General features: G+C 40.1%; 3 protein-coding genes and 4 long non-coding RNA genes across 17 annotated transcripts in view; 5 read left to right on the forward strand and 2 right to left on the reverse strand.

Annotated features, from left to right (window-relative positions):
• Positions 1-336: 336 nt before the first annotated feature.
• On the reverse strand, positions 337-36,267 carry LOC110082703 (cystine/glutamate transporter). 9 transcript variants are annotated; one of them, XM_078376235.1, is made up of 15 exons: positions 36,093-36,232; positions 31,763-31,855; positions 30,067-30,127; positions 22,219-22,497; positions 19,463-19,589; positions 18,033-18,148; positions 17,694-17,819; positions 16,078-16,177; positions 15,927-15,971; positions 12,554-12,677; positions 11,321-11,424; positions 9,804-9,900; positions 7,867-8,016; positions 4,686-4,860; positions 337-2,698 (listed from the first exon to the last, which is right to left on the reverse strand). In XM_078376235.1, exons 4-15 carry the CDS (start codon positions 22,412-22,414, stop codon positions 2,634-2,636), a joined length of 1,425 nt encoding a protein of 474 aa, XP_078232361.1. In that variant the 5' UTR covers positions 22,415-22,497; positions 30,067-30,127; positions 31,763-31,855; positions 36,093-36,232; the 3' UTR covers positions 337-2,633. The 9 variants fall into 9 exon arrangements, with proteins under 9 accessions (XP_078232361.1, XP_078232366.1, XP_020656159.3 ...); XM_078376240.1 differs by lacking the exon at positions 36,093-36,232 and adding an exon at positions 34,465-34,721; XM_020800500.3 differs by lacking the exon at positions 30,067-30,127 and having other exon boundaries at positions 22,219-22,526; positions 36,093-36,265.
• On the forward strand, positions 10,947-17,842 carry LOC144583123 (uncharacterized). The gene is made up of 2 exons (XR_013536728.1): positions 10,947-11,063; positions 17,653-17,842. It is a non-coding gene; the product is annotated as an uncharacterized LOC144583123 (long non-coding RNA).
• Positions 18,037-20,792, forward strand: LOC144583122 (uncharacterized). Its single transcript, XR_013536727.1, has 2 exons — positions 18,037-18,166; positions 20,676-20,792. It is a non-coding gene; the product is annotated as an uncharacterized LOC144583122 (long non-coding RNA).
• Positions 23,341-30,140, forward strand: LOC144583124 (uncharacterized). Its single transcript, XR_013536729.1, has 2 exons — positions 23,341-23,413; positions 30,080-30,140. It is a non-coding gene; the product is annotated as an uncharacterized LOC144583124 (long non-coding RNA).
• Positions 36,268-41,878: 5,611 nt separating the features above from the next.
• Positions 41,879-57,657, forward strand: LOC110082709 (cystine/glutamate transporter). 2 transcript variants are annotated; one of them, XM_020800510.3, is made up of 12 exons: positions 41,879-42,322; positions 43,138-43,264; positions 47,479-47,594; positions 48,610-48,735; positions 49,898-49,997; positions 50,668-50,712; positions 51,472-51,595; positions 52,281-52,384; positions 52,941-53,037; positions 53,495-53,644; positions 55,589-55,766; positions 56,890-57,657. In XM_020800510.3, exons 1-12 carry the CDS (start codon positions 42,109-42,111, stop codon positions 56,952-56,954), a joined length of 1,446 nt encoding a protein of 481 aa, XP_020656169.3. In that variant the 5' UTR covers positions 41,879-42,108; the 3' UTR covers positions 56,955-57,657. The 2 variants fall into 2 exon arrangements, with proteins under 2 accessions (XP_020656169.3, XP_078232358.1); XM_078376232.1 differs by lacking the exons at positions 41,879-42,322; positions 43,138-43,264 and adding an exon at positions 44,717-44,832.
• Positions 57,658-63,205: 5,548 nt separating this feature from the next.
• On the reverse strand, positions 63,206-110,380 carry KDM7A (lysine demethylase 7A). Of its 2 annotated transcripts, none has more exons than XM_020800509.3 (20): positions 110,054-110,380; positions 96,366-96,451; positions 87,894-88,011; positions 84,948-85,108; positions 82,742-82,883; positions 81,429-81,615; positions 80,806-80,968; positions 79,606-79,693; positions 78,630-78,736; positions 76,782-76,873; positions 76,528-76,617; positions 75,799-76,005; positions 74,905-75,029; positions 73,540-73,697; positions 71,941-72,038; positions 70,381-70,526; positions 70,105-70,262; positions 67,952-68,034; positions 66,116-66,392; positions 63,206-64,719 (listed from the first exon to the last, which is right to left on the reverse strand). In XM_020800509.3, the coding sequence occupies exons 1-20, from the start codon at positions 110,236-110,238 to the stop codon at positions 64,625-64,627; spliced, it is 2,766 nt and encodes a 921-aa protein (XP_020656168.3). In that variant the 5' UTR covers positions 110,239-110,380; the 3' UTR covers positions 63,206-64,624. The 2 variants fall into 2 exon arrangements, with proteins under 2 accessions (XP_020656168.3, XP_020656167.3); XM_020800508.3 differs by having other exon boundaries at positions 70,057-70,262.
• A 32,596-nt stretch (positions 110,381-142,976) lies between these two features.
• Positions 142,977-144,179, forward strand: part of LOC144589380 (uncharacterized) — a 5,392-nt gene continuing 4,189 nt past the window's right edge. The window contains exon 1 of the long non-coding RNA XR_013545458.1: positions 142,977-143,153. This is a non-coding gene — a long non-coding RNA (uncharacterized LOC144589380). The remainder of the gene's footprint in view (positions 143,154-144,179) is intronic.

The raw sequence follows: 144,179 nt of genomic DNA on the forward strand, positions 1-144,179 counted from the left end.
GGAGTATTTATACTTGTAGCCCAAATTAGTCTGTTTGTTCCCTCACAAAGCCACTTTCATATTATTAAGTAAACTGTCCAGCTTATCTGCACCTACATCCATATCCAGATACAACTTTTCATGAAGTACAGAACTGTTCCCCCTTCCCTTGATACAAAAGAATGTATTGTGTTTGTGTGCATGCACATGATGGTACGTAATCACATCTTTCTTCCTTATTACTCTCTGTCTTTACTTTCCACAAACTAATATAGAAAGAGCTTTGACATAATCCTCCAAGGCCTTGTTTTCAGATGCTGACAGATAAAGTTGTCCAGGAAAAAAGATTACTAAACATTTCTGAAACACTTCTTTTATTTCAAACCCATAATTGTAGACTGAGTTATACAAAGTGATTTATATCCTTGACTGCTATATAACTCAGTGTTTTTACAGTAGTTACATAGGTTTCTAGAGCATATCAAATGAAAGCACAAGTTCAAAAGATCCTGTTTATTTTGGTTATTTCAGATTATGTCACCAATTGTATGAAATTTCAACTCAGATAAGCATCTGAGTTCAACATTCATACAATTTAACTCAGATAAGTACTGTATCTGAGTTCAATGGGACTCACTCCCAAGTAGTGGCAAATTTGGAAGTGCCCCCTTTGTAAGGAGAGTCGAAAAAAACCAGGCAACTGGGTCAGTCCATATAAAAAACTGAAGAACAGTCTTTGGTAAAGTTAAAGGTTCTTATTTGTCCATTCAAGACCAAAACATCCTCAAATATTTTGCACTGCATCAATGATGACTTTCTCTCCCAGCTACTGTGTGTAATGCAGCTAACCTCAGAGGGAACAAAGGGAGCTGGGGTTATAGAGGAGGTGGGGGAGGTTGTTATATTCCCTGCTACCCAAAAGATCTCAAGACATCAATCCCACAAGCACTGGCTCCACTACATCACTGCTCCCAAGTCACCAGACACAGGATGACAGCCTGAATTTATCGTATTTTTCTGTGTATAATATGCCCCATGTATAAGACACACACATCCATTTTTCTAACCCAAAATTTAAAAATCTAAGTGGGGCTTAGCAAGTGGAGGGGGAAAGGGAGCAAAGCAATCTCGTGGCTGCATGATCGCTTTGATCCCTTTTCCCCTCATGGAGCTATGAGATTGCTTTGATTCCTTTCCCCCTCATGCAGCTGCAGGATCGCTTTGATCCCTGCTTTCCCCTCCACTTGTTTTTGTTCTCTCCTCAGCTTAATTCCGTAAGATGACCCTCAATTTTTAGTCTAAAGATTTTAGACAAAAGTATTGTCTTATACATAGAAAAATACAGTAGCCACATTCCCACTGCACTGATGGATATGTGAATGTAAATTTATGAAATATTCCTTTGCTGACATAATTAAGCCTTTTTTTAAAAAAAAATCTGTATACACTAGGAGCTTTCTGTGGAAGAAAACACTTAGACAGCATTACGTTTCCACTCAAAGTTTGGAAAAGTGCCCTTTTAGCCTATAACTTACTCAGCCAGAAGGACCAATGAGTAAGCTGTGGAGTTGTAATAAAAACACAACAACCCAACAATATCTCCTACCCCTGTGTTGTTGAAGAACAGAAAATTCAAGGAGACAGAACAAGGCCATGTGAGGGCCTGCATGGTGGCAGTGGCGTAAGAGTAAAGGAAAATCTTATGCGATCTGCTTTCCTAGTTCAGAGATTCACAGAATTGGAAAGGATCATCTAGTCAGCCATTCTCAATGGGGGCCATACGCCCCCCCGGGGGGGCAGATCCTGCATATTTGACTCCACAGAAAAGGTATGCCTGTCACCAGGACAGCAAAACACACCCTTGTCTCTTCTGGACTTGTTTTGAATTTTCTAAAGAAATGGATGCCCTTGACCAAAGCACAATGGCCAAACCAAATTTAAAAAGGCCTACATGGAAGAGAAGATATTGGCTAATAATAACAATTATTCAATATCTGGAAAAGAAAATAATGCTAGGAAAGGTTGAAGGCTGGAGGAAAAGAGGAAGACCAACTATGAGATAGACTGACTGCCACAGAGCTGAGAAGGGCTGTTGAGGACAGGACATTTTGGAGATTACTCATTCATTAGATCTTCGTACGTCAGAGGCAACTTGATGACACATAACATCAACGACATACAATACCATAGCTTGGAAAAATGGGAGCTGTCATTTTTTAGACAAGACAATTTCCCCTCACTCTGTATAATATGAATTCAAAATCAACAAATAACTGTTCACTCCACAGAAGCTTGCACTGATAGATGGAGCATGGATTCAGGTGGATCCCTGTGAGCCAAAAATCAGAGTTTAGATTTGCTCATGCCCACCTGGATGGCAGATGAAGCCAACATCAGGACCAGATGGGTGCCAACTCTAACACAGTTCATGGTGTGATTTATCACACAAGCTTTCCAGGGCCTTTGATCACTTTGTGACTTTTCCATCCAGTGTTAAAAACACCAAACTGGAAGCAGAAATAGTAGTTATTTCAGGAGATATGGGCTCCATGGCGTGACATGAATTATAAGCGAACAGAGAAGGCAGCTTCATAGAATCAGTTTTGAAAGACAGATTTCAGGAGAGGGTTGTAATGCCCCCTGGTTTATGCTCCTCAATAAGTCTTGATCTCTTGTTGTACCACCTTCAGGAGTATCTGAAGCTTTAACGTAAGATAATCTGCAGAAAGAAAATAAATTGTAAAAGTAGAAATATCTCATGTAATGGGGTTTCAAATGTATAAACTCTTTACTTCAGTAATGGATGAAATCTTAATTAATGGAGCTTTTTAGTAGTGATTGATCGAGAACATGGCAACCACAACTTTCCCAATGACAACATTTGAAAAATATCCACCAGTTTATCCATTCATATGAAATGATCTTCTCACAAGCTTTGGATCATTGTTTTTACATCCAGAGCTTTGAAGTAATGAGTTACAGGTAATGCAGTTCCCAAAGAGGCAGCTGTGTCAGTCTGCAGGCCATGTCTTTACTTGTAATGAGTCACTTGGTAGTGAAGACGTAATAAAATTATATTTCAAAAATAATGCAACAAGCAGGAATGAACTTACTTTACTAGGGTAACAAGTACAATGGTGCCTCGCTTAACGACGATAATCCATTCCAGGAAAATCGCTATTAAGCGAAAACATCGTAAAACAAAATTAAAAACCCCATTGAAACGCATTGAAACCTGTTCAATGCATTCCAATGGGGTAAAAACTCACTGTCCAGCAAAGATCCTCCATACGGCAGCCATTTTCGCTGCCTGTATAGCGAGGAATCCATCCCTAAACACAGCGAGGAGCCATTTTAAGCACCTGGTGGCCATTTTGAAAACCCGACGACCAGCTGTTTTTGATCGTCACTAAGCGAAATTTCCCCATTTAGACCATCGTTTTGTGATCACAATTGCAATCGCAAAAAGATCGTCGTAAAGCGGATTTGTCGTAATGTGGGGCAATCGTTAAGCAAGGCACCACTGTAATGTTTTATAGTGCCTATGTTTTATATTTACCTATACTGAGCCATAGCATCCGCCCATCTAGCCTGGTATCACCAGCTGTGACTGGCAGAAACTCTCCATAGCTTTACACTGGATTTTCTCCTGGCTCTACTTGGAAATTCTTGGTGAGGTCATATTCCATCCCAGAACTAAGTAGGTCTGACTCTGCTTAACTTCCAAAACTGAGTGGCATCAGAGATGCTCAGAGTACTACAGTTGTACATACCATGTATGGAACCTTAAGAGTGTCATAGTTATGCCCACACCTGCAACAGGGGGATAAAACCTTCTCCTATTCGTCTTGCAGTGCATGCCCTTTAGTATATGTGTATGCATCCCACTGAGCCACTGCAGAGAATGGAAGACTTGTATGAAACTCTTCTGTTCCTGTCCAACCTATGTCCTACAACTGGTAAACTTATATGATTTCAGAACTTGAAAGGGAGTCCCAAATGGGGATGTGGAAGATACGGTATATACTGGTCTCCTCTTCCCTGCCACAGCCAGCATATAAAATGACCCAGGATGTGAAGAAAACTTTGTTATGACTGTATTTATGTATTTTTAATTTATTTATTCAAAACATTTAAAGTCTGACCTGTATCACAAGATCTCAGAACTGGCTGCGGAGCCACGTAAAACCAAATTAAAAACCAAAAAAAAAAAAAAAATCTTCACAGCAATTTAAAGTCGGTCTTTAAAAATCAACCATTCAAATCTTTAAAACTAATTTAAAAATAAACAGTTCAGAACACATGCATTTAGAACATTAGAGCATTAAGACTTTTAAACTAAACTCTGTGCAGGACATGATCCTCAACCCCTCCCCCAAGGGGTCAAATTAATAAGCATGTTCTGACTTGGTGCCAAAATGATGCCAATGTCAGCACCAGTCAAGCCTCCAAGGGGAGGGGCATTCTACAGTCAAGAAAGTCCTCCCCTGTGTGTCTCCTCATATTGAACAGGTTTAAATGGTGGGACATCAGTTCTTAGAGATCCAGGCAGGTTTATAGAGGGAGAAGTGCTCTTTTAAATATCTGGGTCCCAAGTCATTATATGGGAATCTATGCCTATGGGAGACTGGATGGCATCTCCTGCCGTTATTTATAAGGATGGTATATTAAAGACAATAATTCAAAATCGATTAGCATCTACTTACAGAATGTGGTACGGCAACCATTCGGCATGAATCCGTTCGTGAGCAAGTAATAAACTGGAAAGCCACTTAAAACCATGGCGCAGCCAATACTGATACTGACTGGGTCCGAGTAGAAAGACATTCCCACCGTGAAAAGGCAGATGATTGTAAAGGAAACTGGGATGAAGAGAGGAACCTGGATTATAAAGGGATTATAAGGGTGAGAACCAGGGTTTTGCTAGGAATAACTGAATGTTTCAAATAAGACATCCAGCTTGGAAAAAAATTGCATTTCTGGATTAAGAACTCCCGTGGCTGCTAAGGGATTCTGGGAATTGTAATCCAATGATGTTATATTTCCAAGCCCTGGGGTGTTATCACATGTTAAATCCTGTGCTGCTATGTCTTTGATCTATAGCTTGTATAAATAACACATCTGTCCCTCCATCTCTGAAGTTTTGCTTTCTCATACCACAATGCAGGTTCAGGTATTTTATCAAGACACACAGCAATTAGATAGATAAAACCTACCACACCGATCATCAATGTGAGATCCTCTTGTTCTCCTTTTCAACCAATGCCAAGGAGACAGCAGATGTTTCGAACTAGGTTCTGAGTGCACTAATGAACTGGATGAAGGCTAATGAACCAAGGTTTAATCCAGACCAGAGGTTCAACTGAACTAGGAGTGGAAATAAGGCCTAGCCTAGAAAGGGCCACTCTGCACTGGAAGGTCTATTGAATCCACCACTTGGGAGTACAGCGGACCCTTGACTTACAGACGGCTTGACTTACAGACTTTTTGAGTTACAGACTTCTCTGGCCGCAAAATTTAGGTTTGACTTACAGACCAGAAAAAAACCAAAATGGAACAAAAACGGCCTGTTACAGGATTAATCAGTTTTCAATGCACTGTAGGTCAATGGAGACTTGACTTACAGACTTTTTGACTTGAGAACCGCCTTCCAATACGGATTAAGTTCTCAAGTCAAGACCCCACTGTATATCTGAATCTGATCCCAGTCCTTCTGTATGCAAGTAGTGGCTTAGGATGCCTTTGCATTGTCACAGCGACAGAGCCTATTTAGACACTGTCACAGTAGAGCAGACAACAATAACCGGGTCATATCCGGACTAGATGACTACCATATGCTAATTGTGGAGCTGCTTTTGAAAAGGGTTCAGCTTTTTTTGTGCCTGCTTTGCTGGTCATCTTGTTTCACCTGTACTGGTGCCCAGTTTGTTTCTAAGTTCAGATCAAAGTGCTATGTGGCTGTTTTTTCCCCCCCTTCACAACACCTTAAATGGCTTGGTGTTAGAATATCTGAAGAGCCTCTCCGACCCTGTGGTCCTGCATATGGCTCCCAAAGCACATTCGGTTGGAGCCGATCGGGTTTTCTCTTTCTTAAGCACCAAGGAAGCTGGTAAACTAAGACCAATCTACTGAGGGGAATTTTCAGTGGGGGTGAAAATTGGTCACCCTAGTTTTATGCTGAATGGTTTTGTGCTTCAGTTAGCTTTATTATGCTAAATGGATTATTATAATATGCACCATTTTTTTTAAAAAAAACCCTGGTTCATTAAAAAAATTGGTATTCATCTCTTTTTGGAGATTGTATTGCATTTCTCTTATAAACTGTGTAACACGAATTCAGGCATGCATAGTATAATTCTTCTTTTATAAGGCAGGCAGCCTGCCTGATGCAATAGTGTAAGGAGAGGGTCAGATCTGAAGCTAGACATCTGTCACTGTCATTTACGCGTATAGTATTATTTATTTATGTAAAGTATTTTTATCTTGCTTTTCTCCTTAAAAACGACCCAAAGCAGCTTACATTATTAAAAGAACAGAATTTGAAGCTAACAACAGTGAGTATACAGATACTTAAAAGGATCAAATAAATACCATACTAAAAAAGCAACACCATAACCCATTCAAAGCAGGAAGTCACAACCATCCCTTTAAAAAAAAAACCCCACAGCTGTAGAGCTATGTCATCACTGTTTTACCCATTGTTTTGCCACCACCCATTTTGTAAATCCATTTTATGTATACACCGGCAAAGAAGTTCAGCAGGTGGTAGAGCTCTCCCACAAACCACCCCATCCCTCATGATGCCTTTGTCTTCAATTTTTTAAAAGTCCTCCTTTTTGGAAGCTTACAACTGCAATTTTTCTGCTTTGTTATTCACCATGGATTATTCCATGTGAGGACTTCTTGCTGGTGCGTACCAGTGTTGGATGTGCTAAATATGGGCAACCTGGCCTTGCAACTTAAACATTGCAGGGATAAACCAAAGAAGTCTTCCTTAGAAAGATAAGAACATTTTAAAAATCTAGTTTGTGGCCACAAGGAGGCAGGACCTGCATAGCAATGGTGTGATCATAAATGTTCTGCCTTAGGAATTGTGAAAATATTGTAGTCTGCAAGAGCTGTTATCCTAACAGTTTTTCCTCACCGAGTGCCCTTCAAATATGTTGGATTATAATTCTCATCATCCCTAGGCAGCTAGGAAAGGTGGTCAAGCCCATCTGGAGCTGGCTTTGTATTTCTTTTTCTTTTTCTTAGTTTATAAGTGTCTGAAAGTATTATTTTAACCATACTTGTCTTTTAAATTTTTTGTCAGCTGCCTTGAATAACATTATTGGGAGATAGACAGGTTATAAATAAAATGAATGAATGAATAGCTGAAAGAGGATTTAAACCCTGACCTTCCTAGTCCTTATTCATCTCTCTGACCACTGCACCACATTGCCTCAAAACTAGTCCCAGAAAGAATCAAGTTGTTGGTCGGCGAGAATTTATCTCTGCTGAGGGTGAGATTAGAAGCAGAATTCTTTCAGCTCACAAAGACTAGTCTTTAAGCACTACTTTTAACCATCAATGTACAGAAAATGAGTTTCCATAGAAGAGTAAAACAGTGATAAGCGGAGATTAGAAAAGTTACTTATTTGAACGGCAGTTGAATCTAAGTTAGTTTTCTGCCCTTCTTATTATTCTTTGTGCCCAAAAGGAAAAAAAGATGCCAACAAAGGGAAGCGTCATCGCCACATCTGAAAGCTTGGAATAGTTACTTGCTTAGACCTCATCTCCCAGAATACCCCACCATCATGGCTAGTGGTCATGCCGGCAAGGGAATTCTGGGAATTCTGTGGGACAGATAAGGAATCTGTCAAGTTCTGAGTGGCAGCTATGCCTTACCTTGAATGGGCTCGATATCTCGGGATGACGGCAACGATGAACTGTAAGCCCAAGGGTAGCTAAGCCAATGAAGAGCCACCGGGAGAAGCTGAAGAAGTTCAGCAGGTGGTAGAGCTCTCCCACACAAATCATGGCTGTAACCAGGGGGAACTGAGGGGGGCAGAGATAAAATCATTTCAGTAAATCATCGTCTCAGTTTGATCACCAGGAGGTTGTTGAACATTAGACTAAAAGTTGTCTTCTCGGGTGTGGATAGGAGGCTGTCAATCCCTCTTCACCCGGTTTACACTGGAGTGATGTCAATGCTTGCGGTAGAAAGACGTGCAAAGATGCAGATCCTTGACTGAAGAGAATCAGCATTCAGCATGGGATGTTATTATGGGGAGTGGAAGAACTTTGCCCAAGGTCAAAACATACATATCTGGGACAGTCAATTATGGATGTCAGTATTCTGACCTATGAGAATTAATCTGCTGAAATACTTTACAAAATAATCAATGTGGAACACATTGATGGATGTCAACCAGAGGTGTCAACGGATTAATTTTTTTAAAAAAAACCAGATTAATCACCCAAAATATAATGGATTGGCCTAAGTACTTGCATATCACTGTACCACTGCTGGCCTGATGAGTGAACAAAACACTTAACTGTTAATTTTCCGTAATACCTGTCTTAATACTTTCCAGGAGGTATATGGGGAGTAGCCATGCTAGTTTGCTACAGAAAAAAAGAGGAAAGGCCAATATATTGTTTGCAGTTGTGGAGTGTGAGGATCCATTGACATGCAGCACCTGTTGGGATCTCTCTTCTGCCTTGACACAACTCAGAGATCGCTCCATTGCAGCTCTCAGTGCTCACACAAGAGGACACCAGATCCTCCTTCTGCAATCTCAGGAAGAACCGAAGTGCTCACACCAATGGCAATGTGGAAGAGTATAACGCAAACAGAACAGTTAAAAGATGTTTGGTTTTGTTTAATATCTCTTACACTTTTGGAATTATTCTTTTTCCTTGACCATGGTTCCATTTCCATTTCACTCTTCCATGTGGCTTAGATGCATAGACTGTCATTTCTGCCTAAGATACGGCATTCAATTTGCATGAAATAGACTTTGCAAGAAGTAATGTGATTTATTGCATGCATTGAAGTCAACAAGGAAGACCAGCCTTCTTCAACTTCAGACCATATGGCCTATAGTTGCCCTTGATTGTACATGTGAGTTTTAGCCCAGCACTTGGGAGAGAAACGGGTTCAGGAATGCTAGAAATAGATTACTGTATTTCTGAACATTTTTTTAAAAATTGCCATTCAACTAAAGTCACTGTCTTTAAATTCTTTTTACATTGCAGCTTCCTTTTAAATCTTATAAGCAGTGTCAATGCTTACAATGGCATCTCCTGTTATTGTTCTCTAGCCTCCATTAGGCATTGTGTTATTCTGGATGGTAGTTTGAGGGAAACACAGGGTATAAACATGAAAGTAAATATTATTTTTACAGAATTGCCACGGTTGTTTCTCTAATCATCTCAGACTTTCTAAAAGAAGTAGTTGAAAAAGATGATCTGTCCAACGCTTGGGAAAAGTTCCTTTTTAAAAAAGAAAACAACTCCCTGGCTGAAATCCTCTTGTGCAGTTACACAAGGGGTGTAACTTTCAGTGGTGAATTGCTGTAAGTTAAGAAATTTCCACATACCTTATCTGTTGCATGCAGAGTCATGTAAATCCATATGCAACAGATAATCTCTACGGAGATTTCTTAACTTGCGTTATCTCACTTTCAAATGTTCTGCCACTTGCATTCATGGCGTAACAGGACTCCAACCTCTGAATCCCTCTGCTGGCTGGGAAGACTCAAAGACTTGTAGCTAAAGAAGAAGAAGAACTTATTCTGAGCTCTTATTATCAATGTAGTGGGAAAACAGCAGGCTCTTACCATCAACATGACAGCTGGGAGGGGTGTATGTCTATGGATATGGATCATAGAGAAGAGAGGAGGCCACTGACCCTCCCTTGAAGCGACAAAGAGTGTCCTAGAAGGAGAAAATAAGCGGCAATCATACCCAAGGAGTCTATCTATTAGGAATCTGGATTTGGGACGTGGTGGCACTGTGGGCTAAACCACAGAAGCCTGTGCTGCAGGGTCAGAAGACCAGCAGTCATAAGATCGAATCCACGCGACGGAGTGAGCGCCCGTCACTTGTCCCAGCTCCCGCCAACCTAGCGGTTCGAAAGCATGCAAATGCAAGTAGATCTATAGGGACCACCTCGGTGGGAAGGTAACAGCGTTCCGTGTCTAAGTCGCACTGGCCATGTGACCACGGAAGATTGTCTTCGGACAAAACGCTGGCTCTATGGCTTGGAAACGGGGATGAGCACCGCCCCCTAGAGTCAGACACAACTGGACAAAAATTGTCAAGGGGAACCTTTACCTTTACCTTTTTGTCCTTTTACATCATTTTCCCCTTTAGCCAACAACTCTCAAAGCATTACAGAGTATTTTTTTAAAAAAAAACCCCACCACACAATATATTTAAAGAAATCCAAATTTAGGATGGAGGGAGTGTATGAACATCCACAGATAAAAAGCACTGGATTAAAAAGCACCAACAACAAGAATTTAGAGAAGCGTTAAGCCTAAAAGGCATGAGAACAAAGCTTGGGAAAGTTACCCCTTTGAGCTACGACTCCTAGAATTTCCCCACCTAAAAGTATGTACCTGTTTCCAAGCTCTGCCTAAAAGCCAGAAAGGGCTTCTCAGCGGGGGCTGAGCAGTGAAGCACGGTGGAGGTCACTGTGGGATGAGGGAGGTTATTTTCCCCTCCTTCACTCTCCAGTATGGGTAAGTGAATAAGCACAACCTCCACTAGCAATTTTGGTAGCAGGAGTTTTGCTGCTCTGTTAGCTAAGTTCCAGGCACGTGAGATTAATTGCCAGAAGGGAGAGGGCAGAGAAATGGGGAGGGATGCCTGGGCCTGAGTACATGATGACCACGTGAGCGCCACACTCTTTTTTGTTATTTTCTGTCTTGGGCAGAGCGGCTAGTGGTGGAGAAGTTGCAGATCCCGGCACTTCCACCAGCAAATGATAATAGGTGTATTTGCACCTTGCTAACAGCACATTTTTGCAACTCTAAATTTTGTCATCCTTAGTCAAAACGCCAGTCGCTCTGCCCTGGTTATAGATCTGTGAACAGGTAAGTAGCATCAACAGGTATAAATTTGGGGGGGGGGGGGGAGAGATAGAAAAGGGAAGGGCATTTGAGTGGGAAAAAGAGAAACACCACCAGCCCTGTCCCCCTTTGGGCGATGTTCCCCCTCACTACAGACCACAGCCTGTCCACCCCACTGGTAGCAGATGGGCCCAGGCATCTTTCCCTGGCACAGACTCGACCCTTAGGCCAAAAGAGGTTCCCTGCCCCTGACGTTAGGTTGGACATAGCAGGTAGCTCACCTTGAGAATGTAAAGATACCTCCATTCATGGTTCCAAAGCAAGACAAGGAAACCAGGATCGGGATCACTGAGATGAGGCTCTGGAATGCTTTGCGTGCAAAACTCTATGGAGGGAAACAGCACGCTTTGAATTCAGAAACATGAGGCTACTGGTGAATAGATTCAGTGGGAGCAAAAATCATCAGGTGATGTTTATTGATTGACCTATGGCCTCTTTGACTAATGCTTCAGTTGATCACCCACAGGCCTAGGAACCTCTCCTCCTTTCAGATTTTCTCACCTATTGCCTTCATCCCTGAGGTTGGTATATGTTATTGTTTGGTCCTACAATTCCCAGAAGCTAGTCATGCTAACCTAATGAGAAAGCATTCTAAAAACGGACTTTTCCAAACTTTCCTCATTCTACGTAATAGCAGTCAGTGCTCAGAAGATGATCTATCACACCTTCCCAACTGTGGACAATAAGAGCAGGTAGGTTGTTATAGGTACTCCATGATTAGAGCTCCAGCACATTAGTGTTAGAGACACGTCATTCAGGCAGACTTACGTATTTAAGATATCAGTTTCAAAGGGATCCTGTGATTTAGTCCTAAGTGAAGTCTAATCACAAAAGAAAGCAAACTATATAAGGTGAGAAAGGCACCTGCTGGGTACTCAGATGCTTTTAGCAGTTAAGGAATTGCCTCTTGGAATGATACTTATTTGTACCATTTGTTTCTGAATTCCAGAGCATTGTGGAGAGGAAAGAAAACGGAAACCACCAACAAAAACAGTGAAGAGGATTTAAAGATAGTTCTTCAAACTGACCTTTTTTTTCTGGGGGAGGAGGAACAGGGTGGTTTAAAAAAAGGGAAATCTCAAGTTCTTTTGCCTTGGAAAGCATCTTTTAAGACGTTTTGGCTCAGTTCTAGGAAATGACTAAAACTAACAGACTGCAATTTTGCTATAAATGAACATAAATAGCAAAAGATAAGCACAGCTGGAGTCTCAAGGTGATAATACCCCACCCCACGCCCACCCCTAACTCTCTCCCTGAAGGAATGTTCCTTAGATTTTCTACCTCAGGACAGAAAAAACAACTCTAGAAGGCTTCCTTTGGTGAAACCAATGCTAATTTCCTGCTGTTTTAGAAACTGAGCTCTCACCCCCTCTACTGCAGATCAAACCCTCCCAGGGGGTAGAGGTGAAAGGAACTGGATCTGATATTAACAACAATGCTGGCTTTCAACTCACCACAGCTACTGCCTGGGAGGCAAGGACATCTGCTGCTGTCAGTACGGTGTAGTAGGAAACATTAGTAAGCATATACCCAACAACCACAGTGATCACCGACACAATCACAGCCAGAGGGAGGTTTCTACAAATATAAAATAAAATAAAACATTGGGGGAGTGAGAAAAAGATGGTAAACAATATACTGTAGTAATTTATCCCCATAATAAGCACATTTAAAGTAAATGCAGGAATTTATTTATTTATTTATTTATTTATTTATTTATTTATTTATTTATTTATTTATTTATTTAAGTTATATGCTGCCCGCACTACCCAAATGTCTCTGGGCCTTGAAGTATTGTCAGGTGACAATACACATTCACTGTACATTGATTGTGTGTGCATGATAAGGGTGCTGATTCTTATATAATCCAAATGGTGTAAGAAGCTGATACAAGATGGCAGTATCAGGAGGCTTGGGAAGAGCCAGGTTTGTGAGAATACACACATTTTTCACAGCAGCAGCAGCAGCAGCAGCAGCGACTACTACTACTACTACTACTACTACTACTACTACTACTACTACTAATAATAATAATAATACTAATAATACTAATAATACTAATACTAATAATACTAATAATACTAATAATACTAATAATAATAATAATAATAATAATAATAATAATAATAATAATAATAATAATAATAATAATAATAATAATAATAATAATAATAATAATAATAATAATAAAGTCATAAATATGTATGATGGCAGCTCAATGCATCATTGATATCCACAGAATGCAAGGTATCTTCTGAGAAATTAAAATGGGAAACTGGAGCATACATCTCCCTATATGAGCCTCCCCAGGTTTTTAAAATCTTTAGGGGAGGATTTTTTCTCAGTTCAGCTACCTTCACTGGCATGTCTGGTGAGGACACGATACAAGGCCTTTTCATTGGCTGCTCCCAGGCTGTGGAATTTCTTGCCAAGGGACAATTAGGCTAGCTCCTTCCTGTAGTCTTTCTGATAGCAGATAAAGGCATTTCTGTTGAGTTGAAGTTTTGGCAACCGAGTGGTTATCAAAGGAGGAATTACAGTGGTGCCTCGCTTGAGGAGGATAATTTGTTCCGTTCAAATCACTGTTAAACGAAATCCTCGTCAAGCGAAATTAAAAAACCCATTGAAATGCATTGAAAACTGGTTCAATGCGTTCCAATGGGCGAAATATCTGCTCGTTTTGCGAAGATCCTCCATAGGGTGGACATTTTCCGGTGCCTGTAAAGCAAGGAATCCATCCTAAAGCACAGCGGGGAGCCATTTTGCACAGCGGGCGGCCATTTTAGAGCTCCCGATCAGCTGTTTTAAAATCATCATCTAGCGAAAAATCGGTTCCCAAAGCATGGAACTGATCATCGTTAAGTGAATTTTCCCCATAGAAACATCGTTTTGCAAATGCAGTAGCCATCTCAAAAAACTCATCATAAAGTGGATTCATCATTTAACGAGGTAATAATTAAGCGAGGCATCACTGTATAACAGGGAATATTGGGCCTTTTAAAACTATTACTAATGTGCTTTAATAGTTTTACTTTTTAAAAAAATCCTGGGTTGTTTTAATGATGATATGTTTAATGTTGTAATGCACAGTAAATTTGTTAGCTGTCTTTAGCCTTTAAATATTTTGTGAGACTACTTGAGTTCTTTTAATATGGACAAGACGGAGGTCCTGAGGGTGGGTGGCCCCTCCATTGATGGTTTGGGAAACTCCCTCTCTTTTTGGGGGGGTGACTCTCACCACGAAGAGTGAGGTTCACAGCTTGGGGTACATCTGGATCCAGCGCTCACCATGGAAACCCAGATGGTATCAGTGGTCCGCTCTGCCTATTTCCATCTGTGGCGGATTGCCCAGCTGCATCCCTATCTTGATGGCGGGGCCCTCACCACTCTGGTCCATATGCTTGTAATCTCAAGATTAGACCACTGTAATGTGCTCTACGTGGGGCTACCCTTGAGATTGATGCAGAAGCTTCAAATGGTGCAGAATGGGGCAGCCAGGTTTCTTAGTGGGATGAGAAAACACATCTCTCCCACTCTGGCTGCCTTGCATTGGCTGCCCATTTGTTTCCGCATTGATTTAAAAGTGTTAATGATGACATATAAAGCCCTTAATGGTTTAGGACCTCGATACCTAGCAGAACGCCTTCTCCCCACCTAGATCTACTTGAATCATTTGCTATAGCCAGGAAAGACGGCTGAGGGGCCTAATGCTGAGGGAGGCCCAGAAAGAAAGAACAAGAAACCGGGCCTTCTCGGCAGTGGCCCCTCGACTCTGGAACAGCCTTCTGTCAGAGATCTGCCTGGCTCCCTCGCTGGGTGTTTTTAAGAGCCAATTAAAAACTTGACTCTTTAGGCAGGCCTTCCCTCCTGTCAATACTTGACTTTACTTTTTATTTTAATTTTCTGTTTATACTTTTCCATCTTGAATAATACCAATACTGTATTATTGATTTAAATTGTTGTTTTAATTGTTTTTATGATATTTTATTGTAAGCTGCCCAGAGTAGACGTTGTCTAAATGCGCGGGATAAAATTCTAATAAATAAATAAATAAATACAGTAAAATAAATTTCTTAAGAAAATACATTTATTAAGGATTAGTGAGAGGGCATGACAAATGGGAGAAATGGAGAAGGGGTAGACAGACAACTGGCAGGAAAAAAGAGGTAGTCCTCTACCATCCAAATGTGTAATCTATCTGTAAAAAACAAGCAGGAAGGATTTGGAATAGATTACATTTTGAACTGCAGGGAGGTTTGGCATCCTTTGCTACAATTCACTGCAGACTTGATCTGGTTTTTCTAGAGTGTTTAGTTTCAGCCTAATTGAGGGAGACCTGGTTCTGTGTAGGCACATATAGGTTCACACTATGAATGATATAAAACAGCATTATATTAGAAGGCAGCCTCCATCAAGTTCCTGAAAGATTGACTGGAGTTACAATCCTACGCATGCTGACATGGCACTAAACCTGATTCTGCTCAATAGGATTTGCTTTTGAGTAAGCATGTATTCCTGCCTCCTTCCAATAATTCTGGCCAAAGACTCCAATTAAAAGCATGAAAAAGTAGATGTAGATGTGGCAAATTTCTGTTTCAATGTATTTTTAGACTCTATGGGCTATTACACCTAAATAAATTTGAACTTGAGTTTGACAAGGTTTCAATACTTTCATTTCTTAAAAGATTAAACATTATTTGATTTGATGATATAGCCAGACAACATTGAGCATATAAATCTGTTACTCATATTTCACTTCTCACACACATACTTATTTTCAACATCTGCTTGTTTGCCACATACAGAGGCTTCATCTCCTGGACTCACCGTTCTGGCTTCACTAACTCTTCTCGTACAAAACTAGTTTGAAACCTGCGTTGTAAAAGGGGAGAACAAAACAAGACAGGTAGCAGAATTATTTCCATGATGCTGACAATACTAATAAGCTGTCACAAAAGCTGATATCAAGGTTTCTTACCATCCCGAATATGCAAACATCCCTGCATAAAAAGCTAATGGCAGCTTGTCCAAAACGAGCATCTCGCTGTTGAAAGGATCTTGGAAATTTTCAATATGGCCTAAAGAAAATAATTGTTTGGGCAAAAAAAAGAAACAAACAAATAATAGATATGGGAACTTGCTTAAGATGGTTAAGCTTAGGATTGGTTTTATCATTTGCATCATGAGAAGAAATTTTTAGCTTAGGTGGGCATTTGTCCTGATGTTAAGTGTGTTGTGGAAGCAGATTGGTTTGCTTCCCCCGCCCCCCGAAGTGGCCATATGACATAATTGCTAGAGTGAGCCAATTTCCCCCAATTTGCCATGAGGGCACCCCCAACCTGCACCTTTTTGAGCTCTTATTAGGGTTTTGTTGTTGTTGTTGTTGTTGTTTTGTTGTTGTTGGTGGTACAGGGTGCTATGGTCTAGTTTAGTCCAATCCCAGCACGGGCAATAACTGGGAATGAAATTGAGCTTTACTGCTATCAAAACTGTGAAGGCTCTTTCCACTATCAATTTGCAATATTGTGAAGCGGCTTAATAAGTGAGCCAGTTCAAAATATTGGGAAATTGAACACTTCCCCTGCTTCTCTATAGTGTTTTTTTAAACTCTACTAAATTATTACTGTTGGACTGAATCACTTATATTAGATTTAAAACATTATTCCTTGCCTTTGTGTGAGCTGCTGATTGAAACCATGGCTGTGGGCCATGTCTCAAGCGGCACTACCCACAAGGCAAAGATTTTTTAAAAAAATTAATCTAAGTGATTTGGTGAATTAGTGATTGTTTAGCACTGGATGAAATAATAATTCTACTTCTCCTGCCACAGAGGAGCAGGGGACGTGATCAATTGATGGTGGAAGGACCCAGAGGGTCAACTGAGGTTGATATGATACCAAATGACATATCACTACTTCTCTTAACCTCAAGTGACTATTTAGATTGCACCAGCCTGCACCAATAGGGCCAGTGTATACATATTCTTACTGACCCCTGACCTCTGATGTAGAGACAGGAAAATCTGTCAACTTTTTGTTTACTCTCCCTCCACATTTTTAATCCTCAGTTCCATGCTTTTTCAAATATGAAGTATGCAAATGCCTTTCATGTCTTCAGAAATGAAATGAAATATAAATTAAAATATTTGCATCTGCCAGATTTAATAGTTAAAGATATTCCTATTCAAGAGTAGGATTGTGTGGTTGTTAAAGATGGGGGAGCTTCACAGATAAATAGGTGGCAATCCTAATTCAGCATAGAGGTTGAGTACACTTGCATGGTCAAAGTAAGCACTCAAAAATCTTAGACTTGATGGATGATCTGCCACCATTCATGGGGGGGGGGGGAGAAGTGAAGACATTTGCAAATTTTGGTAAATTTTTATCAAAAATGAATATAGATAAAGTGTTTGTCTGCCACTATTATGAGATCAATCTAAGCATGTCAGTCTAAGTGTGAGCAGAGGCAGTCCCATTGGTATGATATACGAATGCTAGATTTTTTTAAAAGACATACATTGTTGCATTTTGTTGATTATAACATTTATTAATAGATGAAGTTGTTGATGATGGCGGAGATGATGAAATGGAGTACCTTGGGCTAAAAGCATCATGCCGGGGACAATGATGAGAGCGAGAGCAGCCAACTTGATGATGGATAAGATGGTCTGAAGCTGGGCACTCCATGTGACACTCCAAGAGTTCAAGATGAGGACAATGTCTAGGAAGGAAGGAAGGAAGAAAGGAAGAAAGGAAGAAAGGAAGAAAGGAAAAGCATTTGATCTGCATGACGGTAATGCTTATTTCAGTGGGTGAGTTAAAGCTATAGAATCAGCAAGTTTCCAGAATGATATTGCATTGCTTATTTTAACGGGTAAGCTACACATGTACTATTAAAGAAATGCATAGGTCATGATTTCTGTTTTGTACTTACAGTAGCCAAGAAGAGCAACAAGTTTTACTGCCGAAAGTGGAGCCGGACAGGGAGCAAAAAATGGTTCCAATATGTAGCGTCCAAAAGCTAAGGCAACAACAGCACTGTTGGCAGGCCTGGAGGGGGGTGAAAAAGTAGGTTATATATTCTGTGGTGCAAAATGCTGTGTTTCTGCAAAGTTAAGGACATAGGATGCAAAATGTTACATTCCTGCAAAGTCACGCATGCCTTCTATATGACTGAAGTGTTTCGGAAGGGCAGTGGGAACTGAAGGCTGATGCATCAGGAGGGCCAAAAGACTCCACATCCTCCTGCTGCAGTTCAAGATGGTCTTAGCTGGCATAAGTTAAAAGGAAAGCAAGCACTTTAGATATTTTAATTATTTGCAGGAAGTTGCCATCATCTCAGAATCATAGAATCAGAATAATTGAGTTGGAAGGGGCTGATCAGGCCATCAAGTCCAAGCCCCTCTCAATGCATGAATCTAAATAAAAGCAGATCTGATAGATAGTTGTCCAATATTTTCCTGAATGCCTCTAGTGCTGGAGCGGTCACCACCTCCCAAGGTCATTGGTTCAATTGTTGTACTGCTCTAACGGTTAAGAAGTTTTTCCTGATTTTAAGCCTAAAACTGGATTCCTGTAGTTTGAGCCCATTCTTACATGTCCTGCACTCTGGGATGATTGAGAACAGATCTTGCCCCTCCTCTGTATCTCCCCTCAGGGCTAAACATGCCCTGTTCTTTCAGTCTTTCCTTATAGGGTTCGGTTTCCAGTCCCCAGATAATCCCTGTGGCCCTCCTCTGAACTTAGTCCAGTTTGTTGGCATCCCTCTTGAATTGCAGTCCAGACCTGGACCCATTACTTTATATGAGGCCTAACCAGTACCTCACAGGATTGGGAGACCATACTTCTGTTCGTGCATTCTAAAATACCATTTGTGTTTTTTGCAGCCACGTTGCACTGTTGATTTATATTCAGCTTGTGATCGACAACAATTCCAATATTCTTCTCATTCATAGTATTACTAAACCAAGTGTCCCCCATCTTGTAACTGTGCACCTGGGGTTTTTCCTCCCTCCCGGTGCAGTACTTTGCATTTATCCCTGTTAAAATCCGTTCTGTTTTTTGAAGCCAAGTGCCCAAGCCTATCAAGATCGTTTTGAATTCTGTTCCTGTCTTCCAAGGTATTAACTATTTCACCCAATTTTGTGTAATCCACAAATCTGATAAGTATTGCCTGCACTCCGTCATGCCAATCATTAATAAAAATGTAATCTGACTATGTGCTTAAGTCTTAGGCTCCCTTTAATCTCTTTTTCTCCGACTAACGTATAACTAAATATTACACTTACAAATGCACCACATTGTTCTGGGTATTCCTAGACTTCACCTTTGCATTTATGGCAGCTTACAGATGGAAATGTTTACCTTATTGCGAAGTATTCAGCCCATAGAAATAAGAACCCTGGCAGAGGGCCCAAAGTCTCCAAAATATAGACGTAATGGCCTCCAGACTTTGTGATTCGTGTGCCAAGTTCTGCGTAACTCAGAGCACCTGGAAGTAGTGAGGTACAAAAGAGGTTTAGTAAATTACCGTGAATCCCTGTAAGTCACATTGAAAGGGTTTTGCCCCACGGTGACATTGTCTCAACAACAGAGACAAAACTGAGTTTTGGTTCTAGTGTATATCCTGAGTGCCTCTAGATCCCACAGTCATAGCAGTCTAAAACCTGTTTCCTGTCATGGCTCCATACTGCACAGTGATGGAACTCCTGGTCTGGTAAGGGACTCAAGAGACTGGCTGGATAGCTCAGTGTGAGAGTTCAATCCCCCACTGTACTGTAGACTTATGCTGATCAGAGGACTATGGCAGCTATAGTCCAAAAAATTAACATTTGAAAGCTCTCTTTGCCCAGCACACAGCTTGGCTTCTGGAACTTGTGCCAATATCTTTTTTTTATTAATTAAAATAATATCTATACACAAAACAAACCACCACCACACCGTGAATGAGATCAGCACAGAATTAATAAGACATTACAGCCATTGGATGTCGTGCCCATCACAAGGTCTCCTTCAATAAATTGACATGAGAGGTAGGAAGAATCAACAGCTGACTATATTTACCAACCTGGAGAATTAGTTTTTCCCACATCATGTAAAAAAACAAGCTGCTTCTTCAGACTGCCTCACATGACTGCCCTCTTTAATTAGCTTACCCATTAATGCTAACCACCATATCTTCAACTACCAATTACACATGTTAATTTCTGTAATGGCTTTCTAGATTGCTGCAATCTCCATCTTGGCTGTGAAAAGGAGCAAATAAACTATTTTTGTTGTTGTTCTTTTAACATCCCATTATTACCCAACAATAATGACAATAATCCTAATGCTGGGATTTGATGGTTTATTCAGGTATATAACCAAGTAAGCTGAACCCCCTTGTAAGCCAAAGCTGGGGTCTGTATGGCAATTCCACCATTCCTACTGATCTTAACAAACTCACTTCTCCTTAAGGAAGGAATAAGCTTCTTTAACATCTTTTTTAAAAAGAGAGAGAAAGAGAAATTAGCTACAGCTGTTGGAGCTTTTATGCTGCACCTACTTGTTTTATTCTGTTTTGTTTTGATCTATTTAGGCAGTAATTAAAATCTTGCAACTAGAAAGCTCTCATCCAAACATGAACTTCAATGAAAAGCACCATTGTGATAAACACCACACTCTCCCTCCAGAACAAACCAAGCCAAAAAATAAACCATGCCTTCAGGAGGTACAGAAAAACTTGGAAAAAATCACCAATTTTGTCACTGTACTACGTTAAGCAAGCATACGTCGTATGGATGGCAGGAAAAATACTGCTCACTTCAGCATGAATCATGATAAATATGGAGAACAAATACTCTGTCTGGATAAGCCTTAAGTCACAGCCCTTCTTGCTTTCCCCATCTATACTTATATATGTATGCCTTATTTGTCTGTCTGTTTTATTTGTATACCACCCTATTTGTGCAATGCACTATTCTGGGCAATTTACAGCATAATAGAATAAAACACCAGAAGAATAAGATTATAAATAAACAGTCAGAAAAATAAAACAAAAACAAGAGGAATATTATTCCAGTAACCGATGAGATATTGTCAGGATCAGGTATCAGCAGTGTCCTAACTTTAGGTCATTTTCTCTTACTGAAAGGGCCAGTCCAGCCATTAGCTGAAGCTCTCTCTTCTGCAGGCTGGCTATTCTCCTGGGAGGCTCAGGGGGAATCTGTGTTCTCTAGCCCTACAGACATGCAACCAACTTAGGGGTAATACAGATGTTTAAATTATTTTCAAGTTTTATACGGCCCTTTGTTATTTCCATAGAGCAGGCCAATAAAATTCATACACTTCTGAGGGCAGACTCTTACAAAATAAGACATTCCCCCAGCTAATATATCAGTTCCTCAGGAATATCAGACACCTCAGGGGTCTCAGACATGGACTTCGGCACAGATTCTCCCAACCCAGGCTCCTCTGGATGTTTCAAATTGCAACCCCTGCCCATCCCAATATGCCAATGGTAAAGGACTATGGGAAATAGGTGACGAGGTGGGGCTTGTCAGCCTTGGAAGGCAGCCCATCTAGGAGAAGGAAAACTCCAATTTCAAACCTCCACTGCCTTGTGGCTATATCCACTCATGGAAAAGACTTCAGGAGTTAACCTCGAGGCAAAATCTGGAGCCGGAGTCCCGGAGGCAGTTTGTGTTGTTCTGGCAACTCCTGCGATGTTGCTGGAACCAGTTGTATTGCCCCTTGCCTTTCCATTGGACTATTTCAGAGATGTCGAGAGGGGGGATTTGCTGCTTCGGTAACAGCCTATCCTCCATATTATTCTACCCAGGCTTTGTGCTCTGGAGAGGACACTCATACAGAGTACGTTACCATGGTCTTTCGAGACTGAAGGATGCCTAAGAATGGGAAATAGAACCTGAAACATCTGAAGGGCCATAGTTTGGAGCAGGCTGCCCTAGCATCAGGGCAAAAGCTCTGGATTTGCTTTATAAACATGGAAGCTTGCCAAGAGGAAAGGGCTGAGGGTGACAGCTACCAGCTGAACTGAGGAATTGGGCAATGCCAGGAGCCAGTTGAGTGACTGGTGCTCCAAGAGCCAAAGACAGAGAAAAAAGTAACTCACCACGCACCAAACATAGAGAGAATCCCACAGGCAAACCAGACAATTAAGGACAGGCCCACATTGCCGGTGTTCTTTAGCACGCCTTTGGGAGAGATGAATATACCGCTGCCCACCATGCTGCCAATGAGGAGCGAGAAAGCCCTCAACAGAGTGATCTTCTGCCTCAGAAAGACAGCCTCTTCTTTCTTCTTTGGCTTCCCCATGGCGTTTGTGATCCTGGGGTTGCTGAAGCTTGGTCAGGTGACTTGAGCTACCATATAGATCCTTTTCTGGTTCCCCGGTCAATCTGGATTAAAAAATGTGAGGCAATTGTACCTGATGAAGCAAACACAGAACTTTAAAGCCTGCTTGCCTCCAGTGCTAATGTAAGGGTCAGGCAAAACCAGGATAAGTAAATTTTTGGGATTATATCTCCCACAATTTCTAGTAGACATGGTGGCTTTGAAAGTCGTTATTGTTGTCATCCAAAAAACAAACTTCTCCAAACTCTGGATGAGAAGGCACTTATATGGGAGAATCAGAAGCTGAGTGGTTTAATCCTCCTTTCCTTATCCATTCAGTCTTATTTACAATCTCTTCCATGCATGATTTTTCACCAGTTCCTCCCCTTCACAGCAGAGAAGATTGTAGGAGAATGGGTGTCAGAGGAAGAATTAAGAATCTCTTTCAACAATATAATGTTTTTTAGTTGGAGGAAGGTATACATTCCATCTACAGCAATTGCATAGTACTGTGTAGAACATAGGAGGATATTTATACTTAAACTATGGCCAAAGTCCTGTTGGGTTTTTGCACCAGCATAATGCCACTGGCAAAAATCATGTTGCCAATTTTCTGCAAGTAAGGAAAGAAGCACAACCATTTGCTGTTGCATGTGGAGTTTTGTAACCAAAGGCCAACAGCAAATGCTTATGCTAACTTCTTAACTTGTGGCAATTTGCCAATAGGATTTGTGCTAATTATATTACACCAGCAGGTATAACTAATATGACTTTGGCCCCTTAGCAGTTAGGACATTTTGGGAACGCCTGAAACCCCATGTGTTTCTTTTCAGTATAACATCTTTTCCATATTAAGATTAATGGGAAATTCTTCAACTAACCAATTAATTTGAATTATTGTTTTTCTCAAGGGGATTTATATCACAATCTTACACAAGTCTGCACCAAACAAATCCCAGGTAATCAACAGGCGCAGCCCAGGTAAGACCTATAGAACTACAGCATAAAAGTTAGTATACGTATTCAGAAAAAGAATGTGGTATCAACATGCACATAGAAGAATAAAACTGTGGAGATGGAAGGGATCCCCAGGACCATTAGGTCCAACTCCCTCCCAAAGCAGGAAATTCATAACTAAAGCATCTTTGACAGGTGATAACCTAACTTCTATCAATGAAGGAGAGTCCACACACACACAAGCAGTCCATTCCATCATCAAACAGCTCTTACTGTCAAGAAGATCTTCCTAATGTTTAGGCACAAATCTTCTTTCTCATAATTTGAATCCAATACTTTGTGTCCCATGTTCTCATCCAAGTTATTTATAAACATACTGAATAAAACAGGGTCCAGGACTGAACCTTCTAACACCCTACTTCTCCCTTCTGTCCAAAATGATGAATATTGGGGACCCAGCTACAAATCCACCTAACAGTAGCATTGCCCAGCCCATGTTTTAGCAACTTGGCTGCTACAATAATGAGAGACATGATATCCACAGCATTCCTCACATCTACCAAGCTTGTGATTCTGCCCCCCCCCCAAAAAAAAAAGAGAGAGAGAGAGAGAGAGAGAGAGAGAGAAGATTGGCCTGGCATGATTTGTTTCTGAGAAATCTGGGCTGGGTCCTGGAAATCACAGTATTCTTTTGTAAGTACTCACAGATTATTTAATGATCTGTTCCAGCATGTTTCCTAGTACTGATGTCAAGGTGACTGATGATAGCTGCCGGGGTCTTGGATTCCCCCCTCCTTTTTTTTTGGAGGTGGGAATAACATGTTTGCTTCCAGTCTTCAGGAATCTCACCTGGATTCTCATAAATTAGATACAGAGGCCCTGAGATTGTTATCTGCAAATTCCTTAGATATCCTGGGATGCTCTTCAGCAGACTAAGAATTGATTAAAAACAGCTAGATTTTTCATACCACCTCTTTGCCTACCTTAGGCAGTAGTCCCTTCCCTTCCTTGTTTATTCTCTCTTCACTAGGTTGAGTGCCATTTCCCTTCTGGAACAAGACGGAAGCAAAATACCAGTGTTCCACAATCCTGCTTTCTCTCTGTCCCTCTTTATAGTAATACCAGGATTTCAGACTGTGTAGGAAAATCACATGTTTGAGTTCTGTCTTGCTAAATAACAGCAACAATGCAATTTCCGTACATTTTCCTGATTTAGATGCTGCTGTGAAAAGAGGTGTAGGATGCTCATGGATCAAGCATGTGACATCTGGTGTGCCTACCCCTCATACTTTGGGGTCATCTCCCTGTGCTTGGCCCAAATGTCACCTGTTAGAAGAAAAGGATACAGTACATAGTTGGGGCAACAATAGAAGTTAAGCACAGAATTAAAGCCTTCCTCTTTCCGATGCTTCCCTAGTACTTTTCTTCTGAGGTCTGTGGTCTTTGTATGACTATGTAACCTATTCGGGTAACCTCCCTGATAGATGATGGTAATGCAGCAGATGTAATATATCTTGGCTTGACATCAAAAGTGTCCTGTGATGTTTTGATTAGCAAGCTAACTAGATGTGCACAGAACAGAATAACAGTCAGGTGGATTGGTTACAGAATCATATTAAGAGAGAGTTTATCAATGGCTCCTTCTCAAATTGGGAGGAGGTACTGTAACAAGTGGAGTGCCCCAAAGCTCATTCTTGGCCTGGTCCTTTTCAACATTTTTATTAATAACTTGGATAAGGGGGTGCAGGGAATGTTTATTCAATTTGCACACACACACACACAAGCACAGCTAACATCCTAGAAGACAGAAAAAAATTCAAAAAGATCTTGACAGGCTTGAGCACTGAGCTGAAAACAATACAGTACAATGAAATCTGACAGGGATCAACACACCAATGTGTGGTGGTGGGTTGTTAGTTTGTTTGGTGGGGGTTGGTGGTGAGCCATTGTGTTTTGTTTCCTTTCTGGTGAACTGAGATAAATGGTTTAGAAAATTTTTTATAGACAAATGGTATTTAACAAAACAGAAACAACAATATGTGAAACATCTCATGCTTCAGACAGAAAATGCAGATTCTCTGCAGTTTATGCAAAGGTTTATGAAAAAGCTCAGCAAAAGTCCAAATGACTAGGAATAATTTTGAAAATAAAAAATTTGCAAAGCTGCTGAGTTAAAGAGAACTAGCCTTAGTTCATGAAGCCTCATATATCACTATTGTTCCAGGAAATCCCACAATGCAAAATTTCTTACTTTCTCATATCTCTTTTCTCCCATGCTTCTCACCTAAAAACATTCTCCAGGTGTTGGCTTTCCGTTAGCCCTATTTTATTATTCCCTCTAAAAATGTGCTTAAATACATGTCTGTGAATTTTCAATTTTCGTGCATGAGTGCTACACACTGTTTTATTGAGTTTTGTAAAAATACCCGCATGCCAGGTGGCAGTGAGTGCTACACATGTAAAACATTTCCCTGCTAACTTTTCTATTGGTTTCAAATGTTATTACAACTCACATTTTGTGGGATTAAAAAAAACTTTTTAAATCCAATATGTATACAACCAATGATCAGTCAGTAATTTATTGTAATTAATAACAGAGACAGATATAGCCAATATATCTGTTTTTCAAAGACAAGTAGGTGTCAAAATTAACTAGACACATTGCTGCATTTGCCATTTACTTTGTATTTAGCATACCAGAAAGTTATCATTTTTAATGGTTGATTTTTCTTTTCTTTCATTTGTTATGATTTGAAGTGTAACAGCAGACATGCTAGTAGGAATCTATAATTTGAGTGCCAATCTGAAGGTATAATCAGGCATGGAGTTAGGCAATAATAATAATCATATGCTGTCAAATTAATTATGATGACCCCCTTCAGGGTTTTCTAAATAGAGAGTACTCAGAAGTGGTTTCCCATTCCCTTCTTCTGAAGGCGCCCTGAGACTATGCAGCTTGCCCAAGGCCACACGGGCTGGCTTTACTCACAGGAGACATGGCGGGGAATCAAACTCCCAAACTCTGGCTTTGATACCTAAATCACTGAGCTATCCAGCCTAGCTAGGCACATGTAAGGCGACTAGAAATCAGCCCTCTCCTGGATTGTGGCATTTGAATTTCTCCCCTTTCCCAAGGGGATACAGCTGCAGAATAAAACGTAACATATAATGATGATAATCCTGCAAGCTACAATATAAATTCCTCCCATTATGAGCAGAGCAGCAGTAGCTACAGTTAACAAATCCAATATAGACTGCTGGGTATTTATATTGTGAGGGTGGGGGAAGGATTCTGCTTTCTATACCATGGCCTAATAAGGCTCTGCTTGGTTCCAATGAGGAGGTATGCTGTCTCTCTTGAGATATTCACTATGTGGAATGTTCCACCCACTGAAATTAGGTGGGATCCCAGTGCTGGGTATTTCTATCATCAAACACCTGGCTTTTCACCCAGTAATTTGCCTGACTATAAGTGTTACCAGATAAGTCTGCTTTTTAATGCAATGTGTTTGTGCCTTTATTGCTTTTATCCATTGTCTTATTGTAAACCGCTTTTAAATTGTAAAAGAAAAAGTGGTATAAAAGTACTATACTCAGATAATGATAAAATTCCTTAGTTAGATGAGTGGTAAAGTACACGCTATGTGGGCAGAAAATATCAGGGTCAGTCTCTGGCAAACCCAACTAGAAAAACCAGAGCAGACATCTGTTCTACTTTCCCCTTGATTTAAAAGGATCTACAATTACCTGAAGGACCGCCTCCTTCCATATGAGCCTACCCGGCAGTTAAGATTTAGCCAGGGGGCCCTTTGAAAGAGCCATCCCTCAAGGAGGTAAGAGGGACGGCTTGTAGACAAAGGGCCTTTTCGGCAGCTGCCCCCAGACTATGGAACGCCCTCCCGAATGAAATTCATCTGGCGCCGACATTGATGACATTTCGGTGCCAGGTCAAAACCTTCCTGTTCCAGAAGGCTTTTAATTGAAATAACATTGGTCCAGATAGGCGGGATAAAAATCAAATAAATAAATAATAAATAAATAAACATCAACTGTGGGTCCTGAGGGCAATTTTAATTGTATTTTAATCATTTTATCTTTTATTGCATTTTAATTGAATTTAAATTGTTGTAAGCTGCCCAGAGACCTTTGGGTAGAGTGAACGGCATATAAGTTAAATAAAATTAATTAAATAAGTAAGTAAGTAAGTAAGTAAGTAAGTAAGTAAGTAAGTAAGTAAGTAAATAAATAAATAAATAAATAAATAAATAAATAAATAAATAAATAAATAAATAAATAAATAAATTGTTGCCTGTCAGGAGTCAGCACTTAGATAACGGGTTATGGTGGCAATGTATTATGTCCGCTATCAAAAGCAATATGCTTTTACATTCCGTTTGTTGGCAAACACCAGTCAGCAAGTTTTCTTATGTGCGCGTGCTGGTTGTGACCTTCCCAAGTGGCATCTAACTGGACACCGCTGGAAGGGACAATTGGGCTGGACAGGCCATTGAGTTGATCCAACATGATTCTTCATCTGCACTGCATTTATATTATAATAACTATTTATACATTTGCATCTATACATACGAAAGTTGTCATTTGCCTTCAGGTCAAAACCAACTTATAGTGACCTCAGTAAGGCTTTCAAGGTAAGTGGTTTTACCAGTTCCACATCTCCAATGCATGGCAGAGAGGAGATATCAAAACCAAGGCCTCCTGAGTGCTGGTCCATTACTCACTACATCACACTGCATATCACATACAAATTAGTATATGTAAATATAAGGGTCAATGTATTTATAGGTGCTGGAATAGCTCAGTGGGTTGGAGTACCTGGCTACAGGTGTGAGCATTCCATTCCTCACTGTCCCTCCTGGGAGAAAGGCCACCCAGGATGATCCAGACCGTGTAGGTGTGTACTAGGGTTTACATACCCTGCTACCCATGTGGCCTGGGGTAAGTTGCACAGTCCCAGAACACCACTATGAGGGACACTGCTAAAGCACTTCTGAATACCGTATACCACTAAACCCCTAGGAAGGGTGCTGTAGGCTGGATGGCACATAATTATTATGCTCTTATTTGTGAAGTCTGGAGTGATAAATCCAACTTATGGTACACTCACAATCCTTGCCTTGCTGTTATACATGCTGAAGATTGGCCCTGCTAATTTCAGTGGGGCTTCTCCTTGTGCAAGAAGGTTCTGGGTACAGTACTTTCTGATGTAAATCTCCCCTCTGCATTCTTGCCTGTCTGTCTTTATTTACTTGCCCAAGACTTTGGAGGATCTCTGCCAATCAGAGTACAGCCTGGAAAAGTTATTTCTGCTCACGACCTGGTTTCAGTCCCAGGTAGCTGGTTCAAGGTTCATTCAGTCTTCCATTCTTCTGAGGTCAGCAAATTGAGTACCCAGCTTACTGGGGTGGGGTGCTCATACTTAGGTCTGTGCATTATGCAAGTACACCAAGTAAGGAACATGCCCCAGTGGCTGCTCCTCATGTGCAAAGACAATGTTTAGCCTGCATAATAAAATTGTAAACCAAACAGTGAGTGCTTTGAATGCTATGGGGCAGTCTATAAGCAGCACACTTGCTTTGAAAACAAACAAACAACATTTCCCAGCATTCCTCTTGCTGACTGGGGTGGTGGCTCTGGGAGTTGCATTAGAAGTTCTGATCAGAATTGAGAGTCAGGAACTAGACGGACCAATAAGGTAGATCCATATATTGATAGGTACTTATACTTAGGTTTGTGCACCATGCAAACACACCAAGAAATTTTCGTGTCCCAGTGGTTGGTCCTCATGTGTAAATACAAATATAGAACATGCACAACTAAAAGGGCTTCTGCCACCCCTTTACAGAAATAGATCAGGCAGCTCATACGCGGTCCTTCAATACACACAGTTGCCTCTTCTGCTGAACTGAGCAAGGAAGACTTTGCAAGTAGGAAAACATTTTGTTCATCAAGCTGAACGTCTAAACCTGGGAGTGATTGTTGGTTCAAGATGGAGAGAAATTTGCATATAGATGCATAACACTTTTATCACAGTTTGTCCAGAATATGGAAATCTTTGTAGAAGAGTTGAGTTCAATAAAATTATGTGAGCACCAGAGTTGCTACATTTAGATGATAAGTCTAAATCTAAATATTAGTCCCCAAATTGAGTAGACCTATTGAATCTATGGTTTTTGCATGGGTGTTGAATTAACAATTCCCTTTTGTTCGGTGGTCCTGACAATTAGTTGGGACTAAAATTTAGATTTTTATTTCACTCATCCAGAAATCTTTAGAAATGAATCACTAGACACACTGAATTTCAAAAATGTGCAACCCAGTTAAGTTTTTTTGTTTTTCATTATCTGGGAAAAATATTTTCACTTATCTCTAACATAACACAGTACACTGGGAAGGTAAATTATCCTGGTGTTTGAGCTGAATTCCTTTCTGTAACAGATTAAAATGCAAGTATGTTAATCCTGGCATCTGTACTTAATTATTTTCTGCATGTGTTTTGAATAAAAGAAATATTTACAAAGCTGGTTTTTGTTCACACACTGTGTTGTTCGTTGGCTCACATTTCTTTCAGCCTAACACTGTACTTTTGCTGGAAGAATCAGGAGACATTTTTTAAAAGGTTATGTAAATTTACATATATTTTTTTCTATACATGTCACCTCGGCTTCTTAGCATTCGACAGAACCAAAAGACACTGCTTTCCATCTTCTGTGGCAAATTCTGAGGAAGAAAAGGTGAAACAGAAAAGATACCAGACTGCACCAGCAAAAGATCTGTTGGTAAAATCCGGACAAAAATATGTTTTCTTAGATTCCGCTGATATAAAAGGGACAGCATATGGGCTTAACCATGTCACTAGAATAAATGAAATTTATTGTGTCTTAATTTTGATTTATGTGAACAGAGTCACAGAGTCACACTCAGGCTCTAGATTTGAAGAGCCACACAAAAAAATACCCCATGATGTGCCTTTTCTTATGTTAAAAGGCCCTTGTGAGTGCCCTGCCCTGCTTGTGCAGGGTTGGGCCTCAGTTGCATAGGACCAGTGCAGAGCTGTACGAGTGTGCAGGGACTCGGCTTAAAGGACAATGTTACCGTTAACCGTAAACTAGTGTACATGGTGGTTGTCAACTAGCCTCCATTTTAAACTTTGCATAATGCCCCAGACATGCTTCATTGGGGGCATTGTGGGAAATTCTTAATGGTAGCTACCAGACCCACTTAGGGGATGTGGCAGCGCTCAGAAGCCTCTGTGCTGCAAGGTCAGAAGACCAGCAGTCGTAAGATCGAATCCATGCATTGGAGTGAGCCCCAGCTCCTGTCAACCTAGCGATTTGAAAGAATGCAAAATGCAAAATGCGAGTATATAAATAGGTACCACCACGGTAAAAAAAGAGAAAAAATGTTCTTTGTTTTGCTTCAGACCATGTTTATTACCCTCTCGGAACGATCTCCTGATCAAATCTAGGGGAAAAGTCTAGCAAGTTAAAACAATTCTCGTGTCTCCTTTGATCTTTGCTTGATCTTCACTGATTGGTGGGCTTAATGTATACTTGACACCTCAGCCATTACCACTGGGACTTTACTCATCAATTCTCTTTCAGATTATGCTCTGTGATGGGTTCTGGAACTACTAGCTGGATTAGTCTCTTGCAGGAAAACAAGAGGGTCATATGACATGCGGAAGACTAGTAAATGTATTATGTGGCATATCTTTTTGTTGATCTGTTTTATAAAGTATGTGAAGATCAGTCATCTTTATTTTCTGTTTCATTTCCTAGTGATATGATAGCTGTTGGTCCACATATGAGACTGTTGTATGCTGGGTGATGCCGTTTGTCCACCTAATCTCATTATGTCTACCTCTGGTTTGCAGAGGTGATGTATCAAATGTTACAGACAATTCACTGAATATGTGATTGACAGCAGGGTGTCCAACTGAAGTTGCTTAGAACTTGGTTGTACTATAACACAGACACCATTATCATCATTACCATCATAAATCTCCTCCTCTAATGAGCTAAACACAGAAAGGTATTCCAGGAGCTATAATTCAAAAAGGTAACTTTTATCCACTGTGATCAGGAATCATGGACCTGCACAGCAAAAGCTATGTTACAAAACAATGTCACTCTTTAAGCATTCAAAGGACTCCTTCATTCTGCTGAGTCTTCTGTTCATCACATTTGAACAACTGATTGAATCTTGTATCTCACCCATGCAAGAGAAACCCCAAATAGTTTGCTCTTCATTGTAAATATTAAACCCTTTCCTCAAATCTCCCAAGACTGCTGTTTGTGTCAAGTACTTGCCAAATTTGTCAACCGCTCAGAAATATGAGAAAGAAAAACTTACCCAAGAGTTAAAGATGTCCTACAGGAATGAGTTAATACAATGTTACGGGCTCCACAGATTGGTACTAGGTATGCCTTCTTGTTAGACCAATATCTGTTGGAAAGAATGTACAAAATGTTGAGTGCTACCTAACTCCCCTTCAGATTTTGGGAGGCGAATTGCTACTTCTGTGGTATACAAGTTTAATAATTTAATTAATTTAAAAATACCTTTAAAATCTTTTAAATGACTTTTAAACATAACTTTTTGAAAGTAACTAGAAAAGTTGTTCTTAACTAGTTACTAATAATTTTTCCTATTCATTACATTATTTTGAAATGTAACTTTGTTACATCCTGTTACTCAGAAAAGTAAGTAGGCAGAAGTAGCTATCTTGTCCCTTTCACATTCTGCACACACCTGCCTTCATAGGTGTCTACATTTATCCCAAGTGCCTTGACAGGGAGCTCAGAAAACACCTGTAATGACAATATCTTGATCAATCTGCCTAAAGTCTTTCTACTAGCATGATGGAGCCAGAAGGCAAGAGCAAATTTCGAAAACTCTGTAATGGCTGTGTGGAGTCATTCCATAAAATTATAAGGAGCAGCGTGTGTTTCAGATGTTCCCAAATTGGTGTCACCTTTCCCTTACGAACTTTGTGACCTTCATTTTAGGAGGTGAAAAATAACAGGACGCTGGGAGGAGTTCTTTCCATTCTCACAGAGAAGTGTGGGGACAAAATAACTTTTTCTGTCATCCCACCATTGTTTTTATAGCTGTGTAGGAGTAAACAAAAATAAAGCCAAGCATCTCCTGCAGGGTCCTGATATATTTTAGCAAACAGCCAGCATTCCCAGCAGTTCTTGTTCTCTTAACCATTTCCACTCCAGTGAGGAGCAAAAGATTCATTCCACTGAGGTTAGCAATCACATTCTCTGAAATACCTGCTAAGCATCACTCATGGTGATGGAAATTCTGCATTGAGCTCAGTTTGGGTGGCGACGAGACAAACAAATAAATAATTGGTTGTTGTAGGTTTTTCAAGCTGTTTGGCCATGTTCTTAAGGTTTTTCTTCGTAACGTTTCACCAGTCTCTGTGACCGGTATCTTTAGAGGACAGGAGTCAGAACTCTGTCTGTGCTCTGGTGTAGTTTGCGGAATAGTTGAGTATTTATAGCTGTGTGGACAGCTTTTTGTCCTTTTCAGGAGATTGGGTGATTATGGTGATCAGTGTGTTTTTGTTGTGGGTGTATTGTTGTGATAAGGGGGAGAGATGATTGATGTCACTGTGATTGATGGATGTCGATCACAGAGACTGGAGAAACATTAGGAAGAAAAACCTTAAGAACACGGCCAAACAGCCTGAAAAATCTACAACCACCATCGAATCCCAGCTGTGAAAGCCTTTGAGAATGCATAAAACAAATAATTCCTCATTAGTTTACATGGATTTAGAATGGGGTCAAACATATGTATTGAGGATACACATATCATGGTTGTGGAGAATATATGGCTCTCTGGATGTGGCCATAGTGCAATTCCCATCTGCCCTAGATGGCACAGAAAATGGTGAGGGAGGGAAAGAACTGAAGTCCAGCAACATCTGGAGGGTCACATGCCCCCTATCCCTGTTCTATCAGCAAGGCCAACTATTGACATTAAATGGAGCCTCCATGTTTGCAGGCAATGTATCTCTTTAAACTGGTTGCTGGGAAATAAAGAAGAGGACATGGAGAGGAAGGTTGCTTGTTATCCTGCCCATTTGCCCATGGAAAGTGGAACTGTGCCTCCCAGCTCTTGTCGTTACATTTTTTATTTATATACTATCATTTTCAACAAAACTTACACCCATTCCTCCCTTTCCCCAAAGACACTCAAATTAACAATAAAGCATGTGAAAAGTAAAATTAAATCTACCCAAAAAATGCATTAGGAGCACATCCAGAGCTCTCTGTTTGCATTGCTTTTGGTGCTGTTTGGTTCGAATAAAATTACGGTGCCATATATTTTTCTGAAAATGATTTTGCAAGCTCTGCTTTGACACCAAAAAGCCCGGGAAGGTGTGTGAATTAAACTTTTCCCCCATTTTGATCATATTTATTTCATTTACTGGGACACTGGGGCATGCAAACAAAGGGGACAATTTACAATTACAAACACACCTCCAACTTCATCTTGCTTAGCGTTACTCTTTTGTTTACTTGTTCTGACACTGTTATCGCTTGCATTGGGAATGTTTTTCTGTGGCTTTCTTTTTACCCAGTCCTTTTAAGTAACAGTTAACAGGCTTTTGCATTTCCTACATGTCAAGCAAATTGAAAATCTTCGGTGATGAAAAAGAGAGAGAGAGAGAGCTGATAATAAAAAGACTCCCATATTGCCTTGCCAATATTTTCAAATGATGCATTTGAAGACAGAAATATTAGGGCATGCAAAACTCATATATCTTTACTCTCAAGTAAAATCTATTGAGCTGAAGGAATAAGGGAGCACAAGATTGCAGCATGATCAGCATTTGGTCAAATGCATTTTGGCAAAACTACAACCTTAGCTAAAGCTGGCAGTTGAGCAGGCAAAGTCCTCTGCTCCCTGTGCCTTTTCAACAGGTCGTAGTACAGAAGTCAGCAAACAGATTTCCAAAGATCAATATTATCAAATTGCAATTAAAGAAGTAAGAACAAGAATAAGAGGTGGTTAAGAAAGAATCTGGAAATACTGACCCGGCCCAAATCTTCAGTATTCTGTGTTTCTCCCAGAGTAGCAACTGTTACTGCCTTGTAACTGCATTTTCTTCAGGAATCTCCAAGATTTTAAAAGCCACTCTACGTGTTGCAAACATCACTGGACGTGCACTAATTCACTTGGAACAGTACCTCAATTCTCCTTCAAACCCAAACTCCTTCTCTGAAGGGATCTCTACTGGGTGCCTCTCTGCCTTTGGCCTCATTTGTTATCCGTTTATTGCAGAAAAACAAAATAAGCCCAAAGCACGAGTTGTATTTGAAAGAGTACATTTTAACCCTGTGAACATCTATGAGTATGAGTGTGGGTGTAATATTTCCTGCTTCCCACATTGTTATTTTTAAAGCACAGCCTGACAAAATACTCTGCCTGTTCTCTGCTCCAAAGCCATAATCTCAGTCAAGAAAACTTAAATGATCCAATGTAATATTGATGAATTTATCCTCTGTAAATTAAACTTTTATTTAGGGGCGTGGTGGCACTGTAGGTTAAACCGCAGAAGCCTCTGTGCTGCAGGGTCAGAAGACCAGCAGTCGTAAGATGAGTGAGCTCCTATCGCTTGTCCAAGCTCCTGCCAACCTAGCAGTTTGAAAGCATGTAAATGCGAGTAGATAAATAGGTACCACCATGGTGGGAAGGTAATGGCATTCTGTGTCTAGTCTAGTGTGGTCACGTGACCACAGAAATTGTCTTCAGACAAATGCTGGCTCTACGGCTTGGAAACGGGGATGAGCACCACACCCTAGAGTTGGACACGACTAGACTAAATGTCAAGGGGAACCTTTACCTTTACCTAAATAAAACCTTAGGAGGCACTGATATGCACACTTGCCTAAGAGAGCATGCACACTTGCCTACTGTTCCACAGTAGAGCTAACATCAAAACAAACAAACAAACAAGAAACGGAGGAAAGATTTCCCTGGAATAGGTTTGCCTTAAGCAGTAGTGGAGATCAGTTGCGATATTAGATCTTTGTAACAACTCAGGCAAAAGAAAATGCTATGAACTATTGGATAGCTTAGTGGGTTTAGGTATCTGGTTGTGAGACCAGAGGTTGGTTCCTTCACAGGGGGTGGACTTGATGATCTGTAGGGTCCCTTCCAGTTCTGCAGTTCCAAGATATTTGTTACTTCACATAACACATGCTTATTATTAATAACCAGAAGATGTAGTGATGGTGGCTAGCTCAGATGGTCCTTTTTAAAAAGAAGGTGAGACAAATGATAGCAGACAATGTATGGCTATGATGGTCAAACATAAGTCTCCGTATTCAGGGGAAATCTAGCTGCATTTTCCATATTGTTGAAGCAAGCAGATATTGCTGTCGCCATCTTACTCTGTTGACCATGCTATAGAGTTCTGCAGATCCTTTATCTTCCAGATATGATCAATGGCTTTCAGATGTTTTTGGATGCAGGCTGCAATCAGTTACCAAGCACCCCGTGGTCAGTGGTCAAGGATCATGGGACCTGTAGTCTAATAGTCAGAAGCTTCCCACCCAAGTATCTAGTTACATCCACTGTCTTACAGTTGCATAAATTCTGATTGTCTCTGTGGCTGATTCATAGCAAAGCAAAGCAAAAAGAGAAAAACATTTCAACTTACCCAACGCCAATATGTTACCATCAAAGCAGCAAAGACAAACACTACCACATCTTCCCATTTTATCTCAGATCATCTTAAAAGCTTGTTGCAATCTTCATGCCCACCATTTCTAACTTTTCCCTTTTATGTCCTTCATAGAGAGCTCTATCCCTTCACAGAACTGTGTGAACATTAATGAGGAAAGCTTTGTGAAGCACAGATAAACATTATTTTCTTGTTTGATTTACAGATGATGAAATTGAAACAAAGAACCATGAAACTGGTCAACAGAATCCAACAAGGTGTACTGAACTGTTCCAGGGATAGTTCATTTCCAGTCCTCAATTCTTTATTATTATTATTATTATTATTATTATTATTATTATTATTATTATTATTATTATTATTATTATTATTATTATTATTATTATTATTATTATTATTATTATTAGTATTAGTATTAGTATTAGTATTAGTAGTAGTATTAGTAGTAGTAGTAGTAGTAGTAGTAGTAGTAGTAGTAGTAGTAGTAGTAGTAGTAGTAGTAGTAGTAGTAATCTCAGTACCTTGATCTGTCCCCTATCTCACTGTCACTGTAAAAATATATATATGTAATTTCTAGAAAAATTATCTATAGAAGATGGAAACAAGGTTTTCAGTGTTCAGGCTACAGTCCAAACTGGAAGGAATAGGCTGGGATTATGGGAATCTTGTCTATTCCCCTATACTGTAATTTGTTGAGGTCTTTTGAAGTTAAGCAAACATGACAATACATTTTCTTCACTAGCTACACTTATATTCCCATGAGTTCAAGGCAGTGTACATGGGTCACCTTTTCCCCACTTTATCTTTACAACAAGCCCATGGGCCTCATTATGTATTGGTCAGTCCTGAACCTGGATTTTCCATGCTTCAATCCAGTACTCTAACCACTATACCTCACAGGTTCTCTCTGGGCTAAAGAATGGACATTATCAGTTCATTAAGCAATGAACAAGATTAAGAGAATGACAAACAGAGCCCAGAATAAGCACCACCGCCAGCCAGCCAGGTCCTAAAGGTGAATGTTCATGGTGTCAGCCAGCTTTCTGTCTTTTGGCAAAAGGGGAAATGATTCGCAGTCACCCCTAGTCCTGGCAGAGGAACTGCTTTCTATCACAGCTGTAGTAGGTCAGAGTTGAGAATATCCCGAAAAGTATTGCGTCTCCGAAGGATAGAGGGGGAAACACTTAGGTGAGATGCCGCAGTGCTCCGTCTGAGGCCCTGCAAGTCAACACCCATTTCCCTTTGCTAGAGAGGAAAATTGCTGCAGGACATTCCAGAAAAGTTTCAGTGGCTGCAACCACACTTTCAGGAAGAACTGAAGTCACTTCATTGCAACTTTGGTTGTTTTACATGTTGTCAGTCCCAGTGCAGTTTTTAAAAGAGCACATTGGGACCATTTTAAACCACACTAGGGCTTCTGACCTGGCCACCTGGTTCTGAAAGGCTCCCCATCTACTGACAGTGCTGAATCAGGGCTCATCTATCTAGCTTGCTCCTGGAGCAGCAGCAGACTTTACGTGGAGGATTCAGACCTCTGCCAGATCAGGTTTTAAATAAAAAGAACCATTAAAAAGGAGAACTGGGTATCCAGTTTTCATATTGTTTGGGGCCATTTCTGTCTCTGGTGGAGCTGTACCAGAAGCTGGGGGAGAAATCTTAGCATCCTGGCCCACTAAAGTTGCCCATCCCATCCTATATAAAACCAACTACTGGATGTTGTTTTTCAGCCTGGCCAACCTGTCACCTCTGGAGATCACCTGGCTCTCTCTTTCTATGTGTGTGGCAAGCCCAGGAAACCTTTGCTCATCTGACTGTTATTAATAGCTATACCTGGCTCTGCAAATGAAAAACGTTGCCAATGAAAGCTCTAAGAGAAGTTCAGATTCCTTATCCAAATGCAAACAAAGTTCTGGGACATAGCTCGGGGAGAGAGGGAATTCAACATCTCTTTTTAGGTCTCCTATGTTTAAAGGTAAAAGGTCTTTTCAGTTAAACTCTGTTTAAAGAGTTGACGGCTCAGCCATTCCATACTGGAGAACTCTTCCTGAGATAAAGTGATTATGATCAGAAGGTCGCCTTCCTGACATCTCTATTTTCAGTCCTGCTCACTCCTCATCTAAAGAGAATTATTTAGAAGGATTTGCAGAGCAGAAAACATCTTATTCACTACTAAAATTGCAAAATGCGATCTAGAAACAAGTCAGTAGATATTGCTGTACCTGAACTCGTGTGAGATGTTGATCTATAATATATATCCTTCATAAATCACAGAGCAAATTGAATTATAAAAAGAAACCTAAGTCATAATTCATGCTATTACAATGTTACCCCTTCATACATGCAATTCCTTCAAAGCTGCATGCTGTAATAATCAGACTTGCAAATGAAGTCCACATTCGCCTCCAGATGACCAATCACAAAAGCAAAAGCAAGCTTATTTACAACATGCAAAGGGAGACAAGCTTGCATTAGAATAAGCAAAGGTATTTTATTAAAGAAGCTATGCTTCCAGTGATGTGCTGTGTTGGCTAGCATCCACTTGCCTAATCATAGAACAAAAGAGAAATTACATAAGTGCCCAGAACCCATCTAATGCCAAGTCATTAATCTGGGTGGTTTATGATTAAAACTTTTGCACACATCACCCTGAAAAGAAAAACAAAGAAATTAATTCACAGAGAACCCCCTCCCCCACCCGAGACAACCACAAATGGTGATAAGTACTAGTGAGGACTCCACTTCAGCCATAAGTATCCACTGGAAGAGCAGGTGTATGTTGTACTATGAGGCCACATATAGACCAAATCCTGCTGCCTAGTTTGGTAAATCACACTCAAATCAATGGGATTTTCATGAGTCAACTCTTCTATGAGCTCCATTGATTCAGATGGACCTATGCTAACTGCAACCTACTATGCTAAACTAAGTCACAGTTGGAATCTGAATCCATTTGAAACCTAAGCAAAAGTATTTGGGCCAGTTTAGAAGTTTTATGGTGGAGATGGGAATGGCTAGGAATTGTAGACCAAAATGTAACTCTTTCAACATCTGCTCATTTCTCTGGGCTGATTACAGCCTCAATTCCAAGAGCTGTCTTAGTACCACCCCTCTCTGTTGTTCTCTTTGCCCTTCTGGACTTTGAGACTCGGTATGTGAGCATAACTGTTATCCTGAAAGGCTGATACCATCAGCCAGAGCAAATAAAACAGAGTACGATGTGAACACTGCAGCACACAGCAACAAGCATGGGACCCACATGATACATAGACAGTGGAATTTGCTGCCACGAGAGGCTGATGCTAATTGGTTTTAATAAAGTATTAAATTGTTTGAGGGCCAATAATCCTAAAAGCAGCATGTTAAAAAGAAAGGTCATCACATTACCTTTTGAGGGACTAATATGGTCTCCATGGGGCCGTCTAAGAAACATTTCTCTCTTTAGTGTGATATAATAAGTCAACCTTGCAAAATTCCACTTGTTCAGGATGAATAATATTTTATGACATACAGGTAAAGCACAATTTTATTGAGCAGGTGGGATTATTTTACCACTCCTAAATTGTATGTGCTGTTCATATTGTGAGACCTCTGTTCATAATAAATAGATATATATTTATAAATAGAGTAGACCTTTGGTCTAGATGGGCGGGATAGAAATCCAATAAATAAATAAGTAAATATGGATCAAAATCATGCGGGCAGCTGTGTTTGGCCGTTGCTAGAAAAACAACAAATACCAGCAACTATTATGACATAAACATCACAGGCCTTTGTCAGGTTTGTGAAGTGGGTTAAGAAGGTGGACACATACTCACATAGGTGAAGAAAAATGAAACGCTTTGCTTGCTTGCTTCCTGTAACAAAGTGGAGTCAAAAGACAGAAATGCAAGACAGAAATGTGAAATGTTAAAATGTGAGATTACAGGGGCGTAAGATTTGGTCTATGCAAAAAATTCAGTCAGACATTCCCTCGGCTTTATATTTAAATGTATGTGCTTTTGGAGGGAAAATTAGCTTCTGGATGCAGTAATTAGCAGCAGCATGTATGGGTTGTGTCACCATGTATGGGTGTGAAAGCTGGACAGTGAAGAAAACTGACAGGGGAAAAAAACATTGATTTGTTTGAACTGTGATGTTGGAAAAGAGTTTTGTGGATACCCTGGACTGCCAGAAAGACAAACAAGTGAGTCCTAGATTAAATCAAGCCTGAACTATCTCTGAAGACAAAAATGTTGAAACTGAGGTTGTCCTACTTTGGGCACATCATGAGAAGGCAGGATTCTCTGAAAAAAAAAAACAATAATGCTGGGAAAGGCAGAAGCAGGCAGGAAAAGAAGATGAGAAAATACAAGATAAACTGACTCTCTAATGGAAGTTGCGGGCTTGAGTTTACAAGAACTGAGCTCCTATTGAGGACAGACATTTTGGAGATGGCTCATTCATAGGATCCCCATGAGAGGGATGTGACTTGATGGCACATAGCAATAATAGTTATATTTTCCAGAAATTTCAACATTCAGTGACACTGATATAAATAACAATGGCCAATTCTCATTTTCTTTATAGTCCAGATATCTATCAATAGGACCCATTTGTTGCTGGATCAGTAGCCTCACAGACATCTCTGGAACAGGCTCCGTTCTTGTGCTGATGTTTGTGCATCCCAGAAATTATACCAGACTCACAGGAACTCTGGTTTTGAGGTCAGATTATTTCACAGGATGAATTTCTACCTATTATAGCTTTGGTAATAAGATTGCTAATGACAGAACTTGGTAGCAAAGCCCTCCAGATGTTTCTGACCGGAAGTGCCACAATCTCTTAGCATTGGTCATGTCAGACAGAAGTTGGAGGTCAAAAAGCTGGAGAGCCAACTATTCCGATTCCATCCCTTTCTTGAGGGTGGGATGGCCCTGAAGACAATAGGCCAGTCTTGTGGAATGTACATCCCTCCAGGTGAAGGGTGAGATGCAGTGGATTGAGTGGTGGATTAGGACTGAGGACCTTGATTTGAATCCCAGTTTAGCCGTGGAAGCTTAATGGGTGAGAGGATGGCACTGGTAAAACCACTCTTTAACTATTTCTTTTAAAGTCAATATAAGTTGGTTCTGCACTGATGGCAGATAACACACACAGCCCTAGTGAGTGACTTGCTGAATGAATGAATGCAGAAGAGTGTCTCCTGGGACAAGACTCTAGCTGGACCGTCTGGAGGTCACTGAATAGACTTTGAAGCAAATTAGGAAGATCCAAGAATAATCAAGGGAAATGGGGCTACTTGGATACCAGACACATTTTCTGTGACTGTGGAGAACTTCAATCAATGCAGCACTTACAATTTCTACCGCACCACATGTATAAAAGAAGATCTAGCAAATGACCAAAATAACATTATTGGAATAGTCTGCTTCTGGTCAAAAATAGTCTAAGTATCTGAATATTTTTATTTGTTTTTAATTTTTGCCTATATTTCATATACATCTATAATTTTAAACCAAGCAATGTGATACAAAGGAAGGAAGGAAGGAAGGAAGGAAGGAAGGAAGGAAGGAAGGAAGGAAGGAAGGAAGGAAGGAAGGAAGGAAGGAAGGAAGGAAGGAAGGAAGGAAGGAAGAGTAACTTGACTTAAACTACAAACAAAGTCAAGAGAAGTACATACAACTAGACCATGTTCTTGGTATGCAAAACGGGCAGCTGGAAGTGTTCCCACTTCACACCAGTGTCTATGACAGAAGCCTCCACTTGCTATGGGATTTTGGACCCCACTTCCCCTCCCACCTGATATTTTTGTTTAAATATTTGTTTGCTTCATGTGTCTGTTATGTCCAGGGTTTCCCAGCCAAATCGTACTCTGCCTGCTGAGCAAAGAGACAGAGAGAGAAGAGAGAGAGAAAGTAGAGCAAAACTTCTATCCAAGAGGTCAAAAAAAGAAAGCTGTGTGGTTGTGACGCAGAAACTTTCTGTGAACCAGTGAAACCGCTGTGTAAAAGAAATGGTGACCTGCAGGAAGGAGAAACCTCCAACTGAGGGGAAGGAAGCCGTTTTCCTAAGGAGGAAGATCACCCTCGTCCGGGCCATCGCCCTGGCTGTGGGCACAATGGTGGGGAGTGGCATCTTCATATCCCCCAAAGCAGTGCTGAAAAACTCAGGCACCGTCGGGACCTCATTGCTTGTGTGGTTGGCCTGTGGGATCCTGTCTCTGTTTGGTGAGTGGATGGGCTTCTTTTCTAATTTCTTGTGGTGTTTTTCTCCTCTTCTTTCCAGACCAAGGTTCTTACAAGAGGATGAAGATAAGTAGAGCACCCCTTACCCCCCCCCAAAAAAAGATATAGTTCACAGAGAGTAGGTGAATTATGGACTTAGGAATGTATGTCCATGAGGGAGCTTTGAGGAATGGGTCCCTCAAAACATTCTCCGCTGGGAGTTCAGAATGTGTAGCAATTGCCATGGAAATCATCAGGAGATCACTTTGGGACACGCAGTCAGGGCACCACATGAAGAACAGATGTGCTGGAATGAAAGAATGCGCATCACTGGAACATGTGGTTACATGTGCCTCTTGCTTTAGTTCAGTTACAGTCCTTGGATGGTTCTGCACAGTAGCTTCCTGTCGCTTTGGTTCATTGACCTTTACACTAAATAACGGGGAAAATTTATTGAGGGTAGCAGAAGAATAATTTTTCTCCAGTGACACCTCAACTGTTCCCCATGCAATTGCCCCCTGAAATCACCAGATGTTCAGTCTGGACAGGAAGACATCTAACACAGGTTCAAGATCAATGTTAATTTCCCCCCCTGGATTATAAATCCCAGAATCTTAGCCAACGTGTCCAGTGTAGGAGTCTGAGAGCTGTAATTAAAAAAACCAAACAAACTAAACCTTTTCCAAGCATTGGATGCAAATTAGAATGATTTGTGCAAGGACTTTAAGGGTGCCCTCCTGTACATATATAGTGAATTCAAAGGGGCTTACTTGCAGGTGAGTGGGTAAAAGGTGGCTGCCTTCTTGTTTGCTTTCTAGGTGCTCTGTCGTATGCAGACTTGGGTACAACCATCACAAAATCAGGAGGACATTACATTTACCTTCTAGAGACTCTTGGGCCATTGCCAGCCTTCTTGAGATTATGGGCTGAATTCATTATGATCCGGTAAGAGAAGATTTACTTTCCATTCCTGTGAAAAAAAGGGGGGAAGGAGGAATTCCAGACTATAGAGGGGTTTGATTGGGAGCTTTGTCTCTTTCAACTGTGCCATTGTGGGCATGTTCCAGCTGTGTTTTTAGAAGCAGCCAGCTGGTGAATGCAGCACCACGGAGATCTAACAAGGAGATCTAACAAATGTTGGGAGGGGGAAAGGGAGAAAAGACATATGAGAAAGACATGGAGCAGTGGGGGGAGAATGAATGGATAGAAGATTAAGAAAGGAGAGAACCCAAATATGGAAAATGGAAACATAAAAAATAATCTCAAACCACAGACAATCTTCTCCAGGCACAGAAATGTTTTCACTAATATGCAAATATCACTGTAGTTTTTGTGACAATGACAACTACTATAACAAAAGGCTTGAGGTTCTATAGAAACCAGGTTGATATATGATCTGCTCTTCCCCCACCAAGCCAAAGAGCTACTAGATAAACAGAGCCGTCTGCCACTGAACATCTGGGAGCTGCCTAGCTTGAAGAGAGAGAGAGAGAGAGAGAGAGAGAGAGAGAGAGAGAGAGAGAGAGAGAGAGAGAGAGAGAGAGTGTAAGTGAACATACAGCTTGTTCAAGGGAACCCTTGATGCCAACTGGCTTCTGTGCTGTCAAGTTGCCTCTGATGTGTGCTGATCCTATGAATGAACAATTTCCAACATGTCCTGTCCTCAGCTGCCTTGCTCAGCTATTGCAGACTCAAGCTTGTGGCTTCCTTTAGGGATTCAATCCATGTCAGATTTGGTCTTCCTCTCTTCCTGCTGCCTTCAACCTTTCCCAGCATTATTGTCTATTCCAGAGAATCTTGCTTTCTTATGGTGTGCCCAAAGTAGGACAGCTTCACTTTCATCATTTCTGCCTGCGGAGATAGCTCAGGCTTGATTTGATCTAGGAACCACTTGCTCATCTTTCTGGCAGTCCGGGATAACTACAAATATCTCCTCCAACACAATGTTTCAAATGAATCAATTTTATTTTCGGTCAGCTTTCCTTACTGCCCAGCTTTCTCACCCATAAATTGTGATTGGGAATACAAGAAGCAGGGAACCGATCTTCGCAAAGTGAAAAAAACCCATTTAAAACATCGTTTTACGATCGCAATTGTGATCACAAAAACATCGTCGTGAAGCGGGGCACGACTGTACTTCATTTTTTCTATTTCCTTCATTGCTGCCCTTCCTCGTCCCAGTCTTCTTCTGATTTCTTGGTTACAATGTTCATTTGGATTGATGACTGAACCAAGATATACAATATCTTTCAATTTCTTCATTGTTGACATTATTGTGTTATTCTGTAGTCAGTTTTTTTGTTTTCTGAATGTTCAACCGCAGTCCTGCTTTGGCAGTTTCTTCTTTCACTTTCACTGAGAGGTTTTTCAAGTCATTGTTCCTTTCAGCCAATAAGATAGTGCCATCTGTAGATGTCAAATTATCAATGTTTCTTTCACCAGTTTCCACTCCTCCTTCATCCGAATATAATCTGGACTTCTGTATGGTATTGTTTTGCGTATATATTGAACAGGTATGTTAATAAAATCTATCTTTGTTTGATCCCTTTGCCTATAGGAAACCATCTTGTCTGCCTATATTCTGACCTAACTGTAGCTTCTTGTCCACAATACTGACACACAGCTTGCTCTGGAGAATACTTGGAGCCTACTGCCCTATTTCATTGCAAACACTATTCTCTCTCTCTCTCTCTCTCTCTCTCTCTCTCTCTCTCTCTCTCTCTCTCTCTCTGTTTGTTTTGAGTTTTGTTACAAAAATGCAGAGTTTGAAGAACAGAAAATCAGGAGTGGTCTTTTGATTAGATATAGACAGCCACCTCATGCAACAGACTGGGGATATTGCAAAAGGGAAACAAGTAGTTATTTAATTTGCTATCATTGCATGTTTACTGCTAAGAATACTCAAGGGACTTTCTGCTCAGTTGCAGAAACCATTTAAGTGGTATTTTTGGTGTCTAGGTTCCCTCAAATGAGTGGGAGATATCCTTTGTTGGTCTAAGCGAGGCAGCATAATGGCTGAAATCCTGTTGCATGCCATAATAAATTGATCTAGATTAGGCCTATTGAATCAGTAGGGATTTAGTAAGTCAATTCCTCTGTATGTTCCATTCGAATCAATGGAACTTACAGAGGAGTTGGCTCACCAAATTCCCCACTGCTCAATGGGTCTCCGCTTGTGCAACGTACTGTGCTAAGCAACTGGGTTTCAGCCGATGTCTTGGACTGGCCTTTCAGAAAGTGGAATGACACAGATATGTTTATCATATAAGTGGCATAAAGTGTTTGTACAGTGAAGGAAAAAAATAGCAAAATGTGTGGGGGAAACATATTCTAGAGCAGGGGGGTCTCCAAACTTTTCACACAGAGGGCCACATAATATATTTTTGAGGGACGAAGGAATGCATGCACGCACATGAACTCACACCCACCTGCCTGCCCACACTCCCCACCCAGCCACACGCATTCCCACACAAATGCACTCACTCCCGTCAACACGCACACACACTCTCACCCACTGACCCACACGCACGCATGCACGCACACACTCCCACCCACACACCTGGATACAATCTTTCCCAAGTATGTGTGCGCGCACACCCACACCCACACATATGGACGGGCTGGATAAAAAGGTCAGGCAGGCAGGATGTGGCCCATAGTCCGTACTTTGGAGACCCCTGTTCTAGAGAGTTAGGTATATATGTCTAGTGCAGTTGCTTTTCATGGCATCTTGCCACATAGTATATCTTCTGTTCTAACAAGAAGTGCATTTTTGTAATAAGTAGAGCTAACTTGAATTTTGTCTGCATTGAAGGCAAGGAAACTAAACCCTCCACGCACAATAGGTAAAGGTTTCCCTGTACAATTTTTGTCCAGTCGTGTCTGACTCTAGGGGGCAGTGCTCATCCCTGTTTCCAAGCCATAGAGCCAGCGTTTGTCTGAAGACAATTTCTGTTGTCACGTGGCCAGTGTGACTTAGGCACGGAATGCTGTTATCTTCCCACCGAGGTGGTACCTATTTATCTACTTGCATTTTTACATGCTTTTGAACTGCTAGGTTGGCAGGAGCTTGGACAAGCAATGGGAGCTCACTCCGTTGCGTGGATTCAATCTTACGACTGCTGGTCTTCTGACCCTGCAGCACAGAGGCTTCTGCGGTTTAACCCACAGCGCCACCACGTCCACACACAATAGGACTCCTTTTATTTTTGTTTTCCAGGACCAACAGCAGGTTTGCACCAGCAGTGTCAGAGTACATCTTTCACAGTCTAGCTATCATTTTGTTTCTTTCATAATATCCTGAATGCTGGAGTTTGGAAAGACTACTCTTTTTTCAACTATGACTCCCAGAATCCCCCAGTCAGTTCTTGTTATGAAATATGGAGGCAGGGGAGGAGAGATGGTATCCACTAGCTCTTTCTTTTTGTATTATTTGATGGTGTTAGTGACAAGGGAGGTTGTCCTTTTGGTGACATGGCTGACATTCCTGAAAAATCACCACTCCTGATGACATCATCAGCCTTGCACAGCATAAATTATGGCAACAGGAGTTTAGTCTATGTATAGTAGGCCACTACCAAAACACAACAGCACAAAACAGGTGTCCATTCTATTGACCTTATACTAGCCTTGAGAGCTAAGGGAGTGGCAACATTCAGAGTCCCGAAATCATGTTTTATGAGGAGCAGAAGCAAGCAAGAGAAAGCTCCAGTTCACATGTTCCCTCCTAATCTTCATGCTGTGAGCAAGGGAAGGAGATTCTAGTTTGCAACAAACCAGTTTTATTTGAAAATGGTAAACTATGGTTTAAATGCTAAAACCAAGATGCCAAGCCACGGTTTCCTTGCCATTCCTCTTCATACAAATTGTATTTTGTCACACCAGGACCACTGGTAACCTTTGTCGGAAATTAAAAATGAAAACTAGAAACCTTTGCATAAGCTGAAGGGCAGAGAGTGATCCTAAGACTTGTCACACCTCATTCCCACTCCTTCAGATCATTCTTTGGAAGATTTTCCTTGCTCTGTTCATTGATGGTTACTTCAAAGGACTTGAATAGGCATGGAGAGAAAATATAAAAGAGAGGTAATAAGAAATGGTGGGAAAGAGGTGGGGAAAATCATTCTGATAACCTGCAGTTTGTGGGTTTTGTATTGCAGTCCTGCAAATATGGCCGTTGTGTCTTTGGCATTTGGACGATATCTAATTGAGCCTTTCTTTACTCCATGCCACGTCCCAATCTTGGCTGTGAAGTTGATCACGACAACAGGAATCAGTGAGTATCAACTTACCATATTTTTCCATGTATAAGACGACCTGATGTATAAGACAACCCCCATTTTTCCAACCCCAATTAAGAAAAATGTGGGTAATCTACTTCGTTCCTACTTCAGGTAAAGCAGCCATGAAAGGGCTGCAGGATCAAAGGGCTGCGATCATGCAGCCCTTTGATCCCCCTTTACTTCCATGTATAAGATGATCCCCAATTTTTACTCTATTTTAGAAAAAAGTATCATCTTATACACAGAAAAATATGGTATACTAGGAATCTGGGGCTGATCTTAGTTAAGATTAATTCCCACTGAAGTCACTCTCCTGTCTCCCATCTGGTATAACCATTTTTTAAAAAGCTGTAACTATAAAATAACCTTGGCAGAGGCCAAGTTGGCCTCATATTTACTGTCCTTCTATAAGCAGGCAAAGACCTTTGTCTTCATGCAGGCCTTCCCTTAGTGACTGACTGTCTAGGAGGATATTTTTAATAGGATTTTTCACACATTTTCTTGCTTTTGAAAATGCTTTTAGTCGTGGTCTTGTCCATTTTTTTTAATGTATTTGTCTAATTTTTCAAAATGTTCTAATAATGTATTGTTTTTAGCTTTTAATATTGTTTCTTTTTCATGATGTAAGCCACCTTTTTTACAAGAAAGGTGGGGTAAAAATATTTTGAATAAACAAAAATAAATGTACTGATTGATACACAGAAGTCAAGGAATACCTTATTACTTTGAACGAGTTCAAATATCCAGGACATTTCTGCCTCCTATGCTGATACTCTGCTCCCCCCCCCCAAATTTCAGTAATCTATTTGATTTATTTCCTGATATTTGCTGTGACACTAAAAGTATGTAATTCTAATTTTGAGTGTCAATATTACCAAAACAATGTTCAAAAAAAGAGTAATCATTGGTCTCGTTTTCCAAGAGCATAAATGAAACAATAACAAATCCTTTCACAGATACAGTTCTAGTATTTTACTGTACTTTATTTTCTCCCTATTCTTTTATAAGCTCTCGTGATTGCTTTGAACTGCTGGAGTGTTAGCTGGTCAGCCAACATACAAACGGTTCTCACTGCTCTCAAACTGGTCACAGTTGGCCTAATTATCATTCCCGGGATGATGGCTCTTGGCAATGGTAAGACCAGTCAAAACTTTCATCTGAAATGAGTTGGGAACGCAGCTTTAGAAAGAAGGGGAACAAGCAGTTGGAAGGAGAGGGAAGAAAAGGAAGAGAAGAGATAAGCAGAGGAGGAAAAAGGGAAGATAAAAGAGGGCTAAGGGATCGCTCAGTGGTTTAGGCCTCTGGCTGTGGAGCCAAAGGTTCGGAGTTCAATTCCCCACTGTGCCTCCTGTGGGCAGAGCCAGCCTGCATGATTTTGGGCAAGCTACACAGTCCCAGGGCACCTCCAGAAGACGGGACTGGTAAACCACTTCTGAGTACAGTGGTGCCTCGCATTACAATGAAACTGCATTACGACGATCTTTTTGCGATCGCAATTGCGATCGCAAAACGATGGTCTGAATGGGGTTTTTTCGCTTTGCGATGATCGGTTCCCTGCTTCGGGAACCAATTCTTCACAAAACGATGATTTTCCTCCAGCTGATCAGCGGTTTCAAAATTGCTGGCGGGTAAATAAAATGGCTCCTCGCTGTTTTCTGGGACGGATTCCTCGCTGCACAGGCACCGAAAATGGCCGCCCTATGGAGGATCTTCGCTGGACTGTGAGTTTCCAGCCCATTGGAATGCATTAAATGGGTTTAATGCTTTCCAATGGGGTTTTTATTTTCGCATTACGTTTTCGTTTTACAGCGATTTCACTGGAACAAATTAACGTCGTAATGCGAGCCACCACTGTATTCTCTACCTGGAAAACTCTGAAAAGGGTTGCCAGAAGTTAGAATTGACTTGAAGGCACCTGATTATTATTAAGGGAGAGAGATTCCAGATAGAATCTGCATAGGATGGCCATGTGCCCTGCCATACAGAGGACAACCCTTACAATTCCTCAAGGGCACAAAATCTTCATCACAGTAAACAAGCACTGGCAATATCTCAGTTTTCTTACTGGCCAGCTTGGGGGAAGCAACTGGCAGATTAGCTGTGGGGGAGAAATATGCTGGGCTAGCTGAGTAATGGCCCTCCAGATGTTGACTCCAGCTTCTATCAAATACAGTCAGCAAGACCAATAGCCAAGGGTGATGGTAGCTGTAATCTACAATCTACAGGTTCCTTACTAGACACATCTTTGGCTCTTCTGTTGTCAAAACCAACAATGTGTTATTTCTCTTTGGATCAGGTCATTTTGAAAATTTCCAAAATAGTTTTGACATAGATTTGCTGACACTTGACAAGCTGCCCCTTGCTTTTTACTCTGGCATGTTTGCTTATGGGGGATGGTAAGTCTCAACACTATGGATTTTCCCTTTGCATTTACTGTACTTAACAAAAAGTGTATGTATTATTGATGTGCAAGAAGGGAAACTTTAGCATTTCTTCCCCTTTTGGGGGGTGTTTCTTTCTTTATGGGATTCTTCCAGTTAAAGGCCCTTTTGCCAAACCCAAAAGAACCGAAATCTTTTAGGGTTTGTTTGTTTGTTTCAGATTTCCAATTTAGCCCTATAGACTCAATCCCCAGACCTAGTCCAAAAAGACCTTGCAGACTATTAAAGACAAGCAATGTGTTCCTAAACCTACAGTGTACAGTATGTCCTCTTCCCCAATACAAATCTGATTTTTAAGATCTTCACACGTTTTCAGGTTACACAACAATGGAGCAATTCTATACAGTTGCTGAAATCCAATAGCATCTTATGCCATGTAACACTGATAAAATCATCAGCAGTGCTGCTTTTTTGGAAATAAAACTTTTCTGCTTCTTCTTCCCATCCCAAAGGACCTGAGGATCCTTTGGGATTTCGTTCATCCTGGGAAGCCATTGGAAGCCACCAGACAATTTCTTTCTTAATTAATTAATTTCTTAATCTCTTACATGACAAAAGTTATACTTCCTTTACTTGGCAAGTTCTGTACTCTAATACTTGGAAATCTCTTTATTTCTTTTTTCAGGTTTTACATAAACTTTGTAACAGAGGAAATTATAAATCCCAAACGGTAAGTGTGGGGGAATTAAATTTGCTCATCCACTTGGGTCATTGATTATCCACTTGCTCTTTTTTAAAATCCTAATGTTGTATCTCATCAGACTTTGGACCATTTGGGGTTGGCAGGAGTGGGGCATGGTGATTCAGTTGTCACACAAATGCTTGCAACTAAAAAGTCCCAGATTCAATTCCATACAATGACTGGGGGGAAAAATCCTGGCTGAAACTAGAGAGGTATTGCCAGGCAGTTTGGACAAGTATTTAATCCCATTTTTCAGTCTGCAGAGCTCACTGAAGAAACTTTAGATTACACAAGCACTGCATTATTTTTGTGTGCTGTAAAGTGTCGTGCATATTGATAACATTACATATAATTCTATAAAGAAATTAATAGAATATGATGCCCTTTCCACAGCCTGGTATCCTCATGTTAAGTATTGTGACTCCCTGGATTTTTTAATCATTGACCATGCTTCCTGCAGCTGATGGGAATCCAAATCCATAACATGTTTAGTTTGGAAGAGAGCTTAATAGTGCAGAAACCCTAAGAGAGGAGATCACACCTTAACAGTCAGTCACAGAAAATTACTGGGCACCTCCCCACTCTAATTCTTGTATATATACTTTCTGTATTAATAAAGGAGGAAATAATCATTTACCCAAGAAGATATACAGTACATACATCAACAAGTGAACTTTGAAAAAAATTCTTCTTCTTCTTCTTCTTCTTCTTCTTCTTCTTCTTCTTCTTCTTCCTCTTCTTCTTCAGGAATATCCCACTGGCTGTTTTCATATCCCTAACGATTGTTACTGTGTGTTACATCTTGATGAATGTGTCATACTACGCAGTCCTGACCCCGCAGGAAATTCTCAACTCTGATGCAGTAGCTGTGGTGAGCATGGCCTCCTTCTTGCTCTTTGCATTTTTTAATCAGTCTTGACGAGGCCGGGAGGGAAGAGTCTACAGGGTTTTGTGGAATGAACTTGAGCTTAATGAAAGAGAAATAACAGATTGGAAATTCTACTGCCTAAAGCAGACATCTGTTTACATGAGCAATAGACAGGAAGTTCTCTAAAAACAAGGGTTCGGTTAAGAATCCTTTTATTGGCATTCCTTAAAATGAACAACATAAGATATATAGATTTTCTCTCCTAATTGAGACTTTTGTATATAGGTTTCCATATATATATGGAAACCTATATATATATGTTTAAAAAATTTTTATCATCAACCTCACCAGTGTATTTAAAATATCACTTTCCTTGTTAAAATTTATGGTTTTTATCATTCTGTATAAATCAATAGATGAGTCTCCTAAACTAACTTTAAATATTTTTCCTTCTCAGCATAATGTGTTGTTGCCTAGCTATATTTGCTCTTTTGATTAGTCCAAAAGCTTATGTTTCATTATACGTTTATTCTTTTTTGCTGCATTGGGTGCCTCCCATACATGCATTGTACTATTGAAGAAGGAAAAAATCCTTCTGCCAACATATGGCTAGAGAGAGAAAGAGAGAGAGAGAGAGAGAGAGAAGGAAAAAATGATGGCTAATCAAAATTTCTTGATCCTCTTCTAGAGCTTTGCTGATAACGTTTTCAAGAGCATTTCCTCTGTGCTTCCAATTCTTGTAGCTCTATCATGTTTTGGCGCTTTGAATGGAGGAATCTTTGCTGCTTCGAGGTAAAAACATTCAGACTTCTTGCCCCAATTATTGAAGATGGTGTATGTCTCAGGTCTTATCTATAGTTGCCAATCTGAAAAATAAAACCTGTATTCTATCAGTTGGTGAGGAGAAACAAGGAGGAAGCAATCATCTTCCCGCACATCTTCCTTCTTCCCAGAAACCTCAGTATTTATCTGTATTTTGTCAATTTGGACACCAAGTACACCATCCATCACAAGTGTACATTTTGTCACATCTATTGCTTTTGAAGCTGTAACAGGAACCACTTTTCAACACTGGCAAATTTGTGATTAAAATATCCCTCATAGCACAGGTATATACATCCACATTCACTTAGAGAGGATGACAATTAACTAAGACAAGTAGTCCTTGTCAGTTAACTATGACAAGTTCTAGAGCCCCTTCATAAAAACCACTGGTATTCCAGCTAATAATTTTCTGTATGCAGAACAGAAGCTTGCAATATCCTACTACCATGCAGAGAAGTACAATGCATAAGACTCATTCCATACGACTAATAAAGCTAACCTAAAGCTTCTCTTTCTTGTGCAGGATGTTATTTGCAGCTGCACGGGAAGGACAGTGGCCAGCTCTCTTTTCAATGATACACCTTGAAAGACACACTCCTCTCCCAGCCCTTATATTAATGGTACGAGCTGTAAACACTTTAAGAGTGAACTCATCCATGTGTCCTCCTCCTCCTAAGTGAAGAATGAAGAAGGTATCCAAAAATGAGAGGCAGACATTTCCGTTTTATAGGATGGTGCATATGATATACATAGAGGCCTTTTCTATTCTTCCAGCTGCTGAAGTAAATGGTTATGTATTGGTGTGGTTATTTTACCCAACTCATTATTTCATCAAATAAGTTCACATGGTTGAAATTTCCATCATCTAATGAACTCAAGTGGAAATTGTTCCAATATGTCTTTCCATAAAACTCTGCATTATCAGTTAGAACTGGTCGTGTAAATTAATTCTAAATTATATAATGTAAGGAGAGAGTTTTATACTTTGATTAAGAGCTGCAGAGAGGGACCCCCAAAGGAACAGAAATAAATTGTGTTGTCATCTTTCTGCTTCACCATTTTTCTTTCTATATCCAGTTGCCATTGATCTATTTGATGGTATCCATTGGCGATCTCTATGGGCTGTTGAACTTCTATAGCTTCTCCCGCTGGTTCTTCATAGGACTTGCCACATTAGGGCTCATGATACATCGCTATCGATATCCAGAAATACCAAGACCCTTTAAGGTAAGATGATCAAAACTGAAAAATTGAACATACAGAAAATGGGTAAAAAGGGGGTGGGTGGGAATGCACAAGAATGTGACTGGCTAAGTGCAGGTGGGTTTCCTTAACAGCTGTCCTAATCTTACAAGACCCCCAAAGTACAGTGAAACTATTGTTTGCCTTACCAAACTAAGCTGTGACTAGGAATAAACACAGCAAATTTTTGTTGTTTTTTGTTTGTTTGTTTTAGGGTTTTTTTAAAGAGGCGGTTGCCTCTTCTATTTTTTGTGTTTTTCATGCACTGGTCCTTTAGTTTAACATGAAAGGAAACACCTTTTCCAGATTATTTCATTTCATTTTTCTCCATTTGTTTTCTGCAAATAGTCGAAAAGAGCCCTAAAACAACCTGTAAAAACTACAGCAAGGCAACAGAGAATCAAACTACTCCAAAAACTGACCATAGCAAACGAGAACAAAAGATTATTATTGGAACAGTGAGAAATCCCCCAAACTGTGCCCATACAAGAATAATCACCACCCACACAGCTCAGTGGCACTGACGTAATCACAAAGTTCCAACATACATCCCCACGGTAGCAAACAAAACAGTCCCCCACACCCCAAATATACACCTTTAAATGCACAGTAAATTAACCAAATAGCAATTTAAAAAAACAATCAATGAAGGAAAGCACTCACAGAGAGGAAAAATAACAAAAGACAAAAAGAAAAAGAAAACACATCCAGAGCACAGAGTTCTGACTACTGTCTTCTGAATATGCTGGCCACAGAGACTGGTGAAACATTAGGAAGAACACGGCCAAGCAGCACAGAAAACCCACAACAACCATCAAAACACATCTCTTTCACCCCCAAACCAAGAAAAAAGCAAATAAATAAAGGCAAAGGATACAATCAAACCCTCCCAACTTGTAACCAAACTAGAATATGGGGAGACTTCTCTCTCCCCTACCATTTGATGCCTTCTTCTCTTCTTCTTCAAGTCCTAAGGAGGCACACTGGCACAGCCAACCTGCCTGGTAGCAGCAGGAAGAAAATATCCAAAATGTGGGCAGGGGAATCCCCCCCTCCAAAAAATCAAGTTTAAAAATAGGAAAAGATACAAGATGGAGACATGGCAAGCAGGAAGATACCAAACCAAAATAATGCTCACTGTGATATTCTGATTGGTGGTTTCTAGCAGCCCGAATGAAAAATTTCTTGGGCTATTTGATAAAGGGTGCCAGAAAAATTAATCAAAGAAGGAAATACATTAAAAAATGAACTATCTGCATATTTCTTTTTCGCTGATACATTCATGTTTAAGAGTTTCCTATAGTAAATAATGAAAAAAAATGAAATGAAAATAAGCTTCTTTCGTGTTTTTTTAAAAAAACATGAAAGTCCCATCTCTAGCCCTGACCTTAGAAGAGGCCAGCAATCTGGGAAACGAAAGTTGCTCAGTGCAAACAAAATACTTAATGCAAGCCATGTTTTGACATTGATTTGCAGTACATTCTTAATCACAGCTTATGTGGTCCAAAATTATGTTTAGCCATCTCGAAGAAAACATTAATGGATAGTTGTGTCTGTAGCCATTGAATTGGCACAAGGAGAAAATATCAAATATAGTGTTCAAGCAGATAATCATACTGGACAAGATGTAAACTGAAGAAGTGAATCATAAAGATCCAGACATGGAAACAATTAGAGATAGCCATAGAATTGTGATAGGATTTAAGAAGGTGCCTTAAAGATACCTGAAACTAGATTGTGTTCTTTTGCAACAGAGGATGGAAACACTATACAGTAACATTATTGATATTAATTACTGCTTTGTGCAGAGGCCAGTTAGACCCATCTCCAGAAATAGGTACATCAAACCATTATTTGTGTTCAAATCAACGTTTTTTGCTTGTATGTATAATGCAGATATTTTGGTTTCCATTTCATCCTTTCCCTTAGGTGCCTATATTTATCCCTCTGGTATTTACAATTGCCTGTTTCTTCATTGTGGGAACATCTCTATACTCAGATCCTGTGAACACCAGTATAGGCTGTGCTGTAACTCTGTCTGGCTTGCCTGTCTACTATCTTGTGGTTCAAAAATCTAGAATACCAAGCTGCTGCACATCCAAGTTCAGTAAGTATGACCAGAGATGCTCCATATTTGAGGGGACCCTGTGTGGTGCCCCCTGGCATTCCCTATCCCACTGGCTGCTTATATACTCCACTCTCTTCCTTCCTGGGTTTCTCACTTACTCTCTTATTAGGCATTAGGAAAGGTATGAAAAGGTCTCTCCCTGTCCCCCGCCCCCTTTCAGAGATTGCTAGGCATGCAGGAAATTGAAACTCCAATGTGCCTAATAACTTTTGTAAAAGGTTTTGAGGCAGGAAGAAAGGAGACCTGTTGGTCTCCCTTTGTTCCATGCTGAAATTTGGTCTAACCCATGCATTTTTTGGGGGGGGGGGAGTGTCAGTGTACAAATGATACTCAGAGAGTGCCATTGTTACAAGAATACAGTGGTGCCTCAACTTACAAACGTCCCTACTTACAAACATTTTGATGTACGAACAGCTCCAGTTGCAACATTTTGCTTCAACTTGCGAACAGAGCTTCCACTTCCAAGCTATTCCCCTTGGCTGGGGAGGGTATGTTTCTGTGCTGCGTTGTTGGTGGCTTTAGTGTTTGTTTCACCTCAGCAACGGAGGTGGCTTTACTTTTTGTTTATGGAGTTTTTTTCTTCTTCTTAAACCTCAGCAATGGAGCGCCTTCCAACCGGGCTTGCCTGTGTTCTTTTTAATTTTGGGGTGATTTTTTTTTCAGCTGGAACAGATTACTCGGTTTTCAATGCATTCCTATGGGAAATGGTGCTTCGACTTATGAACACCATTCCAATACGATTAATTTCATAAGTAGAGGCACCACTGTACATACAAACATTTTCTTTAGCCTTTTCTGGCTGCGTAGAAAGGAACACTTTATAGGAAGTCTTGGGGCAGACACTCATCTGGAGCAATTTTAAAAGTAGTACCTATCTTTGTAGCACATTGTCATCTTGTTGCTGAAAAATCATGAGTCATAAAAGCATCTTTAATTCCATAGAGAGAGTGAAGAAAATAGGTGCAAGCATCACAAATAATACCATGGTTTACATGTGAAGCTGATATACTCAATGTGCCCAGTATTTCTGTTTTCACTTAAGGAAAGAATCAAGTGATATGGTTTTCAAATCAAATACTTCTTGTTTCCTTGCTGTGTTTAGATTCCATGGCAGTGAAACTGCAGATCCTAATGAAAGTGGCTCACCAAGACGTCCAGACGTACTGAAGTAACTGTGCAGCTGAGCAAGGAAAATAATGCACAAATTTCAAGAACCCTTCCCATCATTTGCTCAAGCAGCTCTTCACACTCCAACAGTGAGGAACACATCAGTACAGTTTTAAGCAAGCACATGGAAAAGTCATGTTATTTTTGTTTTTAAGGAGAAAATGCAAAGGGTGGTCCCTCTTGCACAACTTCAACAAGCACATCCTGCTAATGGCAATGCTAGCTGTGCATATAGGCTACTAGAAAACAACATAATGGGCCAGATGAGTGGTTAACATAGTCTACACAGTGTATTAGAAGCTGCTGCCCAGGTGAGAAGTCTCCTTTTTTGCTGAAGGAAAGTTAAGACCAGGACTGGAAGTGGAGACGTCACTGTGTTACAGAAAAAGCAAAGTGAATGTCACCTAAAAATAGACCACTGGACAAGGTCATTCTTACGCAATGCACAATTCCTGCAGTGGCAACTGTCTGATGCGAAGCTAAAAGATGGAGGGAAGCATCATACTGCCATCCTGGCTTGACTTGTTCTTTTAAAAAAAAGAATAAGAAATCAATAGCTTTGAAAGACAGTATGTCCCAAAATGTATACATTTGGAAATTTATTGATAAAGTATTTATAAGCAAAGAGGATAAATAAAACAAAGAGTTTGGTAAAAGATCTGAATGATAGCAAGATCAAGAAGCCAATAAAAATATTCAGAAATGTCTTTGGTTCAGTGTGTTTCTAGGTTAAGCATTTATCATGGAATTGCAATGCCTCATTCATGCAATTTTAACAGAAGCCAGTTGTAGTCTTCCCATGTTTTCCAAATGCTTCTACTGCCTTTTTTCTTTCTTTCTCCACTACCCCCACACCCACAACAAACCCTGTTATGGAGGGGGAGAGATGAAATAGTTGCACAAATATAATTTCATTTAAAAGTGCAAGGACTGGTTGTGTGGAAGCATCTCTGTTAAGAGTCTCTTTGGAGAGCCTAGCTCATTCTTTAAAGTTATGGTAACTTCAAAGTCATGGTTATCAGACACTGGGCAACAGCATTCCATATTCAGAATGGAAAGATATTTGGGAACAATAGGCTTTACTTTCTAGACACATCAATGAGAAGGGGGTATGTTTCAACTATAAATCAGTAAAAAGCCTTTGGTACAGAAGCTAGGACCAAAAAGGAGAATTTTTGTCACATTTCTGGACAGCTACCTAAGAATTAACATTTCTAGAAGCAAAATATGTGAAACTATTGAATACTAGTAATCATGTTGCAAATCCACAAAGATTTTTACTGCTTTGTTCAGTATATGGCCATAATATGCTTTCAAATATAACCACTTATTGGCATTCCTTCTCACAATGAAAAACAGCTTGCAATGCCTTTCTATAAAGGTACCAATGTAGGAGTTTGGAATTTTTGCCAATATGGCTATTACTATGTTTGTTTTCTCAGTGGTAGGCTTGTGTAATTCATCATTGTTTAAAAGGGTGGTTTATTTTCCCCTAAACACATAAAGCACCTCTTATTGGAGAAGAGGACAACACAGCAGCCTGTGAGGTGAAATGTGAGAATTCTGAGTTGCCACCTCTTCACAAATCATAAATTCCCCTGCATGCAACCCTCACAGTTTGTCTTGGTTGTGGAACGGGACTAGAAAGAAAAGAATGGTAGCAAAGGCCCGTTCCTATGAATGTCAGTCTTCTAAACCAAAACATTTCTGGCAAAGCAAGAAACTTGGGTTTCCACCAGATGTTTGCTGTAATTCTAATCCTTTTAATACTCCAATTATACTATTGGATTTCTCAAAAGTATACTGGCATTGTGTTTCACACCGACAGGTGCAGCAACAGCAGGGAAAACACTTGATAATTTAAATCACTTGTCACTTTAGTCTTTCCTATCTCAAAAACTTTTAAAACAACTCTTTTCAGTACAATTCAGTTTGTACCTTCAGGATTTTTGAAACTGATAAGTCATTAGAAGTTTTGTCATCAACAGGAAGTATCAATTTCCTGTTTTATTCAGAGACTTAAACACCACATGCCTATATCAAACTATTTCTTCCCATGTATCTGAATTCTGCTGCAAACAAGTACTGCATAGCCTTTAAGTCAACTAATGCACTCAGAGGCCTATTTCACATTTTCATGAGAAGAAAAGATGTAGTCATATGTAAGTATCTATATTCTAAAGCAGGAATGAAAAACTGTGGCCTTCCAGTACGAACTGTAACTCCTGTTCCCCTAACCATGGCCTATGCTGGCTAGTGCTAATAAGAACATAGGGAGGACCATAAATTGCCCACCTCTGCCATATGGAAAGGGGTCAATAACAGGCTTACATTTCAGAATGTTGTTTGCTGGCATGGGCTAATACAAAGCATTATTCTAGGTCGGATTTGCACAATTTATGACCCAGGCAAGGGCACAAATATGCTAGAACTTGGATGATCTGTGATCTGAATAGTATTATTATAGCTCCAATGGCTATGTACACTGATTCAGCAAAGAACCAAACCCCAGTTTTTTTGCTGTTTGGCCTGGGCTTGCACCTCCAAAAGCTATAAAATTTTGCGGCTAAAATGTTTTCCCCTTTGCCTCCTATTCCCTACAAACAATACTGCCATTCAAATATTAAAGTAGACTGATCTTTGGCTATTTCATCTCCATATCCTTTCCCTTATACATTTAGCCAAGATTGTTTGCATCTTATGCGCTGCCAAAGCAGCAAAAAAATGTTCGAGGTTGTTGGAATAAGTGCCAGCAGCAATGTAATTCTGAACTCAAGTTTTGTTAATAATAAGGTGCAATGAAATAACCAAATCAAAAGTCACAGAAATCAGAAGTAAAAAATAGATCAAATATTTCCATAAGACATTATGTAGTGCATTCAGGCTTTACACTGAGTGAACAAATATGAAGAAATTAAACACTTGAGTGCTAAAATCAAAAAAACATAAGTAATACAGATTTTAATTTCAGTATTTTAAAGTACAGAAAGTGGAAACTATGGTCAAATACAAATTTAAACAAGCCACTTGTCTTCAGAAACAGTAAATCAGTAAGCTACTTATAGAAACTTACAAATTTCAAATTAAAACTGAAACAAAATAAATACTGTACATACACTTTCCCTGCCTGCAGGCAAAAATAGGATGGGAAATACTGTTACAAATTACAAAAAAATGCTCTTAAAGCTGCAGCATCCCATTTCCCAGCCCAAACACTCCACACAGTAGCGTGTTTCTGTAAAAAGGAGGACACATAAAACCCTATTCAGAAAGACTGCTATTTCACAAACATTCAAAAAAGGTAGAAATTAAACAGACAGTAGAAAAAGGTGTGTGTATGTGTATGTGTGTGTGGAGGAAAGACACATCAGCAAACCACCACTACAAAACTAGTAAATATAGCCAAGACCCATCCCCTTCTTTCCAAATGTAACGAATATTTTTAAAACGCCAAAGGACTGGCAAAGTTAAACTTTTCCCAGCAGGTGATAATTCATATTAATATAATCTCGTAAAGTGATTTTTTTTTCATTCCCTTCCCACAGCAAGAAACTATTATGGCTTAATTTTAATATTTAAACTTCTCTTCCAGGCAGAAATGCTGCTTTAACAGCAGCAGCAGCATTCCTTAATCAGTGCTAGTATCATTCCCACCCATTGCTGCACAAGTCAGTCATTCTGTACACAGATCTTTGCCTTTTTAGAAAAACAGATGTTGCAGCTTTCATTCCAGTTTAATCTACAAACAGTAAGGCCCTAAAAATGCAGTTTATATTTCTTCTACAAAAAGGTGCCCTGATTTACTTTGATCCAGGAACATAACAGCATTTAATGGTCTGGAAGTATTGATGTACGTTATTACAAAAAGGTGCCTTGAGATCTATTTAGTTAGTGGGGGCGGGGGTGGAAGTGACAGAAATTATGGACCAAGAGAGACACAATGCAAGGGATTCTCTGGTCCTGTACAACAGCGGTCCCCAACCTTTTTGGGGCAGTGGACCAGCTGGGGGGAGCGAGCTCCAGGGGCAAGGGCACCCCACACACTTGCGCAGTGGGCTTGTCGCACCCCCTGTAAGTGCAACACGCCCAATGCGAGTGCGACACAGCCCCGAGTATGACGCCCACCGCGGATGCGACACCCCCTGCATGAGCATGACACACCCACTGCAGGCGTGACATGCGTGAGCATGATACACACACCCACGTGTGTGCGGGGGGTGGGGGTGGAGATCAATATCCGTGGCCCAGTTCCGGCAAGCTCATGGACCGGCACCAGGCCGCGGGTTGACGACCCCTGCTTTACAACATCGTGTCTCCTCACTTTTCTCCAAAATTAGTGAAACAGCAGAGTCAGACACAGGCCAGTGTTATTTTGAGTCTGACAAAGACGTCCAAGTTTAATGGCCACGCATCCTGGTGCATGAAGGCAGTCTGTGGTGTGTTAAAAGCTTAGGTGAAATAAAGTTTATTGAAAGAGATCATGATACTGTGTTCTTATTCAGAAGAACATTACTGTAAGGAAGTTTAGCTATGAAAAAATGGCCAAAAAAGCAGCTCTCCCTCCATGTTTTCGAAATGGTTGAAGAATGGTCATGTTTATGTTACTGATTGCATAGGTAAATCTACCAGAGGTCATTTAAAGCTACTCTGTAGCCTTGGTTTATTGTTAGGTATTGTAGAAATACAAGAAGAAATGCTGCTAAAATATTCCTGCAAAAACTATTATATTGATGCCCTATTTTTCACCTTTTCTCTTTAGCAAAACTCAAACATTTCATTTTAACACTTCCTTGCACCCTATCCTTTCAAAAAAGAACAGGCCCATAGAATTCCATTCCACAGCTCAAATTCTTGTTCCATTTGTGTTAAAAGGTCTTGTCTATGAAAGTAAGGTTCCACTGTGGATATGGTAATCTCCTGCCAGACGTGGCTTAAACACTGCTTTCTTTCACTCAAATAAGTGAAATACAAAGGCAGGGCTACAGAATCTATTCAGACAATCTACTACACAATTGAAGTTGGGTGCAAAAAAGATTTTCTACCAAGGAAGTTACATACAAACAAGAGTGCCCATCATAGTCTCTTAATTAAACTACTGAAACAATTATTGTCATTTTCAGAGGAAATTATTCTGATATAGTCAGTGTACTTTTTCTTCTTGCCTAATCCAAAGCATAATTAGGGAAGTGCTGATAAGAGAACAAGCCCAACATTTATAGAAATTAGAGTATCTCTTTTAGTAGACTATGTTTCCATGGGGAAAGTAGCAGAAAAACAGAAATATCCATAAAAATATAGTTATAGAAAAAGTCCCCCCATCACTTGGTGCCCACATAAGCTCATAGCTTAGTATTTTACTAATGAAAATCACTAGAGAAACTAGACCAGTTATTAGAATTGTTATCTATTCTGGACTAGCAACAGAAATTTCATTGTTTTAATCTATTTAACATTCACTGAACTTTGTTCTCAATCAAATTTTAGGAATTTTTACTTTTATCTGATTTTTTTTTAGAAAATGAAGCAAAATAATTTCCTTTTACAGCTCACTAAATTTAGAACTGAATCAATGCTTCAAAGTGTTTTCCTACACCAAAAGTACTGTTAATCCCATTGTAAAAGGTACTGAGAATACAATCCAAATTCTACATAGTAATACTGCTCAGTTAAAAAGATATATGGACTGTTGAAATAATAACTCTCTTTGATCAACAGTGAAATGAGTGTCACTTCATATTAACTGATGATCACAGTGGTTTTCAAATCTAGTTTTGAGTTCCGGGCTCTGTCATCAGGTCCATTTGTAATGTTGAGAAGATACAGACAAGCCAGATTCATTTTGCCTAGGTAATTTTGATATACATAGGATGAGAAAAAAGGAGAGTAAAAATGTACGATAAATTTCAAAAGCTAAAGCACATCACAAGTTCATTATCTAATTTTACCCATTCACATTCCAATCCTAAACATATTTATTTAAACGTTTGCCCCATTGTTTTTATGTCCACAGGGCCTGCTTCCAAATTAAGTTTACTTTCCCATTCTTTATGCAGTTCTGCATTATTAAGTTCTATTCAGGGCTTAAGTGGCAATTCTGTTAAGTACTGCAGACATGAAATGTTTCCACGGAGAAATGTGGCTGACTTAATAACAGCTGAAGCCAAAGAGGCCTGCCTATTTTGATATGTGACAAAGGATATTATGATAGATACACAAACATAGATGCAGCAAATATTGAACATATAAAACTGTTTAAATACAAGCAAAGTCCTGTTTGGGGACTTCTATTTTATTTTAAATATAACCTGAAGACTGGGAAGTTTTTTTTCAAAGTTGAAAAGTCAAGCAACTGAGTAGCTTTGGCCATACTTTAATTTGTGAACAATAGGGAAAAAACCCAAAGCAGAATCCCTAATATTTCTGCTTTAGTCATGAATAGCCCTCTTACCAAAGTAGTAGTATAGGTGCCTCCTCCTTTTCCTCCAAAAAGAGCTTAAATAATCCATTTTATATTACAAAAATACATCATCTAAATTATTTACATGCATTTCAGAATTGGCGTTTCCTACCAGATTTTGCAAAGCATGACACAAAATAGTCATTCAAGATTTAGCAAGCTATCCAACATATTTACATATATACAAAAATGACTTAAGACCTTTAATTGGCTGGCATGTGTAGATGATCAAGCAAGATTTTGCCACCATAAACAGCCTTCTTCCACTAATTCTTTTAAGTGTCTACACTTAAACCAATAGCTGTAGTGCTACTCTTGGCGTACTGCTATCCATGCTTTGCATGAATCATTTATCATGACATGGAAACAAGTGGGGGGGGGGGAGAATGTGTGTTTGTGTGTGTGTGTGAGAGAGAGAGAGAGAGAGGGAGAGTGTGAGTGTGTGTGTGTGTGTGTGTGTGTGTGTGTGTGTGTGTGTGGGCAAGAGCTGCTCAAATGTTACGCCAATTTAAAGTCCAAATAAGAGATGAAACATGAGCAGAAGAGAAGGCAGGGGCAGGAATGCAAGGGGACTGAAAAGTTCACTAAATTACAATTCAGTGGGAAAGCCATCCAGAAGCATATATAAAAGAACAGACATTAACATGTGATTTTCTGTGCGTTAACTTAATGCATCATATCCATGTTTAAGACTATAACCTGTATATCAAATGTTTGAATCCAAAATAGATCATTCATTTAGCTCTCCACTGCAAAAAGACATACAGACATTAAAGACAAATAAAGACCTTCACATTTGTAACAACTAAAGTTAAAATCATAATTCCCACAAAAATGTTTTCCAAATAAATAGTTCAAAAATGAATTCAATAATTGTCAAAATATGTCAAATAAATTATTGATAACCACCTTCATCATATTTCTCTGTCCATGAAATAACTCAGACACAAGCAGAAACAACAAAATGATTGAGCCCTGAAAAAAGACCATCTCCGTATTCTTTCTCAATGCTCCCCTGTTTCCCAAATCGTTATTGCTGAGCAGATGTGGCACAATAAAAATGCAGCATTGGGTTTTTGTTCATCAGGCAGTTTTCTAATAAGGTACATGCATTCTGCTTCAAGCAGACGAATAAAACAGAAGATTCAGGCACAGTTACCCTCAATACTGGTCTATGTATGAAAGGTCAGCAGCAGTGGAAGTAACCACTGCATCAAACAAAGAAGCGTGCATGGCCATTTCGGTTCAGCTTCAGAATCTTCCCAAGACGCTGTTTAGCAGTTGCCATTCCTTTCTTTGGACGTTTGCCTAAAATAAAAAGAAACGGGTCCTTTTGACAACTGCTACAATAGACACATTTAATTTCTTAATTTTTATAACATTATAAAATTAAACCATCTGTTGTTATGTGCCATCAAGTCGGAACCAAATCACAGACACCCTAATAGGGCTTTCATGGTAAGATATTTAAGGAGTCATGTTACCAGTTCCACACACCCAGTGAGTTTCTATAACGGAGTGGGGGTTCAAACCCAGCCTTCTTGAGTCCTAGTCCATTACTCTATCCACTATAACATACTGGATATGGTCTTCCATTAAATCAGCTCTACACTGGTCCAACATGGAATTTTGTAGGCATAATCAGAATGTGAGGCAATACAGACTGTTCAGTAGGTAGGTAGCTTTGGTGTTGGTGCTTAGAATACATAGTGGATGCCTCTTCCAACTATGTAATTAGTACTCGCTAACTAAATGCTCAATATAAACATTCAAATTTAAGGAAATAAAGACACTAAGCACCACTTCCCATTTACATGATGTATTCCAGTGTACGTGAAGTGTTCTGAAATCCTCAGTAGTTTGTTCTATATGACTGTAAGGTAGTTATAATCTCACTCATACTGCAGATGGAGAATGAACATTATGAGAAAGTGAAAAGCCAGCTAAAGTCTACTTCACAAGTTCAACACTGAAGAAAGATGAACTGTTTCTCAGCATATTCTTACCCAGTGTTTTATACCAGCTCTACATCTTTAAGGTTAATGTTTGTAATTTTGTGTGATAAAAAAATTATACAAGGCAGTTCCTCCACCTCTCCAAATAAGGAAATAAAGAGTTCGCCATTCACAAGCACATATGATTCAATCAAAGCTGGAGACAAGACATTACCCTATTTTTCAAAAGAAGGCTAACACAAACATTTTTTATGGGTAACTTTTAAGATCTTCAGGAGAGACCCTTCCCTCACTCCTGCCACCCTTGCAGGGCATGTTTGGGGAGTTTATGAACATGGGCTCTTTCAAGTTGTGGAATACGCTTTCTTGCAACACTAGGTTGATTCCACACTTGCTGTTCTCCCGCTGAGAAGCAAAGACCTTTCTTTTTAGGGAGGATCTTGGCAACTCAATTGGACACCTAAAGAAAGAATTTTATTGTGGGATGTCACATGCTTTATTGGTTGCTCATGTGAGTTTCTTTTTTTAAGTCCTTTTCAATTTGTGTTCTGAAAAAAATATTATTTTATTAAAGTGATTTATAATATTAGAATTTAATTACATTTTTATCTATATCTGTTTTCCCCCAATCATTTGTGAGCTCTCTTGGATCCCCACACTGGGGGAAATGAAGCAGAAAAATAAAATAATGTAAAATAAAACACAATAAAATAATAATAACAGTAATAAATACAGATGGTTTACACCACCTTTTGTTGCCTGATTGCTGATAGGGGGTGGATTTGATGCTGGCCGCTTGGTTGGATGAAGAGGTACAGACAACGATGTTTCACCACAAGATCTGTCAGGGCTGAGGCTGCCATCACTGAGTCTGCACTCCTCTTCAGTCAAGCTAAAGTCCCGTATACACTTGCCATGTGTGAAATTCAAACCACTGTTCTGTAGGTGATTCCTGTTTTCTTGAATTCTATAACTGGCTTCAAATGCACCTTCCTTCTTAATGTATTTCTGCATTTTACTTGTATCCTGTAGAAGAAGAAAAGTAGTCTGATTTTGTTACAAAGGAGACTTTAGTCTTTAGTAGACTAGATTCCCCCCCACACACACACTTTATGTAAGATCCAACTGTGACCAGCCAAACCTGGCTAACCACCTTTAACCTGCGCTTTCCTTTCCCTGGGCTTGCCTTAAACCCAAATCATAAGAGCCAAGTGTTTTTTATCATGAAACATAAAATTACATTCTTTATTTTAAAACTGTAACGGTTACAAAGCACATTCTGAAACTTGGAAGTTGTATGTGTTGATTCTTACAACTTTCTCAAGCCTGAACTATAATGTAATTAGAAAGTAATTATATTATACAGTTTCCTGAAAAACCCAAACTCCTGACCTCAGATACAATCTAACTCCTCCTTCTCTCTTGCCTTCTCTCCTTATACTAGGGGTCATCAACCCCTGGTCTGTGGCTTGGTGCTGGTCCGTTGGCTTGCCGGAACTGGGCCACGGATACGGATCTCCGTCCCCACGCACACAGGCGCAGTGGGGATGTTGCGCTTGCATGCATGCACACGGGCGTAACACTCCCACGCGAGCATGACACGCCCACAGCACTTGCATGGAGGGGGCCGCACCCCCCGTGCATGCAGCTCTCTCCCCCCAGCCAGTCCGCAGTCCCAAAAAGGTTGGGGACCGCTGTCTTATAGCACCCCAGCATCTTTTGATTGGTTCTACTTTCTGTTATCTTCCAAACAATCACTTTCTTCCTTTTGTCGCTAGGTAGAATATTTGAGATTTCTTACCACACCAGTCCACAAATACAGTGGTGCCTCGCTTGATGGGGATAATCCGTTCCAGCGAAATTGCTGTAGAGTGAAATCCTCGTCAAGCGAAATAAAAAATCCCATTGAAATGCATTGAAAACCCATTCAATGCGTTCCAATGCGCTGAATAACTCACCGTCCAGCGAAGATCCTCCATAGGGCGGCCATTTTCGGGTGCCTGTGCATCAAAAAATGCCTCCTAAAAACAGCGGGGAGCCATTTTGAGAAGCCGGCGGCCATTTTGAAAATCCGATTGTCGTAATGCAAAGAATCGGTTCCCGAAGCAGGGAACCGATTGTCAGAAAGTGAAAAAAGCCCATTAAAACATTGTTTTGCGATCGCAATTGCGATCGCAAAAACATCGTTGTGAAGCAGATTTGTCGTCAAGTGGGATAATCGTAAAGAGGGGCACCACTGTATCTTGCTGCAATGATGAACTAATTAGGAAACAGTTCATTGAACTTAGCCATGACAAAGGCATTCTAAACATAAAGCACATAGCGTATAGACACCAACAGCTAAGAGAGAGTACTGAGGAAAGAGCACTGTTCTGAGTGCCAAAACTTTATCCAGAATATGAGGTGGAAACCTCTGAGCACGCTTATGTGAACAGTCACTTACACACTGAAAGAGATCAACTGCGAATTTATGACTTTCAGGTTGCAGGATGGCGTTTTCCATGAATCAAATATAAACCAAACATTTCTGAATATTTAGCTTACTCTGTGTTGCACCTATTGTTCTATTAAAAACATTATCATACCTGAGAATGTACTTTAGGAACTCCATGTAATGGTGTAGCTAACGTTGAAGCTCCCATATCTTGTTCTTCTTTTATGTGCTTACCTGAATGGAAATTAAAGAGTTTTTCAGAAACATTTACAGTATAATAAATACCTTATAAATACCTAGTTTAAGATAGGAAATAATTATTTCGTAGACAAGCCATTCCAGGCAATATACTGCAGTAATTATTTTACTCACTGTTTGCTCATTCTTTCTGGATTCCTGCCTGCATATTTTATACAACTGTTACTGCACAAGTAACAGAACAGAAGTTCAATTCATCCTGACCAGAATATTAACTCATCTGACCATGCTTACTGAGCAAGTCTGGGAATCACAGTGCAAGCAGCTGCTAAAAATATACTGGCTGAAATCTTGTTGCTTTGCATAGTAGCATAGTAAGTTTCACTAGAGTGGGTCACTGAATCAATATGGTGAGTCAACTCCTCCCTAAGTTCCATTGATTCAAATGGGCCTACTCTAGTGATGTCTTCTTGTGCTAAAGCAAGTCACAACTAGAGTAGGACCATTTGAATCACTGGAACCTAGGGAGCAGCTGACTCACCAAATCCCTACTGATTCAATAGGCTTATTCTAGTGTGACTTACTATGCTAAGCAACAGGACTTCGAACACTGATTCTACTCAAACAAGGGAAAGGCTCATTGACCACTGTCTTCATGAAAACAATTACTAGCTTATATAGAACCACACAGACTAAATAACTTTTGTACACTTTAGTCTATATAGAAATAAGTACTCAGATCTACCGGCTAGCATTAATGAATATACAAAAGATTCCCAAATTAACTCTGATCTGCTTTGGTAACTGTGAGGACTTAAAAGCAAAATATCACAAACATAGCATTGGTATTAAACACTACCAAGAGCAGCCATAGATACATTGCAGACTTCAGAAAACATTAAGATTGTCCTCAATACATAAAACATAATTCAAATTAAATAGAACAATGGGGGGTGGGTTATTATCCAGAAAATGTAAGCATTTTGATTCAATAGAGTTTGCTTTGCCATCTGGATTTCTTTGTAACCATAGATATAAATGGGTGGAAAAGCATCAAGTAGTTGAGGCAACATCTGTTATCACAGCTGTCAATTTCCTATGCTTTCCTGCTTTTGCTAAAAGCAAAAGCAAACATATTGCCATCTCCCTAAATGATGGGGGGAGCTATTGAGCCAAAGATACAGCTAAACTTCAAGACTGATAAGTAACCCACATTATGGCTCTTTTATTAAGAGATTTCATGTAACTTTCTTAAAATGCCAACATTTTATCACCCTCTGACAAAGGGCTGTAAAGTATTCTAGAAGCAGCAAATTGACAATCAATAGATGATTAAATCATACATATATATTTAAAATCAAATCATATGCAATCCTTCTTGAGGTCTCTATTTTTCTATTATTCTACTTTCATTTATTTACTTTTGCATTACATAAAAGTCTTAAATGCTGTATTTTCTTCTTTAAAGACCTCTACTGTGGTAGCATTAGCATTATGACACTAGTAAATGCAGTATGAATACAGATATGATTAATACTATAAAGAATTGTTATGTTTTATTTTTAACTGTCATCTTATATTAACTAACCCAATAACATGAATAATATGAATTTAATTGACTAGATGAAAAAAAATCATCATTTTGTAAATGATGAATGTCTGAACCATTGCATCTGTTGGTTATTTCTGAAACCTCTGCACAGCACTTTCAATTATAAATTAATCATTATATTGTGCTTTATAATATATGACGACTTAATGTCAAGAAGGAAAACTGCTGCATTTGAATTATGCACCTTTGAACTTGATTTCTAACAGAGGAAAGTAGTAATTTCTTTCCAGCTAGATGCTGCTTGACACATACATTTGGACACAATGTGAATATCCAAATCAGTTGAATCAATTTCTCTTCTGTAGACAGGATATGAACCCATCAAGTTAGTTTAAAAATAATGGAATCAACACTTTCGAAAAATAAATATATTACAAGCATTCCACTGATCTTGATTAAGAGGGATATTACAATTTGGCAAAATGTACAGACGAAACATAACCTACCATATTCTACTTTATCAATGTGGGAAGACAGCTTATCTTTGTGCCTACTTTTGGAATAGCTTCTGTGATCCTGAAGAGAGCTTCTTCTATTAGTGCAGTCTATGCTCTGTGTATGACCTGGTAAACAAGTGGTATAGTGCAATCCTGCCATAGAAAGCATGCCCTGAATAGCTTCTTCCTCCGTACTTGTCGAGGTAGGACATTCCCTAAAAAATCAGTGGAGAGCATAATGCAGTTTCATTAGCATAAAACAGTATATATTCAGAATGCAAGGCACAAGAAATATAGCAAGGTTTGAAAACTGCTCCATCTTCTTTTATTCACCTTTTGTTTGTAGTTTCATGTCTAGATGGCTTTTGTGTGGTATGAGAGAGGTCATATGTTATTTTAGATACCTCTTTGAAATTTGACGTAACTTCCTGTTTCTCATCACCTGAGCTTTCTGATTCCTCACGAGAGGAATACTTTTGCTGTTGGGAGAGAAGAGGAAAAAACACTTTAACATTTCATGAACAGCAATGTACACTTAAAATTAAAATCTCAGTTATTATCATACTTTGTATATGAAAGATCCGACAACAAAAAGTTAATTTGGGGCTAAAATATTTGTTCCTCTGTCTTACCATTAACGCCTAGCACTGAGTTTTTTTTCCAGTTATAATTCTACTTCTCTAAATATCCATTTCAGGACAAATATATTTCTCCCACTCACATTGCTTCATGTATATATTGTACATCACTTGATTTACATTTAGTTATGTGAATTTGACTATCTGACTGAAAAATGATTTCTCCCTCAGGTTTCTTTTTTGGGGGGGGGTTGTTTTAAGATGCCTCACTTGTGTATTTAAATCACCACCCAACACATTCAGCAATCAAGGAAAAATAAATGGAAAGAGAAACATGTTCAAAACAAAGGAGCAGCACATTGTTCTTTATGCTGGCTATGCCCATATAACCAGAACTGCAAGTCATATAGTACCCATAACCAAAAGAAATAGACTCCGTATGAAAAGAAAAGGTGACACAGAAACATCAAGCTGCATTATTTTATTTCTGGGAAGGCCTCGTGCTTTCATCTGTAACCTAACACAGGAACTAGAAGCAAGCAACACCGTTTCCGAGCAAGTTTTAGAAATCCAAGGAAATTTTTGGAATAAACAAGCAATAGAGAGACACTGTATAGATGACCTAATACAGATCATGGAAGTAGATATTAGAGAGAGATGAGGGTATTTGTATATGAATACCCACCCACAGGTGGAAATAACGAGGGTCTGGCCCCATGGGGCTGAATTGTCCACTCACCATTCCACAGCAGACGCGTACTTGATGGAGCCGTCCTATCACGCCGTTGTCCGCAATGGATTAGCCACTCTGCGACCTGGCAGAGAGGCTTGTCATCCCGCCTCCTGCCAGGAGTAGCTAATCCATTGTGGACAATGGTACAATAGGAAGGCTCCGTCGAGCATGCATCCTTGGCGGAATGGTGAGTGGACAGTCTGGCCCCATGGGGCCAGACTCTCGTTATTTCCACCTGTAGACAGATATTCATATTCGTATACAAATACCCCTATCTCTAATGCTAGACTCCAAGGCAGCTTCCTTTTGGAAGCTGGGTCTGAGATGACAAAAGATCAGGCAAAGGTATGCCTGGTACACTTCTTGAATTCAGTCACAGACCTTTTAAAAAAATCATCATATATACATTTTTTTAGAAAGCTCAACTTACAAGAAAAATGGCTAATCTTTTATCTAACCTACTGTTTTAAATATACAGTAACACAGTTTCTAACTCCTTCCTCACTGTATGCACAATTAGATATCCCTTGAAATACCCAAGTTCAAAATGTCATCTCAGCACATTAATATTCTAGTGTTCACCTGGTTAGTGCAATCAGGCTCAGATTCTTCTGAATCAGAAATATCAGAGTATTCTGAGTTTCCATTCCTGAGTTCTGATTTCACACTTTCAAAGAACACTGGAGAGGAAGAGAGAAAAAAAGAGGGGTTTTAAACAACTTCCCATGCCTTTATTACACATGGAGTTTTCCCCTTATTTCAACTGACCATTTCATCCTGGAACTTTACACAGCTCTGGAAACAATTAAACTCTTGTAATGTACATATACTTCAACGAAAATTTGGCACCACCATTAAGCAATACAGAAACAAAAGCCAACAAATTTCTTCTAATTCTTAGGAATTCAACTTGCTCCCTCCTCGTACATAGAATTGCCTAATGTATGGATTAATAGCTGAAATCCTGTTGATTAAACTTACAATGTGTAACGATAGTGGTTTTTCAGAAATTAAAACATTTCCAATCCACCACAAATGTCTTGAGGGTTCTTTGGGATCCCCTTAATTGTGGGGAAGCCACTGGGGGCCATGGGTGAATCTTTGATTTCTAACCACTGCTGTCACCCCATCTTCAGCGGGAACTGGAAATGTTTAAAATTTCTGATGACATTCTCAGCGTTATGTAATGTAAGCTGCACAACCAATTTCAAGCAATATTTTGTCGATTCACCTTCTGCCTAGTTTTAGGTATGCATTAAATACTGTTCCATTTTTCTCCCAGGTGTTGATGGTTTTTATAATACTACATTTTGGTTTGTTTTCTAAAGATTCTTCTCTTCTGCGTCTGATTATTTAAATTTATATTACAGTGGTGCCTCGCAAGACGGGCACTCCGTTTAACGATGAATCCGCATTACGACAAAGTTTTTGCGGTCGCAAAACGACATTTTGAATGGGGGAATTTCGCTGCGCGATGATCGCTTCCGTTTCAGGAACCGATTTTTGCTTCCCGACGATCAAAACAGATGATCGTCAGGTTTTCAAAATGGCCGCCAGGTGCTCAAAATGGCTCCCGCTGTGTTTAGGAGCCATTTTTCGCTGCACAGGCACCTGAAAATGGCCGCCCCTATGGAGGATCTTCGCTGGACAGTGAGTTCTTAGCCAATTGGAACGCATTAACCAGGTTTTAATGCGTTTCAATGGCTTTTTTATTTTCGCTTTACGACGTTTTTGTTCTACAGTGATTTCGCTGGAACAAATTAACGTCGTAATGCGAGGCACCACTGTATTGTTTTTTAAACTGTATAATACCTTGGAAGATGAAAGATGACTTAAATTTTTAATTAATTAATTATAAACACATACCAAGGTTTCCAACAGATCTTAACTCAGTGTCAGAGATTCCAAACTATAGTTCCCAATAAAAGACACTGATCTATGTGTATGGACAAAGCCACACCTAAGCATTTACAAAAACTGTTCATTCTGATTTGGTTATACACAAAACAACTAAAATATTCTTTTAGCATTGTAAGTTCAGGAGGAAACTAAATATCCATCCTTCAATCTTTTTCAGTACTGACAATGGAAATTAAATTACCATGATGACACGTTAAACAAAATATACCTAAACATAGGCAAAATAGTTCTAACTAACTAGTTTGAGGAAAACAAACTTACTGTTCAATGGTTTCTGTGTATCTGCATTACCATCCACCTCTGATGAGTTCTGCTCTTCTGTCTTAACAGTTATTTCCTTCTCTGAATTTTTTCTATCATCCTCATCTTCACTGTCTGCAGTATAAAGGCTTGCATCTTTGAACAGCTGCCTCTCATCTCTGTTATAAAATAAAAACTGCTTGTCGATTTTTCTTCAGTTTTATTTCTACATCTTGATGTTACAAGCAGAAAAAATTTGTAGCCAATTCTACCTGCTTGTAACATACATTCTAGAACAATGATGGCAACAATTCTGATCACTCTCTGGCTGAAATCCTGTTGGGCAGGTATGCGAAAGGTGTATCTTTTGGAAGTGAACTGCCACAAGTTAAGAAATCTCCATAGGCAAGGTTCCCTCTAAGCCCTGCCCACAACTCCACTTCCCTCAACATAGCTTTCTTCTTCCTCCACAAAGCAATCATGTTCAACCCTTTTGGTTCCTGTCACAGTGGAACCCTGCAAGCAGGGGGGCACAGTCACACATGACAGACAGAACTCCGCCCAGCGGCGATGAAAATTAGAGGGTACATTGTCCATAGGCATTATCTGTCACATGCTAAGTCACATGAACCAGTGTTCAACAGATAGCACCTCCTGAAATTTCTTAACTTGCACCAAAAGTTGCATAACAGCACAACAAGATTTTGGCTTCAAACAAGCAACACTACCTCTTATTAATTTTTGTTAAACAGATTTACAAAAAGCAAAGCAATACAAAACATTAATCCACTCATCACCTTCCTGAATTTGGTCCCACTGCATTTCTGCTTCAACATTTCTCAAAACAGAGTTATTAATTGTTATTTTAAAAGAAGAATATATAACTTTTTCAAACTATTCAAAACAATTCAAGTTGGTACAGGAGCTGTTGACAAATGACAGCTGTAGACCTATCACTTATGCATCATCTGGGTTCCACTTTATTATTTCCCAGGCCCAGCATTTCAAGCAGCATCATACTGCTGAGTCTAGCTACCATTTTAATTCCTCAAATGCCCTGAGTCAGTATTATTCAGGGTATGATGGGGAGTTGCCTAGTACTGCTTATAATGCTGTTCCCCACCACCACCAAGTGTCCAATGATTGAGGAGAGTCCAAAGGGCACAATGCCTGTGACCCTACAAATGCGGCACTGTTTCTAGAAGTTATTAGCACACAAGAAATTTTCCTTTCCTCCTTCAAACATTTATTTTTCTGTATTTGCTGACAGCTGTATCCACACTGTCTCTTTCTCAGCCCAGATTGATCAATTAAATATGAAGTGGACAACGTCTACAAAACTACCTAAAGCAAAAGACATATATCATAGGTCAATATGTTTTCTACCTAATTATTCTTCCATTTGACAACAAAAGCCGTAAATCATTGTCCTTTGTTCTCCATTCAGGAACAGTGGAAGATGGTTGAAGAGGCTTGTTAAACCTTCCATTCAATTTATAATTTGCTGTGTCCTGAAGCAAAAGACAAGTTTCACATTTATTTAATGGTACTTTAATAAGCTATTTCTCTATGCACTTTACATTAGTGTTGGTGTGCTGCCAAACCACAATGAAAACACTGACAGCAAGCAAAGAGAGGGATACTACATTATTAATAGCTGTTATGGTCCAAAGAGATCAGTTTCACATATACAATTTATCTTACACACACACACCAAATTACAGCAACTCTTTCCTCCTACACAATACTGGGTTTTCCTTTCATCTGTTAGATACATATTAAGTTTCTGTTAAGTACAGCTGAACATGATTTTCTTTGAGCAATAAATAAAATCACAAGATTGCTACAGCAATTTACACTACAATTTTTGCAATGTTTCAGCATAAATATTCTTGAGTCTGGACATAATATTCTATTGTTTTCTTACTACACTAGTTCTAAATAATGATGGGGAAAACACTGTGACATTTGGACATCACGAGATTAATGAGACAGGTGTACATGGTAAGTACATTTTAATTGTGATGTCTAACCTAGAACCTTAGTACCCAAATTCTAAATTACGTATCAGTCAATCTACATTTTTTCTAAAGTGTTTAGGAGCTATGTCTACTAGTGTAAGCACATTTTCATTTAGTTGAAAATGTGATCACTGGCAGGACATCACAGTTCTATTATAGCATTTATTTCACAACTTAGTAACACTCTTTGTATGACATTTGCCTTGAATATTTAAATGTTTTGGCTGTGTCTTACTCTACTCTAATGCACAATACTTGCCTCTTCCCATGGGGACATCTCTAGTCTTTTGAGAACTTCCCTTGTGTGTAATTCTAGAATGTCCAGATTAGATGGAGTTTTGATAGCATGGTCTCGCAGCTTCCGTGCTTTTCGTTTGGAATGATGAGTGGTAGCTGATTCATTTGATGACCGTGAAACTTGGCACACAGTAATTCCCTGAGTTTTAACTGGTTTGCTATTTTCTTCCTTTAAATAATAATAAAAAAGTTATTTAGAGCTGACAATTTTGAGAGTTACACACTGCGTTCGAGTACTTGTTTATCAGTACTAAGAGCTAATAAACTGAGGCATTCCAGGTTTTTTGGTAGTATATCTAATACAATGAGGCCTTATACAAACAAGTATACTACTAAAGCATAAGTGATAAAGAATTTTATACTTCAAGTAACATCAAAGTAGTTGCCATTTGATGAAAGCTGTCATTAATTTCAAAATGTCTTTAACTTTCTCCATAAATCTCTATGTGAATTCTGAACGGTAAAACATTCTGATAGTGTGATTACAGTCAACATTTTATTATTATGCATGAACAGATTACCAAATACACAAAGGATTTAAAATAATAGGGAGCCAAATTGTTAGTTTTCAAGACAGGGAAAGAGGCATGCACACACAGCTAAAGCGGGATGAAATAGTCCATATATTATGCGTAATTTGATGCACAGGTGGAACATTTAACTATCATAATTAGTAGCCTTTTATTCTTACCTCTACAGAACGAATAACTTTTGAAAGTTCTTTAATGAGCTGCCCAGGACGAATATTGTCTGGAATTTCAAAGGCATGTTCTGTTACAAGCTGTAAGCAAAACAGAAAAATCAGGTAAAGCATTCTAAATAGAAAGCAAAATTGCAAACATCGAGACTTTTTGGAAATGGTATTACATTTATAAGGCTCCCTTTTTAAACATAAAGCAAATACTAAACCAATAAATACATCTCTGATAATACATTTGAACTTACATCTTTCTTCATCCATAACTTTAAAGCAGTATGTAAAGCTTTCACTCCTTTCACTAAGAAAGCTTGGGGCTGAAAACCATCTTCTCTAAGCTCTAGAACAATCAGAACAGATTAGATGAGTATCGAAGTCAACAAGAATTTATCAAGCAATTTCTCTCACTCTTTATAAACCTATGCAAAATAACCGAAGTATTCCAAGTTTTGATATACAGCAAAATGGTTTTCTGCAAGAGAATGAAGTTTAAATACAAGAGCCTATTTTTAAAATAAAAATTTACTGAAACTGCAAAATTGTTTATGCTTCATCATCATCATCACCAACTTAGAACTACAGAGATGGAAAAGATCCTATGGATCACCGACCCCAGCTCCTGTCAAGGAGACACAGTGCGGAATTGAACTCCCAACATCTGGCTCCACAGCCAGATACCTAAGTCACTGAGCTATCTAGCAGTTCAGATTAACAGCTGCAGCATGCAATACAGCAACGTGGCCTTATAATTATTATTTACATTTTGTAATATAAATATTATTAATTTAATTCAGATTTTTTGAAAAAAGGTCTCTGATCTATAACAGGTAAAGATGGATCCAAAATGTGGAAAAATGGAAGATGCAAGAGGCCTTAAGTCACCTAAAAATTGGAGCTATCAAGAACACAACTGTGTCAAGGCCCATACTTTATCCACTGCTGGAACAGATGGTGTCTTTCAACCATATGATTCTAGGGCTAATACCCCATTGCAAGTCCCAGCTGAGAGGAGAACTACCAAATTAATTTCTGAATGTTAAGTCAACAGTTACATAAATACCATTGAATCACTAGGTCTGCTCCAGTTGGGATTAGCAATAGGATCTGCCCTGAAACATTTTTTCCATTTGTTAGTAAGCATTATAGAGTCATTCACTCTTGTACCTACAATCTTCTTTAGCATGATCCCATTCAAAAAAACAAAACAAAACAAAACCACTGTGACCTGGTTCACACGATGAGCTAAAGATCTGCAGGAACCCTGACTTGGTGTGGATGACCAACGTGCCAGTACATGTCACTCAATCACTCTTTTCTCAGGGGAACAAACCACAATGCTTGAGGCCTTGAAGTCTGTTTGTATGACAGACATGTATCTGCCAAATTCCTCTATCTTAAAATTTCCAGATTTATTATTTCATTTTATTTATTCTTTACATTTATATCCCATCTTACTTACTTAGATTTATCTATTTGTTTGCTTGTTTGTTATTGCTTAAAACATCTTTAAATAACACAATTACTATGTGGAAGCCAGCATGCAAGAATGATCATCACCATATTCCCCATAAAACCATGCTGCTTACAATTTTTCAAACAGTGGCTAAGTGAGCTACAAAGAACTATAACTTACTTCCTCATGAAGATAGCACTCATGAAGAAATAACTGTCTCCAAATGTGGGGAAGGTGATGGAAGAGGGTGTGTACATACTGGGCAAGGGGAGAAACAGCCAAAAATTTTCAGACGGCTGTTTGTGAATTTGATCTTAAAACAAATATTCTTTTTTACTTCCATAGAAGTATATTTCAGATATATTAGTATCTTGAAGCAAGAAGTATAATACTTCTTGCTTCAAGATAAAACCACTCCAAAGCAAACATCTTAGTCAACCTTTTCTTTTGTTATAAACTCTACAACATGAATGTTAATTTTTAAAATTGCAAATTCTTTGATTAGGTTCATATTGAAAGTGAATGAAGTCATTAGTTACAAACTGTGACCTACATGCTTTTTTTAATGCGATGGACATTCTATGCTGATTGTTTAAACAAGAGTAAAAAGTGTAACCTCTTTTTAACGCATGAAATTAGTTACCTTTCAAAGTTTCCAGTAAGTTTTTGGCCACAAACCAACATATGGCTTCAAAGAAAGGGAATTTGAAAAGATCTGGCGTTTTTAGCCTTTTCTCCATTTCATAACACCTAAACAAACAATTTAGATCATTATTTATATGAAGATTTGGTCACTATTAAACAAGATCACCCAAATTCTATGCAGCAAATCAAGAAACAAGTTGCACAGCAAAATATAGTTAAGAACGCCAACATTCAGCTGAACTCTTCTAGGCTTCATTCTTGTCAATCTCAAACATCACAGACAATGATTTGAAGCCAGGTTTCACACAGGTAACACATAAACCCAACATTAAAAAAATACCATTCACGCAGATTTAGGTTTAGAACTAGAGCCCGAAAATTATGAGTGATAAGTAGTTACTTGTAAAAAGTTGCTTTGGGGGTAACAAAAATGTTACTATGTCACATGTCAAAAATGAATAGAACAAATTTATACCTTATTTGTGTAACAAGTAATGTTTTAGTTACTTTAAGAAGTTACTTTACAGGTAATCAGAGGTACTTTTAGAGACATTCTGAGAGGAATTTTTCAAGTTTTACAACAATGAGCAGCACAGCAATGAACATGTGTTCCTTTTTCAAAACTATTAAAGTAACACTCATGAACTACTTTTAAACACTGTAATGAATAACAGGAACAAATTACTTTTGAAAAATAATTTGCTCACTGTGTTTTAAAATTTAAATCTGTTTTGTTGCAATATCTCGTTGCTTTGAGAGTTTAAATATCCATTGTCATCCTGTTAAATGTTAATATGCACTTCATTTCTATCAAGCAGTCAGTTTATCTGGCTATTCCTGTGGAATTATCACTTTTCTCCCTTTGTAAGATCTCAAAACTATTTAATTCCATTCAAAATTATAATGACTGAATGGCAGAAATATTTTTAAGCTAATACAGAGCTACATAGACAAAATGAAGTTCCAGCACTAACCTGAGCTGCATGCCAATATTGAGGTTGTGCAAAAAGTTTCCTCCAAAAGCCATACAGTCCTGAGAAGTGAGCACAGCATGAATCCAGCCTGAAATGCCAAGTGAAAACTGAGTATTTCCACAACATGTTTTGCATGATACCAAACAATCCATTTATTTTCATTTCAATAAAATAAAAGATAGAAAATCACTACCCATATGTGTCTTACAAACTTATTAGTATCATTAATCTTACTGGGCAATAAAGACTTTAATTCTATGAGATGGTATATGCAAGAGAACATCCAAACTCATATAAGTGCTTGAGTTACTTAATATAGTCAGAAATTCTAGCAGAAAAAAAGGAAAAATTGATGAATGACTATTGTTTCTCTGGATTTTATCTGTGGAACTGAGCTCCACTATGGGCTTGCAATCCCAAGACTAGATGCTAAAGTACCCATCACCACACATAGCATTTTTCTGAAGAAGGTGGGTGCATTCAAGAGAATAAAACATTTTATGTATTTAAGATTTGTACTTACTTCCACCTTTAAATCCTTCAGAAATCTGACCCTACATATTATAGGAACTAATGTAAGACAAGCTTGGGAAAATTCTTATGACAAGAACAAGCCTATGTAATCAATTTAAATACAACCTAGTGATTTACTATAATATTGTTGACAATCACAGCCACAGATACACATTTCATAAAAGGTTTTTTCTGTTTATTATACAAATTAATATAGAAGTGTGTTAATTAATAGAACAAGGTTAGGATTATCTCTAAAATTCTAAATGCATTAATTGTGAGATTGGAACAAGTAAAAGACAACATGCATGTTGGGAATGATTTCATTAGTTTTCCCCACTCCTAACCTCCTATACTTCTTTATGCCCCTAACATTGTTTTTTTCATCATAAATCCAATATTACAGTTTTAAAGTCGCTCTTCTGAATTTGCCTATAGGAACAATCCTGTTGATATTTGTTGAAGGTTTGCATAACTTATCATAGCTAATTCTCATTAATTAACAATATGCAAGCACATCTTGATTGCAAGGCTGCTCATGGGCCCAACTGCAAAACAAGATATACCCTGGCATTTTGTCAATTATCTGCAATTAGTCACAGCAAATTAACACTCTTGAAAAGAAACTGATCTGACAGTTGTTTGAACATTAGCCACTGAAGTAATAATCAGAGGGAAGAATTTTACCTGTTGGAACAAATAAAGTATGTCCTTGCTTCACAATGCATTTGTAACACTTATCAACTTTATCTCCAAAATATACTTCACTCTGGGTAACAGATGAGCTCCAGGATTCATACTTCGCCAGATTTTCATCAGTAGGTTTAATCAAGTAAAATATCTTCTCTCCCTGTTGATAAATCAGACATTGCATGAAGTGCTGTATATTTTTAACTTTTTATAGTAGTTATTAATGCCAAACAATACTACAATACGATAAAAATAGAATCATAGGGCTGTCAATCAAGAAAGGCAAGAAGCAAAGAACATGTTTAGAGGTGGAGAGAAGATAATGATAGGATGGAGGAGAAATATTTCCTTGGTTCCTTGGTATTAAACTGGATATGCACCAGCCATGAAATAATGCTGCTGTTTCAGGTAAAGGAAAACAGAAAATTCAGCATCATGAATTTACATGAGCCAGTATTTTGTTAATTTCTCCAACCACTATACCTAACTATTGCTCAGACAAACTTTTTTAAAAAATACAATGCTAAGAGTTCTTTATCACCCATTATCACCTTTTAGTGTGCAAAAGAAACATTTTGTGATGATTCTGAATATTTAGGAAATCAGCAATGTTTTCTTACCCAGAGAACATGGTACCAGACAGAAGTGCCTCCAAAATCAATATGAAAATCTGTGTAGCTGTCCTGAACTCCCATTAAGCAGTACTTTTGAACAAATGGCTTAGGAAAGACTGAATCATCTGGCCAGTAGTTTTCTACCCATGAAAGTTTTCTGGCAATTTCTGGAACTTCCACTAATTGAGACATTCTTCAAAATACAAAAAACACATGATTAATTAAGAATGCAGTGACTTAGCCTAAATGAAGGCATGGGAGACAAAAATTCTCCCTCCTAACACTATTTTGATCCACATAATCAGCTAAGCAGAGAAGCCTTAAATGACAACAAGTCTCCATAAATTATGTAACTAAAATGTTAGCATTCATAATACAATGAATACAATACAACACGATACAATTGCATATTTAATCTAATTTCTACTTTTGAAATTTAGCTCTGAAACACCATCTTCTCATATATTAAGAATATTTTTCTAAAAACGGAGATATTTTTTTTTCTTTCACTGTTCCAGACTTCCAGAAACAGTTGCGTTGACGTTTTTCCAAAAAGGTTAGATATCAATTCCTAAGGCTAGCAAACAAGCAATCAAATGTTGCCAAGAACAACAGTATCTCCTGAGATGGAAAACAAAATTTCACCCATTTGGCTTGAAGGTAGAGATAAATAGTAATTATTTTATCACAAAGAAATTTCACATCTTAGCTAGATAGCTAGAGCCTATATAATAGCATGAGATCACCAAAGTGAATATCATGAAGAAATTAGACAAGAAAGTGCTTCTGATATCTGTGATAACTTGCCACTCTCTATTACCATATTAAGTCAATAATAAATTGTGTGTCTTGTTCACGGTATCTGTAAAAATCTTCAAGAAGGCCAAAGTCTTTCCTGTGGCTTTCTACCTGGAAAAGCAGTATTATTGCAATGTTTCTTACAATGGATGGGTCCAACGTTCCCTCTAAGCCAAGTGGGCATGCAGCACTGCATTGGGCATGTACAGCCAAACCAGTGTTTCTGCTTATTTGCTTCCGGTCACAGCCGGAACCCTGTGCACAAAGAGCAGAGCCCCCACACAGTCAGTGCTCAGGAAATTAGAGGGAATGTTGGGTGGGTCAGTTAGTAGCCTGGAAAAGCAAGCACTACATTTAAATGTTTACATTCAAAAGTTTTAGAAGAAAAGCTTGCTATAATTGAACAAATGACCAACAATTATCTGCCTTGCTACAGATGAAGCCTGTATAGTCAAGTCCTTGTTCAGCCCAAATGATTAATTCCTTCATACTCACTTTCATACTCATTAATTCGTACTTACTTTGTGTCTGAGAATTCAAGGCTGATCACATTTAATACTTTTGGTCTCTCAGGGTTTGTGAAATATTTAATATAATTATGGAGTTTAATTTTACTGTCTGCTTGTCTTGCCACATCAATGACATCTATCACTTTATCACCACCTGTAAAAAAAGAACAGTCTGTTAAAAAAAACACATAATTTTTAAGAAGTAATTGCTCCTATTTGAGAACTGTGGAAACTATCTAAAATTAACAACAATTACTCACATTTTGTTCTCATAAAAATGTAAAAACAATGGCCAGATGCCACGTACATCTCAGTTGTGCATCTGGTCAGCTGTCCAAGTAACATACACCCTGGCACCTTGTGGATTACAGTGGTGCCTCGCATTACGAGCGCTCTGTTTGACAACTAAATCGCTTTACGTCGATGTTTTTGCAATCGCAAAAGCGATCGCAAAACGATGTTCCCTATGGGGGAATTTCACTTTGCGACGATCGGCCCCCTGTTTCAGCTGATCGGCGGTTTCAAAATGGCCACCGGGCAAAAAAATGGCTGCCCACTGTTTTCTGGCACGGATTCCTCGCTGCATGGGCAGCGAAAATGGCCGCGCTATGGAGGATCTTCGCTGGACGGTGAGTTTGAAGCCCCTAGGAACGCATTAATCGGGTTTTAATGCGTTTCTATGGGCTTTTTAAAATCGCATGACGTTTTCATTTTACAGCGATTTTCGCAGAATGAATTAACGTTGTCATGCGAGGCACCACTGTAGCTGTAATTAATAATGGCAAGTTACATGAACCTTTTGGAAACACAAATAAGATTCTGTCACCATTTTAATTTATTTTTATCCTAGAACTGCTACACCAAAGATGGTGAAGATGGAAAGATTAGCTTTGCACCCCAGGAACAGTCTAATTCATTCTGAGAAGACTAAATGAAGACAGGTATTCAAGTTTTAATAAAAGGGTGAGTAACATAAGGGCCATAGGCCACATGCAGCCAATTAGACCTTACAGATATACAGGCTTCTTATAACCATCCCTAAATTAGCAGCCTGATTTCCTGCCAGAAAAAGGTAGTTGAGCTTTCAGCACCTTTCTAGGCTTCACACTACTAATGTAGTGCTCAGATTATTTAATATTATCTTATTTAGTAATTAAGCATTATTTACTGCTTTTCTCATTTTAAACTGAAGTCCTGTGCTTTAACTCTCTGAATTGCTTAAGGAAGTCTTTAGCTGGTATATTTACTTGCTGGATCTTGACTTTATTTTATATCCATTAAAAATTATTTGTCATTTCCTTTTACAAGCATCAGTGGTTAAGGACTATTTAGGCATTAGAGAACCACAGAGCTACGATTCTCTGATGCCTAAACAACCCTTAAATGTTGAGGTGTGTAAAAGCAAATAACAGCCTCCAATGAACACAAAAATAAGTCATTTTCCAGAGAGTAAAGACTGAAGACTTCATTATTATATGATGAAGCTAATTAAGGCACAGAAATGCAATTTTAAACAGTAAGAAAAGCAGTAAACAACACTTAATCAGAACAGCACATTGCTGATGTAAAGCAATTTTCAACAGTGTATCACAATGCAGATTTTGGGAGACTTTGAAAAATACAGATATTGGGGGGGCCCAGATTAGCAAAATTTACCAAGTAACATAAGTACAGTTTATGAAATACTATTGTACTACAGTAGTAGTTATTTTAAAAAACTACTAATAAAACCATTATTTATCTAATTCAGAAAAATAGATAAATGGTATTTGTCTGATTAAAAAATTAAATGTAAAAATAATCGGCTAATTTAACTACACCATTCCCATTTTGACCATGCTGTTTTGGAAGTGTGGTCCTCGAGCTGCTAGCCAATCTGAAAAATGGCTCTTTACATTGACAAGTTTGCCTACACAGGGCTATAGCATAAAATGAAGTGGTATTGTACAAAGAATTCTGTTGTAACACATGCTGTCCTTAAAAAAAAACCAACAACTTCTGCTACACTAGCCAGAGATGAGAGGGCAACACTCACGTCACATTTGAAGAGCAGAATGGAAAAGGTTGAATCTCCATTAGTACTTCTCTGGATCCCCCACTAAATCCCCACCACCACAAACTATAGATGATGTGGTCTTCAATGATTTTTCAAGTTTGTGAGTTTAATCCTTGCATCCTTTTTCATCCTGTTCTTTATATTCTATAGCACAGTCCATACCTACATATCGTTCCACATCCAGAACAGAAAAGGTAGGGGGTGGAAGTCTGAGACCTAAGCCATCCAGTTTAGGAACCATAATGGGAACATCAAAACCGTGTTTCTCAAGGTATCTTTGTGTCAGCTGACTGCCATGCATTTTCAAAATGATTTCATCAGCACTAGAAAAGAAAAGACATTAAAAAAATCGACCACATGTAGAATTTAAAAGAAACAGAGTGTTTAGTCACAATGGCTCCCAAACAGTCAGAATTAAGAGTTTAATAATTCCAGTTAAACAGAACAAGAGAAACATCTTGTATTCTCTGCAAAATTTCAGACTCCCCAACATTAGTACCACACATATATTTAATCAGGTCATACTCAATAGCTTGGCTTCATTCTGATGCAATGGTGTAAACTGTCACTACAGTCTAAATCAACTGGATTTGACAGGGTTTTTGCAGGACAAGTACCTCTAGCCTGTTCAGACAACCAAGATGCCTGGGCTAATTACCTATGTTTAAGGTATGATTAAGAAATATAAAATAAGTGAAATTAATAGCCCATTTTTCAAGACTATGTTAAACATCTAGTACAAATATAGAAAGAATTTATGTCCGTTTAACTCTTCATTAGGATTAGTGACTGAAATAGAGAATTTTCCTGCCAGTATGAAAATTTATGCAGAATTATTTAAAGAAAAAAGTGATTAAATTAAAGACTGGTTGTATAAAATGAGATCAAAAGATCAAATGAAACAATCCTTCAAAATAAGAATATATCATGGTTGAATTATATGCAGTTAGAAAGATGGGTAAAGAAGTATAATAAAGGTAGAGAATATATGAAGTATTACCAATTTATCATATGAAGATACCTGTATTCAGATGACTGATTCAGTAAAGGGTGCAGTGAGTAAAATTTAATTCCTGCTTGATCTAGAAGAAGAGGAGACTGAGAAAGAAGGATTGAAAGTGTGGGAACAAGACTTAGGAAAAAAAAAGAATGGAGGAAGATGAGGAAAATAAGGGTTTTATGATTTACGGATGTCGATGAGAATAAGAGAAAAAAAATTCAATCTGGGTTTAAGATGGTATTTGACACAGACAAAATTGAATAAAATTAACACTAGTTATCTGAATGTCTGTTGGAAATGTAAGAAGGAAATTGGTACATACTTTCAAATGTGGTGGGAATGCAAAAAAGTACAAAGATTTTGGAAACTGATCTTTAAAGAACTAAATGACATATGTGAAAAACATACAGAATTTAATCCTGAGAAGCTCTGTTATCAATATTTGAGAAAGTGGAATATGATAAGATGACTAGATAATTGATTACCAATTTATTAACAGCAGGCAGATTAATAATAACTAGGAATTGGAAATCAAAGTCTGAATTTCGAATGGAAGAATGGTATAATGAAATATGGAACATTGCTATAAATGATAAGTTTACTTGCAACTTAAAGGTTAAGAAAGGAGAGATGAAAAAGAAAAATTTATATGACATATGGGGCAGATGTCTTGAATATGTACTAAGAGGAAAAGGGAAAGCTCCAAATCAAGAATCAATGCAGTTCTGGAGAAGAGGTCGAATAGATTTTCAGCACTTCAAAGTCCCACCCACTCAAAGACAGTGACCAGGCTTTCCTGCCCTGCCTCCTTTGAGCACTGCTTTGAAGTGGATGCCCGCCAGAGAAGGTGGGGCCTTGAAGTGCTCAACACCTGTTCGGTATTCTGGATCCACTGAAGTTTCCAAATACTTTCAGGCAATCCCACTTACAGCATATTATATAATGTGAATGGAATGTAACTAAGGCATGTGGCACCATGGCCAGATCAGACATTTCAAGGAACAAGTATAGCCAGCACACTAGTTATAACCATACTAATGCACTCATGGTCACCAACAAGATCTGGATAGCCAGGCTCAGAGACAAAACTAGGACCACACCCAAGATGCAAACCTGTTTTTAGACAGAGTGCAACCTCATCCAACTCAAGCTAGATCACTGTTCCTTGATCTGTCTTATAATTGACCAAGAACACCTCTGCTTGTCTAAATTGTGATTTAGTTTATTTACCCTTATCCAGTCCATTACGGACACCAAACAGATTTAGAACTAGAACAGCTTCGCCAGATTTTGATGGAAAGGACAGTGTTGGATGCTATCCACATAGCATGAACCCCAAAACTGAAGACCTCTCCCAGCAGCTTCACATATATGTCAAATGGCTTGGGAGGCAAAATAGAACCCTGAAGGACACGGCCAGGGCATCAAACACCACCCATAAGAATCACCTTCTGAGTTTTCCTCTCCAGGAATGACCAAAGCCACTGAAGAACAAATAATGCATCCAAGTTCCACCCAAAGAGACATCCCAGATGAATACCATGGTCAATGACATCAAAAGCCACTGAGAGGTCCAGTGAAACCAACCAGGACACACTCCCTCATCCAGCTGCTAGAATAGCTGCTAGCAGATTCTGTTCAACAACTAGGCCTGAAGACATGTTGTGATGGATCTCAATAGTCCATCTCTTCCAGGAACTGTTTGAGCTGAAAAGCCACCAAACTCTAATATTTTGCTCAGGAATAGAACATTTGAGACCGACTGGTAATTTATCCAACACCACAGGACTGAAGGAGGAATTTTTTTGCCTGCAAAGTATTGCGTAAATTCTTTGCTGTGGATTACTGAGTGGTCTCTTCTCTTCTTGTGAGCCAGCATGTACTAGGCTCTGACCACTCAATCAAGCTCTGCTGAACAAATTTGTGGAGATGCAAAGCTGGCAGAGAAGAAATTATTTTTTCACTGCTGCCCTTACCACAGAGTAGTAATCTGTTTTCATTCTAGTATCAGTCCCACTCATTTCATGACCCTCAAGAACCAGTGGCCCAGGTTGGATTCACTCCTTAGGAAGGGATAATTATGTGATTCCTAGTGCAACTGATCTTACCTTGGGAATGAACGAGCACGTAGCTGTTTAACAAATGTTCGTGTTCCAGCTTGAACTGGTTTAGAACCATCATCAAATTCTGTATAGTCGTGTCTGTGCCAATTCCTTCTCTTCTTCACTAGACAGTGAGAAATAACATTTTAATAAACCTTTAAAATCATTACCACCACATTTTCTTTTATTGGTATACAACTAGTACCAGAATGTTCCAGGTTCAAATCCTTACCAAGGCATGAAGCTCACTGAATAACTTCAGGTGAGACACTATATCTTTCATTAATTTTATTCTCACAAGAGAATAAAACACGGCAGGGGAAATAATGTACACTATCTGAGTTCTTTGGAGAAAAGGACAGAATGCAAGTATAACAGTAAATAGCAGCATTTGCTTAATGCCCTTTCTTCAAGATGTTGGGTGGTGTCATTCTGCTTTATCTAAATCATACCATAAAATGAGTAATCTTTATTTATTTATCTATATAACTTATATACTAAATTAGTGCTGGGCACTACTCCTGGCGATTAACAATTAAAACCATGAAACAAATATGATGATGTAGCAATGACAACAAGTAACATAAAAAATCAGGTATAATCAGTAAATCAAACATAAAGCCAAACAGAATGAGGCAATGGTTGGGTGAGGCAGCATAAATCTGGCAAAATTTATAGAAGGATGCCCTTCAAGGCTTCTGAAAAAGCCTTATCCTTAGCAACCTCTTAAACGTTGAGAGGGAGGGGACCAGGCACAGCTCTGCTGAGAACCCATTCCAAAGGGATGATGCCATAGCTGGAAAGGCTCAATTTCTGGTAGATGTCTTCCTGGCCTCTCTCAGTATGGCAACCTGTAAGAGCATGGTCTGTGAGGATTGAGTGGCATAGGTTGATGTTCTTAGGGAAAGGTGCACCGACAAGTAATAAGGCCATAAACCGCAGAGGGCTTTGTAGGTTAAGAACCAAAACCTTGAATTTGCATGGAACATCACAGATAATAAGTGCAGGTGAGCCAAGACTGGGCAGATGAGGCCAAATTTAGTCACACTTGACACCAGCTTGGTGGCCATGTTCTGAACCTACTGTATTTTCTGGGTCTGTCTCAAAGGAAGTCCCATGTAGAGAGTGTTATAGTAGACAGTCTTGCAGATCATGAGCCCATGTACCAACATCTTCAAGGAGGGCCTACTCATCCAGATAGAGGCCTAGCTGAGTGATCAGCCTCACACAGTTAAAGGCTGACCTGGTAATGGCTGCAATCTGGGAGTCTCGTGAACAGGCCAGATCCAGGAACATGCCCAGGTTCCAAATTCAGTCCTTAAGAGAGTTAACCCATCCAACTCAGGGAGACTATCCCCTAATCTGTCAGAAGGGCCCACCAGAAGAAGGATCTCTGTCTTATCCAGGTTCAGTTTCAACCTTGGTCCATTACAGAATTGAGGCCGGGCAGCAAAAACAAGACTTGGAGCTGATTGTGGCTCTGATCATCAGCTTCTCATAGCAAAATTCAAGCTTAAACTGAAGAGAGTAGGAAAAACCCCTGGGCTAGTCAGGTATAATCTAAACCACATCCCTTATGAATACACAGTGGAAGTGAAGAACAGATTTAAGGAACTAGATTTGGTGGACAGAGTGCATGAAGAACTTTGGATACAGGCTCATAACATTATACAGGAGGCAGCAACAAAAACCATCCCAAAGAAAAGGAAATGCAAGAAAGCAAAGTGGCTGTCCTTAGAAATAGCAGAGAGGAGAAGGGAAACAAAATGCAATGGAGATAGGGAAAGTTACAGAAAACTGAATGCGGACTTCCAAAGAATAGCAAGGAGAGACAAGAGGACCTTCTTAAATGAACAATGCAAAGAAATAGAGGAAAATAATAGAAAAGGAAAAACCAAAGATCTGTTCAGGAAAATTGGAGATATTAGAGGAACATTTCGCGCAAAGATGGACATGATAAAGGACAAAAATGGTAGGGACCTAATAGAAGCAGAAGACATCAAGAAGAGGTGGCAAGAATACACAGAGGAATTATACCAGAAAGATTTGGATATCCTGAACAATTCAGATAATGTAGTTGCTGACCTTGAGGCAGACATCCTAGAGAGTGAAGTCAAGTAGGCTTTAGAAAGCTTGGCTAACAACAAGGCCAGTGGAGGTGATGGCATTCCAGTTGAACTATTTAAAATCTTAAAAGATGACACTGTTAAGGTGCTACATTAAATATGCCAGTAAGTTTGGAAAACTCAACAGTGGCCAGAGGACTGGAAAAGATCAGTTTACATCCCAATCCCTAAGAAGAGCAGTGCCAAAGAATGCTCCAACTACCATACAATTGTACTCATTTCACGCGCTAGCAAGGTTATGCTCAAAATCCTCCAAGGTAGGCTTCAGCAGTATGTGGACCGAGAACTCGCAGAAGTGCAAGCTGGATTCCGAAGGGGCAAAGGAACCAGAGACCAAATTGCTAAAATGCACTGGATTATAGAGAAAGCCAGAGAGTTCCAGAAAAACATCTACTTCTGCTTCATTGACTATGCGAAAGCCTTTGACTGTGTGGACCACAGCAAACTATGGCAAGTCCTTAAAGAAATGGGAGTTCCTCACCACCTTATCTATCTCCTGAGAAACCTATACGTGGGACAGGAAGCAACAGTTAGAATGGGATATGGAACAACTAATTGGTTCAAAATTGGGAAAGGAGTACGACAAGGCTGTATATTGTCTCCCTGCTTATTTAACTTATATGCAGAATACATTATGCGAAAGGCTGGACTGGAGGAATCCCAAACCGGAATTAAGATTGCCGGAAGAAATATCAACAACCTCCGATATGTAGATGATACCACTCTGATGGCAGAAAGTGAGGAGGAATTAAGGAACCTTGTAATGAGGGTGAAAGAGGAGAGTGCAAAAAACGGTGTGAAGCTCAACATCAAAAAAACTAAGATCATGTCCACTGGTCCCAGCACCTCCTGGCAAATAGAAGGGAAGATATGGAGGCAGTGACAGATTTTACTTTCTTGGGCTCCATGATCACTGCAGATGGGGACAGCAGCCATGAAATTAAAAGACCCCTGCTTCTTGGGAGGAAAGCGATGACAAACCTTGACAGCATCTTAAAAAGCAGAGACATCACCTTGCCAACAAAAGTCCGCATAGTCAAAGCTATGGTTTTTCCTGTAGTGACGTATGGAAGTGAGAGCTGGACCATAAAGAAAGCTGACCACCGAAGAATTGATGCTTTTGAACTGTGAACTGAAGATCTTGAGAGTCCCCTGGACTGCAAGGAGAACAAACGTATCAATTCTAAAGGAAATCAACCCTGAGTGCTCACTGGAAGGACAGATCCTGAAGCTGAGGCTCCACTACTTTGGCCATCTCAAGAGAAGAGAAGAATCCTTGGAAAAGACCTTGATGTTGGGAAAGTGTGAAGGCAAGAGGAGAAGGGGACGTCAGAGGATGAGGTGGTTGGACAGTGTCATCAAAGCAACCAATATGAATTTGACACAACTCCGGGAGGCAGTGGAAGATAGGAGGGCCTGGCATGCTCTGGTCCATGGGGTCATGAAGAGTCGGACATGACTGAACGACTAAACAACGAGCATTTATGCACCCAGACAGCATCTACTGCAGAAGATGGAAATGAGTTACATGTCATCATCATACTGAAAGTAACACACTCCAAACTCTGGATGACCAATCCCAATGGCTGAAAATAAATGTTAAAAAGCACTGGGGAAACTGATGACCCCCTAGGGCATGCCACAGTTAAAGGTCCATGGGGCCAACAATTCTTCCCCAAGCTGCATTCTCTAGGTCCAACCACTGAAGACAGACTAGCCAGTTGACTGCCAATCCCCGAATCCTCAAACCCAACAGTCTATCCAGGAGGATACTGTGGTTAACAGTATCAAAAGCTGCTGAGAGATCCAGAAGCACCAACAGGGCCATTCCTCCCCCATCAGACTCCCTTAAAAGCCCATTGTGCAGTGTGACCAGCATTGTCTCCGTACCATGACATGGCCTGACCTGGACTGGAATGGATCAAGGCAATTCTTCTCCTCTAGGAACATCTGGACTGCTCTGCCATGACCCACTCGATTACTGTGACCATAAAGGGGACAGGCAAGAGGCCTAAATTTATTTACGTTACCCATTGTCAAATTTGACCATTTCAGGGTGGGCCATACAATAGTTTCCTTCATGTGGGGGCAGGGGGTAGCCCTACTTCAGGGAAACATTTATGATGTTGATGGCCCGGTCCACAGTAACCTATGGACCTAGATATCTGATTTCAGGTCTCCCTAATCCAAGTGCTTCAATCTATTTCGTGACTGACAGTGATCCCAATCAAAGAAAAGGGAGTATTAAAATCTCTTAAATAAAGATTTTCTAAGTTTCTTAACCATCCTTCAAACAATGAGAAAATAAATTCAGTGTTTTGTTCTTTTGCTTCATGTCAAAGTATCATCTACATCCCAATGGCTATAAAGAATTGCAGTATTGAGATATTTTGTATATTGTTCTATGTTCTTATAAAGATCTGCTTATGTACATACTGGGAAGTTATCAGCCATTCTATCTAGACACTGCACATTCATTATGCTTTCATGATTTCAAAACTGATACATCACATTGTTACAAGTAGTTGAATGAACAGAGGAGTATTATTACCACATATGTTTGACTGACCTCCAACTTTCCCAATATGTTCACAAATCACATTTATTACTAAATGGAGACTGAAATCTGACTCAAACTAAAACATATACCACAAGCTAAACTCTGAACAGTAATCAAAATGCTACTGTACTACTTCATGGTAAGCAAGGCTGCCAAATTACCTGGGTCTGCCAGGAAAGACATTCATTTGTTAAAAGCACATAAGACCCAGCATATACCACTGTATGCTGATATATTTCCAAAAAAGCTGATTCCGTTCTTCAAACTATTGAATGTAACTGCCCACCCCAAAGACCTGAGACATTTTCTGTACACAGCCACAGGTCCTCAAAAGATAAAAAGAATGTGGTAGCCGGGACGATGAAGACAAACAGTTTGCTATATAGAGGCAGCTGCCGTAGAGAACCATTTAAAGCAGCTTCCACGTAGCAACCGTTTTGTATGCACCCATCCTCAGTGTGCATATTTTTGTGGAGAACGATGCATATCATTCTTTCCATGTATACACACCTGTTTCTTCAAGCTCAATGACAACTTTGGAAAGGAGCCAATGGCATCTGACAGTTATTAAGGTAAGCAGCTGCACTACAAAAGATGCAAGACAAAGCTTCTGATGTAATTCAACTCCTCTACAGGACAAAATTGGTATGTCTGTGAGAAGGCTAATAACATAGACAAGTAGTAAAACTCCCATAAACTATGTTTTTTTAAAATTAGAGAATCATTTATTCTAAAAAGGATTTGATTCTATTTAAAAACACAAATAGGGAAAAAATCCTATTTCTACAATACTGCAGGTGGAAAGGAAGAAAATAAGGAATTGTTTTGTTATGCAATAAAATACAAAGACTACAATGAATGTGTAAATTTCCTTCAAGCTGTATAAATGGTAAATGATCATCCTGACTTGATATATGAGTTTCTATCTAGAACAGGGGTCTCAAACATGCAGCCCGGGGGCAATTTGCGGCCCGCCATTGCCTTCCCCCCGAAGCGCCCATGCGTCCTTTGCTGTCAAGAATCAAAAAAAGCCTCACCTCGCTCGCCAGCTCTCTCCCAAGATAGCACCTCCTGCACCCTCCGTCCAGAACTGCAGCCTGCCAGCCATCCTGCCTGTCTGCCGGCTGGCAGGCTGCAGTTCTGGATGGAGGGTGCAAGAGGCGTTGTCTTGGGGGAGAGTCAGCATGCGAGGTGCACTGCCGGCCCTTTTCCCCGAGTGCCTGAGCCGCCGCCAAGTGATGCCCGAGAGCGGAGCTCACTCCCGTCCTGTCCTCGAAGAGCGCCTCCAAGCCACCAACAGCAGCTGCCGCCGCCGCCTCTTCCAGGGAAGTGGCTCTTTGGCTCTCTTTCTCTCTCTGCACCCCCAGCACCAGCCCGGCCAGCAGCCGCCTCAGTGCCCAGCGGTGCTTCCTCCTCCTCCTTTTCATCCAGCTTCAGCCACCTCTGCTCTGGAGGCTGCCTGGGCTCGGCTAGCAAAGTTTGCTCCTCTGTCATGGTGGAGGTAGCTGCTGCCGCTGAGTGTGCCTTTTTTTGAGGGGGGACCTTCAGAGAAAGGTTGTCGGACCTCCATGTGTTTGTGTGTGTGCATGCGCGCACACCTGTAGGGGGGACGCCCCACTCTGTTTAATTTCGCGGGCACTGATGGGGGCTTTTCTCCTTTAGCAAGGTGATTCTGTGAGGGTTTTTTAAAACTTTATGTCGTGCCCTCCTCCCCCCCCCCGCTAGGCAGTCACCAGAGCCCCCTCCCTTCTCTTGCTTCTTCGTCCTGCTGCTGCTGGTGGTGGTAGTGAAGAAACAGCCAGAGGGGGTCATGGCTGGCGATGAGGGCTTGCGCACCCCTCATCCTCCTCAGAGCCCCAACCAGGCTAAGGAAACTCCTGGGCAGCTTCCTCGAGCTCTTCCTCCAGTTGGCAGAAAATGTGATGTGGCCCAGCCTCACCTAGACTTTACCTCCAGCGGCCCCCAGGTAAATTGAGTTTGAGACCCCTGATCTAGAACATACTTAGGAAAACACACTTTAGGTAAAAGGGATCAATAAACACGGTCTGACATCTAGATGTAAGTCACAACAAGAGTAGGCCCACTGAATCAATGGAACTTACAGAAGAATTGACTCACAAAATTCCCAATGATTCAATAAGCCTACCCTAGCTGTGACCTACATCTGGATTTCAGCCACTGTGATTCAATATGAAAAGCAGCATTGCAGACAATAATAAGAGGGTCCATTAATATTCTGGAATACTTTCAAGTTGCCAACTCTGTATTTCCAAACATAAATCCTCAGGAACATTTGTTAACACCTGGTGTATTTTTTCCCATTTCAATAGATAACTAGAATATTAGTAACTAAATGACACTGAAATTCTCAAGACACTACACAAATATAAACAGATGCATTAAATTAGGAGATATCTCAATCTGTTACTACAGGAGAGCAATAGTAATAGTAATTGTGAAATAAAATGGAATAACAATTTTTCTCTGATCCAGGTTCACTGAGAAAAGCTAGTTGTTGACAACCCTATTGGCTTCCTGGCATTAGAAAGGAAGGACTTTGCTGCTTTTCCTTGAGTATAGCAAATTCCCACAATCACAGCAGCCCGTGTAATGTGTATGCCAGAGCTAAAAAAAATCACAGCAACCATCTGCCAACTTGATCTAGCAACCTGGGGCTCAGTTTAGAGATTCAAAATGGCAAGAACCAAAATGGAGTATTTGAAACATGAGGCAAAGATGCTAAGATTTCAGGTTTTATTTTTAACTAATATGTTTCAACTAAGAATGTGAAGACAAAATCATTTGTGAGGCTTACTATTCTGATATAGGGCACATTTTACCAAAATATTTTTTTAAAAAAATTCTGGCATGTCATCAGCTTCAAGTATTGCAGAAAACCTTTAAATTATACCCTGTAGAATATAATGGGATGATCCCAGAGCTGTAAAACATAAAGAACTGTACCCAGGATTGAAAGCAAGGGTAAAGGCAAGAACTGAGCTTTTCAGGAAACCATCAGTTAACTAAGATTCTAGTACAGAGTTTACAGGGAACAGGGAGCCATTCTAGAAGTTGTCAATAAGCAAAATAAGCGCTCTGGCCATAATTAGTCATATTAACTCTTCCCAAAGATCAGCTCACTATCTACTGCTATAGCTCTATCTTGGATTGATAGTAAATATAAAAGGATAGGTTGCAGGCAGCACTGCATATTTTAGCAAAACTAGTGATGCCCATCAAAAGGTGAAGAGTGCAATGAAAGATTTCCTAAGTCTGAATATGGCTCCCCAAAGAAGTATGTTAGGTGCTAAAAAGGAGGGAAGGAAGGAGGGAAGGAAGGAAAAGTAAAGAAAAGAAAAGAAGTGAACTCCTCCTGGATACAAGTTATGAATTTGTATGCCTGAGTTCCTCAGAGAAAGACATTAGAGCTCTGAAAAATAATTATTACATATCAGATAATTTTAACTAGCCAGGTGAGACAGTAAACCAAATGCCATAGAAAATAAAGAATTAAACAAATAACAGAGTAAGAAGATTAGAAGCTTTTCAAAAATATCTCACTGGAAGCTGAGTTGAGAAAGGCAACTAGGTAGGAAAATAAGAGTCCAAAACATTCTTGTTGTCTTAAATATAGAGGGATTCTCATGAACCTCCTCTTACACTGAAAGCATGCAGAAGGCATAATTTTCATTGTAACTTTACTGATTATGCTTGCAAGATGCCTTGGGGGCCTTTCTGAATAAATGATTTTATAAATAAAAGTTAATCACTGCTTTGAAATCCATCACTTACTTAAGGAGGGTCCATGAAGAACTGCACAATTGGGACAATGGTACAGGTCGATATCAACAGCATGGTGCTCTTCTACTCCAACACAACTAGAAAGAGAATTAAAAATCTTCAATAACTCTTAAGTTGTGACTGCACTTTCAGAAAATTATCAGGACTTGCATATAACAGGTTCTGACATTTTGGATGCTAAGCACTAAACATAATTTCAACATTTTTTTTCTAAGCCAGTGAAAAGACCAAGAAAATAAGATGTATCAGGAATCACTCAAACATAAACAATATTAATCATATTTTAGTCCTCTTGATTTCAACACCAACTGCATAAGACAATCTAAACCCAAACCACTGAAAAAGTTACGTTAACCATTCTATCACCATCTCATTTCACAACTGATTCACACTCCAGACTAAACTACCTTCAGTATGGAAGCACAGCTATAGGAAGGAGCACACATCAGACTGCTGAGATTCATGGAAGCTCAGTGGGTGACTTAGGGCCCATCATTAACATTCAGTCTAACAGACTTCACTGATTGTTGCAAATAACATGGATGGGGAGGGAAATAAATCTGTGATGCCTTGTGCTTCTTAAAGGAAAAGCGGGCAATGTAGTAAATTGTTCAATTATAAGATTTGTTTCTACTAGATTAAAACTGTGTACCTTCAAATGCCTTACAGAATCACAGCTGAAAATGCACTGAAGGAGTTCAAATATTAAGCAACATGACTTTATCCCATGTACTACAAATGATGCCAATTTAGTTGTTGGAGTTCAAATGTACACTGCTGCTTCAGTAGCTGAACGGATATCAACAGAATATGTTACCCAAAAGTCCCTGGCTATTTTTTCTGGATACCAATATGATTAACTTCAGGAAGCCTAATTTGTGCTAAGGGTGCAATTATTAAGCAAACTGAGTGTCATTTCAACCCTAAAATGCTCACACCAAAGAACTGTTTCAAACCATGGTGAACGCTGACATGTTTATTTAGACATAATGCTGATGATCAGAGAAAAGTAAACCTTTAATTAGAATTAACCATCCCACAACCAAAACTAAAGTAGTACTATCACAGCTTTTAATAGGACACATGCTGGTAAAAGAGCAAGTATAAACTCAATGAGTTGATTAAATGAGACCCTATGATGCATGCTTTCAAATACAGTATGTATTAGAATAAAGGTGGAGGACCTTATTTGATAGAGGACACATAACCAAAAATGGAGCAGGAATCAATCAAAAGGACAGTAAAGGCTCTGTGTTTTATAACAATGACTTCCAACTTCCACACACTCTTCTTACTTGCTGGTGTGAGAAGTGTATGTAGGAAAGTATTTGCTGGCAAGGAAAAAAAGGACAGGAAAAAAGGAAAAAGGAAAACTGTTTGCTGCAAGATACGACTGGACCATACTTGCTTCTCGCCACCCTCAACACTTTCAGAGATACATTTTCTTTCTCTGTCTGGTAGGTTCTCATTCTTCGCATTATTTAGCCACAAAGGAAGAAAAATAGACACTGTGAATGAACACACTGAGTGCACTAGAAGGCAGCAAGGTCTTGCTTCTATTGCTTTTTCCTTCATTTTCCCATTTATGAAGCACCCTCTGAGTACCATTCTGTATCACTAGAGGGGAGAGTGTAGCACCTCTACTTCTCCTATTCCAGATAAATACAGCCAAAGTTGGTTCTTCTTAGGCTGGGAATCCCTGCTAGTGGGCCACTAGGCATTTAGAAATGCTTTAGAAAATGAGCTACTGCCCATGGCATATTAAAAGCAGGGATCTAGGCCAGATCAATTATATACAGAAGAATGAAAAATAGATGCAAGTATAGATATAAACAGATGAACAGAAGTACACACCACATGTAAACAATCAAGTATAATCATGTGAAGCAGGCCTTGTTTGTAAAGGAAATGGCATGGCAAGAGCTCTTCTTGCTAGCTAGCCATTTTAAATATGCTTTCATGTGTTTAATGATGTTCTCAACACTTGGTTAGTTTAATCTTAATTTAACAACAATATTTTATTTACTGTGATTTTAAATATACATATTTTAAGCTGTTGTACACCACCTTGTGTCCCCGTAGTGGATTGCACACAAACTGAGCAAACAATCAAATAAACATCAGTTCCTGGCTACACTCTAACCAGCTGGCAGCTACAAAATAGAGCAACAAAATATTGCCCTCCAAGAGGCTTCCAAAGTTCCTTAAACTTGGGAGGGTTGGCACTGATATCTAAATATCTCAATGTGATGTACTTGCTTCTCAAATACTAAATGAATGAAAATACTAAAATTATTTCCCAATAAGAGCATGAATTCTATCACTCCCTTCCACCTAAATGTTTCTTATCACCCAATTACAGCTACCATTTAAATGATGAATGGTGCACAAAGACCACAAATGGGCCTCTGTGCTGATTTCAGAAGAAAAGCAATAAAGAACTGTACTTGGCCACTGATAATTATCAAGTGCTTGTCTAGAACCTCCTTTCTGAATCCAAGGGTGTGACCATGTCATATAACTCAGAGATCATTACATGACTCGGCCACAATACCATGGACACGACATGAAGCAGCAGCAACATGTACTGTTTTTCTTTCCATCATGCAACCTTTTTTTCCTTTGTCTTGTACACAGGTCAAGCTCTAACCAAGAAACAAGCAGCTTCTTCTCCATCTTTCCTATCCATTACAAAGCTTCTGATTCTATGAGAAAGAAAAAAGCTACTGTCTGAGGTAGATAAAGAAAGGGAAGGTTGTTCAGAAAACACAATAACATAATAACTTTCTCTCAATAACAAGCTTAAGGGTACAGATTTTTCTAAATATGTTTGTTTGTAGGCCTGAACTTTGAAATGTCTAATTCACATAGTATCCTTCCTCTTCATTTTCTATTTTACACAACTTTAAAAATGAATAAAACAAATCTAAAAACTAAGTGTATGAAATATGTTCAGCAACCTATTTGCAGTATGTGACCCAACATCTTTATATGAAAATAAATAGATTTTATTCCACCAATGTTAAATATTTACAACACTTTCTTACTCCAGTTGACTTTTAAAGTAATGTAAAAGTGGTTTCATAGAAGCTTTTTGTTTTGGGGGCAACATCACCACTATACTCTAAAGAGTAAGAATGAACTCAACATTTTCCACAAGAATCACCAATTTAAAGGCTTACTTTTACTTAATGCCAGACTAATGGTAATTAAATATTAATTCAATTCAAAGCAGACCTCATTCTGGAAAACGAGTGTTATTTATTTAGAAGTACTATTACTAGCATGATGCAAACCTTAAGACATTTGAAACGTCTAAAGAATTAAACATTAGGTTTGCATATTTTGATTTTTAAAATTATAACAGCGATAAGATACACAAACAAGATTGTTATTACCCTGAATTGCAAGTGTCTCCTGTTTCCTGTTTCATCTCATGGTTTAAGTCCCCTAGTGGGATGATACACAAACTAAGCCCCTGTCGGAGAGACACAATAAATCTATTTTGACGATTCTAATAATGCAATTGGCAGAAAACATAAGGTGACTGTGGTTTTTTGTTCTCTCTACATCTGTGCAACATATGAAAGTCCCTGGCAGGAGGAGGGCATATACAGGTCAGGTTAACTTTCAAGTTAACCCAGCCTGAATCTGCATGTAGTGAACTAGTAGTCTGGGAAGCTAACTGCAATTCCAGATGAAGAGCCTAGGTAGACAAATTTTCAAAATTTCTGGGGGATCAATGGCAAAACAAGTGGTTTTAAGATCACAGAAAATGGTATAACACAGATCACAGAACTATACAACTATCCTACCAGGTTACACTGGAGACAAATGGACAAGGTGTTGTATTGCTACAATTATATCATCCAAGGGGATTCTAAACCATGGAAGTATATGCCACAGTAGCTGAAATCCTGTTGCTTAATGTAGTAAGTGCCAGAGAGTTAGGAGACGAGTTGCCAAAATACACAAACAAAGAGAGTCAATGGCAGAAGCTGAGGGTATTGAGGAACCTCCAGAAAAACCAGGCCCAGTGGTCCATGTGGAATAAGACAAGGACTCAGGAGAAGAGGCCTGGGGAAGATGCTATGGAAGAGTGGTCTGGGAACTACTAGGCCTGGAAGAAGAACTGGAATCCACAGGCAAATGGGAATACATCTGTAAGAAAGACCCCTGTTCTGAGTAACAACAGGGTAAACAAGCAAGTATCCCACCCCTCCTCCTCGGCCCTCATTCTTGGGAAATTGAGAAAGGAAGCAGGTGGCCCAGGACTTGCGAACCAACTCACATACAAAGCCAATGCTGGTGGAGGAAGTGTTAGCGAGCCCATTAGTGTCAGGAGAAAAAAAAGCAAAGGGAATCAAGGAGTCTGGAGGGCCATTAACTCCACAGGAGAAAATCCCCTGCATACTTGTCCTCATTGCAGGCATACCAGCCCTTACTCCAGAGAGTGAGACCCAGCATGAGACATTTGGCCAATGGGCTTGAACTAAAAGAACCAGAAGCGATTGCAGTGGAATTAACTGGACTTTCTGACAGAATGCCATTCCCACCCAGTTGTTGAGTTGTTGCTAACCTCTTTCCAAGTTCAATAAACCCTGTTGTGTTTCAACCTGGTAGTCTGGAGTATATGAATCAAAAAATGGAAGAGGACACCCTGTTAAACAAGCCAGGGCTGGTGAGGCTCACAAACTCCAACATGATTGTTCTAGGGGATTTCAACATACACAATGAGGCCATTAGATCCACAATACTTCAGAACTATACTCTTAATACTCTGTCAGGTATGAAAGTGACATGAAAATCAGATATTTAACATCTATTCCCTTATTATAGTTAGTCCACTTTCTGCTAACATTCAGATTTTTCCTTCTACAAGGGTAGTGGTGAGCTCACAGGGCCTAATGAACACTGGGAAAGCTCAGCAGGATTTTTGTGATGACAGAGTTCTGTGAAGCACAGAGATGTTCTGGATGGCTGACACATTTATGCTTGAATTCATTCTTCCACTTTGCAGAGCTTGTACAGAATCTAGGTAGATTTTTGATCTGGCAGCAATGAAGCAAGTGAAATTATGTTTAAAACACAGGTAGAAAAAACACATGAAGAATCTGATCAAACACATATTAAATATTATCAGGTTAATTCTGTTCCAGTGATGGTGATAACATCTGCAGCATCTACTCCTTTTCTACAGTGTCATCCAGCAAATGTGTCCAAGCTTGTCTTCCCATCTGACTGAGAGAGAGAGATGGTTCCACCCCAAGTGACATAACATGATGTGTTGGGGGGATACTTTGAAGATAAAGGACTTCGCATGTTAGCGAAATTGCAGCAAAAATAGGGCCCGGCTCAGCTCTCCACGGAGGGAGCTCAACATCCTGGGACAGAGAAGGCCCTCTCTCATGTCCTCACTAGAGATGGGGGTATTTGTATACGAATATAAATACCCCCGCACAGGTGGACATAATGAGGGTCCAGCCCCCTGGGGCCAGACCGTCCACTCATCTTTCGCTGTTGCTGTGAGCTCCGTGCTCCCTTCCTATCGCTCCAGAGGTCGTAGTCTGCAAGCCACTCATGACAGGAGGACGAGCCTCGCTGCAAGGTTGAAGAGTAACTCTCAGATCGATAGCTCCGGAGTGATAGAAAGGGAGTGTGGAGCTCGCAGCAACAGCAGAAGATGAGTGGACAGTCTGGCCCCAGGGGGCTGGACCCTCGTTATGTCCACCTGTGCGAGGGTATTCATATGTATACGAATACCCCCATCTTTTGTCCTCACCACATACACCTGTGAGGGACTGAGATAAAGGCATCCTCTGATGATTTTACAACTGGACAAGCTCACAAATGTACATGTGAGAAACGGACTGGCAGCCAATGGAGCTGTTGTAACAAGGGAGTAATGTGATCCCTGTAACCAGCTGCAGTTAAGAATCTAGCAGATGCATTTTGGATCCACTAAAGTTTCCAAACCATTTCCACAGGCAACAGCACACAGAACATTCACAGTAATCCAAATGAAATATAACTAGGACATGTGGTAATGTGGCCAGATCAGACATCTCAAGGAATGAGCGTAGCTCGCACACTAGTTTTAACTGTACAAATACACTCCTGGTCACCGCCAAGTCCTGAGCATCTATGTTCAGGTCCATATCCAGGAGTGCATGCAAACTGCAAACCTGTGCTTTCAAGGGACTATAACTTCTTTTGACACAAACTGAATCCTTATTCCTCATCTCCCTTATGACTGACCAGAAGCAGCTTTGTCTTGCCAGGATTAAACTTCTGTTTATTCACAACCTCCAGTCCATTCCTGACACCAGACACTGGTTTACAGCCAAAACAATTTCCTTGGAATTAGATGCAAACGATATAGTTGGATACAATCTTCAAAGTGGTGACCCTGAGCCCCCAAACTCTGTATATGCCATGAGAAACATGAGAAACAAAACAGAATCTTGAGAGGTACTACTGGCCAAAAACCAAGACACTGAACAGGAGCCCCACTGCCACTGAGTTCTCCTCTGCAGGAAGAACCAGAGCTAGTGCTGAATAGTGCCTCTAAGTCCCATTCCAAAGAGATAGTCCAGAAGAACACCATGGTTGATAGTACTCAAAACCACAGAGAAATCCAGCAGAATCTATAGGGGCATACTCCCCCTGCCCAGTTCCCAGTGTAGGCCATCCATGAAGATGATCAAAGCAGTCTCTGATTCATAACCAGGCCTGAAGTCAGACTGAAATGAATTTAGATATTCCATCTCATCCTGGAACTCCTGGAGCTAAGAGGCACCACAAACTCCAATATCTTGCCCAGGAAGAGAACATATGACACTGGTTGTTAATTATTCAATGCCATGGATGCAAGAAAGGCTTTCTAAGTAATTGTATTACTGTTGCCTCCTTGAAGCATGCTAGTATTCTGCCCTCCTGCAGGAAGCCATTCTCCACTCTGCCAGTCACCTCACTTTTGGATTTTCTAAGCCAGGAAGGGCAAGGAACCAAACACATATGGTGACTCTCACCTTTCCAAGGCTCCCATTCACATCTTCAGGTTGCAAGAAATGAAACTTTTTTCATTAACACAGGGCATGAAGAAGCCAAAGCTACATTCAGAAGATCTGTATCAACTACTGAATCCAAGTCAGAGTGGATGTGATAAATTCTGTCTGCAAAGTTAAGACTCCACAGTTTCTACAATTCCAGTGGTGCAGGTGTCCTCAGCACCATCTGCAACCTAAGCCCACCATCACCACTTAATGTAAGAGATCTTATTTCCAAATAAACTGGATTGGGCTGCAATTAATTTAGAAACAATTTATTGCATACAGTGCTGACCAATATTGACAACACACTCACACAGCACCTCAATTATTAAAAAGATTTACATGGCATAAGCTCCGTTGGGCTTCAGTCCACTTCCTCAAATCAGGTGACCCAGAAAAAAATCACTAGTGAACCACTTCAGAGCACTTTCTACATAAAAACCTTGAGAAGGATCCTCATAAATAGAATCAGATGTTTGATGAAGTGGGCTGCAGTCCAAGAAAGCTTTTTCCAAATAAAATTTGCCTATCTTTAAGAAGCTAAAAGGCACCAGTATTTTTGTTGCATGCCATCCAGTTGATTCTATTTATGGTTATCCTTCTCAGTTTTTTTATATAGAAAGTGCTCAGGAATTGCTTAACAGTGTCTTCTTATAGGTGCCCAGGGGCTGTGTATCTTGCCCAAGGTTACACAGGCTGGATCTTCTCCTGGGACACACAGTGGCAAATCAAACTCACTGAGCTATATTCAGCCAGCTATACTGCCAATATTAAAGTGTCAAAATTAAATTCTAAATGCCTCAAATTCTGAATACAAATTTAGGTAGTTTCCCAGCTTGGATTTCAGAAGTGTCAGATATCAGAAATATGCAGTACTTGCACTGACATCCATCCTCACAAACTGGCACTACAAACCAACAACACTGAGTGTAAAATCTGAAGTGAAAACAATTCCTTGTTCATCATGTAATGCCTGTACACCATCCAAACTGGATTAATATGGTCAAGCTGATTAGCATCTTCCAAATACCAAGTCTACAGAAGTCATTTTGAAATGCTGCATAGAGCTGAGGTAAGAAATTGTGAAGAACAAATTGTTCAATACAGTATTCGCAAACAGTACAGCAAGCAGGTAGGCCAATTCATTTTAAGTACTCACGTGATTCTAAATGGGTACAGTTTAGTATAGAATAACACCTCAGATACATGGTACACTATTATATCCCCATTCTAAGCATGCACAGAATCCTGTGAAAACTATTATGTGGGCAGAATTGTAACTTAGTCTGTTCTCTCATAATAAAGGATAAGTTCAAGTCTTGAAAAAGTACTCTACAATAATAGGCTACTAACAAGAAACTATACTGTGAGTAGTTTCTTGTTAGTGGCATATTATTCTAGAATCTGCAGAAGTACCCTGTTTCCCAAAAAATAAGACCTAACCTGAAAATAAGCCCTAGTATGATTTTTCAGGATGCTCATAATATAAACCTCACCCCAAAAAAGCCCTAGTTAAGTGAAACCTTCCATCATTGTGCAGTAACCAGAAGATGACATGACTGTATTTGATTAAATGTAGATTGTTGTACATGAAAAAAATAAAACATCCCCTGAAAATAAGCCCTACTGCGTTTTCTGGAGCAAAAATTAATATAAGACCCTTTCTTATTTCTGGGGAAACACGGTAAGTTAATGCACATGAACTAAGAATACGAATGAATATGCATACAATTCCTGCCTTGATAGACTTATGACTGTAATAGACAGAAGTTGCTTATATACCACCCCATAGATCTTAAAGCACTCTCTGGACAGTTTACAATGTAATTATGCAGGTTATTATGCTCTTTCCGCAGCAAGCTGGCTATTCAATTTACAAACCTTGGAAGGATGGAATACTGATTGAATCTTGAGCCGGCTACCTGGGATTAAACCAAAGAAGCACTGGCATACAAATTTTATAGTATATGGCCAAATTAATTTACAGTTAAGTTTCAAGCATTTTACCTTTTTTTGCAAGCTAGATGTAAACCTGATTTAAATGTGACACTAGCATGTATGAAAAGCTGATCTACTCAATATTCTACATCCTGAGTACCTCCTTCACCACTCATATTGCAATCAAAACTCTGCTCATGACCTGAGTTTGATTCCAATGGGCTGAGGTAACCAGCTCATGGTTGACTCAGCCTTCCTTTCTTCCAATGTCAGTAAGCTGAGTACCCAGCTTGTGGGGGTGCGGGGGATGTGTAGTCTGCATAATTTTTAAAAAATGTAAACTGTATGGTGCGGTATATAAATAGCACAATTTGCTTTGTTGCTTTTGCTTTTTATCCCACCACTTTCAACCACCATTTAGCATACAGTTATAACACTCAATGGAATCACTAATGCAAACACTGCTAGTAAAGCAATTCAGTTCAAATGTAACAATGGATGCTACCATGTTTCCCAAATAATAAGACAGGGTCTTATATTAATTTTTGCTCCCAAAACACATCAGGGCTTATTTTCAGGGGATGTTTTTTTCATGTACAAGAATCTACATTTATTCAAACAGTCATGTCATCTTCTGGTTACTGCACAAGGGTGGAGGGTTGGGTTTCACTTAATTGGGACTTATTTTTTGGGTAGGGCTTATATTATGAGCATCCTGAAAAATCATACTAGGGGTTATTTTCAGGTTAGGTCTTATTTTCAGGGAAACAGGGCATATATGCAGGTTGAATTTTAAAACACACTTGTCTTCCCTGTCTTTTTTAAAATGTTGTATACTGTACATTTCAGATGATAGTCTAGTTACTATGGGAATCTTACCCCATATATAAAACATTGCTAATCTAATCTAACACTTTGTACAAGAGGCAATAAAAATAATAATAATTTATTGTCATTGTAAGTATATACACATACAACGAAATTCACAAAATTCAAAAAAGGTTAGAGTTCAGATTTTGTACCTGGACAAGTAAAAATGACTATACATTGAAAATATAATCGAACGATACATATGCCAAAAACCTCTGAATAGTCAAATCAAAGCAGAAAAAGATCCTATCAGACAGAGTTCACTTCCGCAGCAAACCTAAACACACTAGCCACTATCCAGTTCAATATTTATACACAGGGAATATGTACAGAAGCTGCCACAGAGATCCAGTGCCCATCAACTGCTTGGTTGTGCATAATTAGCACCTCGTCAGATTCTCACAGCTTCCACTAGCAGAGCTCCCCAAACACATAAATATTGAACAAATTACTATCCAGTTAGTAGTAAGTCCCACTGAACACTGCTGGATTTACTTCCAAGTAAAATGCACAAGACCACACACAATGCTAGAACAAGGAAGAGGCAACAATGAGAAAAGTTATCAGTAAAGGGACTGAATAGCCAACACTATCTAAATTTACAGCAGTCAAAAATGTAGCAAAGTTGCAATGCCGTGTTTATAAACTTCGTTCTAGGACAAAGTTGACTCCTGTCAAAAGAGAGCAACACTCATTCTTAGTCTTGTCTTCTGTTTTTCTTGTTTCAGGAGCAGAGTTGTATGAAGAAGCATACACTAAAACATAAGCAAAATACTAATACAGTGCAGTTCTATAAATGTATTTTGTTGTTGTTTAGTCGTTAAGTCATGTCTGACTTTTTATGACCCCATGGACCAGAGCACACTGGCCCTCCTGTCTTCCACTGCCTCCCAGAGTTGGGTCAAATTTGTGTTGGTAGCTTCGATGACACTGTCCAACCATCTCATCCTCTGTCATCCCCTTCTCCTCTTGCCTTCACACTTTCCCAACATCAGGGTCTCTTCCAGGGACTATAAAGGTATACATAAAAGTATACATTTGTTGTATACATAAAAGTAAATCCTACCAAACTCAATGGCACCTACAACCACATTAAATGTGTGCACAACTGCAACCTAAGTCCCCAGCTGAATGCAGGAGGTCTTATTTCCAAACAAACATGAACTGAATTGGGCTGCAATTAATTTAGATATAATTTACTGCATGCAATGCTGACCAATACTGGCAACAGACTTACATATCACTTTAATTATTAAAAGATTTTATGCGGCATAAGCTCCTGTGGGCATCAGATGCCTGATGAAGTTGGCTGCAGTCCAAGAAAACCTATTCTAAATAACATTTATTCATCTTGAAAGTGCTAAAATACTCGTTGGTATTTTTGCTGGAGCAAACCAATACTACTACTCCCCTCACATTAGATCAATACTGACTAAGAAAAACAAATTAGAGGTTGATTTGTCTTCTTTTCCCTAAACACAGTTTCCGAAGATTTTTTTTTGAGGGTTTTTTTGTTTGTATATATATATATATGAACAAAAATAAAAAGGAAGCCACCATACTGTACACTTAAGTTACTCTGATCATTAATACTTGTATGCCCACCATATCAAATCTAATTCGGGAGTTTCCCACTCCACTACCCATTTCCATTTCTTCTTTCAACACTTAAGTCCAACTTTTTAAAACTGTTTTGTACCAATATGTAACTTTTTGAAAAATGTATAATCCTCAACATCAGTAAAATATTCCTGACATTCAAAAGAATCTGACAGAATTTGACAGGTGTTTTGATGAGGAACTGAGAGGGCCTTCTCTGTCAATGCTCCCATGTTGTGGAACTCCTCACTGCAGAAGATCAGGTTGGCTCCCACTTTGATGTCCTTCTGTAGGCAAGAAAATATCTTACTCTCCAGATATGCATTTTCTCAGTAACTGGCTGCCTATGAGGGGGACTGCTGTTTTGTCCTCCCTGCTTCCAGTTGTTATATTGTCTGTTTTAATGTACTGTTAACCACTGTGGGTCCTCTTGAGGAGAAAGGTGGGTATAAATATTTTAAATAAATAAATAAATAAATAAATAAATAAATAAATAAATAAATAAATAAATAATATTAAAGTATGGTTTAAGAGCATCAAAATATTGTTTATCTTACCATGTCAAAGTTCTAGGTTTTAATATCTAGATCTAGTTCAAAAGAGATTTTATTTACCTGTTCTGTTCAGAAAAACAACAGCAAGAACAGGTTAACTAATTTCATTTACCGTTTTATCATTTTTCACAGTTAGACTACTGCCTCCTATAGCAAGCATCAGACCAAGCATCAGGTTCTTCTGCAGAACATGGGCAATACAATCCTGTGCATTTCTATACAGAAGCACCAATGTGTTTAACTGTCATTTTCCCCAGTTACATGCATATGCGGCAGCCGCTTTTATTAATAAGCTCACCACATCTATTCACAGAAAAACACAGAACCACGTGGCAAAGAAACTCGTGCACCTGCAACAAGCAGGCAGGTGCATTTTGGAGAGGTCTAAGGAGACCCATTTCCAAGTGCGAACAATGAATCTGCAGTAACCATCGCGTGTGTGTTTGCTTAATTTTGAAACGTCATTACAGACTCCACTTTTCTTCTTTTTTTGAAAGAGTATAAAAGTGTAGGAGCAGAGCCGTCGGGAACGTGAGCGAGCTCTGGCCCTTTAAAATCAGCTTCCCGTCCAAAGCCAGTAGAGGGAGATGAGGCTGTCTCGCCAGCTTCATCGTGACTGTTTTTTTTTTTGTTCCATGGGGGGGGCATTTAAATGTCCTGTCCTCAATCAAAGCGCACTTCCCTATCCAGCCGCCGTAGCAGCCCGTGTTCCTCAGCTATTCTCCGGCTGATGTCTCCTTCTCCCAACTTCAAAAACACCCTCCAACCCAAGCCTTCTGGCTCCAGTCAGGTAGCACGGAGATCAAAGCCCAGACGAGGGACGAGAGAGCGCCACTTGCGCCACCGCCAAGGCAGCCCTGAAACTTGCTCCTTTGTTTAAATGCCCATGGATCCCCACCACCACACACACAAACACACACACGCACACCAGTGCCCGATGCGCTGCATCGGCCTTTCTATTGGCCTCAAAGCTCCTTTCCGGCGATCAAAAAAGATTCTCATCCCAGGGGGGTGGAAATAAAACCATAATAGAGAAAAAGAGAGAATGCATGTGGGCGACAAGCACAACCTCAGAAAGAGTCCGAAGCACAATAAAAAACTCGAGCACGAAGAGCCCGGCCAGACCAGCAGGGCGAGACGGGGACGGGGCAACCAGGCGGAGAGGGGGCACGCCGGTTCCCCTTCCCACAAACATGGGGACACAATTGTTCCTCTGGTGGGTGTTTTGTTTTCTTCAAAGGAAGGCACAGAAGAAAAACACGCTCAACTTTTTCGGCCACCTCAAGAAACCCCGAAAGCTCCCCCGTCCAACGTCGAGTCCTTATATAACTCTATACAGCCGCGGGGGGGGGGGAGGAAAGGAGGAACTAAGAGGAGCGGCGGCTCCCTCAACGCCGCTTCCTGCTTCACCGAAAACCCACAAATAAAAAGCCGTCCAGATAGCACCTCCGCCGCTTCTCCCTCATTGTCCTCGTCCGCCCCTTGTTTCTCTCCCTCAGTCCCCGTCGGGCCAGGACCTCCCCCCTCCCCGCCTCGGAAAGCCGGGCAAGGAGAAGCGGGAGCCCGGGGGAGGGGGGAGTCAGGCAGACACTGTTTTTGTTGTTTTTTTCCTCAGGAGGAGAGGCAGAAGGGGCTGTGTCGCCCCCGGCCGGCCCTCTCTCTTTACCTGCCGTGGAACCAGTCCTTGCAGATGTCGCACTCGATCATGAAGCGGCTCACATCGTAAGGCTCCCGGCACACGCAATACACGGGGGTCGCGGCACTGTTGTTGTTGTTGTTGTTGCTGGTCGTCGTGGCGGTGGTGGCCGCGGCCGTCGTTGCCGTAGCCGCCGCCGCCGCCGCTCCGGCCATCTTTAAGGAACTCGCTCGCTTCCTCGCTCACTCTCTTGACTGACTGACTTGACTGACTGACGGAGGCAACCCTGCTCTCTCTCTCTTGCTCGCTCTCCTCTCGCGACTGCCCTCCCCCTCGGAGCCCCAACCCACAGCCGCCGCCGCCGCCAGCCAGCCAGCCAGCCCAGCCAGCCAGTCGGCAGCACCGCCACCAATAACAACAGCGCGCGTGCGAGGCTCCCACATTAGGCGCGCGGCCGCCGCCGCCGCCACTGCTCGCTCCTTCCCTCCTCCCTCCCTGTTCCTTTCCTTCCCGGAGAGCGGACAAGCGACAAGGGCGCACGGCGAAAAGGGACAAGTCACGTAAGGTACATTTTGGAGCATGCGCCATGAAGAAGGCAAGGTTGGCGGCGTGTTTAGGAGAGAGGAGGGGGGCGGAGAGAGAGAGAGAGAGAGAAAAAACCCGTCCTCCTCGTCTACGTCAGAGCGGGCGCGCTCATACATACACACAAAGGGAGGGGGGAGTTGTGTGAAGTTCCATGAAAGGAGCCGGGGGCGAAGCGCGCGCGCGCGCACACACCCTTGCCGGAAATCCCCCCTCCCCGCTCCCTCATTCGGAATTGAACAGCCTCGCACAGAGAGGAGAGCACGTGCCGCCACCACAGAAGCGTCTCTTTCCTCCCACTCCTTTCTTTTCCCATCCCTCCTCCCCCTCCCCTTGTCGTAGGCGGGGCTCGAGGCAACAAATGGATAAAGTCACAGGCACACGTTGGCTCCGCCCCAAATTCACTCCTCTTGCTCGTTCTCGCTTCTCCCCCCTCCTCTGCGAATCGTCACGTGGGTCGAGGAGGAAGGTGCCGCGAGGACATTGACTGTTTAGTAAACGGAAAGAAAAGCCCACTCTCGAGCCCGCCCGCCCTCTTATGCAAGTGAATGAGGCAGGCCGACGAGCCGAGCGCGTGACGGAAACTGCCGAAGTAGCCCGAAGGACTTGACTTTTGTTTCTTCACGGCAGAAGGAACGGGTGCCAGGGAAGGAAAATTGCCGTCGCGTCTGAAAACACCCACACCTGGGTTTTCAGCGAAAATAAGTAACTGTGAAATGCTGCTGCATATACATTTTTTTTTTGGTTAGGTGAGAAACTGCATGCTTGCAGCCCGTTCTTCTAAAACAGTATTGCACAACACATTGAACTTAATTGTTACTAATTTTTACAAAAGTCCCTCCACTATAATTGGTATGTTCTGTTCTGCACCAATTACAGTATTCCGCTTTATTTTCTTCTTTTTGCAAATTTTTGAAGATGGTCGAAGCTTCCAGTATTATCGCAGAGCCTCATATGATCAAATACCTTGTGAGGGTTCAGTGGTTACCTCAGGCTTACCAGACACAAACACCGGAGGCACGTGATCGTGAAAAACAGAACTGGGGTTTATTGGAACATCAAATAAAGAAGTATCAACGTTAAACTTGTCAGTATTCTTTTCTCTCGACGCCAATGGGTCAAACGAGGGTGTCCACGCTTGTAAAAAGGGGTTGAAACTCGGGTCATACCAAGGTTCCTTGGAGAACCTGTATAGAGGTTAATTTCACCCGGTCCTTTCGCCTCAATGTCCACCTCGATTAAGAGTAAGGTCTCCTCATCTCCCCTCTCCATGTCGAAGGGGTTGACTCCTTCAGAATAGGGGTCCCAGGGTCTGGTGAATACCTCCTTTGGTGAGCCTCCTCCAGACGCCATGCTCTCCTTTCCCTCTCTTCTTTCTCTACTTTCTCCTTTTCCTCCGTCAAACGCCTCCTCCACTCTCTAGCTGTTTCTCCCCAATAAGATGGTCTGGGGGGCAAACCTCTTCTTCTTCGGTAATCTGCCTCTTCCCCAGGTACCCTGACCTTTTCACATCTCCCTGTCCAGGGATCCTCTATCCAGATTAATTCCCAACCCCTGGGTTTCTTGTCTTTTCCTTCCCTCAACTCTCCAAGCCCTGCCTCTACTAACGGTCGCTCCTCCACTCGGGTTCCCGCCTTTTCTATCCTGGTCTGGGTAGCTACCGACATCTTTACCTCCTGTTCCAAATCCCCAGTATCTACACCCTGATGTCTGAACGATGCGAGTAGTCGTGGACGCTGTCTGAGTCTCCTTCTCTCTTTTAACTGAGGACGACACTCCAGCGAGGACTTCTATAGCCTCGCCTCGGGTCTCACACTTGTGCAGACAGATGCAGGGGGTCGGGGTCTCGGTGGGAATATATGTGCCTAAAATGTGGAGCCACAAGACAAGTTAGCTGAAAGTGTGGCCCTGACGCCCGACCTTGCTTTCTGCAGTGTTGGGACGCTGTCCTCATTTTAGAAAAGTAAGTGGTCTCCTATGTGTGTGGGACAATGCTGTCCCAGTGTTAGTGCCAACACTTCACAATAAGAGGCAGCTGTAAGGTAGAGGAGTTGACGTCAGGACTGGGAAATCCAGGTTCACGACCTGGAAAAACCTGTTCAGTCTTGCATGAGACACACTTTTTGAAGCTAAGCTATCCCTCAGGGTTGTTGTAAGGATATTATAGGGTGAAGGTGGAGCCATGTAGTACTATAACTTCATTGAAGACAAGGTGGCGTAGAAATGTAAGAAATTACCTAGTAATCTTTTGGGTAGCAAAGACCCATAAACAGTGGAGGGACAAAATGGGTGACCCTCTATATATGTTCTTGGAGTCTCTGGTGGTCCTTACTAAGGAATGAGAGAACCTGTGCATTAGGTATTGAATTAGGACTGAAGACACCTGAGTTCAAATCCTCACTTGGCTATGAAACCCCTTTGGTGATTTTGGGACAGTCATCTCACTGTAACCTCTTTCACCACACTCCTGAGGGGGAAAAAAACAGTAAGAAGCACAGTATGCCAGCATGAGTTCCTTAGATGAAAAGCAGAATATAACTGGAACATAAAATATTAGGACCAATACTTCAACAGCATTTGAAGGGGCACTACATTTCAACCGCTCCCTTTTCTATGCCCTAACTTCCTGAGCCCAGTCATTCTCAGATATCCAGGGAGACCTGATGAATTTTACATCAAGCTTCTTCTTGCTGATCCAGACTCCCTTATTACATGTTCTGCAGCAAAATTTTGTGCAGCAGCAATGGGACAGTGCTCCCTTATAGTCTCCTGAGTTCACAGGTTGACTGGTTTTAGCATGAGGGTAGTTTATTGTCTAGCGTAGATAAGTGTTGTCCCAGCCAAAGGGACAATGGCTCAAAGGATAGCTATAAAAATGCTGTATTTTATTCTCCCCATATTTTGCAACCAGTACACAATTAATTATTTGTTGAATACTTTTTAAATTACATTTTATATATTTTAAGCATATAATATGTTTTACGAATTGGCTGTACACTTTTTAAATTGCATTTTGTATATTTTAACCATATAATATGTTTTATGAATTGTTCGTATATTTTTAAACTGCATTTTGTATATTTTAGCCATAAATATATTTTATGAGCTGGTCACCTGACCGTAATAAATAAATTCATGCAACCTCTCCCTTTGTAAACAAGCTTAGGATCAAGATGAATCACATGTGACTTAATAAATATCTATTGATGGGAATTATCTTTTTGCTCCCAGTAAATTATACTTGGTGGAAAGCAGGAGTTTCATCATCACCATTTTAGAACCGTAGAGCTGGAAGGGACCCTATGGATCATTAAGACCAGCCCCTCTCAAGTAGGCACAGTGGGAAAATGAACTCCCAACCTCTTGGCTCTGGAGGCAGCAACATAAACCACCAACCTATTCTGCAATTGATTTACTTTCTTAAAATTGATGCCAAAAAACCCCACCTAGAATGTGCCAGGTACCCAGTTCATTCTGGAAGTCTGTTGTGATCAAGTGGTCTGAAATTACTTGCTTTGTTGAGGAAACAACTCCAGTATCAGCAGTGGAATCTTTTAGACTAGGGTGGGCAACTTGTGTCTCTCCAGACATTGTACACTTACAGCTCCTACCATTCCTCAATGTTACCTATGCTGATCATCCTCTTGTAGAGATTTCAGGATGCTGAAGTTGAAGAGTTAGACTGAACAAAGAGATGGCATTTCCTGGACAAAGAGATCTTGCTTGAGGACATACACAATTTAAGGTCTTTGAATGTTGGTCTTCCTCCAGCCCCAGTCCAGTGGGTCACAATGCTGTCCTGAATGCTAGCTTCCAGGTTGTTGTCTTTAACAAGCAAATCTTCCTGTACTTTTCAGGGTGCTGGTAGAGAGACTGAAATCAACAGATGGAGCATCTTCTGTAGCATTTGAGGTCTGATAAAGCTGCTAGCTGGCGACAGTGCTGAATTTTACTGGTAAAGAAAGACTTCACTGGAATATGAATTTCAAGTGAATGGGGAGCTTGAAAGAAGACTAAGAGGCCTTACTTCCTCAGCTGATTGATGAGGAAGGGACTGAGATATCTGGTTGAGTGAGGGAAAGAAGGCTGCCACAAAGCCAAAGCTTTGTAGATTGATTTGTGGAGAGTCCCATGTTATCATGTGTAGAATGATAATCTATTTGCTCTCGTCTCTTTTATATCTTTGTCTCTGTATTAAGCTTTATTCTGTCTCTGATTTAGTTTAAGTTATTGGATTAGGTCAGTCTATTTATAAGTTATTCAGTATTGACCAAAATCCAGTAGTACATTGCAACTGGAGTAGATCCATTCAGTCAAATGGACTTTAAAAAGAGTTGACTGATCAGATCCACACTGTTACAATGGGCCTACTCCTGACTTTCATCTATTGTATCATGTCCTATTTTATTATGTGTTTGTTTGTTTTGGGCTGTCAACTCAGAACCAATTTATCACAACCCTAATAGGGCTTTCAAGGTAAGTGAGAGACAGTATTTAAGGATTGCTTTTACCAGTTCCACACGCCCAGTGAATTTCCATGGCTGAGTGGGGATTCAAATCCTGCTAGCCAAAGTGCTAGTCCATCACTCTAAATCCATGGCCCCAGCCTTGGCCCTCCAGATGTTCTTGGACCTCAGATCCCAGAAATCCTGGGATCTTTGGGGAGTTGTAGTCCAAGAACACCTGGAGGCCCAAGGTTGGGGACCACTGCTCTAAATAATACACTTGGAATCCATTTTATTTTGTATTTACCTGGTTAGACCATAATTATTCATAATCTGTTCTACATTTTTCATGTCACGATATATTGTGAACTTCTTTGGACACATCTGTATGGGAGATTGGAACATAAATAGACAATAATGATAATGAAGTGCTTGTTCCTTTGGGTTGTGTAGAGACAATGAGATAATCACCTGAATCTAGCAGACCCACTGAATCAATTCTTGAATGGTAAATCCACACTTGTGAATCCTGTGAGTTTCCTCTATTGAGACCATCAATTAGACTCAGGATATTGGATGTAAATTTCCTAAAGACCTAGTTCTTTCTTTGTGTTGTTTATAAGGCATGGATCTTGGAAGAGAAAAGATAGGGAAATGTAAAGTCCTTCTAGACTCCATCAGACTCAGTCCATGGCTCTGCAGAGGAAATGAGGCACTGAGGAAGGAAGGCCACAGCTGTGAATGACAGAAGACCCTATTTCTTAGGTTCATTTGAAGCAGCTTCCATCTTCAGCAAAACATACAAGGGCTCATGCAGTCCTGGTATTGTTCAGGCTCAGAAAAAAGATGGTGTCTGACAGAGTGAATTCTGACATTTTAGGTGGTGACTGATAGCATGATGCTGCCTTTGAGACCTGTCCTCTCTCTGCAGCGTGACAAGTCTCAGCTGCAAAGAAAACTCCATCTCATAAGCCAAACCGAGCTATTCAATGTGGCCAGCTGCAATCTGCTCCATTTTATGGTAATTAAAAATAGCATTTGGGCACCTGGTCAGCTGCCAGTGCAGCTGCTGCAGATACACTATGTTTGAATGCCTTGATGCCATACATACATCTTCACCCTTTGGTTTCATCTGGAATAGATAGTAAAGCAAATGTCTTTGGCTGCCATTTATAAATCATCCACTTTTACAGCAGTCTCAAGCTCTACAATTCGCGAGCTCTGGATTTGTCCTCAGTAAGGGCTATGTCTCAGCCAGGATTCAATATGGACCTTGATATTTGCTCAGTACCACTCTCCTTGCAGAATGTGGCTTTTTCAATGAAGATCTATAGATCGCTCTCTTGTCCTTATATTTCAGCTACACCGTTTACTTTGAGGTACAGTACTAAAACTGCTGTGGGATTTGTTTGTTTTTATGTTCCTCTAGATGTCCACTTTTCTGGGTTTTAGCTACCGGAAACTCAGGAGGAAATTCTATTCAGTTTAGTGAAAATTACCCTATAAGAAGGATGCATAGGACTGCAGTCCGAGATTTTAGGAAAATATAGTTTTCTAAACTCCTCTACTTCTTTATGATTCTTTCTAGTGGCCCTTCCTGGATCTTGGTTTTATCAGATAACTTTCCCAATCTCCAGCTGAACAGGTGTTGCATGTTTTGAATCAGTACAAAACCTGTAAAACCTGTGAGTAATAATAAGGACTGTACACACAACCGGAAGTGTTCTTTACATTATCCCAGTTAGCTTTGGGCGAGAACAAACAAGCTGAAGTTAAATCAAGACAAGACAGAGTGCTGTTGGATAGTGCAAAGTCCAGCCCACAGAATAGAATTCAACCTTTTCAATCCCTTGAACCATATCTGTAATAATGTTGGGAGAATCCTTTTAAGATTGGTGTCTCCCAGTACAGAAAATTATCTCTTTAAATCTTTAACAGACTTTGAAAATGCAATTGTCTGTGCCTAGTGTTAAATGTAATATTTTTGCATGAAATTTGGAAAGTCAGCTAGAAAGTTCAAACAAATACAGTACTTTTGTCAACAACAGCACATCATCCGTGTCCCTGATTAGGACAGCACTTAGCTTCTACAGTGCTATGACAATGAAGAAATTAAAGGAGACCCACTTTGTAATGATGCAAGTGACATTTATATCCTAAATGCGGAAGACTCTTTCTTATACCCTTATATTTTTTGCAAAGTAATTTAGAGGTCCAAGGAAAATGCTGCACTGTATGAATTGGGACTGCAGCCAAGGTTTCCATGTTCTCAGTTCCTCTGTGGGACGTTGTGTCCTTCACTGTTCAATGCACTGAATGTACATCTGTGATTTGTTGCTGTGCCTTGTCCTTCACTGTGCCACATTGGTGGCTCTGTGAATGAAACCTGTCAATGTAGACACAGTATCTCCTCTGTACTACACCAGAATATCCATGCCACTTGCTCAAAGACAAATTCGGTAATGGAAACAGCATTAAAAAGTACCTCAGTCCTCAATTACATTCCATTGTGTAGTCCAATATTTATTTAACAATATGTATATACCACTTTTCAACTGTAATATTTTCAAGGTAGCAACACTACAATAATGAAACCATATTTATAGGCAGGTTATGATACTCCTCTTTTCTAAAAAAAAAAAAAAAAATTATCACACCACCGTGTTAGAACACAGTGTACCTTCAGAGAGAGAGATTTCTGGTGGCAACACTAAAATTCTAGAACTTCCCTTCCATAGAGACCAAACATCCTCAGGATACGTTACAGAAGCCTATGAAGTAGAGCAGTTTGTCATGAAATAATGCTAATTACACATATTTTTTTGAAACTGTCATACCAATAAGATGGGCCCAGCCTTAGTTGTGGAACAGGGAAATGGCTTGATTATATTAATGCCTTTAGGCTACAGCTCCACAAGCCACATCTTTAGGTGGAAGAGAAATACGAGCTGAAAGCCATGCTAGGTTGGGGTGACTATACATCCTATTTTAAAGGCTCATTATTATTATTATTATTATTATTATTATTATTATTATTATTATTATTATTATTATTATTATTATTATTATTATTATTATTGTTGTTGTTGTTGTTGTTGTTGTTGTTGTTGTTGTTGTTGTTGTTGTTGTTGTTGTTGTCTGGACCGATGGACCACTCTAGGCGGCTCATAATTGTCTGTTTGAAAGCATCCTTGTCCGCTTCAAAGGATGTCTAGTCTGAATCTGATTTAAGGATAAAGAGTTATAAAAGGTAAGAGGAAGACCCCAAAGTCACCCATCTAGAGTTAGTAGTACCTGGAAAGAAAATGGAGCAGAAATACTTTTCACCTAAATAATCTCATATCTATCTCCTTAAATTGATTCCTCCTCGCCCGCCCCATCCCCTGCATTGATACTGTACAGGTAAAATACCATATAACAAAAAATGTAGATCTTCTCTGTGATGGATCCTATTCTGTGGAGTGACTGTCAGGGCTGAATGTTGGCATATTTTACGCATTTATTAAAAACAATATTTTACCTTGACTCACCCCAACCATGGGCTCTTTGGAAATGTCTCTTGTTGAGTGGTTGGTTGGTTTTAGGGCACTGGTGGAAGTCTGTAAGAATTTTTATATTTTCTTTGATCTTCAGCCAGAAATAAGTGTGCTGGAGGAACAGAAAATCTGATTTTCTTGAGTGTGGTGATTTTTATGCCCTAGTAACTATTTCTATTTCCCCTCTACAAATGGTGCCAGTGCGAAAACACTTTTATGTGTTGGGCAAATATTTATTTAGAAGGTAGTGAAGGAAATCCCCATAGTAAGATTCATTCTCTCAAACATAAACATATAGCTATTATTTTGCAATTATCTATTCTCAGCCTTTGACCCTGAAATTTCAAGGAATGGGAAGCCATTGACTTGGTAGCTATGAGTGACTGGTTTGTGTTGGGTTATTTTATTGCATGGTGATGATGTTGCAAGCCACTTTGGGGTTTGTGCAAATGTGATAAGATATAGAAATATTTTTGATAATATGCAATTTTTATGCAAACTGACATTTTTGGGGGGAAGCTGGGAGAAGGAGTGATGCATGTTCTCTTTTGAGTGGTAAGCGGCCAGTGTACGAATTGGCCATGTTTGGCCTTGAGAACTTGTTTTTAGACCAAGGCCTCCAAGGATGGGTTGAAGTGAATAAAATAAATTAGAACTAACTAAATATTTTTTGATAGAGGCGTAAAACTGATTATGAATTTTGTTTGTATACAAGTGTTTATATTGTTGTTCTTGTTGTTCCAAAACAGTTAAAGTTGGAGGTTTCCATCTACCAGAAAGATACAGTTGGGGATGAAGGAATTATTTAGACATCAGTATATAACCTTTCAAAATTGGCCATGCCGTTTTTGAATCTGTAGGGGGAAAAAGTACTGAGTCATGTATATCCGCCCCCACAATCGTTACGAAAATAAAAGCTGAAATGATTCAAGATTCACCCACATGGTGCTGGAAGAAAATACAGGCCTCACAGTCATTCCTGCATGTTGCACAGACTGTTAGCAAATACTCAGTGTACAGAAAGAAATTCTCTCCCACACTCAGCCCACACAGAGACATTCTTGAAAACAGTATGATTTCATTTCATTCACCAATATGTCTTGATTACGCATGAGAAAAGATGGATTTCAAGGAGAGGGAATAACCATTGGTAACAAATAAGAACATATTTGTATATGAAATAAAAGTACCACTTTGAAATTTTAGAGAGGAACCTGCAGCCAAACAGCTATGCAACTTAACTTATGCAGTACTTGATCAGCTCTGGCCCTCCCATTACGCATGTGAGACAGGGGCCTCGGGTAATATATTTTAAACAGCACAAATAGGCACAAAACATTTGAGGTATTCATTCTCTTATCTGATTACACTTCCCTGCAAATTTGGTGCTTCTGGGTGCTGCGGGGGATGTTTCATAGGGTTTTAAATGAAACATGAATTGAAAAAAATTGATTCACCAATTCATCAGGAAAAAAATCATTAATTTGTGATTTGTCAACCGTAACAAATTGTGAATCTCCATTTTTCTGATTCATGCCCAGCTCCAGAACTATGCATCTTGATTTTGGTGAACTGTTGGAGTGGGGTGGGGGGTGTAACTTGATGTTCTGCCTTAAGTAGCAAAATCTCTTAGGCTGTCACTACACAAAGCAATAGAATTTGAGCCATAATGTCCAGCAATGCCATTTTCACAGATGTTTGTGTACAGTAGGATCCTCTATCCATGGGATCAGTATCTGCTGATTCACTTACCCAGTACTGGAAAAAATTAAATAAAACCCCCAAGAGAAACATGTTTATTTGTATTTACAGGGTGTATTTACCAGAACACCATGCAATGTATAGCGGTCATTAGCTCCACATTTTGGGGCATTTGTGGGCAAGTTTGGAACCGATCCCCCACTTGATTGCAAGTCTTGCTGATGTCAATACGTGGTCTTCCTTCCTTTTTCGTGTGTTACAATCTCTTTGTTCATAGTTTACTACACACCAGGGAGTGATCAATATCGCAATCAGCCCTCTGGTAACTGTGTGTGATCGTAATACTATGATATTGTTATGTGTCTTCAACTTGGAACCAACTTATAATGAATATAACAGGGCTTTCAAGGTAGAAGATACTGTGAGGGATGGGCCTCCAGAGTCGCAGTCCATTCACTATCCACTACAGCACACTGGGAATCTAAATATGGAGATATGCCCCTTTAATAATTTTAAAGTGAGATACACCCCATCAGATACTGCCCCATGTACACATACTCACAGAGGAACTTGGGGATGTAAGTGGCTAGAGCAGACAAAAACCAAATGTAGAAAATGCGAACAATGACTTTTACACTAGGCTACTTAATATATTCACTGTGATAAGAAACCTCTACTGAGATTTAAGCTGAGGGATACCTAACGTTATAAAACGTAACCTTTTATTGAATCAGAATTCATTGGTTATTCAGTCTCCCTTTAAAATTCGTTTATTCCAAAACAAGTGCTTAAAGGTAAGTTAAAGAGTGTCCTCAGAGGTTCTATCTTTCCAGACCTTCCCCTTGGAACATTATCCTTTCTAACATCCAATTAATTTTTTTTGCATAGAAAGTGGTCTGCTTTGTCCTATGTAGACTGCAGCTTCTTCCTCAAGTCCATCTACTTCTTCATGTGCAGGACCAGTGTAGGGGCTAGTGATTAAATTTCCCTTATGTAGTCAGGTACTGTTTACGGCAATGAGAGGGACTTTCACTAGGGGTTTTATTAACTAGTTTTTCTATTTTCCTGACCAGCCCTATACCAAAAGAACAGGATTGGGATGTTAATATAATGAAACAGTCACTGAAGTTGACTTCCAGAATAAAACCTGGCTAAACAAATGGCAATGAAGAGTCACTGAACAGGAAGTAATTCACAAGGAAGCTTTAATTAAAGCTCCAGTAGCCCTTAACAGTATAACGGCACTCTGCTGATGCTCTAACTAGAGAGAGGATAATAACAATATCTATGGGTGGAAAAGAACAGAGCAAATAAAGGATAACAAACATAGAGACAAGAGTGAGTGGGAAGCAACTTATGAGAGCCATTGGAGAACATGGAGGAGGTCAGATTATGCCAGAAAAGAGGTACGAAGAGCTACCACACTGCTTTTTCCTTTTTGTGTGAAATATGCAGTGACAACTAACCTATCAAAAAGCTTAATTTAATTCATTTCACCTGAATAGAGACAAGGATTTCCTGTTCCACCAGAGGTGTTCATTTACTGAGCAATGCTTAAAAGGCTGTAGCCGTGCTGGTTGGGGGACTCTAGGAACCTCAGTCTCAAAAATACCATTTCCAGGATCTGGAATTAGTTACATGTATAGTGCCAAATCCCCACTGGCATAGTAGTTACACTATGATTTTAAAATGAGGCTTTACTTCCTTTTCTTGTCAAAAGTAGGTGTGAGTGCCCCCAGCCCAAAGCCACCCAACACCTGATCTTACCTAATTTTGGAAACTGAACAAGGTTCAGTATGATCTGTAATGTTTGAATGGATAAAGATCAAGGGATCTGATAGGGCTAAGAAAGAATTTTGCCTCAGCCCCTCAGAGTTGACAATACTGAGATAAATGAACCAATTGTTTGACTCATTATGAAACTACTCCCTATGTTTTTATGAACTTGAAAGTCAGCTGCTTCCCTTTTATCTTCTCCCTAGCTATAGAGCATTCCCTTAATTAACATTATTAAGTGTGAAGTAAGTTTCTTCCTATTCAAGCTTGGTGGCCCAAAGTAAACCATTTCCTTTTTATAATGGTCGGTATTTACTAAAATATTCATGAACCAGCATAAGTGACTTCCTCTTACTCCTCTCAGAGGCCCGGAAGTGATACTTAAGTAATTGGCTATATGACACAATCCTCAAATGCAGCCCACTGTGAGGATCCATCTGTGTCACATACCAAACTTAAATTAGAAAGTAGTCTCCAAGACATTTTGCTGCCCAAGGGAGAGGACAAGATGGATTCCCACCACCATTTTGCTGACAGAATATGAGCAAGAAAGACACTCCCCAATCAATCTAGTGAAATCAGACATAATCTGTGGAATTATCTTTGGACATAAGGGAGAAAATTTCTCAAGTACCTCAAACTCATTCCTGGAAGAAAAAATAAACCAAACAAAGCTCATTAATTAACTGTTCAATCTTGTGGGATAGGATCCTTCACTTGGAAGGCAACAGGGACATAGGGCAGCTTAGAAGTACATGCCGTCCTGTAGCTCAGGTACCTTGCTGTCAATCTCTACCCCTTGCACCTGCACAAAAACAGTTGACTCACTCTGCCTAGGGATTGGAATTCCTCTGAACAGGGTTTTTTTTTTAAATAAACCACCTGTACTTACTATGGAACATGTACATTTTTGTCTAACATACTAATTCTGTACATAGAAGTAATATCCACAGAGGCACAATTTTTTTGTGTCTGTCAATAATATCAAGTGACTGCTAGCTTACTGGCATAGTTGCTGAAGAGTATAAAATACAGTGGACCCTCGACTTACAGACGACTCCACTTACAGACTTTTTTCGAGTTACAGTCTTCTCTGGCCGCAAAATTTAGCTTCGACTTACAGCCGGAGAATCGACCTACAGACCGGAAAAACCCCCAAAATGGAACAAAAATTGCAGGTTATGGATTAATCAGTCTTCAATGCATTGTAGGTCAATGGAACCTTGACCTACAGACTTTTCGATCTGCAGCCACCGTTCCAAATATGGACTAATTCTGTAAGTCGGGGGTCCACTGTAATGGCAACAAATGCTGGGTTTTAATTTTTTTTTCTTAAAAAAAGTATTTTTATTTGATATGGAATATATCCAAGGGTGGACCTTAAAGCCTTGGTGAGAATTTCCCCTATTTTTGCTTATATCTCTTTGCTAATATTTGATGGTATCACTATTCAAAATTCTGAAATGACATATCTGGCAATAAGACTATACCTTCAGCAGGGGAGACAACAGAGGAACTGGAAAAGAAGAGAGGCGAGCTAGACAAAGGATGAACAAAGATAGCTTGGCACACATGGAGATGAGAACTGAAATAATCAAAGTGTTTCACATATATTATCTTTGAAATCCTTCTGACCACCTTGTAAGATGGGCTGTAAAACATGCACTGTTAAGCAGCATGAACCTCATTGAGTTCAAAGAGATGGAAGCAGCTATATACATGCAAGATTAAAGCAGTTTTAGTACTATAAACAGATTTTCCCCTAGCTAAATGTGGAACCTCTACTTACGAACATCCCTAAATATGAACATTTTAACTTACGAACAGCTCTGTTCGCAAAATTTTGCTTCTACTTGCGAACGGAGCTTCAACATATGAACGGGGGGAAAATGCAAAGGAGGCAGGGAAAGTGTGAAATTTGAACTTTCAGTTAACCGTTGGCCAGTGAAGAGGGTGCTTTTCTGCTACCTCGCTCATCCAAATGGTTAGAGAGTGGATATGGAGAGAGTCTTCAGACTGCCTGGTACTGCCTGGTATTGCCTGGTACTGTACTGCACAGACTGTATTTTTTGGGGCTTTTTAAAAAATTATTTTTTTTATTTTTGACTTTTTTGTTTAAACAGAGAGACTGCCTGTTCTGGGTGAATACACTATATTTACTGTACTATACATGGTTTTTTGCAGCTTGAGGTGGGGGTAGGGCTAGGTGGGGGTTATGTTTCTGTGCTCTGATGGGTCTTGCAGTGTAGATTTTAGTTTTAAAATGTGTGTGGTTAAAATGTGGCTCTAAAGTCTGTTTTAAAATCAGAAAATATTTTGTGAGGGGCTGTGCAGACGTAGGCAGACTGTAAAATGCAGTTTAGACTCTCTTTTTGTGATGAGTAGTTCTGTGCTGGAATAATGCTTGCTGGATTCTGTGGCTTTTTAAAATGTGTTCTGTTTAAAAGGTGTTCTCCTGCCTTTTTTTAACCTAAAAGGTGCTTGGTTTTCTTTAAAAGGTGCTTGTTTTAAAAGGTGTTCTGTTTAGAAGGTGTTCCCTCCCCCCTCCTTCCTTTCCTGCTCTTTTTTTTTTTTTACCTAAGTTCATCTTAGGTCAAAAGAAGAAAAATTCTCCCCCTAGTGGGAGAGGACAGATTAACCAGCTTCAACGTACGAACGGCCCCTCTAGATAAGAACCAAAAATAGCCGGAAAGGATTAATCGGTTTTCAATGCATTCCTATGGGAAATTTTGCTTCTACTTACGAATGTTTCAACTAACGAACATCTTCTGGGACGGATTATGTTCGTAAGTAGAGGTTCCACTGTATATACAGTACTCTTCAGAGGTAAGCCACAACTGTTTTTAAATGTCAGCAATTCCCAATCAGCCTTAAAAGGACTGTGATGGAGGTACAGAGAATAGAATCATAGACAGGCCAAGATTCATATTTGTAGGACAACTTTATTTTGTAATAAACACTTTTCAGTTCCCATAAAAATGTGTTTGAAATGCAACAGTTGGTAATCATAAAATTTGCCTTGTTACTTACCAGATTTTTTTTTTCAAATTATGGTAATAGCTAGATTTCAGTTCTGCTTTTATCTTTCATAATTTGTGTGAGGAAAAAGAAGCTCCAGATAGAGAAGGCTGCCAAGAGTACTTGGAGACAAAAACTAAAAGAAACATGAATCGTTTATCTTTTTTTCCTTTTTTTTAACTTAAATTCTGTGCTCTGTGTGTGTGAGAGAGAGAGAGAGAAAGAGAGAGAAAGAGAGAGAGAGGGAGGGAGGGAGACTCTGGCAGCCCTTGCCTTCCCTCCCAAGTGGCTTCTTTTCAGAAAATCATGACACGAGGTGTTCATTGCCCCAAATGAAAAACGTGTGGCACGTGCACTGTGTAGTGATTGGCAGCTTCCTTTCCGTATTACCGTGGAAACCTAGACACCTCCATTAGACAAGAAGTTCAGGCAGACGCTGGGCCAAGGTGCAAATTGTTGGGATAAGCCAAGAGAACCAGCCGCATCCTAGACCTAAGAGTAGGCAATCGCCACTTAATCATCTGTATTGCAGCCAGCGCAGAATGTGGGGTGAATCAAGTCAAAAGCTAGATGAGTGGCTGAGACCTTATTTCTTACAATTACAGCCACTAAATTGCGCTGGCGATCTCCTGCCCTGCTCCCTGACAAATCTCTCTGCAGATTGTCTGACAGCTTGCACATGCTTGCCCCCCCCCAACTCAGGATGATTGTAAGGAGGGAAGTTTTCATCTGGCATGCTCTGCATCTCTATTTTGCTTCTGGGAAAGAAGCAGCAGGAACAAAGGATGGAGATGAAGGGCCCACAGCCCAGCTCACTGGCAGACAAGGAAGGAGGAGGGGTCAAAAAAACAGCTAGTGTATTTGCTGCGAGGGGGTTCCAGGAATGCTCCCTTATTATTTTATTGTTTTAATTCTTTTGTTCTGCCAAATTAAATCTGTGGCAAAGCTGCTGGCAAGCTTTTGGAAGAAGACGGGGAAGAGTGCTTGTTTAAAACGACCTCCCTCTGCACAAATTTATTGAAATTAAAACACACCAGGAGATGGACGAGGAATACATTTAGATCCACAAGAGATGGTGCAAATGTATGAGGACCTTTATCACCAAAGGCTGAAATGATTGTTTGTTTCCATACCGCTTTTACTATATTGCGCTTCAAAAATTACTGAAACAGCATTATTATTTTTTTTAAAAATATGACTGTTGGTGTTTTTGCTCATATGTAATCTTGTCCCTAGAGAAAACTTAACAGCTATAAACAAAAGCAAATTTTGAGGAGCATCTCAGTGACAAAGTGAGGCAGACTCCCAAACTGCAGAGATTATTTAGATTTTAAATGTAATAATAAAAATAAAACTCTTCACACATGCTAGAACTGTACCGATTCCAGTCATCATCATCATCCGTATGGGTTTCATCACTGCCCAGAATACTTCTCACATATTAACTCAGTAATTCTTACAAAAGTCCTAAGAAGTGCATCAGTTTTTCTATCCAATAGTGAACTCAGATAGGGAATACGAAATGAAATAGGTGCATAAGGGTTAAACTAACTAACTACTAAACTAACTACAGTAAATGAATACATTTATCATGTATGTTTGCCATGGGCGGGATTTGGCACTCTAACCTATATTGCATTTAGTGTGTTTTGTTTCATGACTAGTTATCAGATCAAAAGCTTAGTTTGCAGATTTGGTTACTAAGACACATATCTCTGAGAAAATACCACTATCAGATGGAAAATAAGTTAATTATAAGGCCTTTACACCTAGTTTGAAGTTACTCTGATGTACAAAAGAGAGGTATTGTAAGAGTTCCTATGAACATTTCGACATTAAAGCCAGTCTTGTTTGTAAAAGCCTTAAGAGGAAATTTGCCTCCTGAATATAGCTCACTAAGGACTGAGTATGTGTAGTCGCTATGAAATCTTGGCTTTTAATCAGAAAAGAAAAACAGTAAGTTGTTCACAATCTGACTCTGTGTCGAATAGAATGGGTGTGGTGTGGGTTCCCTCCTCAACTGAAAAATTGGAAGATACGGTGAGAAAAGATGAGAAGGTCAAAAACTGGACATAGTTGTGTCTGGGTGGGTTGCCTCAGAGCTTGGAAAATCTCTCTTTTTAAGAAGCAATTCATTGCCATTACTTATGATAGTTATTTTAAAATAATTCATTGCCGTTTAAGATTACAGTGTTTGAAAAGTAACTTGTAGGATCTTTTGCTTTGCTCATTGATTTTTTTTTACAAAAAGATTTATAAGAGAATAGCTGAATGCTTAAAAATGCCCTTTTAAAGTAGCTACATATAAGTGTTTGTTCAACCAGTAAAGCAACTTACTGCCCATCTGTTTCCAATACTTTTGAAATATGACTTATTTACATCCTCATTATCCTCAAAAAGTATCTAAAGGTAACTATATAACTTTGACTACTTACTCCAGGCACTGGGACTGCTCCACAAAGGTTGTGAATGAAGTAGGGCCCGGGGGGGGGGAGGCAGCAATCACTACATCAGACTGCACAGAGAAGCCATTGAAATCCACAAGCTTCAGCAGAACTTCAACAAAAAAAGAGGAAAGTTTGAAACTCAACAAAACTTGGCTCCCAGCTCTCAAAAATACAGCGTGCAAAAGGTCAATGAACTCTACCCAGCCACAGGGACCGAGGATCACTACACACAAAAGACCAGCTAATGACACCCATCAATCACAGTGACAGATAATCTCTCCTCTTTATCACAACAATACACTCACAATGACACACTAATCACCCATCTCCAGAAAAGGACAAAAGCCTATCTCACAGCCATAAATACTCCACTCCCAAGCCAACTACCAGAGCACAGAGTGCTGTCCTCTGAAGATGCTGGCTACAGAGACTGGCAAAACATCAGGAAGAACAACCTTCAAAACACGGCCAAAGAGCCTGAAGAACCCACAACAACCATTAGGGGAATGATGTTTACACAATCAAAGGTACTACCCACCATATTGGTGGAACAGCAGGAGAGGGGCCTTGGAACAAGACTGATGTGTGCTTGTGAGGAGGTATTAGGACAGATGTTAAAACAACCCAGGCTTGCAGAGATTACCTTTTTGGACTGCAAATCCCAGCCAATTGGATTCTGGGAGTTACAGAGGGGAAATCCTTCTTCCTTCCCCCCAAGCATTGAGATTAGTTACAGTTATAGTTCCAAGCCACTCCCAGGAAATGATACCTCTTATAGTTATTTTCAAAAAGAAACTCTTTCCTTCCGTATTTCTCTAAGCCAGTGGTTCCCAGCCTTGGCTCACCCTGCTGTTCTTGGACTGCAACTCCCAGAAACCCCTGCCAGCACAGCTGGTCGTGAAGGCTTCCGAGAATTGCGCTCCAGGAACACCTGGGTTACTCAAGAATTGGGAACCACTGCTCTAAAGTAACAAAGATAGTTAAAGTAAGTATCACTGGGTATACGAGTACTGGAGGGGAGCTGTAATGTAGAAAAGCAGCTGTCCAAGCGCTCAGTGCACTTTACGCGGACTTTGAAGGCCTCCCATAATGAAGCCTGTTTACCTAGTCTGATTTCCTGTACCTGTGTAAATTACTCTGTGGAGTTAAAGGGGAGAGGAAGTTGAAGGAACTGAAGCTTAAATCAGTGGGCAAGGTGACGGTGGTGGGAGTGAAGGTGATGAATGGAAAAGAGCCCGTCTGTCTCCAAAGGAAATCCTCCTGTTCAGGAAGTGAGGAGTACATGAAGGAGTACCTGCCACGTCCGTGCTTTGGGGCAGAGGAAGTTAGATGAGCTTTGATGGGATGCCAGGTGTGGTTGTTTTGTAACAAAGATTAATGTCCCTTATGAACTGATTGAATTTACTGTACGTGAGTCATGCAGGGAACCTGTAGAAAGATAAGCTCACACAGTGAACCTTGGAAGTAGAAAATGTTTGGTGTCTTGTTAGAAGCTTGCAGGAATAACTGTGTGAGACCCCCCAAAAAAATTTCCTGCAAAGATTTCAAATATATACAGTATATGAAACATACATAGGTGTTTTTAATCAGATATCTGGATCTGTGCTTTAAGATACAGACATCCTCAGGTTTTTTAAATGTAAGCAAATGTTATTTGCAAGAATTGTCTTCTATTAATTATGGAAATCATGCAGTAATCTCTCCGCTTGTGACCTACAAACCCCATTGCACAGAAGCTAGCTAGGGTTGTAATTCTGTAACAGTACAGGCTGAACAGAGTCGTTAAAGGAAAGCAAGGCTCCATGCAAAATTGTTCAAACACCATTAGGTAAAGGTAAAGGTTTCCCTTGAGAATTTCTTCAGTTGTGTCCAACTCTAGGGGGCTGTGCTCACCTCTGTTTCCAACCCATAGAGCTAGCGTTTGTCCGAAGACAATCTTTCATGGTCACGTGGCCAGTGCACTAGACACGGAACGCCGTTACCTTCCCACCGAGGTGGTACCTATTTATCTACTTGCATTTTGCATGCTTTCGAACCACTAGGTTGGTGGGAGCTAGGACAAGCGACAGGGACTCACTCCGTTGTGTGGATTCGATCTTACGACTGCAGGTCTTCTGATTGTGCAGCACAGAGGATTTTGTGGTTTAACCTGCATCAAACACCATTAACAAAGCATCAAATGGAAGCCAGTGGTTACATGACTTCATCTGGGGAGATGAGATCATTGTGTAAGGTGTAGTTGTCTTGTACACAAAAGTCAGTTAAAAGAATACCCTACTGGTTGGAACTGTGCAAGCATTCAGGTCACACAGATCTCTTCATCAAGTGTCCTGAGTAACTCTCAGGCTTAATTTTCTTGCTGGTAACAGGGGGAACCATTTGGAAAAAGGAGAGGTGGGTGAGCCAGTAAGCCAGTGTGACTTGTTTGATGAGGTCTGTTACTGTAGAGCAGAGGTCCCCAACCCCCAGTCCGCAGCCCAGTGCCAATCCGTGGCCTGAGCCAGACCGGGCCATAGGGACAGACCTCCCCATCACCACAAGCACTCCCCTCACCGTCCATTTGCGCCTGCACGAGTTTGCCTGCGCCCAGATGAGCACTCCCCCACCCCTTCGTGCACGCGTGCCCCTGAGTGCCACAACACCCTTTGCTCATGCGCACAAGTGTGCACACACCTGCACGCTGCTCCTTTGTGCATGTACACAAGTGCATTTGCGCCCATGCAAGAACATGTGCGCTCCTTCACACATGTGCACGAGTGCAAGGGGTGCCCTGCCTTCCTCAGCCCGTCCATCTGCCTAAAAAGGTTGGGGACCGCTGCGTAGAGGACATTTTGTTTATAGCAAAGCAGGGTAGGTGATACCTCACAATGTACTCTGCTGAACTCAGAGAGAATGTTTTCTCACACCAGCTAATGCTTCTGGATGGAAGTTGTCATTATGTTCTATCTGTTTGTGCCATTTAGAGAGTTAAGGCACTGTAAGCCTCAGCCTGAGAAAAGATAGCAGAATTCAGAAATCGTTCGATTTGATATCAGTGCAACTAACTTCTGCATAATTTCTGAAGAGTCAATGAATTACAGGTTAGAATAAAGAATAAAGCTAGCTGAATTAAAATCAGGCTACTTTTTAAAAAAATCGTTGGGGAAGTCCCATTTATTTCAATGAGAACTAAATGCAACTTATTTCTGTGCAATTTCTGGAGAGTCAGGGAAACGTGGGTTGAGAGATGGGGAAAGCTTGCTGAACACAAATAAACTTCATTGAAATCAATGGAAAATTTCCCTTTGCTCTGATGTGTTTCTCAATCTCAGCTCCTATTATGTTTGAAATCACAGTCATCGCTCAGTAGAGGCTGCAAATTGATTCAGGAGTTCACTGTTCATATCGAATGCCGTATGATTCACATTGCAGCCCACCGCCACCCCTTTTTTCCTTCTTTCCCCTTGTCCCTCCTCTGCTGCTCTGACTGGGAACTGACTGGGGTGTAACTACTGGAAGTAACATAATGATGTCCCAGCAATGTGGTAAAAAGATGATTCAGCACTAATCTCATATATGTAAGAACTTTTAAAATAAATTTACGGATGATCAGGGGAGAGGGAACATCATGCAGCCTGTGTCACCAAAACACCACCTACAGACATGTCCCTTGTCTTTGTAAGAATGTATCACAATGAACCACACGGGGAAGCCCTCAAGTGGTGGGGAAGCCACTTTTGGAGCAAAAAGGGCTGAACCAATTCAATTCAGCCTTTGTATCATATGGTCAGTAAAAAAAATACTTTGAATTCAAGCAGAGCAAATCCTGTGGTGTTTGACCATGTAGTCGCAGACGGAGTGCAGATGTAGTCACATATGTTTTCAGGGAAGGTTTTGTAACAGGCAGTTACTGCCCCTCCTCTTGATGACTCCCTTTTCCATTTGTAACGGCTTCGTGTTTTCCTTCCTCTCCTGTCTTTTTACCACAGAAAATCAGTACCTTCTGCATCAAGGTACTGTACTGAATTTTGATCTGAATACAGCTTTAACTATGTGCACCTAGACTGGGAATCATGAAGCCCATAAGTAACATGTGAACCCTTAGGACTGTTGGAGAATAAACTCCCTTCAGTTTGGGGCGGGGGGGGGTTGAACAATTCTTTCTTTTAAAAAGAGGGGGCAGGATTGCACTTTGAGGAGTGTATTCTATTCTAAAACAAGGCATGCGTACCACATGGTTGCTTAAGAAAACAACAACAACATCCCAATATTCTTCCATGGGATTTTTACTTAAGCAACATGCAGTAAGTGTGCCTTGTTTTAGAGGAGAATGACAGCCCTCAAAGTGCAGTTCTCCCCCCATTTTTTTAAAAGAAAGAATTCCAGAAGTGTTCCATTCAAATTGGAAGCCATCTTCACTGTGCTTCTGGTTTAATCTGGCGGAATGCCTACTCCTACCAAGTTCTACCCGTGTCACTCGTGCGAGCCAGGAGGTGAGGTTGAGGAGCCTAACGCCGAGGGAGGCCCGGAAGGAGAAGACAAGAAATCGGGCCTTCTCGGCGGTGGCTCCTCGCCTCTGGAACAATCTCCCTCCTGAGATTCGCGGGTCTCCCTCGCTGGGTATCTTTAAGAAACAATTGAAGACATGGATGTTTGGGCAGGCCTTTCCATCATATTCCTCTTGACCTCCTTCTTCCCTCTTTACTATTTCTGTTTTGCACTCTATGTAATGTATTGTAGTGTTTTTACTGATTAGAATTGTTTATTTATATTGTTACTGTATTTTATTATTGTTAGCCGCCTAGAGTGGTCCTCACCGACCAGATAGGCGGGGTATAAATTAAATAAATAATAATAATAATAATAAAGAGGGTTGTGAGGCTGCAGAAATAGTCCTGAGGGCGTGCCCATTCCTGATGTACAATATATATATGCCAGTGCCAGTTTATATGTGATACACACACACAAACACACACACACACACACCCCTCTCTGAACCTTTAAAATATACCTAGGCTGTGTAACTCTACAGCACAGTTATAGCTGGTTCATATCACTTTGCTGGCATGGCTTCAGCATACAGAATCCTGGGATTTTTAATGTTGTCAAGTACTTAGAAGTCTATGAAGAGTTTAGGACAGTGGACAAGAGCTCCCTAAGCACAGAATTTTAAGTACAGTACCTACAAGACTTGGTAGATGAAACATTGGCAAAATCCAATAGTAAGCTGCAAGGAGAATAGGCCCTTGAATCAACAGACTCCACGTAGGTGTTGACTCACCAATTTCACCCTCATTCAATGGGCCCACTTTAGTTGCCACTTACTACTGGATTTCAGCCTCCGATTCCATATGTAGAAGCAGTATGCTCTTAAAAAGTAAAAACAGTTTGTTGTTATAACACAGCCAATCCTCAATCCCCATTTTGCGCATTGGCTTTCTTTTGTCTACAATCTACCATAGTACTTGGTCAGCTGGGAGATAGCATGGCTCTCTTTGCATATCTGATGTCTCAGGCAAGTAGAACTGTGAGATTTGCAGGCCTGGAGGGATAACCGTTGTAAGAAGAGGAAAGACACATTTGATCTGACCCTTAGAGCCTTAAGAGTGTTTTTGTTGTTCTGCTGTGACAGATTTATATTGGCTAGGAAGACGGGAAGAGTCCCGCAAGAGCTTGTGTTCAATCTTTCCTCTGAACCTAGTGTTCTGAGATCACTGAAATGCTGTGAGGAAAGCGACCCAAAGGTTAGTGGGGCCAATGGATCAAATATCTCTATATATCCTGGAAGGGTCCTGAATACAAATGGTCCAGGAGACCCAGAAGATTCTGTCCGTGCCTTATACTGTAAGAAAACATGGTAATGGAAGAGCTTTGTTCCCATGAAGCCTCATCGCAAAGGGAAGTGTTTAAAGGCAGGATAGCAAAGGCTATTAGCATGCATCACCCAAGTCAAACACTCATCAATAAAGAAAAAAATATTTTTCTGGGGAGAGGAGGGGAAACTCTGATCCCTACAGACAACTTTGATTTACTGTCTCCTCTATCTGTGCTGTAAATTGATCTCACTGACTTCCCATCTCCTCTCAAATGTAACCAGCTTCCGCCTGGGTGCTATGGAGAGTCATTTACATTGACAAGTGTATCCAGTGCAGGCATCAGTGAATCCCTTTTCTCTCCTTCAACAAAACAGCTTTTGTGCCTTTAAGGCCCGAAGCAGTCTATGATTTCAGCAGGAGACGTTCTGTCTAAAAGTCAGTTCTGCTTGGGTTTGTGAACAGGAGGAGCAGATTTGTCGAGACAAGAAGCACACAGCCGTTTCTTTGTGCCTGGAAGTTTCCACTGTGTTAGATGTGTCTTCCTTTCCAATGCCCTATATATATATGTAGGATTAAATAAAATGAATCCCACAAATTGTGTCACTTGAAAAATTAATGTCCCTCAGTCCACTGAAGGGATTCTACTGTCTTGACTCCAAATTAAAAGTATTTCGGAACTGCCATAAGCAAAGAGAATGGCTCCATTTTCCATATGTTCACATTCTGGGGAACAAGCGCCTGAAGACCTAGAGATATTGTTCGAATGCAGGTCTCATCATCTCCAGCCAGGATGAACAACAGGCAGGGATGATGGCAATTGTAGTCCAACAGCACCTGGAGGGCTACAGATTGCCCGTCCTTGCTTTAATGATGCATTTATGTCCACGGCTTCAGCCACAGCAAGGAGATTTACAAACAGATGTAAAGCAAAAGGTGCTGATCCGATTTCAGCTGGTGCTTTTAATTAATTATTACATCTGTCTGTTCCTACTTCCCCATGTTCTGGCCAATGAACACAAAGGCACTGGGATTACTGGCATGTGTTTTAAGGTGGCGGTAATAGTGGCGGTAAAGGTGCCAGGATTGATGTGCAAATCATTTAAAAAAATAAAAGAGTGCTTTGCCCCACGTGGCTTACGTTACAAAATTCAAATACTGTACTCAAGGGGATAGAAGAAGACGAGAGCAAATAAAGGCCAATGTAAACAAGAGAAGAATATTTTTTTTCATTAATACAGATACCGTGTACATAAAAGTCTACGATATTTAGGTAGTCACTAGTATTCATCATTGAAGGCCAAAGTAGCCCTTCATTAATGCTGAAATCTGATTAGTGTTCCAGAGACATGAATGATTCAAACGAATTTTTGTGACTGACAATCGTAGCTGTTAAAAAAAAAAAAAAGCCATGCCTGGCTCCCAAACATCAGTCATAAAACAAAGAAAGCTAAATTGCAAACTACAGGAAGAGTGAAAAGCTCCTGCTGTGATAATCAGTTTTTTTAGGCAGTAAAGGAATTCCTCCTTCTAATGACAGACTATCTCTGACATTTATTCCCGCTCTGGTTTCACTGTGCTTCCCCCTCACACACACCACTCTTTTTCAGTGGCCCCTGACCTAGTGTTTAATAAATGTGTAAATGGATTGCTCATTATGATGACTATACCTTCCCTGATATTCATATACCTGTTAGTGGTGCACACTGGTGGTTGCAGCAATATGGATGTCTAGAAGGCTTGACCCCGCTCCCTTCTTGTGTGTTGACTATATTCATAAAGGGGAGGGATGTGTAGCATTAAAGTCCGCTTGCTGCAACATTTCTGGTTGGGACCACTTCCATCAGTTTCCCATGCATCCTAGTTTTAGGAGCCTGAAACAAATAATTTGACTTCCTTCCTTGATATATTAAGGTAAAGGTAAAGGTTCCCCTTGACAAATGTCCAGTTGTGTCCAACTCTAGGGGGAGGTGCTCATTCACGTCTCCAAGCCATAGAACCAGTGTTTGTCCAAAGACAGTTTCCGTGGCCAGTGTGACTAGACACGGAACACTGTTACCTTCCCACCAAGGTGGTACCTATTTATCTATGTACTTGCATTTTACATGCTTTAAAACTGCTAGGTTGGCAGGAGCTGGGACAAGTGATGGGAGCTCACTCCGTTGTGTGGATTCGAACTGATGATCTTTTAACCCTGCAGCCCAAAGGCTTTGCGGTTTAACCCATAACTCCACCACATCCCTACCAGCTCATATATTACTCAGTAATAAATGGAACCTACAGCTAGCCTCAGCTATGACAGAACTACTTATGTGGCATAAATATTGCCCTTTCTCAGAGAAAGAGTTGTGTTAGCTGTTGCAAAAAAAAAAGAAGAAGAAGAAGAAGAAAAGAAAGCAGCAAAGGGTTTTGTGGCAGCGCTTAGAAAAACCTACTTTTTAATTACAATTCCCAGGCTAACCAGCCAGTGCCAAATTATCCCAGTTATGCTGACTGGTATATCCTGGGAGTCACATTTTTTTAAAAAAGGCTATTTCTCTCTTCTGGACATAAACTTTTTGGAGATTAAAACTTGGCATCCAATGCAGTAGATTTGGTCCATGAAAACTTATACTGTAATGAATTACTGTAGTCTTTGAGTTACTCTTTGTATTTTATTGCCAAATGTGTTTTTGCTATATTCATGCTTTTCTTTTCTTTTCTTTCTCCTTTCTTTTTCTTTTTGACTGTGCAGCTGCACTCACACATTCTGTTGCCTTTAATCCAGCTGTATGTGTGAAGGGCCATCTTCAAAAAGCAATAACTGCACCCATCATCTTACATTTTTTGGGAGTAAATTTCCCGTAATAGCTTTTTTTTCCTTAGTGACCATAAAACATAACCTTTCTATCAGTAATTGCATGGACAAAAAGATATTGGGGAGGGTTATGTTAGTATTTTAAGAGACCACACTATGTATCTTTCTCAGGAAATGATCCCTAAATCTTGAATGGTAAACCTGTGGTTCCCCAGATTTTTATTAACTCTTGTTCCCATCGTCCCTCGCCATTAACCAGGCTGGCAGAGGCTTTTGGGAACTTGAGTTAATCAGCATTTGGACAATCTGATTCCTCCAGCCCTGTTCTAAACATGGTAATGAATCTTAACTGTTAAGAGAGCAGCATGGCTAAGAGCCCAGTGCTGGTCTTTTATTCCATATTTCTAGGAAACTGGCACCCCATATTTGTAGGAAACAAACCATGCATTATGCCCTAATTTCATTTACTTTAAACCCACAAAGGGCCATCGTTTGAGAAATGCTTCAAGCAAACATCAGTTTATAGCCCTGCAGTTAGGCACCAACACCAGCTTTGAGCATAAATCCAGAGAAGTTTAATCAATAGCAAGAGAAAGACTCTTAGTGATATGAACTCAGGGTGTTTATATTGTTGTTAAATAATAACGAGTTGTCAAGTCAATTCTGACTTATAGCAACTATTTTCAGGGTTTTTGAGGTAGAGAGTCCTCAGAAGTGGTTTAGCCATTCCCTTCTTCTAGGGGCGCCCTGGGACTGCGCAGCTTGCCCAAGGCCACGCAGGCTGGCTCTTTCCCTGGAGAAATCAAAGGTGGGGTTTGGTGAAGACTGGGTTTCAGACATCCAAGTTATACACCCACAAAGTGGGTCCCCCTGGGAAAGTGCCCTTTGGCAGCTGGCTTGGGGAGAACCAATCTTCACCAAACTAGGAGGGATTTGTAGAGGAGAGCCAGAGGAAGCATCCCCACACATTGGGTGTCTCTGGGTGCATTTATAGCCAAATGAATCAACGAATAGAACATCACTCAAAATTCATTGATTCATGATTCGTTGGGGGCATTGATTTGTACAAATATGAATCGACAAATTAGCAAATTTTTAATGAATTTGGTGTTTCATTTTTTTAATTTGTGCCCATCTCTAATGCAGAAACCAAATGGTGCAATTGTTCAGCAGGAATCTACAAAGGCCTGGTCACAAACAATACATCAAAGATAGCCACTGCTATTTTTTGTTCTGGACTAAAGTTCTCAGCCAACTGATAGCAGTAATCCAAAATGCTAACTTTTCCAACTTTTGCATTCACTTCACATAGATCAGACAATGAGCACTGAGGCTGAGAAAAAATGTGATTAATATAAGGTCACTTATAGGAATGTATTTTGTTTTTATGTGTAGTTTTCTGTGCAATTTCCAAACTGTTGGAGTTGGAAACCTCTGGTCATCCACTCAGGATCACCTGGAGACCTGCTATTAGGTCCCTATTTCCTTTCTGCTCATTTCAGTCTGCAGAGAATGGCAATAAGCTATCCAAAGTTTTAAACAAGGGTTGTTTCCATAGGGATTGTTTCCACCTGAGTCTGGAGGTGCTGTGATTTGAACCTGAGACCTGCTGCAGAATTTTGAACTTCTGGTTAAATTCCTCCAGTTGCACAGCAGAATTGCAGGGATTCACAGCACAGAATAGCTGGAGGTTCTTCAGAGTTGTCCACCCCTTTTATCATTAACTGGCACTTACAGTCTCAATAATTTACTTTTGGACATTACTTAGAGTTGTGAACAGATCAAACAGCAAACTGACAAAATACGACTGCTTCCAGCAACATACTTAAACAGACTCAGGAGAAGGGAAAATAACTCGGCAGAAAGGCAGGGCTCTCTTTGAAATCTGAGGCAAGGAATAAAATGATTGGTTAGTGCTGGATAAATTGACAGTCATCCAAGTCCAGGAAGGTTCCTCCCAGCCAAAGCTAATAAAGGCAGCTTGAGAGATTGCCACAACTCCAACAGGACCTTTTACAATGGACCCTCTACTTACGGAATTAGTCCGTATTGGAACGATGGCTGCAGGTCAAAAAGTCTGTAGGTCGAGTCTCCATTGGCCTACAATGCATTGAAAACCGATTAATCCGTAACCGGCTGTTTTTGTTCTGTTTTTGTTCCATTTTGTTTTTTTTTCTGGTCTTTAGGTCGATTCTCAGGCTGCAAGTTGAACCTAAATTTTGCGGCCAGAGAAGTCTGTAACTTGAAAATTCTGTAAGTCGAGCCATCTGTAAGTCGAGGGTCCACTGTACACCATAGGTAAAGGTTAAGGTTCCCCTTGACATTTAGTCCAATCGTGTCTGACTCTAGGGAGTGGTGCTCATCCCCGGTTCCAAGCTGTAGAGCCAGTGTTTTTCCAAAGACAGTTTCCATGGTCACGTGGCCAGCGCGACTAGACATGGAACGCCATTACCTTCCCACCGAAGTGGTACCTATTTATCTACTCACATTTACATGCTTTCAAACTGCTAGGTTGGCAGGAGTTGGGACAAGCAACGGGAGCTCACTCCATTGCGTGGATTGGATGTTATGACTGCTGGTCTTCCGATCTTGCAGCACAGAGGCTTCTGCAGTTTAATCCGCAGTGCCACCACATCCCACATCCCATTACACCATATTAATGTATAAAATCATTTACAGAAAATAATGCAACTGGCAAAGCCACTGAGGTGCAGAAGTTGTAATTCAATAAATTGCTTTCTGTGCATTTCAAATGTCTTTGTTACAGAAAATTATTCAACAGCTGCATAGGCACGAAGTTGCACCTCTTTCTTAGCAGTCTGCTCAAGTAAGACAATAACTGCATCTCCAGCCATGAACAGCTCCTCTGTCAATGATGAAGCTATCTGAACTCTGGAAACTTCTATGGCATTACAGTTGCACCTTATTAGCATTGCAAGTTCCATTGTTTTTTTCTTAATTGCCCTATAGCAGAGTTGTATAGATATGAATTTGCAGAAGACTTAAAAAGACAACAGAAAATACCCAGGGCAGAGAAGCTGAAGGATTATACTGGACTTCAGATGAGAGGCAGGGAAAGCTGTACTTTGATCATTAAGAACTACAAAGTTAATAAAGAGAATACACATATGGTCATGTTTGTCCTTAGACTAGAGCTGATGGTTTGTTTGCTCACAAGGATTAAGGGTCAACAGGATACCAGATAGGACAACAGTTTGTCCAGTTATCTACCCTATATTTGGCACTGCTTATCTCAGAGATTCAAATGTTATATTTAAAGAAATTCATTGTGTTTCTTTTTATTTTGAGACAGTGTGATGGCTGTTGTCATTATTGTTGCTGTTCTCCTTATTTAATATGCTGCTTTTAGCAACAAGTCAGAAAAGTACCAGGAAATACTCTCTGGTTCCTTCTTTTGACCAATTCTGATACTGCAACTTAAAAATATAAAAACAGAGCAGACAAAACAATACTTCTTTTCCTACTAGAATTAATAAGGCAGCAGTACACAGCTTGAATAATTCAGCTCAAAACACCTTGAAGATGCCTCAAAATGCCTTTTAAAAGTAACATTTGAAAGCAACTTGTTACAACAAAAATTGTCTTGAAAAGTCCATGCTTGAATCTGCAGAATTATTGATTGATGGATTGGATTGAATTTTTATACTGCCCGTTTAGTAAATACACTACTCTGGGTGGTTTACAAATTAGAAGTGGACTACACCTAGTTCTAAACATAGCTTATTCATAACCACCATAGTTTTTAAGGTGCCACTAAACTCTTTGTTGGTTTTGCTGCAACACTAAAGAATGCAGCCAATTGAAATATCGTGTCAGTCTTGTCAGAATCATCTTTTTCCTACATAGAGAGAGATTATCAGATCAATGCTTGTAGAAGTGGTTGACTTCAAAATCTATACATCATACATATACATGATATCCAGTTATGCTCCTCCTCATGCTATGGGCAGCTTCTCCCAATCTGGTGCTCTTCAAATGTGGAAGAATATAATTCCCATTATCCTCATTCTTGTTATGGATATTGGAAATTGAAGTTCTATACATTTGGTGGACACTTTGTTGAGGAAGGCTGGTCTAGCGTATCCAGTGTTCTTGGCTAGAGACTAGCTATCCCAATGAAACAGGGTGGATAATCTACTCTATGTGTGAGGGAGGGAGTGGGGGGCAGAGATTGACAATGTTTGCCCTCACCTTGTTTTCCAGCTGAAACTGCTGAGAGGAAAGCCAAACTGTGTCCCACAGGATGTTTTTATATCCAATTAGGATTGGGTGACTTTTGTGAATTGCAAAGCCACAGGTCATGTTGCAAAGTAAACACCTTCAAGGTACCAGCCTGGAATGTGTCAAACAAACAAGAACACTAATTTGATCATTAAACACTATGGGCTTTCAAGAGAGTCAACAAGAGTTTGCTGTCCCCACCAGTGACCTGGAAACACAAACACCTTGAGGCATGGTGCTTCTCTGGTTACAGTTCTTCTCTGAACCTATGAAGGTGCCTTATACTTGGATAGGCTCTAAGTGAAGCGACGGTAGACATTTTAAGCTAAGATATACCTTTGCCTTTGTCATTATGTGCTGTCAAGTCTCTTCTGCGTTAATGGCAACTCTAGTGGCCTCCAGTGACACACCTGATCATATCATGCGAATTAAAGGCCGTGGCTTCATTTATTGAGTCAACCAACCCCATGTTTGGCTTTCTTCTTTTCCTGGTGCCTTCCATTTTCCCCAACGTTATTGTCTTATACAGCGAGCCTTGCCTTCCCATGTTTCTTAGCCATGGACAAACAAAACAGCATGTGGAGCAGATGCCAATAGTAGGCAGCTGATTAAAACACCAAAGGAATGACAGAGGCTACAAATGGCACTTTAAAATGACAAGACATTCAAGGCCCCTCTTCACAGATTTCCAGTATCATGCTGCTTTCATCCATGGGGCACTATCTGAGGAGTCAGTTCAAAATACAGCTTTCGTCTCAACACCATGTTATAAGGATAACGATCTTCTGTCCCTGGAGTTTGTCTGCCTGATCCATTTAGATTACAAGACTTTCTGAGGATAAACTGTCCCTCTTTGGATTTGTACTTTGTCTGCGACCGACCGTTGGGCCTTGTCTTACGGCAGGGACTTTTAAGGGTTACAGATAACGTAGGTACAGATAACATAGCTGGGAGGGGGAAGCCAGCTTTGGTCTTATTCTCATCAGGTTTTCTTGCTCAAGCAGACAGTGATTTTTGTAAATGTGACGTCTGCCCTCTGCTCGCCACCCCCACTTTTGAGCAGCTGGGCAGGCAGCCGGTTGATCTCTCTGCTCCCTAAAAAGAAGTAAAGACCGTTTACTTCAGAATACAGAATTCAGGAAAAGGGGCAGGTATCATCATAGCATAAAGGCAAAGACGTGAACGTCCTGTAGAACGGATAAGAAATCCTTCCAGGATAAGCCCAAGACTCTTGTACATGGTTAAAAGTCAGCCAGGGGAGAGTTATAATTTTTATACCTACCCTAAATGTGGAAACCCTTTCTCCTTTTTAAAATGTGTGACATTTAAGAACACAAGCGCAGCCCTTTTGGATCAGACCAATGGTCTATCAAGTCTAGTACTCTGTACTTACAATGGTCAATCAGAGGCCAAGGGGAAGCCTACAAGGAATATTTGCGTACAAATGCCCACTGCCTGCTCATGTTGCCCAGCCACTGGTGCAGAGAGGCATATACCGCAGGAACAGATACTGGGTACACTCTGCAGCCAGTGTCATGTGGCATTAGAAGGTTGCTCTGGGAACTGGGAGATGCAGGTTCAAATCCCCACTGAATCACAGTATGTGATCTTGGGCCAGCTGCTTTCTCTCAGTCTGACCTCCCTCACTTGGTTTTTGTGGGAATCAAGTGGAGAAGAGATGAACCACCTTGAGTTCATGAGCAGAAAAGCATCACGTGAATAACAGCAACAAGAATAAGAAGCTGTTGATGGCCTCATCTTCCATGAAGTTGTCCAATTCCCTTCTGAAGCTGCCCAAAATTGGCAGCCATCTTGTGGCAGTGAATTACACAATGATATTATGCAGAGTGGGGAAATACTTCCCTTTATACATCCTGAATCCTTCACCTTTCAATTTCATTGGATGACCCAAGAGTTCCAGCAGCCATGGGCCAAACCTTCCAGATCTCTGAGGCAGTAGGAGAAGCATGGCTCCCATCACATGGCACTGCCGGTTTCAATGACAGATATTTTTGTCCACACACAGCTCAATACAGTTTCCAGAATCTCACAACCAGCATGGCTATACTGTCCATGGGGTCCTAGAAGTTTTAGTTTAAAGATTAGCATTTCAAATCTTTGGTGGCAAGGTGCTTTGAAGCCATACTGACCCTCATGTTGGTGTGGTGTGGGGAAATGTCATTAACTAACCCTCATGCTCCATTTCTGCTATAAGTACCTTATCCTGATTAATGGAAGGGTGGTTCTTGGGTTCCAGTATTAAAAGAAGATAAGAAAAAAAATCTTCCAGTCAACTTTCTCCACACCAAACATAATCTACCGTATCTGTTTCAGCCTATATAAGCATATTGAGTAAAATATTTATCCCTCAGGTTTATATGGTTGTGGAGGTAGATACAAAATGTAATGGGATACAGACACTGGCAAGTAACTTTCAAAGTGATGGTACCATTCTTAACACATGTAATGAGCTCACAAAGTGTTGACCGTACAAATTGTTGAGGATATGCAGAGTAACTAATTAGCTAAAATAGATTGTCAGCTGATACAAAATGGATTTCAACTGCTAAACTCTCTTTTCCTTTCAGGAAGTAGTTATACTAAGGCCACAGTTCTCCCCACGAAAACAACTTTTTGGCTAGACTAGATCAAACCACCTTTTAAGCGATCAGCATCATCACCATCATCATCTTTGAACCGCAGAACTGAAAGGGACCCTATGGATCACTGAGTCCAGCCCTGTCAAAGAGGCACAGTGGGGAATCGAACCCCCAACCTCTGACTCCGCAGCCAGGTACTTAAATCACTCAGCTATCCAGTGCTTTATTTCAAAACACAGGTGGGCGACACATGACTCTCTGGATGTTGCTGGTACCAGTAACCCCTAACCATTGGCAATGCTGGCTTGAAGGGGTAAGAGATGGAGTCCTGCAACATCTGAAGGGCCACACGTAGCCCTCTCTTGTTTTAAAGAATTGTTATTGATTCCTTACAGATAATTTAAAAAGTTTCTCTTGGTTCTGACCATTAGAATTCTGATGCAGCGTCAAGGTGCCCTGTTCCATGGACGTTCCCGGATACACTGTCTAATCGTTGAACAGCCCAATGGCTGCTGCTGAATTCAAGAAATCCAGCTGCATCTTATATGAATATCCCATGTCTAATTAGGAACAGCATATATACAGAGCCAATATTTAACAGATACTGTACTTAGGGTTTTGGTTAAAACCTGCATCTGTTATATAACACCAGCCAGTGTTTTTTATAATTTTGACTGCCTGTGCCTGGTGTTTTTGAAAAATCATCATCATCATCATTTTCCTTTAAGAAGAAAATAATGTTGTCTTATATGTTTCTTTAATAAGAAGGGGGGGGGGGAGAGACCAGCCAGTCTTCATTAGTTCAGGCTAGTAGTCTGAGGGTCAGCATTTAAGTGTCTAATTTGGCTACAGACAAATCCTTGTGTAAACCCCAAAGTTAAACAAATCCAAGATGGGCAGACTACGTTTATCACCCACTTTAAAAAAAGGGGGGGGAAACTGCTCTGTTTGGTGTCAAAGCTTCCCCTCTCTGCCTTCCCAGGCTCTCCTTGTTCCACACTTCCCCTGTCTAATCTTCAGTAAGCAGCTTCCGGGAGACACAGACAGGAAAAAAAAAAACAAACTAGAAGCTGGGAAGTACTTTTCATGCATTAACGCTCCCAATTAAGGTGGGGAAATCTAGCTTTACTTTAATGGGGGAATTTAGGGCCCATTTTCTCCCTTTCAAAGTATCTCTCCTGAAAGTTTTAATCCTCATTTATGGTATCTCTGGTTCCGTA

The sequence above is a fragment of the Pogona vitticeps genome, chromosome 5 (assembly GCF_051106095.1).
Source record: "Pogona vitticeps strain Pit_001003342236 chromosome 5, PviZW2.1, whole genome shotgun sequence".
Lineage (NCBI taxonomy): Eukaryota > Metazoa > Chordata > Lepidosauria > Squamata > Agamidae > Pogona > Pogona vitticeps.

Coding starts and splice junctions, on each gene's coding strand:
- LOC110082703 (XM_020800500.3), bottom strand. CDS start 22,414: ATGGGGAAGCCAAAGAAGAAAGAAGAGGCTGTCTTTCTGAGGCAGAAG. Junction 18,149..19,462: donor GCTGAATACTTCGCAATAAG/GTAAACATTTCC, acceptor ACCCCCCTCCAG/GCCTGCCAACAGTGCTGTTG. Junction 17,820..18,032: donor TGTTGCTCTTCTTGGCTACT/GTAAGTACAAAA, acceptor CTTCCTTCCTAG/ACATTGTCCTCATCTTGAAC.
- LOC110082709 (XM_020800510.3), top strand. CDS start 42,109: ATGGTGACCTGCAGGAAGGAGAAACCTCCAACTGAGGGGAAGGAAGCC. Junction 48,736..49,897: donor GATGATGGCTCTTGGCAATG/GTAAGACCAGTC, acceptor TCTTTGGATCAG/GTCATTTTGAAAATTTCCAA. Junction 53,645..55,588: donor AAATACCAAGACCCTTTAAG/GTAAGATGATCA, acceptor CCTTTCCCTTAG/GTGCCTATATTTATCCCTCT.
- KDM7A (XM_020800508.3), bottom strand. CDS start 110,238: ATGGCCGGAGCGGCGGCGGCGGCGGCTACGGCAACGACGGCCGCGGCC. Junction 72,039..73,539: donor TACACAGAAACCATTGAACA/GTAAGTTTGTTT, acceptor CTTCCTCTCCAG/TGTTCTTTGAAAGTGTGAAA. Junction 68,035..70,056: donor CATTGATAAAGTAGAATATG/GTAGGTTATGTT, acceptor ATTTCCATTCAG/GTAAGCACATAAAAGAAGAA.